The following is a 123,072-nucleotide window of genomic DNA, read 5'->3' as shown; positions in this document are numbered from 1 at the left end:
CTGACCCATGCCCCCTCCCCTCCCCACCCTCCCTTTTACCCAAAGTTGCTCCATTCTGCCCCTCCCCCATTATGGATCAGCATCCACTAATCAGAGAAAACATTCGGCCTTTTGTTTTTTGGGTTTGGCTTACTTTGCTTAGTATGATATTCTCCAACTCTATCCATTTACCTGCAAATGCCATAATTTTATTCTCTTTCAATGCTGAGTACTATTTTATTGTGTACATATACTAGTTTTTTTAAAAAAAAATTATTCTAATTTGTTATATATAACAGAAGAACACATTACAATTCACACTACACATATAGAGCATAATTTTTCATATCTCTGGTTGTATATAAAGTATATTCACACCATTGTCTTCATACATGTGCTTAGGGTAATGATGTCCATCTCATTTCACCATCTTTTTTACCTCCTTGCTCCCTCTTTTCCCATCTCTCCCCTTTGCCCCATCTAGAGTTCATCTAATCTTCCCATGTTCCCCCTCCCTACCCCACTATGAATCAGCCTCCTTATATCAGAGAAAACATTTGGCATTTGTTTTTTTGGAATTGGCTAACTTCATTTAGCATTATATTCTCCAACTCCATCCGTTTACCTGCAAATGCCATGATTTTATTCTCTTTTACTGTTGAATAATATTCCATTGTGTATATATACCACATTTTCTTTATCCATTCATCTACTGAAGGGCATCTAGGTTGGTTCCTCAGTTTAGCTATTGTGAATTGTGCTGCAATAAACATTGATGTGGCTATTTCCCTGTAGTATGCTGTTTTTCAGTCCTTTGATACCATAGTTTCTTTATCCATTCATCTACTGATGGACATCTAGGTTGTTCCACAGTTTAGCTATTGTGAATTGTGCTGCTAAGAACATTGATGTGGCTGCCTCACTCAATTGTGTTGATTTTAAGTCCTTTGGGTATAGAACGAGGAGTGGGATAGCTGAGTCAAATGGTGGTTCCATTCCGAGTTTTCTGAGGCATATCCATACTGCTTTCCAACGTGATTATACCAATTTGTAGTCCTATCAGCAATGTATGAGTATACCTTTTCCCCCACATCCTTATTATTGCTTGTATTCTTGATAACTGCCATTCTGTCTCAAAATTAATACACACACACACACACACACACACACACACACACAGAAAGGGCTGGGGATGTGTCTCAATGGCTAAGTGCCCCTGAGTTCAATCCCTGGTCCAAAAATAAATAAATAAATAAATTGTAAAGACAGTTGAGTTTGAAATTTGGGTTTCCTAACTCTACCTGCTACTTCAACTCCTTCATTCTGCTCCCCAATTTCAGGTCCTATTTGATATTACAATGGCGCAAAGTATCATGCAAGCCTTGAATGTAGACCTGGGTTCAAATGAAAACAAAAATAGTACCTACACATCACAGAATGTCTACATTAAATGGGGAGTTGCAAGTATGGGATTCTGTAAAGCACCTGGTACATGATAAGCATTCCATAAATGGCAACTGCAATTATTACATAACTATCATCCACACCTAACTAGCATTCAGTAGATATTAAAACAGTAATGTTAAGTGGTAAGAATCAAACAGAACTTTGCCACTACCTGGGACAAGGGCTTTCTAACAAAACAGAAACAAAGAACACTCAGAAGGGAGGAAAGACAGACACTGTAGAGATAACTGGGGCCGAAGAACAGGAATGCTCTCAAGAGGGTCTGATGAAGAAAAGGGAGAAAGGAGCAATGAGCTGTTATATTTCATCATCAGAGAAGATTACTCTCTCACCTTGAGCTGATGGCCCAAGACCTTTCCTTATTAATACTGAGCTACAACAGTGGCTTGATCAAATCACATGGTGTCATTTGGGGTGTATGGATACCATCTGAAGGATCTTGATAAGACTCACCAAGGAACAAGCAGAGAATGATGGAAAAGCCACTTTGTGCTATCAGGTACACAAAGTCTCTGGACTCTGACAACATCTTATGAAGACTCTTCATTATTTAACTTTTCTTGCCATATTATTATATTTTTCAACTTTGTTCCACTGGATTATGAGCCTTCCAGGGCAAGAACCTCATTTCATGTAATGTGAGGTCTCCTTTCCAGCCCTAAAAAACATCATTGTGATAGGTAGATCACAAGATGCCCCCTAAGATGTCCACGTCTTAATCCTAGAATCTGTGAATATGTTACATGACACCAAGAACTTAGGAGCTATAATTAAGACTACAGAGACCCCTCCTTAGTGCTAAGCATCAAACCAAGGGTCTCAGACATGCTAAGCAAGCATTCTACCAATCCAAGGTTATGGACCTGAAAATAGGGAGTTTGTCATGGATTTTCCAGATTTGCCTAGTCTAATTATGTGAGCTATTAAAAACAGAGACATGTCTGTGGCTGGAGGTAGGAGAGCTGAAGAGGAATGGTCGGTCAGAGAAATTTGAAATGTGAGACATACTTGACTAGCTTTAAGGAAGGGACCATGAGCCAGGGAATGAGGCAGCTCTAGAAGCTGCAACATTCTCAGGCTGCCTACCGGGACTTCAGTCCTTTGGAGCATGGAACTGAGTTCTGCCCACATCCCAAATAAGCACAGGAGCAGGTTTTCCTCCAGAGCCTCCGGATGGGAGCCCAGGGTAGCAATATCTCCACTTCAGCCTTGAGAAAGAGCCAGAACACAGAAACCAAGTGAATACCATCAGACTTCTAAGCCTGGTGCTATTCCTGCCCCTTATTTTAGGAAGCATGCTCAGGGAGGATTCAAAACCTGCTTCGGTGGCCTGGCTGGTGAGTGCTTGGGGCAGGGTTCAAACTTGTCTTCACATTCCAACTCCATTGAGCATGGTCTTCAATGCTGCAGCTAGGGTTCTATGGTTTGAAGATTATAATACCTTAGGCCAAATAAAAGCCAACTACAAAAAAGGACAAAACCAAGCCAACACCCCTCCCCCCAAAAAAACCAGAAAAACACCTCAAGCCTTTTTCACATTATGAAAATGTAAAGGCTTTTGAATATTGCTCCAAAGTAAATTTTGAACAAGTCAGGGTATAAACAAGTAAAAAACAAACAAATATTTTGATAAAGCAAAAAGAGAAATCCTCAAGTGGCTGTCAATGAGATAGCACTTCCTCCCACTCAGATGATCTTTCAGCCACTATTAATGTCCGTCCATCTCTTGAAATGAAAGGCTCTCAATGTTTGCAGTGGGGTTTAGGAACATCTCTGACTGGAGTTTCCAGTCATGACCAATTTTTATTGTCAGGAAGTTCAATGATTTTCAGTCTGAAATTTATCTATTTTTCCCTTTACTTCTAATAACTAAGCAAAAAAGTTCCTCCCCCTCTTTCGGTCTTTCCATCTCTCAAATATTTGTGAACTGGTATCACACCCTGCCTTTGGGTATCATTTTGCCAATCCTAAGCCTCTTTCAGCCTGCCTAAGTCAGTCATTCTCCCACACTACTGTGTCTTCATGCCCAAAACCCTTTTCCATTTATTTCTGTCCTAACATCTACTCTTGAACAGACAATGGTCTGCACAGTACAGAAGGTGCCATGTTCCAAAAGGCGAATTACACAATAACTTGCAGTGGAAAATTTAAGTGTTGTTGGGTAGTTGGTTAGAAAACTAGTACTAACAGCTTCTCTGCCTACAATTTAGACAAATAAAAGGCTATCATCCATTTTCCCCAATTCTACATAAAAGTTTATGGCTACAGATACAGCAACTAAAAGGTCAAGTGCTTACTACATGCTGCTGAAAACAGTATTGTGACTATTTACAAAGTATTTAAATGACTATTAGTATAATAGGCTAAATGGACATCACTTTTTGCAGTAAGTTTTGGATATATTTTTGAAAAAACATTTCTTCAAGAACTCTGGCTAAAATGTCATACCAGATTAAAGTTACAGCCAAATGGAATCAGACTCCACATTTCTTAAAGGCCAGAAATCTGGCCCAATATTCTCTGTTCTTACCAAGAACTAAAGAACTGTTTGTTTGCAGCAGTCTCCAGATAGATCTAATGTTGGCCCTTTCCAGAAGATTTTGTAACACTCTATTGAGAAAAACTCTAAAATTTGGCCAGAGTTGGCTGTTGTTTCTGATAGCATGTAAACCCTTCAGGCCCCTCATGAGCCATTTAGTACAAATTCCTAATTCATGTCAGTGTTGTCTCTAAACAACTTCAACCCCACGGAGTAATTTACTAGGAGGTACTATCTGGCCGGTTACCTTTCCTTTCTAGTCAATAACATCAAGTACCTTCTTTGTGTTCAACAAGCAATCATGGCATGGACTTCTGGAACTATAATTTTTGGCCAAATGAAAACCTTCTGAAAGTCATACCAAATAATTCTATACCCATTCAATTAGTTACAGAAGCTATTAATTTTAAGTGATTTTTGAGGTAACTGTAAGGATGCAGATAGTCAACAAAAGTAAATTATTCTCCATCCTGAAGCCAGCACATTATCTGGTCCCAAAGGATTATTTCAGAGTATACCAGTGAATTTCTTCAAGTGAGACAAATCTCTTAAATAATACTAGGCCTCATCCACTGAGTACCTACTGTGTACTTGACATTTTACAGCTACAATTGCTAATCCTTACAACCACAGGTTGGCACTATTATTGCCATCTCATACAGGGAGAAACAGGCTTCCAGTCCTTACTTATTATTAGCTCAAGGTCACAAAGCTATTTAAGTACCACAGCTAGAAACAAAACCCACATCAGATGGGCCCCAAAGTTTCCCCACCATTCCAGGCCTGCTCTTAATGTATTACTTTCTAAAACCACTAAAATTTCAGATGGTAAAGATGCTAGCTATAGGCTTTAATTTCCTGTTTCTTTTTCCTTAAAGTGACAATAATATTGAGGAAAATGGAAGGATATTTATATGTGACTGAACCTTTTAATAGGTATTTTACAATCTATAAAGGACTTTAATGGTCTTTTGTCTAACCCTAATTTGTTTAAGAAATAGCTATTGACCTTAACTTGATGGGCCACTACATTAACACTGGACACACGGAGATGAATAATGGTTTCTATATTCAAGGTGTTTATGGTCTAATGAGACACATCTACCCCCAAATGAATGGTCCCCCTTTTGCAGAGGAAGAAATTAAAGGCTGGTGAGGCCTGAATGTCTTGTCCTGACTTAGCTTCAGGAGGCAGAGACAGGACCAGTTACCAGGTTCTGCCAGCTCTACCTCTGCCTACTTTTTCACATCTATCTCCACTATTGACACCCTACTGCACTCTGCCATCTTCTTGCATGTGGACATCCACTCTGCAACCCTCAGCCCCACATGTTCTCTACACAGCAGCTACGGAGATAGCTGGAGACATCTCACTCCCCTGCTTTCAGTTCACTGCTTTGGTGGCCATCAGTTCTATTCACAAATATTCCAACTCCATCCTTTCTTTCTGGCACATGGTAGGGTTTAGAAGTTAAATGGGGCACATGACTTTCTTTGAACAATAAAATGGGAGCAAAAGTGATATGTATCACTTCTGAGTGGAAGCTTTAAGAGCACTTTTTCTCTTCTCTGCCAAAATGATGTTCTAGATAGTGGTTATTCTGTTAGCCTGGGCTCCATACTGAGAAAAAGACAGCAAGGTAGTCATGCAGTATGAAAAATAAATATGTAAAGCTGTATCTTCAACCACTCCAACTGCACTAAAATGAAACACAAAAGTCTTACCATAAAGAACAAATTCCAATATAACTATCTCCTATGTACCTTCTGATCTTATCTTGGGCCTGTCCTTCTCACTTGCGTATATGGCCACTTACAATTTTAAGAATGAGCCAAGCTCCTTTCCATCCTTTAATGCAAGATCCTTGGCATGGTTTGCTCTTTCCTAACCTTCAGAGCTCAGTTTAAAAATTACTTCCTCAGAGATGTCTCCCTTAATTACATCATTAAAGAAGACCTTCACTGTGATTCTCCATCACCACACCCTGATCACCTACTGCATGGCATTTCAGTTTGACTTTCTCCCAGTGGACTGTAAGCATTGTGAGGGAAGAACTTACCAATATCTCCAGTGCCCAAAACTCTACTTTCTAGAAAGTACCTTATCTATGATAGGCACGCAATAAAAACTTGGTAAATGAACAAATGAAAAGGACTAGACTCCAGAAATGAGATAGAACATTACAGATAGCCTATCACAGGAACAAATGGTGGTGGTAATGGTGAGGATGAAAGGGAACTCATGTTTACTGAGGACTGTCAGGGGCCAGCACTGTTTTCGTACAGATCAGGCAACTAGTAACAATTTTAACCCTGACCTCTAAACCATAACACTAGGGAAAAAATAAAACTGATAGTTTTTTTTTTCCAGTAAGTACCTGTTGTACACATAAATTTTATTTATATACAAATACATTTCTATTCCAAGAACCAGTTTTTGTTTTTAATAGGATCATCCTAAAGTCTATTTCAGGCATCTCCTGTTTTCAGGGACCAGTGAGGGCAGAATAATACAGCAAATCCAAATCAGTAGATTTATCATTTCATTGGAACTTCATTCTTAAAGTCATTTTTTTTTTTTTTTTTGTCAGAGGAAGAAGTCACTATGAATAGGAAGTCAAGTTCTGAATTTATTCTATGGGACTTGGGATCAACTTGTATTGGCTTAATTTATCCTCTGGCCTTATCACCAAAAACTATTCTGCTGGTCACAGAACATACAAAGCTGAATGCCAGCAAGAGCTCCAAACATCTAAAACAAATCAAACAATCTGGGTTTTTTATAGCTAAAGTAACAAAGAAAGTGGGCCTGCATAACTCCCAAACAGCTCTGTTATGCTCTGCATAGACTCTCGGGATTATCAGAGCAGAAGGACCCTCAGGGACCATTTACTTAAATCCCTTCCTTGAATAGTTTAGGAAATAGAGAAGCAAGTTTCCTGGCCCTGGTCTGGTGCTCTTCCCATGACCCCACACTGACTCCCTAGCGAGAGCTGGTCTCGTCATGTCAAAGCACCCAGCAGGCACTATCCAGAAGCATTCAGCTGGTAAACTCCAAGGTTTCTTTTCTTTTTTTTTTTTAATATTTATTTTTTAGTTGTAGTTGAACACAATACCTTTGTTTTATTTATTTATTTTTATGTGGTGCTGAGAATCGAACCCAGGGCCTCGCATGTGCTAGGCGAGCGCTCTACCACTGAGTCACAACCCCAGCCCAACGTTTCTCTTATACTGCATCACTTAGAAAACCCTGAGCAGAAAGAACATACACAATGAAACAAAGGAGATCAGCAAGAGTTATTTTAATTTTCTATTAAACATTCTTCCAAAAGCATTATATTTATCCCGTATCTTAGATGTAAGAAATAACATTAGAATTAGAAAAACTAGGAAGATAAATGCAGATAATTAACCAAACATGAAAAAGAAAAATTATAATAAAAAGCTGAGAGCTTTATAAACTTAAATGATTATGAGATAATAATTTGAAAACTATGCATCTAAAATTAAACTTTTTTCAATTATTTTTAGCAACAGCATTTTATGACACTAATACCCTGATTTTTCAAGAAAGAAACCCATTTACAAATATTTTTACTTTAAAAATAGGCCTGTGTTCGCTATAAATGCCCTCCCCTCCAACACAAGCTCTGATTTTATCACTTTATTTGGGAAGAAAAAAAAATCTTTTCTGATGTCATGAAATGCAAAAGTTTACAAGTTTTGTTTTGTTTTGAAATCTCAGTACAGAATTTTAATTATTAGTAAGAAACTGATTCGGGTCATTAAGTGCATAACACTAATTACTGGTCAGCTTCTGCTATTCTGTTTCTTCCCTAGTTCTCCCAAGAAAAACTTACACTGAATCTTCAGCAGAAAAATCCTTAAATATAACTTCTAAGCAAAATGAGAGCTTTTGTTTGCATAGTTTTTAGATTTTTTACTGTTCCTAATTTTATTCTGAAACTAATTTACCCCAAACCATAATTACCATATTAACTTTGTCATGCACAGTTGTATGCAATTCCTCAAAGCAGTAGGACACCATCAGGCTCTGTTTACCAAGAGCATAGGAAAAACACAATTGGTTACACACCCATTTAACAAATCTGTCTCATGCTATTTGCCAATGTGTAGTTTCAGTCTAAGTTCTGACAATGAAATATGTGGATATAGATCTATATATCTCATCTCGATTTTCCAAAGTTGCCAAAGGGAATTCTTCACAGCTTAGCTTTGCCTGGTTGAAGCTGAAGATTTTGTAACTTCATTGCCAGGCCCATGTTGCCAGTGATTTTCAATTTGCCTTGAAAGAAGGCCTGTAAGACAAAAAAATACTTACTACTTGGTGGTTTTTGTTTTGAGATTGCTAATGTTTCTAAACTATCCATCCCTGAGATCTGGTATCTACATCACATAACTTTATTCAAAATACAACATTTGGTTTTCTGGAATAGACACAGAACCAGAATACTCAGGAAGAAGAATATGTAAAGGACATGCTTTACCTATAGCACTGGAAGGAACATCTTTTAGAAACGGAATCTGTCTTTACCTGCCTTACTCAAAGGTGGTACTTTTTCCTCAATATTAGGCAAAGAAAATTCATACTAGATGGTTTTCATTTAAAAACATTACATATGGGTTGGAAATACAAACTGAAATTCTCAGTAAACTGCTGGGAGAAGAAGCACACTCAAAACACATTTGGAAAACTCTTGATATTCAATACCATGCAGATGAAATGCCACCAACTGCTTTGCTCTTTGCTATCCCTGATAAAGGATGGATTCTCCATCCTCAAGAGGACAGGCCTTCTGCTGTAGGTGCTCAAATTACTCTCTGGCTCAGTGAGAGGGATTAGACCACTCTGAAGGGCGGGGCTGTGAGCTGTTCCATTTAACAAGGCCTGGGATTAGATCACACAATGTTCGAAATGTTACCATGTAACAAAATCCTGGGGAAACTCTAGAGAAATAGCAAAATTGGGACTGAAGCATGATTTTCTTGACATGATCTCAGTTTTTAAACTCAATTCCTGAAGTAAATAAGAGCTAGATGAGAAAAGTTTCTGATAATCTTAGCTTTTACACAAGTACACTGAAAAGTAAGGATCTTTGCTGTTTTTTTCTATACCTCCCGGTAAGGGTGACTAATTCCTTTTTTTTTTTTTCTCCTCTGTCTGGACAAACTAAATATTTCCCTCTTTATATGGCACAAAGCCTCTGTCTGATGATTTAAAGGTCAGTTCTCTCAGACACAATATATTTAACATATGTCACTTAGAAATATGGACCAGTAGCAGCCCAAGAGAAACTCATCATCTTCTCCTTTTTTTAAATTAAAAAATAAAAATATTTTTTTTAAACTAATAGAGAAAACATGAATCTCTCTCTTTAGAGAACCCAAACATAAGGATCATTTTAATCTGGCCCCTAGGTGTTCTTCATGTGTGCTTTTAGACTGGAGAGCACATTGCTTTGTTTCAACTGTAGCCAAACACTGAAAGTAGAATTTCCATTGCATTTAATGATTTCCAGTCAAATCCTCTACTGAGCATAAGGGAAGACCATTATCACATTAATAGAAATGTCTGCCATTTTAATCTTTAATTCCACTGGATGCTAACAGGTGCTGAATGAAAATAAGCTAACACCTTTCCCGCCCAAAGAGGCAGAACATAGATAAACTGAGGGAATGAGGGCAGCAGATGTGTGAAGTTTGAGAACCCTGCCAAGACTGTGGACAGTATGTGCCATGGGACTGGGAATAGCAGCTGGGAAGGAGGATGACAGCCAGCTCCTATACTGGTGGCCTCTGTTTCGTCCAGGTTTCTGGAGCAGGCTCTGTGGGTAGAAATGTCAATGCCATGGTGTGGATTCAGCTAAAATGGCACACAGGCACATCTCTTTCTAAAAGGCATTTAAAAAAGAATATAAGTGGGAGTCAGAGTTGGTTGTCTGGGCTAATCTTATGAATTACCAGGGAACAACAGGAACAGGACCTGAAATGAATAAGGCTCAGGAAATTAAAAGAAAGGTTTTAGTTTTTTGTTGTTATTTGTCAATGTATCAAGTTGACAGAAAGTTCAGCTTATCCTGTCTATTGAATGCTGTGCCACCTGAGTATAAGGAGTCAATAGATCATTTGGGGAACCAGGATGATCCAAACAAGTTATAAATACATTTTAGACCAATAAAATTTAATCCGGCAACAGTTTATAAACCCTAAAAGCATCAGGCATTGTGCTAAGTTCTAGAAACACAAAGATCAATAAGATGTGGTTTGTCCTCTGAAACTCACAATCTAATGGGGACAGGCACATTAAGGCACTATGGTAAGTGCTAAGCTAGCAGCCCAGTAAGTGGTTCAAAGAGGAACTGCTATATCCCCCCAACAACCTGGAAGTAAATCCTTGGAGATAACATCTGAGCTAATTTCAAAAGACAAGGGAAGGACATCAGGGAAGGACAGTTCAGAGAAAAAAAAGAACATGGGCAAAGATGTCTGTTCCCAGTACATCCTCCCTCCATTGGAAGCGTGAGTTCCTCTCCACTGTGCACTACTAACTTCTAGTTATCCTGGGGGCCACTCCTTATTGTTTCCTCTGTGAGGCGTCCCCTGATGGTCTAGAACACGTAGCTGCTCCTTCTTCCACCCTCCCCAGTGACTTCAAACCAAGTATGGCACCTTGGATCTTTGGCCACATTTGATTTTTTAAGACCTGTCTTGTTCCAAACTGTGCTTACCCTAAGCATGGACCTATTTCCTACTCTTCCAGCACATAGGACAGGGTGTCTGGCACATAGCTCACTGCACAGGTGCCTGCCATTTTTAGGTGAACATTTGGGAGAACACTGAGTTTTGTATGTCTGACCACTTTGCACTTCAGGAAGGAAGTTGAACGGGAAGGCTAAAAGATCCACCTAGTAACAGGATATACATCAAACTCACCGACTGAGGATTCATTTTACCAGTCATTAAAGCCAGTAAGTCCGAGTCAGCCATGGTGATTGTGCAGTCAGCCTTCTTATCTAAAACAGAGACATGAAGGAGAAGGAAGAGAAAAGGGAGAGTGTTCAGTTTCCATATACATTTTAGTCAAGAGCCACTGACTGCAATAGAACCATACCCAGTCTGAAGCAGCATAGGGAAATGGGCATTCACCTACACTTCTATAATAGCCTAGTAAGATGTGCATAGACTACAACTTCCATATCTAACTGAATGAATTAATTAAGTAAATTATGGTATAGTCATACAATGGGATACAATGCAGTCATTATAAGGGATGATGTGAATCCAGACTTACTGACCTGAAGAAATTTTCATGTTATATTACACATGACTTTGCTATATAAGCCAGTTACCAAAAAAAGCTGTATGATCTCATTTCTGCTTAAAACAGTATCCAAATACATAAGAACAGGACAAACATCTGTCCCCTTAGACAGCAATATTTCCACTTAGACAGCAATAAATTACTAATAGTTATTGTGGACAGATCTAAGGTGACCCCTATGACCTCTGCGTCTTGTCATATATACATGCCACTGTGTAATCCCCTTCCCTCCAATTTGAGTAGGACCTATGACTTGCTTCTAGCCAAAAGAATGTGGCGACAGTCAGGGAATGGCAGTCCTGAAATTTTTCTTATGTTATATAAGCCTCCATCTTACTAGCAGACTCACTAGTGACTCTTCTGCTGGCTTTGGATAAACTAGCTGCCATGAGTGACCTTCTCACAGAGAGGGCTATGCTTCCTCAGGAGCTGGAGGGACTCTGACCTGGAGCCAGTAAAATACTATAGCTGTCATTCTCACATCCATAGGAAATGCATCCTGCCAGCAAATGGAGTGAGCCTGATGCCAACCCATTCACAGCTAGGCCTCCAGATAAGGGCCCAGCCCTGACCAACACCTGATTGCAGCCTGTGTGACCCTATGCAGAGGACCCAGTGACGGTGTCCTCAGCCTCCTTAACCATGGACATTTACAATAAATGTGTGTATTATTTTAAGCTTCTAATTTTGTGATAATTTATTATGCAATAAAAGAAAATGAATACAGTTACCTAGATCCAAAGTTAACAAATTTGCTCTATAAAGAATCAGACACAGGGGTGGGGGTGGGGAGGCTGGGGTTGTGGCTCAGTGGTAGAGCACTTGCCTAGCATGTGTGAGGCACTGTATTCGATCTCAGCACCACATAAAAATAAATAAATAAAATAAAGGTATTGTGTCCAACTACAACTTAAAAAAAAATAAAAGAATCAGACACCATATTTTAGGCTTTGTGGTCTCCAAGTATGGATTACAACTACTCAACTCTACCTGTGTAGTGAAAAACAGCTACAAATAATCCACAAACAAATGTGTGGCTGGGTTCTAATAAAACTATTTTCAGGGGCTGGGGTTGTGGCTCAGCGGTAGAGTGCTTGCCTAGTGCATGTGCAGCCCTGGGTTCGATCCTCAGCACCACATAAAAATAAATAAAAAATAAAGGTATTGACAACTACAACTAAAAAATAAATAATAAAAAAAATATTTTCGGGGCTGGGGTTGTGGCTCAGCAGTAGAACACTTGCCTCGCATGTGTGTGACCCTGGGTTCGATCCTCAGCACCACATAAAAATAAATAAATAAACAAAAAAACTATTTTCAAAGCAGGTGGCAACTAGAGGAGGAAATTTGCAATTCATATATATCTGACAAAGAATTTGTTGTGTCCAGAACACAGAAAGAACTCCTTCCACTCAGAAAAGCTCAGATAATCAATACACAAATGGGCCATTGATAATAAGCATAGTGTAAAAAAAGGCTCTCTAAGTGGCCGAAACCCACATTAAAATGTGCTTAACTTCAATAGTCATTGGAAAATGCATATTACAATTAAGATGAGATAGATGCCACATATCTACTAGAATGAATGGCTGAAATTTATATATATATATATATATATATATATATATATATATATATATATATATATATATAGTTGAGTAGTGATTTTATATATATATATATATATATATATATATATATAAATAAAATATTATATCAGCACTAGTAAGAATGAAGAGCAACTGAAAAGTCAACCCAATAGCAGAGTTGCAGGTACTCTGGAAAACAGACTGGAAGCTTCATATAAACTACATAGCTAGTTCACATACCATGTGAACTAGCTATCCTACACTTACACATTTTCCAAAAGGAAAAGAAAACTTAACGTCCACACAAAATCCAGTATGTGAACATTTATTGTGGTTTTATTTGTAATTGTCCAAAGCTGGAAAGAGCCCAAATGTGCTTCAACCGGTGAGGGGATAAAATACTCAGCAACAAAAAAGAAACTACTTGATAATATACAAGCAACAATGCATGAATCTCAATGAGAGAAGCAGGCTCCAAAAGCTACACTTTTATGATACAATCTGTATGACACTGTAGGAAACACAAAACTACAGGGACAGAAATCAAATCAGTGCTGGCCAGGTCCTGAGGGCAGGAGGAGGGGGATGACTACAAAGGGACATGAGGACACTTTCTGGGGGTGGTGGTGGAAATATTCTATATCTTGAATTTTGGTAATGGTTATACATCTATGCATTTGTCTAAATTCATAGAATTGTTCAACTAAATAGGGTAGATTTTATTCTATAAAAATTATACCTCAATGAACATTACTTAAGAAAAAAAACCTGTCAGTATCAAGTACTGTCAAAAACATGGAACTGAAACTCTCATATTAAGTGGAAGGAAATATAAAATAGTGCATCTACCTTAAAAACCCGTTTGACCACACTGTACCTTATAACCTAGCATTTTCACCTCTGTGTATATGTCCAATGGAAATGAGAACAGATCCATTAAAAGACAAAAGAACGTTCAGAACAGTTTTATGAATAAGCCTCCAAGATGGGAACAACGTTAAGAAACAATCAGTCAATAAACAAATTCCAGGGCATTCACACAGTAAAAACAAGCTATTGCTACATGCAACCATAATACTGAAATTTTAGGCTGCCAGGTGAAAGAAGCCAGACTTAAAAATGAGTAAATATTGTATGGTTCCATTTATATGAATTTCCAAAATAAATAAAATCAATCTGTGGTGAAGGATTCAGAACACAATGTAGATGGTGATGGGTAGGGCCTGGGGGAGGCTTATGGAATGCTGGCAACATTCTCCATCCTGACCTGGGAGGTATGTGCATCTACAAACATTCATCAGCTGTACACTTAGATTTATGCCTTTTACCACAGGCTAGACTTTAATAAAAATATTACCAAAACAAAGCAAAAAAAAAAAAACACAAAAAACAGGTGGTAGGCTATATTTGGTCTATATGCATAATTCACCAATTCCTGGGCTATGTGGTAGAATTCTGGTGTACTCTTCTCTATTTTTTCTAAATTTTTCATGCCAGGTGTATATTGCCTAAACAATACAACATTTAAAATGTTAATTTTAGTATCATCAAAGTAAAAAGACTGAACAACAAGAACTAATATCTCCTTGCTAAATCAGCCATGTTTACCTTGGGCAAATGGGATGTGTCAAATGCAAAGGGAAAAATTCACTAAGAGACCAGTTTTTTTAGCAGTTGATATTTTAGGCAATCTACCAACATAACAATAGTGCTTTAGCAGCTGGCTCCACCTCTCATTAAGGATTAGAAAATTAAAAAAAAAAAAAAAAGAGGATTGCCTCAAATTAAAGTTGACCACTTTCCAAAACCAAGGCACTTTCTAGTCTACTTTTTATTCACTGTACTTATCTGAAACCACCTTATGTATTTACATATTTTTCTGCCTGTATTTGTCCAAGAGAATAAAAACTTCAAGGGGGCAGAGCCTCATCAGTTCTGTTCACTGTTGTGTTCCCAGGCTACTGAAGAATGCTTTGCACATAAAGAGCAATCAGTAAATGGCTCAGTCAACCTGTGCCTTAATATGAGACAGAGGTAAACTGTTAAAGCATGGCATGCCCATATTATTAAATAACTAGCAAGAGAGAGAAAAAATGTTTTTATTTTATGTCTTACAACTCAGGAAGAGTCTCTAACTCAATGTCATTCTATCCTAGTTACTAATGAAATTTTCTCTTATTATGGGGAAAAAAAGGTTTAAAGCCTTCAAAGTAAAGGAATTTACAGTCTAGAAAATGAGTTCTATTGTAGATTTTATATATATATATATATATATATATATATATATATATATATATATGAGAGAGAGAGAGAGAGAGAAGTAAAAAGCTAACAAAGTGAGATAGTTGGGCCTGGTTCTAATATTCCAAGAAAGGACTCCTAGTCACTGAAAGGTGACTTGGGGGTAGGGGTGCAATCTGTGGCTGCTGTAATACTGACATCTATGGTACCCTCACAATGCTAAGCAGTTCACATACCTGGCCTCATCTGATCTTTATAACAATTCTATGAGAGTTAGAGAGGTCAAAAAACTTGCCCAAGATCACACAGCAGATTCATGTTGTCAAAGCCCATACTCCCAACTCCTGTATTCTATGGCTTTCTTCGGTTATAGGAAAGATGCAAACATTCCTGTTATAGTTTGGATCTAGAATGCCTCCAAAAGCTCATATGGTGAAAACATAATCCCCAATGCAGCAAGGCTCAAAGGTGGGGCTTTTGGGCAATGATAGGTCATGTGCACTCTGACTTCATCAGTGGATTCATCCATAGTTGGATGGACTACTAGGAGGTAGTATCTAGTTGGAGAAGTTAGGTCACTAGTAGTGTGCCTTCTTTCCCTCTCCCCCTCCCCTCCCCCCTCCCTCCCTCTCTCTCCCCCTTTCCCCCCCCTCCCTCCCCCCCCCCTTGTTCCTTGTTGCCATGAGGTGAGCAGCTTTCCTTGGCCATGCCTTCCACCATGATGTGCCACCTCATCTCAGGCCCAAAGAAATCAACCCAGCTGGCCATGGATCGAATCCTCTGAAACCATAAGCCAAAATATATCCTCTTCTCTAAGTTGTTCCTGCCAGATATTTTGGTCACAGTGACAAAAAGTTGACTAACATAATCCCTCAAATTAGTTTTGACTGGGCCTTCACCAATTCAATAGCATCTAATGAATCCCAGATGTTTTCCCAGTTCTCCAAGTCCTTTTGGGGGGATTAGCTGACAAGTCTATGCATTTAAACTAATCAGTATTTAATACATGGACTGGGGTGGAAGCATGGATTTAGCATGCACTTATAAAACTAGGTGCTTTACCTACCTTATTTAATCCTCAAAACAGCTTTACAGGTTATTTTCACCCATTTTCTAAATGAGACACTTAGACTCAGGGAAGATATGTACCTTGTAAGGGACAGAGCCAAGACCCAAACTAAACCAAGGTCTAGGTATCTCCAAAGGCTATGTTCCTTCTAATGTACCTTGGAGGTAGAAGACTCTGAAGCTTTCTCTGTCATGTTACTCTTAAAGGGATAAGGTTGAGAACCCAAGTGCTAGGAGGGAAGAATAAAGAATGAAGGAATACTAGATAAATCATGTAATGTTAGATAAATCAAAGCTGGCTTCTTGGAGATATGCTATGTGAATCATTTCAATGGAGAGATGGGAAAGGCGGAACTCATGAAAAAGATACTAAAAGGTATCTAGGAAGCAAGAAAAGATTATGGAAAGTGCACAAAATCTACAAGTCTTTAATATAATCATTACCAAGCTCTTAAAATACAAGCAAATTAAATACATTTAAATGAATTTTACTTCTTGTTAAAGAAGTAAACCTCCTAGCCCTATATACACATCACAAGAATTAGCAATTCTCCTTAAGATGCCAGTTCAAACTAGGACAAGTTACTGATGCTTTAACATAGCTAATCTCTAACAAATGGTCATTTGTTAGTGGATGTAAAAAGAGCTGGTAATTTCCAGTGGTGGCTTTTACTGGCTAAGTCCATTTTTCAACACCACTGCTGACTGCCAACAGGTGTCAGTTTCAGCAGAAATTACCCTGCCCCAGGCTAAGATCTCTTCAGCACCTGAGCACATGAGAAAAGTCACTCTGCAGGGAACAAGGCTTTTCTGAAACCATTCAACAAGCAAATTACCTTTCGTGACAAATGACCAACCAAAAACATTGAAAGAGGAGAAATTTCAAAATCACCTTAACATTTGTTGGAAAATATCAGAATATAATCTTACAAACTACTAACTTTAGTTATTTTTAAAAAATGGCATTATTATATTTCCCAAAGCTCTTTCTATTTCTAAAAGCTAGAATCCAGATTAAGCTTTGGCTTTTCTTCCTGTACCTTAGAGGGCAGCTCATAGAATGCAGACATAAAATCTTTTTCTGCCTACTTGTTTTGGGGGGAAAAACAAAAAAAGATTATGTGTAAGTCAGGAATCTTCACAAAAAGTCACACTGCCCAATACCAGATGCAGGCCCTTACCACTGTTTAGCTTTTCCTTCTTTATCCTCTCACTGATTCCTTATCAACAGTGCACATAAAATGCTCTTAACTTTTTCTCCTGCTTCCAAGCTCTACACTCTATTCCAAGAGCTCTGTCAACCTGCTCTCCCCTTGAAGTGCCCCTGAATATTTAAGCACCCTTGCAGAGAAAGAAGTATTCATCGCACCCTGCTAGGCTAACCCTCCTTTCACTGTGCCTGTGCTCCTGATGTCATCATCTCCTCCAGGACCTTCCTCAGTACTGTATCAAAAATGAAGCACTATCATCTGTGATAGACCTCTTTCTTCTGCACAGATTCCAGGACCCACCAATTTTACCTCAAATACCCCAGCATTGACCTTGAACAACACTACTCTGCTCACTGCCATATTATGCTGCTCACTCAGTGGTGACATCCATCCTAACTGCTCTCTCTGCCTCTGATCACTCCCTTTCCAGTTCATCAGGTCCAAAGCACTAGTTTCATCCTCTAAAATACAGCTCTGACTTTTACTATTTTCTACTTAAAAAACAAAGGATTCACTATGCATCACGTAACTTTCAAAGTTCCTATCATGACCCTTTAAACCCTTCAAAAAGCAGGTCCCAATCTATCATACATCTAAATTACACTAAACCCTGTCAGACAAGAGAAATTTAACAGTGTGATATAGCTACCACTGAGTGAAGGCTTGCTGAGTGCCATTCATTCAGTTGTTTGAATATCTTGATTTTTGAAGGCCTACCATGTGTCAGGTACTGTTCTGGGGCTAGAAAGGCAGCAGTGAATCTAACAGGCAAAAAGCTCTGCCTTCAGAGATTACAACTCACATGGGGAGATGAACAATAAGTAGATAAATAAAAAATTATTATATAGTATATCACAGAGTAACAAATACTATGGAGAAAAATAAGGTAGAAAACCACAACAGGGGGCTGGGGTGGCTCAGTGGTAGAGCACTCGCCTAGAATGTGTAAGGCTCTGAGTTCAATCCTCAGCACCACATAAAAATAAATAAATAAATAAATAAAGGTATTGTGTCCAACTACAACTAAAAAAAAAAATCCAAAATGATTAAAAACACACACACACACACACACACAATTGGGAATGACAATGGGGTATGATTTTTTTAAAGGGTGGTTAAGGAAGGGCCCCTGGGACAAAGATCTGAAGGAACTGCCCAGAGAGCCAGGAGGAAACAGAGAGCAGAAAATCCCCTACCCATCGAGAATACCTCATATTCATGAAATAGCAAATAGACCAGTGTTACTGATGCAAAGTGAGGGAGAATGTGCCAAGACCAAAAAAAAAAAAAAAAAAAAAAAAACTGGGGACAGATCATGAGGTGCCATTGTAGGATTTCTGCTTTTACCTGGAATGAGTTGAAGGTCATCAGATGGTTTTGAGACGAGGAGGGCAAAAACTGGATTTGAGTTTTTAAATGATCACTCTGGCTAGTTGTGCAAATGGACAGAAGCTAGCAGACTCAGCAAAAATAAGAGGACAGCTCAGACCAGGTGGTAGGAGTACAGGACAGGATTTGCTGCTGGGTTAGACTGTGTAGTATGAGAGAAAGTGGGGGTCAAGGATGACTTCAAGGCTTTTGGACTAAGGAAATAGTAGAACACATGAGTAGAGTGGGAGGAGTACACACTGCAGGAGAAGGATCAGGAGTTCAGTTTGACACTTGTTAGCTTTGACATATCTGCTAGGTATTGCTATACTTTGAATGTTTCCTCTAAAAATTGCATGGCCATTTAACAGCATTAAGAGGTAAAGCCTTTAAGAGGTGAATAGGCCAAGAGGGCTCTGCTCTCATGAATAGAGTAATGCCATTGTTGCAGGACTGGGCTCCTGAAAAAAGGGTAAGTTCTGCCCCACCCTTCTTCTTCCCTCCTCTCATTCTGTCTCATGCACACTCACTTGTCCTTTCACTATATTATAATGCAGTAAGAAAAGTTCTCACCAGATACATCTGCTCATTATTGGACTTCCAGTCTCCAGAACTGTAAGCCAAATACATTTCTTTTTTTTTTTTTTTTTTATATTTTTTTAGATGTGTAGACCTTTATTTTATTCATTTTACTTATACGTGGTGCTGAGAATTGAGCGCAGTGCCTCACACATGCTAGGCAAGTGCTCTACCACTGAGTCACAGCCTCAGCCCCAGCCAAATACATTTCTATTGTTCATAATTTACCCAGTCTGTGATATTCTGTTATAGTCACAGAAAACGCCCTAAGACAGGTGTCCTAGAAAACTTGTCATTTAAGCAGCTGGATAAACCCCTTGGAGTTCAGTGGCTGGGTACTTGATAAACACATACATCTGGGAATCATCATTGTAGATTGTTTTAAAAGCATGAAACTAGATGAGATCCCCAGGGAGTGAATGAAATACAGCTGAGCCTTGTAACACTCATGAACTTGAGAGACAAGGAGAAATCAGCAAGAGAGGCCAGGAAGGACCAGCCTGGAAGAGGAAAAGCTGGAATTATAATATCATGAGGGTGGGAAATTAACCACTGAATTCAGCAAGATAGTGGCTATTGATGACTTTGGCAAAAACAGATTTATGATACAGGACAAAAGGTGACTGGAATGAATTCAAGAAAGATTTGGATGAGAAGAAGAAGAAATAGTAGCAAAGTCAGTCTTCCAAGGCCATACATATAGCCATGCACTGGACCATGTTCTTTACAGGCTAATTAAAAGAATATTCCTAACCCTTCCATTAACACTATGAAATAGGAACCATTTATCAGGCCCATCTACAAATAAGAAAATCACGGTTAAGAGAAGTAAATAACTGGTACAAGGTCAGAATCTGAGAGAGGCAGGGCCAGGATCCCAACCTAAGATTATTATTATTATTATTTTTTTTTTTTTTAGAGAGAGGGGGGGGGGAGAGAGAGAGAAATTTTTTTAATATTTATTTATTTAGTTAGTTTTTGGTGGACACAAATCTTTATTTGTATGTGGTGCTGAGGATCGAACCCAGGACGCACGCATGCCAGGCGAGCGCACTACCGCTTGAGCCATATCCCCAGCCCCCCAACCTAAGATTATTTAATTCCAAAGCCTACGACTGGCAGCTCTGTGGTTCAGTCTCCCAATCTTGGGAAGAGGCAGCTTTGATCTACTCCTGTACCCAAGATTTAATGGTTCTTTAACAAGGTCCTGTAACTCCACTTTTGGGGAATAACCAAGTAGACTTCAGTTCTCCCAGCTGATAGTCTTTGTGAACCAGTCAATGTTCCATAAACCAAGTTACTGCTGCACTGACCTGAGTTGGGAAGCACCGATCCTTTGCCATTCTTCACATCCACCACCCAGGTGGCTTCTTTACCCCCAGGACCATCCTTCACCTTGAAGGCAAAAATACCACCAATTTTCTTCACAAATTGTTCCCCATCCTGGAAATAAAAATAACACTCAGAGTTATATTAGGTCCCTTTCTCTGGCTTTCTCCCCAAGCAAATAAATGTTTAAACAGGTACAAGATGTGAGCAGCTGGGCCACTGGGCAGTCCCCAAGCTCCTTTAGGATCTTCCACCCAGAAGTCAAAAAGGCAACCAAGCAACAATTCCCAAATCTGCCAAGTCCTCTGTTAAAAAGGGCTCTCAGGCACAACTGCAGGAAGGGAAAGAAAGAAAGAAAATGTGCCAGCATTTTCTGCTGAAACAGCCTTCATTTTTCTCAATCATTTGGGCACGATTCATTCTGGTCTCTTAAAATGCAGGCATCCTCACTGCCTTTCTGCAGATTAATGTTTTTTATGTCTAATTTTGGTTTCCTACAACCAGACTTAAAGTGAGACCAAAGACTTTTGGGGGGGAGTAATTTAATTTTTGTATTAGTCTAAAGAATTATTTAAGTAATATAATGCTTACATTCACCACTTATTTTTGGATCTTGGGGAACAAAGCTGGCCTAAATATAAAAACATATCCTCAGACCCACACCTCTTCAGATGGGTGTCCTTTCTCCTTCCCTTCTTCTCCCCTTCATTCCCACTCTGTTTCAACTTTCCATCCTGAATCATTTATTAAGTCAGACATTGTTCCAGGCACCAAGGATATAAAAGCAGGAGACAGAAAAGTGAATGCTGGCAATCCTTCATGACCACATGACAACACATGGGGATAAGGGAAGCACAAGGACTGCAAGAGCAGCTGGCAGGATGTGCAATGAAAGGATGACCACAACCTCGTACTCTAGCTCTTAAAAAACAAAAGCAGCACAATAATCTTATTGAAAATATTTTTCCTTAGAGAAGAAACACATTTCATTGTGTTAGAATTAGAAAATATTGATAAGCAAAAAGAAGAAAATACAAATCATTCAGAATTTTATCAAAGAAAATCATAGTTGGAATAAATTCCATCTCTTTTCTCTGCATATGCATTTTAAAATTGGGATCATGCTGTCTTGTAATCTTTTGTTTAATTACTCTCATTATGTGTATCACTTAATATCCTGTCATACAATTTTAATTTATTTAATTTTTTGAAAGGGGTCCCGCTATGTTGCATAAGCTGGCCCTGAACTCCTAGACTCAAGTAATCCTCCCACCTCAGCCTTTTGAGCTGCTGGGACTACAGGTATACACCACCAGGCGAGCTTCCACACAATTTTAAATGACCACATACAAAACTGTAAAAGGGCACTTCATTTAACCAGTACCTTTTTTCTTATTAGAATTTGCTAATTCTAACTCTGGCTCTTATTATAATGCTATGAATAATGTTCTTATATTTCAACAATTTTATATAACTCACTTTTATATATGGGTAAATTCCTAGAATTAAACTCTGCTAACTCTGATTCTGGCAATCACCATAAGTTCCTCCTTTTTCATATATTTCTATCTCCCTGGACAAGTTATTAAACCAAACCTCTCTATATCTCAGGGTTTTTTTTATCTGTTAAATGGAAATAAAACAATAACTACCTACATAGAATTGTATGAGAATTAAATTATATAAATACCCACAAAGCACAGAACAATTGCTCAATGGATGTTAGCATTTTCTGTTGTTATTTTATTCTATGATGTTTGCTAATCCTATGCTAATATTGTAGATATAAAATGCATTTTACTCTTAGGCATAGAAAATCATCTTCCAAATATTCTTGGCTGTTCTTAGATTTGGGGGAACATTTTTTCCTCCATATGTACTTATAATCATTTAGTTAATTCTTCCCCACAAATGCAGTTGAATTTAGATGCCATTACATAGAACATATGGATCTGTTTGGGACAGAAGTAATCTTTAGAATATTAAGCGTCTCTACCCGTGAACTTGGTGTATCTTTATGGTATATCTTTTTTTTTTTAAGTTGTAGATGGATACAATATCTTTATTTTTGTTTGTGTTTATTTATTTATTTATTTATTTATTTTTAATGTGGTGCTGAGGATCGAACCCAGGGCCTCAAGCGTGTGAGGCAAGCGCTCTACCACTGAGCTACAACCCCAGCCCCTTCATGGTATATCTTTAATGTCCCTTGGAGAAACATTTTCCCCTTGTAGGTTCCATACCCCCCCCGTCCCCACCCACCAGTGCTGGGGCTCGAACTCAGGTCCTAGCACACGCTAAGCAAGTGTTCTACAACTGAGCTACATTCCCAGCTCCCACATAGGCTTTTGAACATTTCTTGTTAAGTTTATTCTTAGGTATTTATAGTGCTCTTATTAGTAATATATTTTATGGCTGGGTTGCTAGAAATATATAGGAAATCCAATAAACATTTACATTTAGTTTGGAACTGGTTACCTTTTAAATTCTCTTATCTCTAATAGCTTTTATTTCCTATCTTTTTTTACTTAAGACTTATAGACCTGCAATAATTTATCCCCTAGATTCTTTCTTTTGTATCATAATAGTCATTCTTTTAACAAAGATTTAAGAGTTTACTATGCTCAGGAACATGATGCACCTGAAATACTCAAATAATTATTTCCCCTGAGGAACATACATTAGATCATATGAGATACAACCTTCGTTTCTATGTATGCAGTGCTATGTCCTAAATTTGTTCTTTCTTTTTGTTGTGGTTTGTTTTACAACAGCAATTGATACATAATTTACACCCCATAAGATTTATCATTTTTTATCATATTCAAAGAAGTACAACTAAGGAAGATGGAAGGAGACCTTCATCGTTATACAGAATACATGTATGATGTTGTGAGGAGAAAAAAAAGAAGTGTGTCACATTAGATTGGATAGAGAGAAGTGGTGGGAGGGGAGGGGAAGGGAAGGGGGGGTAGGAAGGGCAGCAAAATAAAATAGACATTATTATTGCTGTATGTATATAGGTGACTATGACCAATGTGATTCTGCAACCTGTACAATCATAAAAATGAGAAATTATACCCCATTTGATTCAAATGTATGAACTGTCAAGATCATTGTACTGTCATGTGTAGCTAATTAAAAAAAAAAAGAAGTACAACTAATATGACTAATTTTAGAACATTCTCATTAATCCCAAAAGAAATCTGAACCCTTTCATAGTCACTCCCTGTTCCTCCCCACCAGCCCCTGGAAATGACAAACCTACTTTCTGTCTTTATAGATTTGCTTATTCTGGATATTCCATATACAAAGAATCATACAATATGGGTTTGTCTGTTTGTTTGGGGGGTTTTTTGGTACTGGAGAGGTGCTTTACCACTGAGCTACATTCCCCAGTCCTTTTTTATTTTAATATTTTTTATGCAAGGCAAAAGCTCTACCAACTGAGTTACAACCCCAGCCCCCCAGTCCTTTTTTTTTTTTTTTTTTTTTAATTTTAAGACAGGGTCTCACTAAGTTGTTGAGTTTGGCCTCGAACTTATGTTCCTCCCGCCTCAGCCTACTGAATAGTTGGGATTACAGCTGAGTGCTACCATACCTATCTAATGTGTGGTCTTTTGTGACTGGCTTCTTTCACTTAGCATAATGTTTTTAAGGTTTGTGCATGTTGAAGTGTATATCAATCAGTATTTTGCTCCTTTCTATGGCCAGGTAATATTCCACTATATAGATGCAGCTTATTTTGTTTATTCATCCATTGATGGTTGTTTCCACTTTTTAAAAATGAATAATCCTGTAATGAACACTTATGCAAAATATTTTGTGTGTACATAAGTTCCAGTTTCTCTTAGGTATATAGTGGAATTGCTGAGTAATGAGGTAATGTCTAACTTGTTTAGGAACTACCGAACTGTTTTTCTAAAATAGGTATACTATTTCATAATCCCACCAGCAATGAATGAGGAGTTCCAATTTCTCCACATTCACAACATTGTTATCTTTTTTTAGTCATCCTACTGGGTGTGTCAATATTTTTCTTATATAGGTAAATCACCCTAAGCCTATTTGAAATCAATCATGGGTCCAAAGCAGCTGTCCTAAAAACATACAGTCTAGGCCTACTTATCTCAAAAGCCATGGAGGCATCTTTTACGTGAATATTTTAAAATTAACCACTAATATTTTCTAGTCAAACCCAAAAACCAAACCACTGTCAAGTTTTTAAGTAAAAAAGAAATTATCTTATTTTGTTTTCCCTTAATACAGTTTACTCAAACTGTTTTAAATAAATTTTAATAACTGGGAGGGGGGCTTCAAAGTTTTCAAGTATTTGTACAAATACTATTTCTTTAACCTTCATAAAGCCCTATAAGTAGCTGGGTAGGTATTAACATTAACTTTTCTAATTATGTGGAAAAGGCAACCAAGGCTCATAAAGGTCAAGAACCGGGCTGGGACTATAGCTCAGTGGTAGAGTGCTTGCCTCGCACATGTGAGGCACTGGGTTTGATCCTCAGCACCACATAAAAATAAATAAATAAAGACATCGTGTCCATCTACAAATAAAAAAATATTTTAAAAGTAAATAAATAAAGGTCAAGCACCCTTCAGACTATCTTCTATATTGCTGCCAAGCAATCCATTTAACATAACCTAACTCTAACTCTTAACATAACCTTCCAACACTTTAAGGCTTGAATTTCATACATGGTCTCCCCTAGGCAACAGGGTGAAGTCTATCTTTATCATTTAGGAATCTTCATGAGTTGAGGCATATTCGTCTGTCTGATCACCAGCCACTTTCTCTCCCTCACAGATTTTATGCTCTAACAATACTGATAATTTTGAATATAGTGCCAAGGTCTCTTATGCTTCCATGCCCTCACCTCATTCATGCCCTTTGTCCCTTGTTGCTCAACTCCTATTCTTCTTTCCTACCCTGACCTCATCATTCAAGTCTCAGCTCACATGCTAATTCTTCTGGGAAGGCTTCCTCTGAAGAATTCTGATGGACTTCTGCACATGCACCCAAATAGTTATTTTTTTCTGGAAAAAAATTTCCACGTCTCTCTTTCCACTAAACAATGTTCCCTGAAGGGCAGGAACACATGGTTAATAAGTAGTAAAATCTGAATTCAATCACAATCCCACATTCACTCCTCTTTCCATCTGACCACACTGTACCACAACTGTAGGTTATATCAATTGTCCAAACATGAGCCTATGACAGCAGAATAGTATCTGCTACCATAACATGAATTAGAAGAAAGTTCAGTCTTCCCCACATTCCCTGGAGTCTTCTCTCACTCTGGAGATGACCTAGGAGAGGGAGTTAATAATGTTGGTGTGATGTGCTAAGACACCCAAGAGCCAGACTTCCTCTGGGGCCAGTGGCCCCTGAAGGACTATTGTAGGTACATCCATACCACCCGCTTGCACAATGGCTCAGGAATACATCTATGAGCAGATGTTGACAAGTTAGAGCAGGAAAACATCAGCAAGCACTTAGAAATTTCACCTGCATGCTTGAAGAGAAATTCCTGCAATCTTACTACTACTTACCCTCTTATCTCCTTAAGACAGTTGTAGATTAATTTGTACTTGGTATTACTTCTGAGAACCAAATGACTCTTAGAAAATAACATCCCTTGGTCAATAAAGCATTTTCATTTGAAGTGGGAATGAGAGTATTCAAGGAAATGAAGCAGAAGGACAGAGAGTTAAGGGGAAAAAGAAAACACAGTTGTGAAACTGGAGATCATTAGTACTAAGAAAGTTCTAACTGCCTCCTTATGGGAAGAAAAGTACTTTTTTCTGAGTAGGCAAAAGGTCATGGAGTAGGGTCCTGTTGTAAACTCAATAGGGACAAAAAATTAAGACAAATTCAAAGAAGGGCAATGGAGTATTGCTAACAAAGACAAAAGTGGAAATAAAATCTCTTACCAAGCAGCCTTTGCTAATGCAGAAAATGCATGAATTGACAAAAGATTCCAAGACTTTCACATTTTAGTGCTGCAAATACTGAGGAAACTGACAATCGTGGGAAGGAGAAAAGAAACAAGGGGACAAGGTCTGTGGGGGTGAGTTCATGGAAGAGAAAGGAATTAAAATGGGAGCAAGAGGCATACATTTGCAAAGCTAAAAGCATACCGCAAAATAAAAACAGCACTGCTTTGTTAATCTCAATAATGGAGTATTCAATGATTGATCTATGGTCATACCTCAGACCTCATACTAGATGATCTCTAATCCTTTTATTTGATTTTTCAAACAGACTGCAGTTAAAAAAAAGAAAAAGAAGAAAAATCAAGCTGAACCCTCATTAGAGTCCATCTTCATTTTACAGTGGACAGTTAAAGAAATTCAAAACACAATTCACAATTATGAGATTTTTTTCCCTACTAGGTTGTCAAAGATTTTTATTTATTTATTTATTTATTTATTTTTTAAGCAACCAACACAGTATCAGAGAAGGTATGAAGAAAGAAGTTACCCTCCTGAACTGTTAGGAAGTCCACCAACCAGTACCCTCCTTCTGGTGGGGACTTTCACAAACTATTAAAATGAGAAATGTATTTATCTAACTATCCAACAATTCTGTCCTTTAATTATTAAACTAAGTTGATCCTGCAATAAGTACCTAAAGACAAGTGCAAAAGGAAATTCATTATAGTAGTGTTTTACTTTCAAAATTTAAACAATCTGATATTAATCATAGGAAGCTTGTTAAATAAATTATGATACATATGTGCAAGCACATACTATGTACTGAAAAGGATGGTAAAGATTTATATTGATGGCCAAGAAACAGCAAGAGAAAACAGCAGACTATAAAACAACAGGTAACCCCATGCAGATACAACCTCACAAGATGACCATGTGAACCTCCTACAGCTTCTGGATCAGTGGCACTCTCTTGGAGCTATCAGCCTGGCCCTGCTCCATCTCAGGAAGGCTGCTGATCATTATGAAGATCCTGGAAATATTAGGCCCTTCCACAAGACACAGCTGCCTCCCACCCACAGTGTAATCACCTTAGATGCTGTGCCCGGCAGTAAAGATTACGAAACACACACAGTGTTTGCTTCTCTGTGGCTCTAACTGGACTGAAATACACAGCTTAAAAGTTTTGAATCCTCTTATTTACTTCAGTCCACTTTGAGTTCCACATCAGATGTGTAATTTGAATTGTGATAGTGGCTGTAACTGTACCTTGCATGGTCTCAAGAAATCAATAATGAAATCCCAGATATTTCTAAGTTTGAAACAATGAAATAAATATCTAATTCTATCAAAGGAGAATAATCTTCCTGTTAGGTTGCTTCTGTATGATTATTATCAAGAATTATTGTACAAAAATATCTGCATATATGGTATAATTTAAAAACCCAACATATATTGTATGATCCTCATTATATAAAATTTTAAGTTTATGTAGAGAGAGATGTCTGAATGAATATTCACCATTGTTGACACTTCAGTGAACTGTGAGTAGTAGAATTTGGGGAGGTTTAAATTTTTATTTTGGGGACTGGGGATATGGCTCAAGTGGTAGCGCACTTGCCTAGCATGCGTGAGGTACTGGATTCTATTCTCAGCACCACATAAAAATAAAATAAAGATATTGCATCCACCTAAAACTAAAAAATAAATATTAAAAATAATTATTTTGTGTGTATTTCTGTACAATGTAAATTTTTGAAAAATTAGTATCATTTCTTATAAGAAAACAATTAGTTAAAAATTACTTTGAAAAGACATCTGTGTGTGGTGGCACATGCCTATAATGCCAATTACTTGGGAGTATGAGGCAGGAGGATCACAAGTTCAAGGTCTGCCTGGTTAACCTACAAGATCATGTCTCAAAATAAAAAGGGCCAGAGATGTAGCTTAGTGGTAGAGTGCTTGCCCAGCATGTGCAAGGCCCTATGTTCAACTCCCAGTACAGAAAAATAGAGAAATCAAATACAAATGATTCCTTTTAAAAAAGAATTTTGACATCATGTACATTTAAAGTCTCACTTAAATATTATTTAAAATATTATTCTTTGGAATTATTCTACATAAAATCTTTTTAATTCAGAAGGAAATTACACCAAAATATATGAGAACCCCTTATACACATGAACTTTGTCCAGAACTAAATCTCTCTCTTACAAGGGACTGAGTGACAATTTTAAACCTTATTTATTCTAGTTCTTTAACTCCATCTGGAGATCTATACATTTCTGAAATAAACATTCTTACTAGAATTACAAGGAAGCCTTAATTAAACTCTCAGAAATCTAAAACATACTGAATACTTGATAACATGACATAAATTCTCAACTTGTGCCACAACATGAAACCTGTGTGCACTTCCCAGCCTCAGAGTCCCTGGCAATGTTTTACACAGATCTCACCTCTTCAAGCTTCTTCTCGATCTCCTTAAAGACAAGATCTGCCTTAAATCCATCACTTGCAGCACTGGTGGGAGCAGCCTCAATCTGATGTGTCCTATGAGAATTGGGGGAAAGGATCAATTTCAATTCATGGGTACTAGGGTTTTCAACATTTATACAATAGTAATTGTCAAAAACTCCTAGAGATATTGCAACTCTTATCTAAAATTTTCAAAAAGCACATAAAACAATCCTTTTTCCCAATTTTTCACCAAATATTGAGTACTCATTAGGTGCTAGACATTATGCTTGAAAATACTGTAGACCAAAGAAGCTCCCCCAAGAAACTTATATTAGCAGTGGAGAGAGACAATTGGCAAGCAAATAAATAAAAAAAATATAGTTACTATGAAGAAAATAAAGCTGGTTAAGGGGATATAGAGGGAGTACATGCCAGCTGAAAAATGGACTGTAAGGGAGTATGTGGGAGGGCAGGGAGATCAACCAAGTAGCTTTTGCAACAGTCCAAGTGAAAGATAATAATTACAACAGGGAAATAAGAGAGTGGGAAGGAAGCAGGTTGGATTTGAGATTGTTTTGTTGTTGTTTTGTTTTTTTTTTTAATCTCCAATACAAGGGTTTAACAACCATCTGTCTACTGGATTATTTGATACTTAGGAAACAACTACAGAAATATGGCTTGATGTGGCACAAGGAACATAGCCTTTACAGAGCCACAGGATGAACCCAAGGGCCTCCTCCACTCACAAGTGACATGATTTAGAGCAAGCTACTTCACTGCAGTGCACAGTGGGAGGGAGAGAAGAGGTGGAATGTGCTAAAGACTGCAGAATTAAAGGGGATCACCTCTCAGAGTTCGTGGCCCATGGTGAACAACAAGAGCCATAACTACTATTGATTCAGAGCCTCAAGGTTAGGTATGGACACAAATCCCAGCAGTCTGAGAAAGAAGAGGGCAGCTTAGGCTGCCAGGTAATTCCTCTCACATACCACCACAGCAGACTGGAATGCAGGAAGGAAATGTCTGAAGGAGAGGAGCAGAGCAGCTACTCATCAACAGCCCTTCTTTCTTTCTTTCTCTCTTTCCCCTTTTCACCTCCTCCCTATACAGGCTCCCAGTTCATTTTTCCTTTCCCTTGCTCTATCACTTCATAAACATTTAGTGACCTTCTGCTACACTGCCAGGTGCACTGGAGATTTTAGGGTGAAGCTGTCACACCCAAGCCCTGTCCTCACTGAGTTTATATTCTTCTGCTGGAGAAAAAAAAAAAAAGCCACATATTCCCCCAAAAGATTGGGAATTGTAGCACGTATCTGGATACAAAGAAAAAGAGAAACTTACTTTATGTAGGACAGTCAAGAAATGACTCTCTGAACAGGTGATTTCAAGCTACTATTCTATTAGAGGAAGAAAGGGAATTAGCTATTCAAAGAAGAAACTGCCAAGATCCTGAGTGAGAAAAGAGCTTGGTATGTTAACAGAAAGTAAAATAAGACCAACCTCACTAGAACCCAATGAATAAGGGAAAATGACATGAAATGAAATTGGAGAATTAGGCAGAGACCGGATTATGTAGACAAGCCAAAGCAAGGAATCTGGAAAACCACAGAAATGGTAACAAGGAAAAGAAATAGTTTGTGACTATTCTTACAACAATGAACAGAATGATTTGGGGAGAAGGGACAAAAACCGAGGTAAGGAGACTTTTTATGAGTTCTGGAGTAGTCTTGATAGGTGGTGAGTAGAAATGGAGAGAGAGAAGTATAGTCAAAGTAGAATCCATAGCTTGTGTTGCTGGGGATGAGGGAGATGGAAAGGGACAAAGAAAGGGCAAGGAAGATTCAGGAGTTTGAGCATAACTGGGGACAACAGGGCCATTTCCTGAGATATGAAAGAATATAGAGAATAGAAGAGCTCAACTTTCGGTTACAGGTACAGTCAGTATGGGAGATCAGAAGGCAGTTGGATGAGAGTCTGGGGCTCAGATGAGAGATCTAGCTGGAGACAAAAATGAAGCAATCATCAGTGTTATGGTTTAGATGTGGTGTCCCCCCAAAAAGCTCACATGTGACACAGTGCAAGAAGATATAGAGGAGAAATGATTGGATTGTGAGAGTCTTAACCCAATCAGTGAATTAATCCCCTGCTAGGGATTAACTGAGAGGTAATTGAAATAGTAGGATGTGGCTGGAGGAGATGGGAATTAGGGGCATGGCTTTGGGGTATATATTTGTATCTGGCAAGTAGAGACCTCTCTTTCTGCTTTCAGATCACCACATGAGCAGCTTCCCTCTGCCACATTTCTTCCACCATGATGGAGCCAACCTTCTATTGACTGAGACCTCTGAAACCATGAGCCCTTAAATAAACTTTTCCTTCTCTACAGTTATGCTGGTCAGGGCCTTTTAGTCATAGCGGCAAAAAAAACCTGACAAAAAACAATCAGCATAACCCTTTAAATCCCTGGGAATAGAACATAAGGGAATTATAGAGAAAGAGAGTCCAGGACAATGCCCTTCAGAACCCCACTATTTAGAGTCTGGGACAGAAGGGGAGGAGGCAGCAGCCAGTGAAGACTCAAGCAGAAATCCAGGAAAGTATGGTACCACAGGAGCCCAGAGGAGAGGGAGTTCAGGGGGAGGAGTAAACTATGCCAAACACTGCCAAAGGTTAAGTACCCACTGGATTTGGTAACAAGGTAACACATGACCTTGACAAAGGCTGCTTCAAGTGGCAGAGGGTAGTGGTCAATTACAGTGGACTGAGGGGAAATGAAAGGAAACAGGACAGTGTGCTCTTTTGAGACATTCCTTTTAGGGGAACAGTGAAATGGAATAGTCTTTAGAGGGGAACACGGTATCAAGGAAGGTTATCTTCTTATTTTGAGGTGGGAAAAAAATAGGATCTTTTGACTAATCTCTTTAATCTCTTCAAGAAATGTATATTTTTTCCTGGATGTACTTCTAAAAAACTTCTCTATTTTTTTTCACTGTGTTAAAATATATATAACCCAAGATTTACCACCTTCTTCTTCTTCTTCTTTTTTTTTTCTCCCAATACTGGGGATGGAATTCAGAACCTTGTGCATGCTAAGGATAAAGCAACATTCCCAGCCCTTTTCAAAATTTTATTTTGAGAACCATAAGGTTCTTACTAACTTTCCCAGGCTAGCCTTAAAATTGTGATCCTCCTGCCTTAGCTTCCTGAGTAGCTGGAACTACAGGCGTGTGCCACACAGTTCAGTGGTATTAAATATGTTCATAATGTTGTGCAACTGTCACCAATATCCATCTCTATAACTGTTTTCATCTTGTAAAACTGAAACTCTGTATCCATTAAGTAATAACTCCTTAATTTCCCACTCCCTGCTATTCCGGGCAAACACCATTCAGCTTTCTATCTCTATGACTGTGACCACCCGTAAGTACCTCATATAAGTGAAATCACACAGCATTTGTCTTCATGTGACTAGAGTTTATCACTTAATGTCTAAAAGGTTTATTTATGATGTAGCATATGTTAGAATTTTCAAGGAATGTTTGGTTTGGTTTCAAGATTGACTTATCAGAAGAGCTATACCTGATGATAATAATAAACCAGAGGAAAGGAGGTGGAAGGAGAGAAATCTTAAGAAGGTGACAGGGGACGGGATCTAAGCCAAGGAGGCTGAAGGGAAGAAACAGGATCAGAGAGGTGCAATTCCAGACAGGTCTATCAGTCTAGTGATCAATGATGAGGGTGTTTGGGTTTAAAAATTGCTACATTCTCAACAAAGAATAAGATAAAGCAATCAGCAGAGTGGGAATGAAAGGGTGGCTATGGAAAATCTAACAAGTTGAAAAGTGAGCCTATTAGGGGCATCACACTGATAGGAACCAGGAATGGATCTGAAGCAGTAGAGCAGGGAGGCTTCAGGGCCATGTGGCTTTGCTTCTGGGTCTGAATGTCTCCTTCTTGGCAAACTCTGCTTCTCCCTTCAAGTCCTGGCCCAAGAAACTCCTTTTTCTATGAGACCCTACTAAAGATCTACTTCTCAAAAGCAGATGCCACATTTAAAAAAAAAAAAAAAACAACCCAACAGCAACAAACAAAACACTTAGCATCACTAGTTCCCAACACATAAAGTCTGAGCGATCTAAAGCCAGGTGACAACATTAGTTTTTCTCCAAAAGCCAATTCCATTTAATCAATAGTTGAATTTTCAACCTTTACCCACCACCATGTATTTCTCCAAACTTGCCACATCTTAACTGAATATGATAAATAAGATATTAGTAGCAGTATACAGTATTTGTTATGTGGTAATGTCCAGACATGTTCCCAAAGGTCACAGACTATCTCTTTATCTTGTTTGTTTTGAAAAGCTCATCAAGTTGATGATTCACCAACTTTTCACCCAGATTAGGAAAAAGTTAATATGTGGTATGCTATCAATATTTTCTGAAAACCCCTCCTTACAGTTTATTTGATGTGTGCCCTGTTCAAAGGAAACTGAAGCTATTAACTGAAATTCAGAAAGAGAATATACACACTCAAAAAAGATTATTCTCACTATTTCTTTCCATTGTTTTGTTTGGTTTTTGATATGGGGGTCTCACTATGTTATCCAGGATGGCCCCAAGCTCTCAGGCTCGAGTGATCCTCCCATCTCAGTCTCCTCAGTGCTGGGATTACAGATATAGGGCCACTAAACCCAGCTTCTCATGTGGTTTCTTTATACACAAAGTTCTTTTAGCAAAACTAAATTCTGACTGGTTTTATTTATATTTGGTTTACCTATAAATTTCCTGGAATAAATCTAGTATGTAAAATGTTGGAAAGGACTCTGAAGAGAAACCAGCAGACTATCCTAGTTGGTGAATATCTAGATTGCTGAAAAATTTCATTGTAAGACCTATACAGGCTTCATTTAAACAATGTCAAAGACTGGGAACACAATAGTCTACAAAACACATACCCTGCCCTAAGACAGATGATGGTTAGAACCTTGATTCCTACCACTTGAGGCTTTCTTTAGATAGACTCGTCTTCATTTTCAGGGCCCCTGTTGCAGCACTAAACACATCAATCTCACCTACAAACAGGTATATAATACTGACCATGAAGGAGTTTTATGAGGATTAAACAAAGATGTACAGCTGGGAGTATAGCTTAGTGGTAGAACACTCACCAAGCTTGTATACAGTCCCTGGGTTTGGTCCCCAAAACAGAGGGAAAAAAGTAAGACTGAATGTGAAACATCTAGCATGTATGGCCTGGCACATACCAGACCCTCAAAAAGGAATTGTTTAAGAACTCTCACTCCAGGAACAGTGTTCACACCCATAATCCCAGCTACTCAGGAGGCTGAGGTGAGAGGATTGCAAAGTTCAGGCCAAACTGGGCAACTGAGCAAGACCCTGTCTCAAAAGTAAAGCTAAAATGTAGCTCAGTGGTAGAGAACCCCAGTTCGTTCCCCAGTAAAAACAAAACTTTTATCAACTCAATAATAAAAAGACTTAAAAACAACCCAAATTAAAAAGGGCCATTTCTCCAAAGATGATATACAAATGGTTAATAAGCACATGAAAAGATACTTAACATCATTAGCTATTTAGGAAATGCAAATCAATATCACAATAAGAAACAACTTCACACAGAGTAGGACAGGTAGAGAAAGGATGTAGAAAAATGGAACTCCTCATACAAATAGGATATTATTTGGTCTTAAAAAGGAATAAAGTACTAATACATGACACACATGGATGAACCTTGAAAAACATCATATTAAACGAAAGAAGACAATAATGAAAGACCACATATTGCCTTATTTATATGAAATTTCCAGGGTAGACAAATCCACAGAAACAGAAGGTAGAGGAGTGGTTTCTAGAGACTGCAAGAAGGAAGGGACTAGGGAATGATGGGTAATGGGTATGCAGTTTCTTTGGGGGTGATGAAAATTTTCTAAAATTGATCATGGCACTGAGTGCACAATTCTGTCTATTCTCTAAATTGCTGAATGTACACTTAGAATAGATGATTTGTGTGGCATGTGAATTGTGTCTTAACAGTTGTTTAATTTTTAAAAAGTGGTTGCTGTTATTCTTAGTGCATGAGAAGAATTAAAAAATCCTATATTTTAAATTTCAATTGCAAAATCTACAGTTAACCCTAATCAGTTTGTTCTAATTAGCGATGATTTTGCAATGTGCCTAAGGACTACAAAGTAAAGTTCATTCTCAATCAGCAACTCCCCTTGACTTCAGAGAAGGCAAATGGTCCCGTCACAACTGAAATACAGCCTTTGAAGACAAAAAGAAACCCTTCAGGATAAGTAGGAGGTGCTCCTCATCCAAACCACTATTTTCGACAAGTTGGGTATATTTCCCTTTCTGCACAAAAAAATTCAAGTTCATTTTCTTCAAGTCCCTGGGTGATAGCTGTAATTTAATAAGTAAAACCACTTTTGTCCATTTAATCAGTTATATGAACTAGAGACATAAGAAGAAAAGAAAAAGCACTGGAAAATGAAAAAACAACTATAATGTGTGGCAGTTGTTTTCTGTTTCCCTAAAAGAGATACCTTCAGTATTTTCTAAATGAGGAAAGGCCCAACACAGGCGGTGTGAAAAGTCAATAATGTGCTCTTTCCACTGATCAATATTGCCTGTTTAAAAAAAAAAAAATCTGCCTCCAGTCTATTAAGAAAAAATCTAAAAAGATATCACATACAGATGGTATTTAACTAGGGAAGACGACAGGAGCAGAAAACAGACCAGTGGTTTCCAGGAGGGAGAGGGTAGTGGGGAAGGCTGGCTAGAGAGGTGCACAGGAATTTGGTGGGGGGGCAGTGATGGAACTGTTCTATATCTTGATTATGGTAGTAGTTATGACTATGCAGCATATGCATGTCAAAACTTACAGAAACCTGATGAAATGGTAAATTTTACTGTAAGTAAATTTAAAAAAAGAAACGCATAACAAAGTTGAGTTTTAGAAATAGGTTTCATTTAACCTATTAGAATGAATTAGGTTCTATTTAACCTAGTACAGAATGCAAACTTAAGTCTGTATCATAAAAGTTCCCTAGTTAGATATCATAAAAGTTCCCTACTTAGATAAAAAGAATTTTGTGTTATGTAACACAAAAACCAATCATATTTAAAACTGATCTAATTTTTAAAAATTTAATTGCAAATCAAATGCAGTTGTCATCACTCTTAAATATGGCCTCAGTTAAGAGAGGTGGCACACACCTGTAATCCCGCTACTGGGGGGCTAAGATAGGAAGATCCCATGTTTAAGTCCAGCCTGAGCAACTTAGCAAGATCATTCTCAAAAATAAAATATAAAAATGGCTGGAGATGTAGCTCAGTAGTAGAACACTTGTTTGGGCCATAAAAGGCTTTGGGCTCAGTCTTCAGTACTGGGGGTTAGGGGCGGGGGTGATGGGACTCTCCTCTTCATTTTCAGGGCCCCTGCTGCAGCACTAAACATTTCTTTTCCACACTATTGCACCATCTGCCCAAGCATTCCTCGCCTCTATTCTCTCTTCCATCCAACTCAAAGTAATGCCAGGCTCTTGTACTGAATAATCACATCATCTTTTTCTAAAACACATATTCTATGAGAGAAATTCCAAACTCCTCTGAGTGTTATAAAAGCAAGTTGTACTGCTTCTGTTTGCTACACAGTACTGACTCTGTCCCTTTACCTAGATCCACACAAAATAATCTACCCTCCACCCATGCAGCAGTACTTGCCAAACTTTCAAATCTATATACTTATGTATAGGCCTGGACTGCCCTTCCCCTACCCTTCTGTTGGGCAATCCTAGTCATCCAAGTTTAAATTTACCTTCTTCAGAGTAATCTCTTCCTCTGAGCTTTTATGGCATTTTGAAAAGAATATGTTCTGCCCTCCCCATATACTTAGAAGATGACACTTGAGGGACCTGAGCATGTAGCAGTTGCTCCATCAAAGTTAGCTAAATGAGTACACAAATCAGATTATGTGCAGTGAGTAGCTTATAATTATTTTGTTTAAAAACCAAACCATAACCATATTTTTAAACTGTATTTCTAATACCAGAATTAAGAATTTTCCAATTTTGCCTTTGAGCATAAATTACATTCTGTCACTAAAACTACCAAATAATGTCTGTAATATCTCCAGCCAATTTCTTTTCAATCATTAGTATATCATCTGGAATTTTTTTTCATGTTTCTGCTTTCCCAAAAATATCATCCCTGGGTTATGTGAACACTTATTTCTCATAAAAACTATGAGAATTCCACATTTAAAAGAAAATCTATTGTCCAGAGCCCATAACTTTCTACTCTTGAGAAAATTAGAGAACTATACAAATTATTCTGACTATGGTAGCTTTTTCTAATTTGCCTTTTACTAAGGGTTTTCAACTCCAAATATAATAGGGACTTCCAGAGTGAATACGAAACAATGAGTTAGATTTAGGAGCAAACATTAAGATTCAATACCTTTTATTTAATTCAATAAACATTTATTCACTATGAGAGATTCTAAGAGCAGGATAAGGAAGTCACACTCTTAGGCCTCAAGTATTTCATAGTTAATGAAACCAGATTGATTACAAATCAAACTGGAATAGGACCCAAGAGGCACAAAGAGCTGTGAATATTTAAAAGGTGATGATACTTGAAATGGGTCTTAAAGAATTTTTACAACAGAAATGATACTCTGGGCAGAGGAAGAATAGAGAGAAGAGATCCAACAACATGTAAAGAGTAAGAATACAGGGGATTCTGTGTGTCTCACACCCTTTATAAAGCAAAAGGTATGAATAAATTTCAGGAGAAAACAAGGGAATTAAGTGCTAAAAGCTAAGGTATGGTTAAAGAGAATAATGAGGGAAAGTAAGAATAAGGACCTTTGATTTCATTCAGATCAGCCTTGCCTGTCATCAGGAGTGAGGCTAGACTATGAGGTATTCCAGCACACAACGGTAGCAAAGATGCCTCTATATAAAAGGCTTATCATGAAAGAATAATTATGTCAATGAGAAAAATCAATTTTTTAGAATAGGGAAGATTATGTTTGCTGATAGAGGGAAATGAGCCAAGGGGAGCAGAAAGATGGAAAGATTCAAAAGAGGGTATACATAATATTTGGAACAAAGTTACAGAAAGTGGTGGGAAATAAAAGCATACAAAGAGGAAAGCTGGGCCTTTGAAAGGAAGGGGGACTTTTTACCTTTTGGAAGAAAGAGCCCTTCTTAGGTGACAAGGAAGTTGAGGGACCTAGAGGGATGGCAGAAGGTGTCTGAGCCTTGGGGAGAGCAGGTGTTTGAAGGAAAGGAAAAAGTCAGCAAGAGGCCAAAGGATGTCAGCAGCAGTGAAGGCCTGGTGACTCAGAAACACACATTTGGGAAGTTCCAATCCCACATGTACTGACTGGGTGGCTTCCTCTATCCACCTCAGAAGCCTGGGCGGCCAGGAGAGAAAGCCTGTGGGAAAGGAGACCAAAAAGTGATTCGCCTGAACTCCTACTCTGGCCGCCCGGGGCTCCTGTTCAGCACTCTTGGCTTCGCAGGATGTGGGTGGAATATTTCCCTAAAGCTGCTGAAGTTTAAAAGCCGTTGCCAAGGCAATCAAAGTAATGAGATTACTTTTCCCTGAATACTAAAACAATAAAATTAGGACTTTTACCTGGAATGGGTCCACTGTGAATAGTCAGAAGGATTAAATGACAAAATGCAGAATGCCACTTACCTGGCGGCTTCCGGAAAACCCATCTTATAGAGCGTTACCACCACTGCTCCTCCGAGGCCTAAATTATGCTGCAGAGCAACCTTTGCACCAGGAACTTGCCTCTTCCCGGCTTCCCCTCTCAGCTGCCAGCAGAGTTCGGCACACTGAGCCAGACCTAGCGAATCGAACACAGAGCACGGGAGTGCGGAGTTCAGACAGCGGCAGCCACCAGCCTCCTACAGCCAGAAACGCCGAGTGTCTAATAGTGACTTTGGATTAAAGCAGTTAGACAATCTCTTATTTGGGAAATATCCAATATATCTGAAGAAATTCCCTCCACTCTTTCAACGCACTCAACCTGTCGTTTTCTGGCACTTTATAAGCGAAAACACCAAAAAAACGATTCGCCGGCCCAGGAAAACGGGCATACAACAATTTAAGTATGTCATTTTTAATGTATCAGAAGAAAATACTTACCTAGGATTTGGGAGTTCATTAGAAAATAATGTAGGATTTGGACATTCACTTTCCCTTAAAAACATCTAGCTGATAAAGGAATTTTTCCCATTATTTTCCCCAAGTAGTTCCCAACAAATATGAATTGCTTTCCAGACCCATTCCCAGCTGTTCGCAAGAAGAGTTATGGATTCATAACATTCTGGCCCTTGGATAATAAATTCTAATGATATAAACACTGAGAAACAGAAAAATTAAGTAATCTGAATAGTCAGAGCAGGCTAATTCCAAAGCTGAGACTACAACTCATGTCTCAAAATTTAGGTTTGTCTTTCTATCAGCCCAGCTATTAAAAGAGAACTGAGTTAAAAATGGTTAATCAAGGGGCTGGAGTTCTAGCTCAGTGGTAGAGCGCTTGCCTAGCATGTGTGAGACACTGGGTTTAATCCTCAGCATCACATAAAAATAAAATGAAGGCATTGTGTCCATACACAATTAAAAAAAAAAAAAAAGAATGTTCAATCAGGAAAGACTGGTTTCACTGTCCTGGAGGCAGCGCTCTGCAGGCCTACCTAGTGTTTATTCCACCCACATCCTAAGTAACAACTGCTGACTTCTGAGCATCTGTGACAGTTTTCTATACAATCCCTAACCCTTAAAGACATTTTTAATATTGTCATAATATCTTTATTTATTTTATTTATTTTTATATGGTGCTGAGGATGGAACTCAGTGCCTCACATGTGCTAGGCAAGCGCTCTGCCGCTGAGCTACAACCCGCCCCCACCTCCCCAATAAATTTTAATTGCCACTTTTCATTTCTAAGCAGTGCCACATATTCAAAGTATACCCTAAACACTTTTTTTTAAAGAGCTAACTCCAGGGGCTGGGGATATAGCTCAGCTGGTAGAGTGCTTGCCTCACATACATAAGGCCCTGGGTTCAATCCCCAGCGCCAGAATAAAAAAAAAAAAAAAGAGCTTTAACTCCACATCTTTAATTTTTTTTTCCATGATACTGGAGATTGAACTCAGGGCCTTGCACACACTAGACAAGTGCCCTAGTGATTTTTTTAAATTGTGAGCATTTTGAAAATTAATGAAGATCAAATTGAAATTATTGTATTATACCCAAACTTTGGAGCAATCAATTGCACTAGAAATCTGCCTTATAAAAAGTCTAAACATCTAATGAATATGCATAACAAAAAGTATTCAAACTGGTTTTATATTCACTGGTTAGTGAAATATTGCTAGTTGCCTTCACAAAAATAATCTCAAATGATTTACAACCACTTGAGAAAATATTCAAGCTCACCATTGATGAAATAAAACAGAATCATACCACTTACAACTGATCAAATTGCTAAGGGTATTTAAAAATGAGAAAAATCAAAGCTAGGAAACTATGCAGAAAGACACTCAGTACTGGTGAATGTTTAAGCCAGCAAAACCTTTTGGAGGAGAAACAGGTCTAGGCCCAGTTTTATATCCAAAGCTATCAGTTCACCACATTGTTATGACAGTGAAAAACTAGATAGTCTAAAAGTGAAATAATTGGTTAATGGTTATATAAATTATGAGCTATCCATATGCCAAAAGGAAAAGTCACACACATTTAATAACTCTATGACTTATGACCTCTCTGCTCAACACATTCACAGCATTTCTGTGATCAGATATATGGGAGAGGCAGTTTCCCCATATACCAAGAACTCTTCAGTGGACACCAGTTGGGCATCCCACAATTCAATTCAATTCTGAAACTGTCTACCTGGAGATAGTGGCTACAACTCTGAGATCCCACAATTTCCTCCATGGGTTTGATTAATTTACTAGGATGGCTTATATAACACAGGAAACACATTTTGCCACTTCATTACAAAGGACAGAGATAAAGAGGTACATGGGGCAAGGGCAGGAAGGACCTGAGCACAGGAGCTTCTGTGTGCAGCCCTTCCAGAAGGAGTATATGCTCACCAACAACGAAGCTCATCAAATCAAGTTGTCCAGAAGTTTTTATAGAGTTTGATCTCTAGTTCCACCTTTTTCCTGGAGGCTGATGGGTAAGTTTGAGGGTTCCCATCCACTAATCCTCTGACTAGTCCCAGAAAAACTGCTTTTGTATAAATTCAGGTGTAATGGAAAGGGCTTGTTATGAATAATGATAGATACTCCCACCCGTTAGGATATTGCAGAAGGTTTTAGAAACTTTGTAAAAGAACAAATACTATAACAAAAGATGCTCCTCTCACCCTTATCATACAGAAAATTTTATAAGGGATTTAGAAACTGTGTGTGTCAGAAACCAGACAAAGATAAAAATATATATATATATATATTTCATATTACATAGTATATGATAAAGTACTTTGTTCCCATTTAAAATGGTGCTCATAAAGTTTTTTAACAATACAGAAAAATGCTTATGAATCTTATTGGATATATTTTCTTACCCATCAACCCAAAAAATATTTAGGAATACCTAGAATGTGCCAAACACTGCAGGAGTACCTATGATGACACAAACACGGGATCAGGAGATCCAGCAATAAACAAGATAAGCCTGGTCCTTTCCCTTGTGAAATTGATGGCCTGAGAGAGATGCTGACAGTTGAAATGTAGTCTGATAATGCCACCACAGGCATCAGCATATATGACCCCAGAGCAGAGAGGAGGAATACCTAGTATAGCTTAGAAGGTCAAGGAATGATGTCCAAATGCTAGAAATCTAAACTGAGACTCTGTGAGTAAAGAGAAGATAGAGGGAAAAGGAGAAAAGAATGCTTCTAGAAGAGTGAGAAACATGTATGAAGAAACATGGTCTGCTTAAGGAACAGAAAGTTGAGTGGGTCAGGAAAGAGTGTTCAAAGCAGCTAAAATAGGAGGAAGGGGATACAGAAAGGGAAAGCAGAGAAAGAGGGAAAGGAGAGAGAAACAGGGAGAGAGAGGGATGGAAGGAGGAATAAATGTAATGGAAGCACTTCCAGATTTTGTAATAATTTCAATCTCTACTGCAGAAGACATGATAGACTACACAAATCTCTACTAATCATTTGCCCAACTTAAATGAAAGAAGAAGGAGGGGAGGGAATAAAGATCCATGTAATTAATTTATTTTCTCATTCATTTGCTTTTGACAAATGCTGAGTGTCAGGGGTGGGGGGGGAACATACTGTTTATATGAGCTTTCTGATTATCTACTTTCAAATAAACAGGTTCCTTATATTACTAGAATCTATTCTGTGAAGAGCAGAAGTCAACAATTGGCCTCAGGAATTCACTTGCCAAGAAAGTGGGAAAACATCAACTATTTCAGCAAATTTTTAAAAATTTTTTTCCCTTGGATAATTTCTGGCATTGAATTGAAAGCCATTTTTCCCTCTGCCATGAACATAATATGCTTATAAATAAATTATGGACAAGCATAGGAATGTGCATTCTGTCAAAGTAGTATATTCAATCAGTAATAGCCTTCTTTTAGTTAGGGGAAATTTTTTTTATCCTGATTACTTCATTTACCATCATCTTTCTGGAAATTCTTCCTAACAAGTTATTGCTCAATATTTTTATATAAAAACAACCGGGCTAGTACTCAGCTATATAGATAGAGTATTTGCTTCTAAAATAAATCATTCAAACATCTAATATATAAAAATATAAAGAATTTATAGCGTGGAGCTGGGGTTGTGGCTCAGTGGTAGAGTGCTTGCCTAGCGCGTGCGAGGCCCTGGGTTTGATTCTCAGCACCACATAAAAATAAATAAATAAATAAATAAAACAAAGGTATTGTGCTCATCTACAGCTAAAAAAATTATTAAAAAAATTTATAGTGTAACTTAAAATACTATCAAATATAACTATTAAGTGCTTTGGAAAACAACAGAATAGAAATAACTCTAAGGGATAATGTTTTGAGAAACTATCTGAAATCTTTTCTTCATCCTGTTTTCTTCAACCCATGACCGTTCCTATAACGTGAACACAGCCAAAGCCAGGTGTGGTGGTACACAGCTATAATCCCAGCTTACTCTGGAAACTTGAGGCAGGAGAATCCAAGTTGGACACCAGTCTGGGAAACACTGTTTTAACAGTGGGATACAGTCTGAGAAATGTGGTGTCGATTTCATCACTGTATAAACATCATAGAGTGTGCCTATACAAATTTAAATGGTATAGCCTAATGCATACCTAGGTTGTATAGTATATATCATCACATATGCAAACTGTGTTTAACCAAAATATCATTACAGCTGAGGACTTGGAAAGTTCTTTCACTATAAGTGAAGCAGTACAATATCACTTGAAGACAAACTATGATTAGATGTATACAATAAAGCCAGGTATGGTAGCAAATACCTATAACCTCAGCTACTCCAGAGGCTGAGACAAGAGGATAGCTCAAGCCCAGGAGTTTGAAACCAGACTAGGAAACATAATGGGATGCCACCTCAAAAATGAAAAAGAAAAGAGAAAAACAAACAAAAAAAGATGTATACAACAAGTTATAAAGCAACCACTCAAACAATAAAACACTGTTGCCAGGCACAGTGGCCCATGCCTTGTAATCCCAGCAGCTCAGAGGCTAAGACAAGAAGATCACAAGTTCAAAGCCAGCCTTAGCAAAAGTGAGGCACCAAGCAACTCAGTGAGACTCTCTCTCTAAATAAAACAGAAAATAGGGCTGGGGATATGGCTCAATGGTCTAGTGCCCATGAGTTCAATCCTTGGTACCCGCCCCCAAAATAAAATAAAACAAAGTTATACCTATATCAACCACGAAAAGAGGTGAAATAGTCATTTAAAAAAAAAAAAGGAAAAGAAAATAAAAAATAGCTGGGACAATTAGAACACAAACCTAACCATATGACAGACTCAACCCTAACCATATGATTAATCACATCAAATATATAAACAGTGCTGGGGTTGTAGCTCAGTGGTAGAGTGTTCACCTAGCACGTGCGAGGCCCTGGATTAGCACCACATAAAAATAAATAAATAAATATGAAGGTATTGTGTACAACTACAACTAAAAAAATAAATATTTAAAATATATATATATATAAACAGACTACAACAACAGAATACAACAGACACTAGTATGGCAATATGTAAAACAGTGGATGTGTAACCAATGTGATTCTGCAATCTGTATACGGGGTAAAAATGGGAGTTCATAACCCATTTGAATCAAATGTACAAAATACGATATTTCAAGAGCTTTGTAATGTTTTGAACAACTAATAATAAAAATTAAAAAAAAAAAAAAGAAGTGCAACCAATTTCCAGCAGAATCAACAGGAAGGACTCTGCAGGACTCCTACATGCATAGCAGTGCCTGGCTTTAGAACCAGAGAAAAACAACAGACTTTACATTACAATTCACTCACCATAAAGAAATATTAAAATTTTAATGTTAAAAATATATATATATACACACATACAGTCTAATCACCCAAATGAAGTCAGAAATAATCAGAGTGGAGAAAAAAGCAAGAACCAACTAAATGCTGCCAATGGCCTTTAAATATAAAGACATGAATAGATTAAAAGCAAAAGGATAAAAATAGAAAATTTGCATTATTTAATTACTAATATTATTTTTATTGTCAATAATTAATAATTATTATTTAAAAATTGAAAGCTGGATTGGCTGTATCAAATCAGCCAAAATAGGTTTCAGATTTCATAACAGTAAAAAAATTAATGTTTTTAAAAAGGGACTAGAAACTGGGGCATGGTGTGCATGCCTATAATCCCAGTGGTTTGAGAGGCTGAGGCAGGATGATCTCAAGTTCATGTCAGCCTCAGCAACTCAGCAAGACCCTAAGCAACTTAGCAAAACCTTGTATCAAAATAAAAAATATAAAGGGCTGGAATGTGGCTCAGTGGTTAAGCATCCCTGGGTTCAATCCCCAATACCAAAAAAGGTACTAGAATTAGTGAATGTTACCAGACTGTAGGATACAAGATCAACATAACAAAACTTAATTCTATTTCTACATACAATTATATTTATACATATTATTGTAGCTTCTTTAGCTAAGGATAACCTAAATAAATGGAGGAACAATCTTTGTTGATAGGTCAGAAGACACTGATTTGGGGATGTCAGTTCTCCAAGTTAATCTACACTTTTAACATAATCCCAATCAAAAGCCAGAGAGTTTGGTTTTTTTTTTTTTTTTTTTTAAGAGATCAACAAGCTGATTCTAAAATATCTATGGAAATGTAAAGGATCTAGACAAACAATTCTGAAAAAGAAGACCAAAGCTGGAGGGCTAAGACTACTTATTTCAAGAATACAGGGGCTGGGATTGTGGCTCAGCAGTACAGCACTCGCCTAGCACATAAGAGGCCCTGTGTTCGATCCTCAGCACCATATAAAAATAAAATAAAGTTATTGTGTACAACTACAACTAAAAAATAAATATTAAAAAAGAATTATTACACAGCTACAAAAAATCAAAACAGTATGGTATCAATGTAAACACAGATGAATGGATTAAATAAACATAGAAGATAGGTCCAGAAAGAAGGCCCCATACAGTTATACACAAATGATTTGTAACAAAAGTACAAAGTCAATGGAGTAGACAAATTATAGCTTTTTCAACAAATGGTGATGAAACAACTGGAAATCCATATGCAAAAATAAAGTTGGATCTATAACTTGTGACACACACACACACACAAATTAACTCAAAATGGATCATAGACCAAAATGTAAACTTAAATTATAAAATAGCTAGAAGAAAAAAAAAGGAAAAGATCTTTGTGACCTTGGGTTAGACAAAGATTCTTAGATACAGCATTATGTTGAGGATCAGAACATGATATCCCAAAGTTTGACACCTTGGCATGCTGAGTATTTTTTAGCTAAAAAACACAGGAGGGCTTCAGAAACAACAACAGTCTCTCTGATCTCCTCATATCCTCCTATCTCCTACCCCCTCAACTCCTCACAAAACAAACAAGAAAACCTGGAAAGGTCACCATCTCGATCTATCTCCCCTAAAAGTGAGTTATAAGATCTCCATGTGACAGTTGTCCTGCCCTAAGCACAAAGAGAAGGAATGCTACATAGAGACCCAAAGGGTTCTCCTTCAGGTTAACCATTAATTATACACTTTTTGTCCAATCATGTTTCACAGTGATTATCCACTTCTTTCATCAGACTTAGCATAAAAACGTAGTTTTCCTCTGTGTCTTGGGTCTTCATTTCTGAAGCCTCCATGTTATATAAAACTTTGTTAAATAATATACTTTTCTCTTGTTAATCTATCTTTTGGTATAGTAGTGTCAGCAGTAACCCTTATAATGGATGAGGAAAAGGCATTACTTTTTTCCTCCATAACTAGATGTATAATATATAAAAGAACAAATAAATGAATTTGTATAAAATTCAATTTATACAAATTCCATTTATAAAATTCCAAATAGAATTTTACACCAATTTAAAACTACTGCTCTTCACAGGACAGTACAAGGAATGAGAAGAAAAAAGACATAAACTGGGAGAAAAATCATTGTAAAGCAAATGTCTGATAAAGGACTTGTATATAGAATATATTTAAAACAAAACAAAAAAAACTCTTGGATTCAACAAAAAGAAAAACCCAACATAAAAAAATGGACAAAAATCCGAATAGACTCTTCACCAAAAATGGAATACAGACAGCAAATAAGAACATGAAATGATGTTCAACATCATTATTCATTAGAAATATGTTAATTACAATCACTAGGAGATGCTAATACACACTGATTAGAATAGCTAAAATTAAAAGGACTAGTCATATCAAGAGTTGTCATAGATCTGGGGAAACTGGAACTCTCTTGCATTTCTGGTGGGAAAGTAAAATGAAACAACCTTCAAAACATTGAAAACAGTTTGATGGTTTCTTAAAAAGTAGCAGATGATTTAGTCATTCCACTCCCAGGTATTTACTCAAGAGAAAACATAAAATACGTTCATACAAAGATTTTTTGTTTGTTTGTTTGTTTTGGTACCAGGGATTGAACCTTGGGGCACTTAACCACTGAGCCACAACCCCAGCCCTTTTGTATTTTATTTAGAGATGGTCTGAATTGCTTAGGGCCTCACTAAATTGCTGAGGCTGGCTTTGATCCTCCTTCCTAAGCCTCCTGATTCACTGGGATTACAGGCATGCCCCACTGTGCCCAGCTCCTCATACAAAGATTTATACATGAATGTTCCCAGTATCTTTGCTTCTAATATCCAAAAACTGAAATCAACCCAAATGTCCATCAACAATACATTGTGTTATATCCATACAGTGGAATACTAGTTAGCAATAAAAAAAAATGAACTAGCTGGGCACAGTGGCATATGCCCATACTCCCAGCTACTCTGGAATTTGGAAGTGGGACTCTGTTTGAGGCCAGTTTGGGCAAGACTCAGTCTCAAAATTAAAATAAAATACCAAATGCTTAATACCAAAGAGGGGGAAATGAAATATTGATACATGCGGTAACACTGATAAATCTCAGGCACACACACAAAAGCACATGATATTAAAATTCCATTTATATAAAACTTTAAAAACTGCAAACTAATTTACACTGTCAGAAAGCAGATCAGTAGTTGCTTCCAAATGAGGGTTGGAGAGTAGTGGAAGGGAGGTATTACAAAGAGGTTCAAAAAGACTTTTAGGGTTGATGGATATGTTGACTACCATGACTATGGTCACCGTTTCATAGGGGTATACATATTCAAAATTATTAAGTTGTGTATTTTAACTATATACAATTGATTATATGTTGATTTTACCTAATTATTTATTACTTTAGTGGTAATTTTTGTTACCACTAAAGTAATAAATAATCTTCCCTCTCTCTCTTCCTCTTACCTAGCAGGAGCAATAAGAGCTAGAGCCTGCTCCTAGGCATTTCTAGTTAGAAATAAGTATCAAGATAAATACTTTCAGCAGGGTGTGGTGGCACACTCCTATAATATCAGCTGAGGCAGGAAGATTGCCAGTTCGAAGCCAGCCCCAAAACATAATAACACCCTAAGCAACTTAGTGAGACCCTGTCTCTAAATCAAAAAAAAAAGGGCTGGGGATGTGACTCAGTGGATAAGCGCTCCTGGGCTCAATCCTTGGTACCAAAAGAAAAAAAAAAAAGAATAAATGCTCCATTTCTTTTGGTACTAGAGGGTGTGCATTAGAGTTTAATTATAAAATTTACCTTTCCAGGGCTGGGGTTGTAGCTCAGTGGTAGAGTGCTTGCCCTGCATGCATCGTAGGCCCTGGGTTCAATCCTCAACATCATATTTAAAAAATCAATAAAAATAGATACATATATATAAAAAAATTTTACCTTTCCTCACATTCATTTCTGCAAAATGGAAATGAGGATGGGTGTCCTGGAGGATATAATGAAAGGTGACAAAGAAGTTTTGGAAAAAAGCCATTTATGTTTTCTGACCTGCTGACTTAAAGCTCTATACTGGATTTAGGTCTTGCCAATCATTGTCCAGGGATTGACTTCTTTTAGGAGTCTTTTGTAGACTGAAGAAAAACCACATCATGTTTTGCATATGTTAGGTCCCCTGGTTAAAATTCCATTTACTCTCACTTCATTTGCACTCAAATTCTTAACACTTAAAAAGTCTGCAATACCTTTAAAAGTACTGAAATGTAAAAATAAAAATCATAGGATAGAATAATAGATGTGCCACTAACAACATCAAGAACCATGTGAACTCAGAAGAAGAAATAATTACATCCCATTAAGAATCAGAGCATCTTAGAAAGAGGAAGAATCTAAGAGTTCATCAAATATAAGCCCTAACAAAATAGACAATTCCTCTTACAACAGCTCCATCAAGTTGTTGTATGCATTTTTAGTCTGTAGCCTCTGTGACAGGCAATGCAAGCTGACAGAAGGCAACTTATTCCACTTTTAAGAAGCCATATTAAAAAGTTCTTTCTTGAGTCAGGCCAAAATCTTTCTGTGAATTCTTTCCAATGATCCTAAGTCTTCCCACATTAAACAAATGTATTCCTTCTGCCCTATCCCACTTTTCAGAGGTTAATGGAGCAATAATTTCTTCCCATGTGTAAAGTCTTATCTTAGGCACTGTACAGAAACAAGTAAAATGTTTAAGAAACAAGTAAAATGGTTAAGAGCCTGCAGGCTCTTAATCAAATAGAGGAGATTTTTCTAAAAGCTTATAAATAATTAGAATACACACTACAAGCATAAAGGTCAAAAGAGAAGTACTAAGAAAATATAATGGGAATTCAGAATAGGGAAAGACTAATTTAATCTTTGGAAAAAATCAGAGAATCGGGAAAGGCTTCATGAGATAAATAACAATTGAGAGGAACATTAAAGATGGGCATTTCTGCTGAGGAAAATGCACTGAGTAGAGAGAAGTCGTTAAGACCTTGGACTCTACATGGCCTGGGGCTGGGGATGTGGCTCAAGCTAGCCTGGCATGTGCGGGGCTCTGGGTTAGATCCTCAGCACCACGTAAAAATAAAATAAAGATGTTGTGTCCACCGAAAACTAAAAAAATAAATATTAAAAAAAAAAACAACCTCTCTCTCTCTCTCTGTTAAAAAAAAAAAAAAAAAACATGGCCTGGGTTTGAATCCTAACTTTGTCTCTCTCTAGCATGGTGCCTTCAGGCAAATTACTTATACTCTCCATGCTTCTATTTTCTTTTTTCATAAAATATTAAGAATATGGGAATTAAAGGCATGAAGAGTACTTAGAACAATACCCGACACTTAGCATTGTGTGTTTACTGAGAAAATAACAGAGTTTGTAGAAATGAAAAAGAATTAAATCTGTTTGATAAAAGCAAATAGTCTGGTTTAATTAATTTAAGCATGCTTTCTCTTTTTGCATCTCTTTCCCTGAATCCCAACTAAGTTATAAATGCTAGAAAAGTGCATAGTGTGTAGTGGATATTTAATTTATCTTCACTCTTGCCATACCCGTTTCCCTTTTTCTTCTTTTCATAGCTCTGGTTTGTGTTTCTCCTAAGACACTTATATTCTGCCCTGTATTATATTTATTATCTTATTTATTTGTGTTATATGCACACTTTGCAATATCTACTTCTTGTGTACTTCCTGAGGGCAATAGTTATTTGTATATCCTAATCTTCAAACCTGGCTATGCATGAGAAGCTCTTAGGGAACTTTAAATGTAAATAAATTTTTGGGACCACCCCATATCTAAGAATCAGAATTTCTAAGGGAAAGGTAGCAATGTATTTCGTTAACAATTCTAGGAGATTCTGAATCAGTCTGTAAGTAGACCTTGTATTTAAGAGCCAATGAGTTTCTGGTACATAATAACAAGATGGACATATACAACAAGCAACTTCTGAACTTACATGGACTGAACAGTGGAAGATCAGCACCTAAAACTAGGTGAAGCCATGCTAGAAAATTCTAAATGGGAAAAAAAAAAAAAAAAAAGCCAGGCCAAATTGGTATAAAAGGACAAACTAAAAAGCCAATTCTCAGCTTCAAACCAACAATCCCTTGTCAGGAATTTAATCTCCAAGGCACTTCCACATCCTTTGACCAGATTACAAATGCTAAAAATAGAAATAGCTAAGAATAAGCTAAAGCCAATTTTACTCACTTATTTTTTTACAAGTGTTCAACAAGTACTGGGCAATAAATGGAAAAGTCAGGTAAAGACCAGAATACAATATGGTACTATTGTTTAGACTCTACTTTTTTTGTCATATGACCAAAGCAAAATAAACAAACCAAAAAAGTTCAAATGAAAAATCTAAAAGGAATTTGTTTTTAAACTGAAGTTGAACAAAAGACACAATTCAAATGTCTGAACTATCTTTTTTTCTCGTATGGGTACTGTTAACAACAGCTAGAAACTTTTTTCACTCAGACCCGAACAAGTTAAATTCAGAAAACACACCTTTAATTTAAAAGTTCTCACAATATGTGAAAGTTAAACTAACTGAGTCCCCGCCACAGTATCACTTTCCTAATATTAAACTAACACCACTGGCAGAGGAGAACCCTCACCACCCAGGCCTTACCAGGGTTTTTTGGAAGCATCTACTTGACCATTTTCTGATTCTTTCAGACTTCTTTTGCAGTTTGTTATCCAAGTAACCAAGGCAAAAATATTTAAACTACTCAGCTGTCATTCTGATATATTTTCCAGGAGTCTGAATTCTTTCTTGGAACACATTGTAGCTAGTAGCCATGTGTCAGATTTACTTGAAATATATCCAAATCCACAATATGTAGCAAGTAAACATTTACTCTCCAATAATTCTTTGTCCCTATTCAGACTACTACTTAGGGCATCAAGATTTTTAAGTTTCCCATCAAAATGCTACATCATCAATAAACACTATACCTCAAAGACAAATGGTAAGAGGAAAAATTTACCAAACAGTGTAGATGCAAATAATGGAAAGTTTTAAAAGGATATTGCAGAAGACATTCTTGTTTCCCTCCAAAGTATTTTAAAACTGAATAAATTTTATTTTTGGGGGGTGTTTTAGGTATGCTTTTTAGTACTCAGGGGAGAGAAATGAATGACTGCCAGAACTATTAACATCTGATAAGAAAACTCAATGTTGACAAAATTGGAGAAAAAGAAGCACTCTCATACTTCGCTGTTGGGAATATACATTGGTACAATCATTTTTAAAGAAAATGTGGCAATCTCTACCAATTTTAAAATACATATTACCCTTTGACACAGTGAGTCCACTGTTTGGAATTTATCCTATGGGTATAATTGTTAAAGTATAGAAAGATACAAGGATACTTATTTCAGCATTTTTTGTAATAACAAACTGGATTTAACTTATATTATGTCTATCAAAAAGTGAATGACTAGCTAAATATCTTAAAATGAGAATGCTAAGTAGACATTAAAAAGAACAGGACTGGGCTGGGGATATAGCTCAGTTGTTCGAGTGCCTGCTTCACATGCACAAGGCCCTGGGTTCAATCCTCAGCATCACAAAAACAAAGAAAAAAAGAATAGGGCTGGGGTTGTGCCTCAGCAGTAGCACTTGCCTCACACATGGGAAGCACTGGGTTCGATCCTCGGCACCACATAAAAGCAAATTAAAGACAAAATAAAGATATTAAAAAAGAATAAAGATTGGGGCTGGGGATGTGGCTCAAGCGGTAACGTGCTCGCCTGCCATGCGCGGGGCGCTGGGTTCGGTCCTCAGCACCACATAAAAATAAAATAAAGATGTTGTGTCCACTGAAAAATAAATATTAAAAAAAAAGAATAAAGATTATCTTTAAATGATAATATAGAAAGAATTTCAGATATAAATGATAAAATCAGTCTTCAATGTGATAAAATATATACTTAATCACAGAAAGATTATATAACATGTACATATGTTTTTATGTAACAATTTTTGAAAAATACAATGTTAATAGAGATTAACTCTGAGAAATAAAACAAATAGTAAATAGGAAAAGAAAGATTATTATATGTTAAAAATTTGTCACCCTGCTATAATATTAAAAGTACATAAGGGCTGGGGATATAGCTCAGTGGTAGAGCACTTGCCTAGTAGGTATGAGGCCCTGGGTTCAACCCTCAGCATCATGTATGTGTGTGCATGTGCACGTGCGCGCGCGCGCGCGCGCGCACACACACACACACACACACAGAGTAAATGATGTAGAACTATTTGTCAGTTTCTTATAAAATTAAACATACAAATGTCCTGTGATCTAACAATTCTACTCTGAGGTATTAATCCAAGATAAAGACATGTCCACAAATAGACTTATACAAAAACATTCACAGTAGCTTTATTTATAACATCCCCAAACAGAAAACATTCAAATATTTATTAACAGGAAAATGGATAAACAAACTGGCATATATCAACAGAGGAATACTATGTGGCAAGAAAAAAAACCAATGTACTGGGCCCGGGGCTGTGGCTCAGTTGATAGAGCGCTTGCCTAGCATGCGTGAGGCACTGGATTCGATCCTCAGCACCACACAAAAAAATAAACAACTAAAATAAAGATATTGTGTCCATCTCCAACTAAAAAAAATTAAAAAATAAAAAAAACCAATGTACTAATATGAGAAAAACTTGAACTTGACATTCTGCTGAGTGAAAGAAGTTAGACACAAAAGATTCTATTTCTATGAAATTCTAGGGTCAATCAAAATAATTTAGTGACAGAAGTCAAAAAGTCTTAGCCTGTGGTGGTAGAGAGTGGGGAGAAGAATTTGAGGGAAGCCAGGGGATTGCCTGGAATAGATGGATGGAGCTTTCTGGCGTAATGGAAATGTGCTTTATCTTGTTTTGGCTGGTAGTTATGTGGAGTTATACAATTGTCAAAACAAATCATCTTTTTAAAGTGTGCAATTTAATGTTTTTTAGTGTTCAGAGATAAGTGCAATTATCATCACAATCAATTTTAGGATATTTTCATCACCTCAGAAGAAACCAAAAACCCTTTACTATCACCTTCCATTGTTCCCAAGTCCTAAGCAATCACTAATCTACTCTCTATCTCTATGGATTTGCCTATTCAGGACATTTCATTAAAATGGGATCATATAATATTTGGCCTTCTATGACTACCCTCTTTTACTAGAAAAATGTTTTCAAGATTCACTTACATTGTAGCATCAATCAGTATTTCATTCTTTTTCTGGCTGAAGAATATTCTATAGTATGTATATACCACATTTTGTTTTTCCATTCATCAACTGATGACAGAAATTTGGGTTGTTTCCACCTTTTAGCTATTATAAATTTGCTAACAAACATGTCTTAATATATGAAAAAATTTTAATAAAGAATATGATATGAAAAATCATATTGCTACTAAACAGTATGATTTCTGAATGTTTCAATGGATGGCAGAACAAAAACATCTCAAAATGGCAGACAAGTTTTCTTATAATAAAAACATGTTTCAGGGGAGAAAAAAGTTTTATATCAATAATATGATGAACTGTATGCGGTATTCGTCTCCTGTTGAAACAGAGTTTTCTTGTGTGAGGAAGTACACTGTCTGAAGGAGAATTTAAGAGCCTTCTCACACACATTTGGTGACTCCACTGCCTATAACCACGCCCCAAGAATGTTTATCATTCTCCTGACTTCTCTACACCCATGAGAACAAAATCAACATTGAAGCATGACCTAATTCTCTTTTTGAGGGATAATAAAAACAGTTTAGCCTGATTACCAAAGACAGAAAATAGTTTCAAAATAATCTGTGCAGCTTTTAGCACAATATTTACAAAAAGATATAATGCCTTAAAGCTGTCATAATAGAAGGAAACTTATTCTTTACAAAATAAAGAACATTTTCCTGAAATAATTATAAATTATTTTTTTATGCTATGGTCCAGACAAGATTTTTATTACTGGCAAAAATGAACAAACAAAACAAAACAAAATAACTGTTAAGTGGATCTCCATGGCAACTTCCTTTTGTAGAGATGAGGGGAAGCGAACATTAGGAATTATTATTGTGTTCCTACTCCCTTTTGGCAGGGGCTCTGCTATATATTTTATCTGCACAGATTTCCTCATTTAATCCACAGAACAGCCTTATGTAGTAGGTACTATACTTTATTCTCATTTTACAGAAATTAGCTAGCTATGTGCTGAAGAGAGTGTGCATGTTCTGTGTGAGCAAAGAACTAAGAGTCTCCTGGTCTTTGCTGGGACTCTGTGTCTCTGTGTATGTTGGAGTACTGGGACATGCAGTTACAACTTTTACTTCTTGCTTATGCAGAGCCCAACGTGTGGATTGAAGACCTTCCCAGGTCTTTCCTGAGCATGCACACTCAAGAATTTGCTCACACAGAACACACATCTACAATCCAGGTACAGTCTTCCATATCCCTCTCCATTCACAGCCACTATTCCTAAAAACTAACTACACTATTGCTGCCACTTCCTCGCTTCTAATTCTTTTTGAATCTCATGTGCTTCCATGCAAAACATTCCCTTTAAACTGTGTCAGGATTTATAATGACTTTGTAACAGTCAAATCCAATCCAAAGGATGTTATTTACCATCTCTCTAGCCTTTCTGACTTCTCACTTCTCAAACACTCTCTTCCTTGGTTAACTGACCTTTTTCTTTATTCTTAAATGGCTCCTCTTCTCCAACTACACCTTTAATTCTTTAATGTTCACCAAAAACTAGCGGTTTATCCTTGATCTTTGTGCTAGACCCATTGGTTCTTTTCTATAATTCCTATTTATTAATATTCCCTATTTTGATGAAATATTTTCATACTTTCCTTTAGTTCTCTATATACAGTCCCCTTGGATTCTTAAAATAGTTAAAGTCTTGATTAATAAATTCAATATTTTGGCTTCCTCAGGAATAGTTTCTATTGACAGCTTTTCTGTGTATGGGCCATGCTTTCTTGTTTCTTGCATATCTCATGATTTTTGTTGAAAAATGACTTTAAGTAATATAGCTATTCCGAAAATCAGATTCTCCCCCTTTCCCGCAGTTTGTTAATTGTTTTTAGTGACTTTTAAATACTAATTCTTTAAAATCTATATTTTTTGTCAGATACAACCACTGAATTTTCTTACTGATTGAGTAGAGATTTCCTCAAATTCCTGGAACTAAGAGTCTCCTGGTCTTTGCTGGGACTCTGTGTCTCTGTGTGTGTTGGGGTACTGGGCCATGCAGTTACAGCTCCACCTTAGCCTTTTACTTCTTGCTTATGCAGAGCTCAATGTGTGAATTGAAGACCTTCCCAGGTCTTTCCTGAGCATGCACACAGTCTTCTATATTCCTAAGTCTTATGTTGGATTCTTTTCAAGGTCTCTATGGCTATTTCATTCCTCAACTTTCCTTTTAATTTTTTGGGTTAGTCTGTTGTTTGCCCCAATTGACACTTCAGAGAGCTGCACTATTAAACAGTTGTTGCTGACTGGTCTTAGCAAATGCTTCTGGAGAAAATATTCTGTATGCTGGGTGAGTGTTCATTCAGGTAAAATACAGATAAACTTTTCAAGGGGGGTTTGCCAGGAAATTGACAGGATAATGACAGTTCTCAAAGGATGGGGCTTTGAAAGAGCTTCAGCTCCATTTGGACTCCACTAGGGCTGGTGAGGCTGCTTAATTTATACCATAATTGCAAGCTGTTGGTTTTCAAGACTACCATGGAGCCGGGGAAAGGGGGGTGGTATTTTTAGTGGTATGTCCACTAAAACCTGGGAGTTTATCCTTGATCTTTGTGCTGATAAAAATGCCATGAAGCTTGCTGTTCTTACAGAGATTCAGTTCTTTGTTGTTTTAAATACATATTCCTGAGGTTATAGAATTAAATCTGGTAAATTTCCAAAGTCATCAGCAAAATTGATCAGGATAATTTATGTCAGAGTTGTTGGCACTTTTATTTTTTAATTTTTTTTGAGAGAATTTTTTTAATATTTATTTTTCAGTTTTTGGTGGACATAACATCTTTATTTTATTTCTATGTGGTGCTGAAATGTGGTGCTCGCACATGCCAGGCGAGCGCGTTACCGCTTGAGCCACATCCCCAGCCCCTGTTGGCACTTTTATAAAGGAGAGAATTTTCCAATATTGTCATTTTTGCTACTCCCAGTTAAAACACTCATTCCCCTCATTTTTAGATTTCTTTGAAAAATATCAGATTGCTTAAACCAGTAACTGTAGTAGTACACTATGGGAATTATCATATATTAAAAGTAAGTGTATGACAATAATAACATGAAGAATAGAAGGAGTAAATAGAAATAAACTGTTGAAAAAGTCTTTTTTAAAAAAATATTTATTTTTAATTGTAGTTGGACACAATACCTTTATTTTATTTAATTATTTTTATGTGGTGCTGAGGCTTGAACCCAGGGCCTTGCTCATGCTAGGCAAGCGCTCTACTGCTGAGCCACAACCCCAGACCGAAAAAGTCTTATATTAAACATGAGGTGGTTTGACACTACGTGAAGGTAGACGGAGGTAAGTTAAAAATGTATGCTGCATATCCTTGAATTATAAAAAAAAAATTAAAGAACTAATGCAATATAAAAGAGAAAATGAAATACTAAAAATCACCAATTGATCTTTAAAATGGTATTAAGAAAAAGAATCAGGGCTGGGGTTGTAGCTCAGTTAGTACAGCATTTGTCTAGCATGTGTGGGGTACTGGGTTTCATCTTCAGCACCACATAAAAAATAAATAAATAAAATAAAGTTATTGTGTCTGTCTACAACTTAAAAAAAATATTGAAAAAAAAGAGGGGCTGGGCTTGTGGCTCAGTGGTAGAACGCTCATCTCTCATGTGTGAAACACTGGGTTCAATCCTCAGTACCAAATAAAAATAAATAAATAAAAACAAAAGTATTGTGTCCATCTACAACTAAAAATATATTTTAAAAAAGAATCAAAGAAGACACAAGACAAAAATAAAACAAATAGCAAAGTGCCACATCATATTGCAACTTTCTGTGTGTTTGAAAACATATCCTTCTGTCTCTTTCATATATTTTTTTCTACTAGGTTACAAGTTTACTAAATTTGAATGATAAACAGACATAAAACAAGGTTATTTACTATAAGAAATGCACTGTACATTTTAAATTCTCTAATTTGGAATCTATAAGAATTTATAAAATTTTACTAAACTAATCAATTAATATAATGAGATGATATGAAAAAAACATAAGATTATGTTATTGCTAAAAGTTATTTTAGAAACTTCATCACACAAATTTGCCATTTTACAATTAAGAAACTAAGAGTCAAAGTGATTAATTGCCAATTGATAAAAAAAATCATATGGCCAATCAGAAGTGGAACTGTTGTAAAATACCTATTTCATACTTTCAAGTCCAGTTGTCTCAAGAGAAAATAATTTCCATGCAATGCCAACAATGCATACAGCATAAATAAATGTGCTCATTTGAATTGATTGTTGTCTAACAGGTCCAGCAAGATCTCTACTAGTTAAGTTCTATACATATCTGAAAATGATTAAACTTTTAAAAATAGATATTGTTAATTTTAGAGTTTTAATTAATTCCAATTCTTATTGATTAATCAATATTACGGAAGTGTGCAGCAGTTAAAGAAATATCAAAAATACCATAGCTAAGAAATCAAAGTTCAGCCTATCAAGCGCAGAGAATACAAACTTACATTCAACTCAAGGAAAAACACATTTATGGCAAAAATAACAAACACTTATGAAATCTATGTGCAATATTACCTGTAGCTCCCAGTGGGTGTCCTTTTGAAATCAATCCACCACTAGGATTTATGACCCACTTTCCTCCATAAGTGTTATCTCCTCTATCGACCAGTATTCCACCTTTCCCTATGAAAGGAAAAATTATAATCACAAATGTTAAAAATAACACTGGAACAAATGGCATGGATTTTTAAATATCCACATAGCCAAGAATTTCTTAGACCTAGCATGTCTTAATAACTTAACAATTTTGTAGGAACACTTCTAAAAGTTAAGTAATAAATATTGAGCAATAAAGGCTTATCTTTTCAGAACATGTCCTGCATGAAATAAAGCTCCTATTAGTTCCTAAGAGCTCTCTGGCTTCCAAAATTGTTCCAAATATAAAAAAGATTCAAAAAACCAGAAGAAAAGCACTGAAATGGATATAAATACTATATGATATTACAACTAAAATAATTATAACAACTTTGAAGTTCATGTTTTCATTTCTTTCTGTTTTCAATTGTACTGCTGTGTGCTAGATAAACATTTTTAATAAAAGGAAAAACAAGAAAAAAAGCCCTCTTATGAAACTAAGGGAAATGGCTAAAAACACGTTGAGCCACAAAAATAATGTTGAAAAAAAAATCACTTCTTATTTTTGGTGGCTTCAAAATTCCTGTCAATTTCCTGCTCACTGTTTCAAGTGGTTAAGAAGCAAATCAAAGCACATACATTGTATAAAATATTATTTCAAATGATATTTCTGACAAAGTAAGGAGAAATGGGCACTCCAAAAGATGATCATAATAGCAATGGTGGTACTGTGTGAAGTAACTCAAAATCTCCTTGGGGCATTCACTGTGTTAGGTCTTGTTCTAATTATTTTCCATATATCTTTACAATTTAATCCTCTAATCCTTCATAGAACCTATGAAGTAGATACTATCATTTTCATTTTCCAAATGAGGAAACAGTCAAGGTAAGAACAACAGACAGGAAAAAAAAAGGCATATCTCTACTGGTAAAATAAAGTATACCAATCACAGAATTCAAATGACCAATACTTCTAAACTGCTTCTAAATCTAGATTATAGATTTTAAAATCCCATTGGGTCTGGGAGTGTAGGTCAGCGTAGAGCAGTTGCCTCACATGCTTAGGCACTCTTTCTATCTCTTGATATGTTTCTGACTTAGAACCTGCTACAAGGCCCGAGTCATCATAGATATTCTACCTGTTATCGCTGTTTTCACAACTGTTAATGTTGTTACTATACCAAGTCAGGGCAGACTAAATAAAACCTAACCCCAATAAATAAAAATTTTACTACATGTTTTTTCCAAAATATATACAAACCTGTAAAATAGTAATAGATTGTTAAAAGATTTTAAAAGACTGTATTGAACTTAACAACTAAAAGATAAAGTACTAAAATTACCACTCTGACCTACCATGGAAAGAGGAAAATATGTGCACACTTTTGGAAAATAATTATTATGACTATTATGTGCCAAAAGTAACCTGGGAACTAATGGATACAATGTGACCAAAACAGACAAAACTATGTGCTCTCATGGAATTTAATTTATGATAGGAGAGGAGTGAAGAAAAGAGAGACAATGTGTAAAATAAATACATAGAGTGACTGAAGTGCCATAGAAAAAAGAGGCAGGAGGGGCTGGGGTTGTGGCTCAGCAGTAGAGCGCTCGCCTAGCATGGGCGAGGCCCTGGGTTCAATCCTCAGCACCACATAAAAATAAGTAAATAAAATAAAGGCATCCATCTACACATAAAAACAAATATTAAAAAAAAAAGAAAAAAGAGGCAGGAAAGGGAACTTAGGAAGTGCTGGGACTGGGATGAAGGGACTAAGGGAACAAATCATAGGGTATCTGGAACAAAGGCCTGAAGAAAGGAAGGAGTCCAGAGCACTTGAAGGAGATTGACATAGCAGCAGGAGAGTAGAATCAGAGAGAAGTAGAAGAGGTTGGAGAGCTGGGAGTGGGGATTCCAGAGATCACATTTGGCTCATGCATCAGGGTAAGATAAGAAACTACAGGGTTCTGAACAGGGGACCAACACTGACCTACTATACTGGGTTCAGTCTAGTGAAGAGACTAAGGAGACAATGTGGATGCATGAGACTAGCTGGGAGACTACTATAATAATCTGAGTAAGAAACAAAGCTGGTGGTGACGAAAAGTGATGAGGTTTGGTCAAACCCTGGATTTATTCTGAAGGGAAAATCCACAGCCAACATGACTTGGAGATAGATTCAGTGGAGGCTGTGAGAGAAAGAAAGGACTCAAAAATGATCCTAAGTTTCCAGTTTGGTTAATTGGAGGATAAGGAAGATTGAGGGAGGAGGAAGTTTGAAAATATCAAGAGTTCAATTCTGAACTTAGGTTTGAGATGCTTATGAGACATCAAAACAAACAAACAAACAAACAAAAACCTTGAAAAATAGGTAGCTGGATACCTAAATCTAGAGCTGCAGGAGGGAGACAGAACTAAGATATACACATACTGGATGCTTAACCCTGAGACTGGGTTCCAGTTCTGCTATGGCAGCATATGATCCCTTCAGCCCTTTTCTCCCACTGATCACAATTGTAAACACTGGCTAAAATAATAAAACAACTACCTGAGAACTCTGAAAAGTAAACAAAAGCAGGGGGATTACAGGAGGAATTATAGTGGAGAAGCCACTGCACCAGGGTGAGTTCCTAGCTATCGTTCATGAGACTCTTTCTTAACAGCCGTGCCCAGGATGAGCATGGTCCTGGAACAGCACTGTAAGCAAGGGCGACCATGACTCACCAAAGGGAATCAGTCAATGGATCTATATGGTCACTAGATTTCTCCATTTCATGTGAAATGGTGTAATTTTAGCTCAAAGGAGACTATGAAAGTTAAATACACATACTATGACCCTTATAGCAATGGTTCTAACTGGGTTAGATTCTGCCACCAGGAGACATCTGGCAATGTCTAGAAATATTTTTGGTTGTTACAACTGTGGGGGGAGTTGCTACTGGCATTTAGTGGCTAAGAGGCCAAGAATACTGCTGAATACCCTAAAATGCACAAGCCAAATCACAAGAATAATAGAGCTCAAATGTCAACAGTAATGAGGTTGAGAAACTTTGCTCTATAGCAACTACTGGTTAAAAAAAAAAATACAAAGAGATATAGCCAAAAATACCAACACAGGAGAATGGAGAACTCTGGAGGAGGAGAACAAAGGAACAGAAAAGACAAAAAGAAAACAGATAATCAAATGGTCGATCTAAATTCTACTGTATCAATAATTACATTATATGCTGAAGGTCTCAAGTTAGCACTGCACAACAGAAATATAATGCAAACAAAACCACATATGTACTTCGTTAACATTTTAAAATTTTGTTTTTCAAAAGACATTATTAATGAAACAAAAGGCAAGCCACAGACTAGGAGAAAATGTTCACAATGTACATTTATCAGACAAATGACGGATCCAGTTTTAATTTTTATCTATATCTATAGTTATGAAAACTTTTACAACACAATAAAGACAAATAACCAACAACCAAAGGGCAAAGATTTGAACAAATACTTTATAAAATAAGATACATGAATGACCAGTAAGCATATGGAAAGATGTTCAATATCATTAGTTATCAGAAATATGCAATTAAAACAAAAATAAGATACTACTATATACTCTTTAGCATGACTGAAATTTTAAAAACTGATTATGTCAAATGCTGGCAAGGAAGTAAAACAACTAAAAGTCTAATATACTGCTGGTAGGAAATGAAGACAGAACATTTAGATTCTACCAACATTTTTTTTCATTTTCCTTTGTGCAAATATTTATTCATACATAATTAGAAAAACTTGAAGCATATTATACCATTTTTAAAATTTAACAGTAATTTGGATAACATAAATTATTGACTTGGATAATATAAATTATTTGTATACTCTGTTATTTCCGTGCTGGTATTGTCTAAGACCACAATGTTCTAAAAAGTCCAGTACCAAACCTGCTTATATTCACTCTGCACAGTGCAGTGGTGGAGCCAATGTGGAAACAAAGGTGGATTATTCTGTTTAATGGTGAAAGTGAAGCTTTCTCAGTGAAAGTTACCCAATTAATCTGCCTTCTTCAAAGATACTACCTTCTGGACAGAGTCCCAGTGCTTCATAAGTAAGGAGCTCATTCACAGAAAAGCAATCATGAAGTTCAATTACATCAATATCATTTGGTCTCAGGCCAGATTTCTCATAGCATTTTCTGGCAGCTTCTTTACTCATATCATAGCCAACCTAAAACCAAAATCATGTATAAATAAATTAATGCAACAAACTGGGATTTTTAGGTTAGGAATTTTAACAAATTAATTATGTACCATGCATGGTGGCATGTACCTGTAATCCCAGCAATGTGGGAGACTGAAGCAAGGGAATTGCAAGTTCCAGGCCAGCCTTGGTAACTTAGGGAGGCCCCAAGCAAGTTAGCAAGACCATATCTCAAAATAAAAAAAATTTTTAAAAGAGCTGGAAATGTAGCTCAGTGGCAAAGCACCACTGGCTGCAATCTCCAGTTCATCTCCCAAAGAAAAAAAAGAGAGAGAGATTAATTATAAATAATCTTGACAGCTCAGAATACCACACATATTGAAATCTGAGTTTATTCTACATTACACAAAAAGTCCAAATAACCCAGCTACTTGGGAGGATGAGGCAGGAGGATCATGAGTTTGAGGCCAGCCCGGGCAACATAGAACCTGTATATAATAATAATAATAATAATAATAATAATAATGTCCAGGAAGGAGAATGTACATACTAAATTTTATACTACAAACTATAAAACTTTAAGTAAGACATGAAAAGGACTTAGAATTCTTAGATCATATTTTATGCTGTTACAAAAACTCTATCAAATCCTAATTATAGTTGTGATAATTGAAGAGATTGTCAACACATCATTAGGAGTAACAAATAGTGAAAAATATCAAAAAACTTCTGTATGAAAATACATGATTTTTTTAGAAGATAATATAGGATTCAAACCATTATTCCAAAGTCCATGCTCTTAACCTCTCTTTGGTCTTGCATAATAAAAGAATATGTAAACTCAAATTTCATCAAGAAATAAAACTGGAATAATATAAACTATACCACAATCATTAAACCTGAATATAATTTCTACCTCTACCACAACCTAACTTTGTGATCCTGGGCAAGTTATCAGGACATTTTCAAGTTCACAGCACTGCTGTAAAATCATTTTGTATACTATAATTATCAAATAATTGCTTCTGTGGGGGAAAAGGGAGTTTTCAAATATTCAACTAACTCTAGGTCTGAATTCTTATCTTCTTTATCCATATTGCACAAAATCTTAAATCATGATTTTTGAAATGCTAAGGGCTAAGAAAGTTCTCTGGAGCCAGGCATGGTGGTACACGCCTATAGTTTCAGCTACTTGGGATGCTCAGGCAAAAGTATCACTTGAGCCCAGGAGTTTAAGGCCAGCTTGGGCAACACATTTCATTTCAGGCTGCAATTGTGGCTCAGTGGTAGGACACTTGCCTAGCATGTGCAATGTACTGGGTTTGATCTTCAGCACTACATAAAATAAATAAATAAAATAAACATATTGCGTCCATCCACATCTAAAAAATATTTTAAAATATTACATTTCAAAGCCAGAGAGAAAAAAAAAAAGAAAATAGAAGATCACAAGAAAATAGAAGGGAAATGAACAGAGGAGAAGGAAGGGATAAAAGGGAGGGATGAGGGAAGGGCATGGGGAAGTACTGGGGTATGAAATCTATCAAATTTTGCTACATCCATGTATGAACATACTACAATGAATCTTGCTTATATATATAATTAGAAATAATAATAACAATAATAATAGGGGCTGGGGTTGTGGCTCAGAGGCAGAGTGCTTACCTTGCACATGTAAGGCACTGGGTTCAATCCTCATCACCACATAAAATATATAAATATGTAAAATAAAAGTATTGTGTCCATGTTCAACTAAAAAAATTTAATAATAATAATAATAATAATAATAATAATAATGATGATGATGGAAGGTAGATCAGTAGAGAAAGGAAGCAGATGGAGGAGGAGAAGGAAAGGAAAAATACTGGGGAAGGAGACTGATTAAATTATGTTATGTGCATGTACAAATATGGCATAATGAATCCAAACATTTTGTATAATTATAATGCATCAACAAAATATACTTAGAAAGAAATTTTTTAAAAAGACTACAGTTCGGAAAAAGAAAAGAAAGAATCTCTAGAAACCTCCTTGTTTTCCCCATAACACTGTAAGATCGAAGTTCAGTCAACTCAAAACAAAAATAAGCAGCACTCCTAGTTAGTTAAAAGTTATCATATTCATGGTTCCATCATAAGAAGCATCTATTCTCGTCAATTGTTTTCTCCCAACAGATCTTTTTTTCCCCGTTTTTCTTTTTGTAGTATTAGGGATTGAAACCAAGGCTCTCTACCCACTGAGCTACATTCTCAGCCCTTTTATTTTTTATTTTGAGATATTAAATTTCCAGGTTGGACCTGAACTTGCAATCGCCCTGCCTCATTCTCCTTAGTAGCTGGAATTACAGGCACATGCCACCACACTCAACTTCTTAACAGAATCTTAAGAATGGGTTATAGATCTTTCAATTGTGTTCGCAGCCGCCGCTCTCTAACGCCAGTGCAGCCTCCAGCTCGCTGAGCTCCAGCTGAAGGAGAAGGGGGTAAGGTAAGTAAGGCGGTCTCTCTATCATGGCTCATACAAAGCCGACTGCCTGCAAATCTACGGGTGGTAAAGCACCCAGGAAACAACTGGCTACAAAAGCCGCGCGCAAGAGTGCGCCCTCTACTGGAAGGTGAAGAAACCTCATCGTTACAGGCCTGGTACTGTGGCACTCCGTGAAATCAGAAGTCCACTGAAATTCTGATTTGCAAACTCCCCTTCCAGCGTCTGGTGCGAGAAATTGCTCAGGACTTCAAAACAGATCTGCGCTTCCAAAGCGCTGCTATTGGTGCTTTGCAGGAAGCGAGTGGACCTTTTTGAAGACACCAACCTGTGAGCTAACCATGCCAAACGTGTAACAATTATGCCAAAAGACATCCAACTAGCTCGCTGCATATGTGGAGAACGTGCTTAAGAATTCACTATGATGGGCTGGGGATGTGGCTCAAGCGGTAGCGCGCTCGCCTGGCATGCGCAGGGCACTGGGTTTGATCCTCACCATCACATAAAACAAAATAAAGATGTTGTGTCCACCGAAAACTAAAAAATAAATATTAAAAAAATTCTCTCTCTAAAAAAAAAAAAAAATTCACTATGATGGGAAACATTTCATTCTCAAAAAAATTTTTTTTCTCTTCTCCCTGTTATTGGTAGTTCTGAACGTTAGATTTTTTTTTTTCCCATGGAGTCAAAAAGTACCTAAGTATATGACTCCAAGTGGAAAAATAGGGGACAGAAATCAGGTATTGGCCGTTTTTCCATTTTCATTTGTGTGTGAATTTTTAATATAAATGCGGGGATGTAAAGCATTAATGCAAGTCAAAAATGTTTCAGTGAACAAGTTTCAGCAGTTCAACTTTATAACAATTATAAATAAAACTGTTAAATTTTTCTGGACAATGCCAGCATTTGGATTTTTATAAACAAGTAAATTTCTTATTCACAGTAACTAAATGGTGTTTGTAGCATTTTTATCATATAGTAGATTCCATCCAATCACTATACTTTTCTAACTGAGTTGTCCTACATGCACGTACATGTTTTTAACGTTGTCTGTCTTCTGTGCTGTTCCTGTAAGTTTCCTATTAAAATACATTAAACTATACATTAAAAAAAAGAATGGGTTATAATAGCTGGTTTCAGTGGTAAATCCCCGTCACCCCCTTGACTGAGGAGGCTGAAGCAGGAGGATAGCAAGTCCAAGGCCAGCTTCTGCAAATTAATGAGACCCTATCTCAAAACAGAAAATAAAAAGGGTTGGGGATGTAGCTCAGTGGTAGAGCACCATGGGTTCAATTCCTAGTAACACATACACACACACACACACACACACACACACACAGAATGGATTATAATATTAAAATTTCTACCTTTTTTTGGGGGGTGGGGTATGGTATTAGGGATTGAACCCAGGGCCTTGGACACACTAGGCAAACCTTTCTACTTACTGCACCACATTCCCTGTCTTTTAAATTTTATTTGAAGACAAGATCTTGCTAAGCTGCCCAGGCTGGCCTCAAACTTGCAACTGTCCTTCCTTAGCCTTCTAGATGAAATTTTCATAAGTACATAACTTCCAAAGCTAATGACAATATAATATTGCCTCAAAATTTTAAATAGAATTTCCTCAACTGGATTAATAAAACAGAATTTCAAACATACCACTTTAATAACACTTTCTTCATCAAATGTACTTGGCAAATCGGTCACCATCTCCTGTGCCAAAATTTCCACAGCTTTGGATTGCAGTCCGTACTTCTGTACAAATCCTTCACTGGCCAAAATTGCTGCTGCAGCACCATCTGAAGTGGGACTAGAAGGAAGTAAAAATAAATAATTATTTATACCAGCACTACCTCAATTGTAAGATTTGAGACTATACAAGAAGAAAGGTCAAGTATTTTTGCTGGCCAGTGCACTATCTCTTTTATGATACTGACAGTTTAAAAAATCATATATGCTGGAAGAACTGAACTTCCAACAAGACCTTAAATGTTATCATGCTGGAAGAACTGAACTTCCAACAAGACCTTAAATGTTATCAGTCACTGCTTGGTCTCTAGAATATCTCCCAAAAAGTTTTCTTTGCAAAGAATCCAGGATTTGCCCCTGCAGTTACATAAGGCACTGTCTGGTGATCTTCTGAAGAGTGAGTACAAAGGTTATTTTATCTTAGTACAATAAAGATTCTACTATAACCCTAAATAGTTCCAATGTTGCTACCTCTGAAATAGCTCAGTACAAAAATCTTTTCAGAAACTGGGAAAGGAGAAAACAAGGGGAAAGTCCATAGTTAGGACTCTTAGTTATAAGAGTCATAGTGAAGAAAATATCAGAAAGTCCATAGTTAAGACTCTTGAGATCTCCTCAAGAATATATCTTTTTTCCTTAGCGCATACTGTAAAGCTAGGTTGCAAACACAGGAAGCCCTCTGTGAGTTCAGCAGGGCTTTCTAAATGGGAAGACCCTCAGATAGCAACAGATAAAAGCTGGCCCAACTTGTTCACCCGCATCCCAGCCAGCATCTCCAAAGCAAAGCCAGGTGTATACAAGGACACAGGCAAGAGCTATTCAACATTCACTCAATCTTCTAGAAAAGAGATCACATCAGGCAGTTTGCAAGTTGCCAATATTATCATTATTAGAGCTATGATTTTTGTTTTACTTCTACTCTTACCTACTATTACTCAATAAAATTTCCTGTATTAGAAGTCTATAGCAGGAAAAACAAAATGTTCAAGGAAAAAACCTCGGGACTCCACTAGCCTCCTAAGCCACATTTTAGTGAATAAATATAATTAAAACAACCAAAGTGGGCAGAAGTTAGGAGAGAGGGAAGAAGTAAAACACAGTTTTTCAAAAAGGAGTCAGTCTGTCTCTGGACAGGAACAGGAAGTGAGTATTCTAGTGAAGGACCCAAAATGGAACCACTTGTAGGAATTCTGTAAAATCTACACCCAGATACAGAGCCTAAGATTTAACCACAGAGAGATGAGCAGGGAGAGGAACAGCTACATCTATCTATTAAATGCTAAAATGTGTTTTTCTTACCAACATTGTAAGACAGTCAAAAACTCAAAAATGCTTCGAGATGCCATCACTTCATCTAAACTGTATTCATCTTGAAATTGGGAATACCTAAATACAAAATAAGTAGTTACAAAATGTGAGGCAGCGATTACAATTTTTGTTGAAGATGTCTGGGTCCAGAGTTACAGAGAGAATAATCTGTGAATATTCTTTTCACAGCCAAAGACAAACTTTTATGAATAGTTTCAACCTTGAATAAATAAGTCATTTGAGCTCTATAAAATAAAAAATCCCAACTCCAAAATATCCAATAAAATCTCTGGACATAGAAGTTTGGTGAGGCTTCCTAGTTGAGAAACACCTGATGTGCCAAAAGATAAAGTGCCCTGTTGCCACAGGAAGAGGACATGAAAGTTCTGCATTGGAACCCTCCCAGACTCTACCCTACATGCTTCTTTATTTGGCTGTTCCTTATTTCTATCCTTCATAATAAAACTATAATGGTAACTAGAATGCTTTTCTAAATTCTATAAGTTATTCCAGAGAATTATCAAGCCTGACGAGGTCATGGGAACCCCTGGATTTGTAACCAGTCAATCAGTGGTGTAGATGGCCTGTCCACCACCTGCAGCTGGTGTCTGAGGTGAGGGTGGTCTCATGGAGGATGGAGGCCTTAATTCATGCGGTCTGCATAAACTCCAAGTGGAACATGGCAGATTTGAGTAGCAGTACACTCAGCTAGTGTTAGACCTGTTGAGGGTTAAAACAGAATTGCACAATTTTTGCTGGCAAATTATACAATATTGATTCCTTAAAAGCAAAATTAAATGATGTGCAACTCAACCCTCTTTTGTGGTGATACTATACAAGTACATTTAATGAAGGCTAATGGAGCTCTTAAGTAAATGTAAGTTCTCCAAGTTCTAAAACTAAAACCTGTAATAATTTTTTTTAATCTTTATTTTTCAGTTGGTCGCAATATCTTTATTTATTTATTTTTATGTGGTGCTGAGGATAGAACCCAGGGCCTTGTACGAGCTAGGTGAGTGCTCTACCACTGAGCCACAACCCCAGCCCCTGTAATAAATTTTTGATTCTTAAAAAACATATTTCCTATGCCAGACATCATGGCACACACCTGTCATGCAACTACTTGGGAGGCCAGGGCAGGAAAACTGCAAGTTTTAAGCCAGCCTTGGCAACTTAGCAAGTCCCTGTTTCTCAAAATAAAATATTTTTTAAAAGGTCTAGGGATATAGCTCAGTAGTAGAGCTGTAGCCTAGCATGCACAAGGCCCTAGGTTCAACCCCTGTTTCTGCAAAACACACAAACAACAACTAAAAAACACATTACCCTTCCATGACTGCTAAGAAGGAAATTTACTTTTATTCTCTTTGGCTCCTCTAACAATATAATCATATGGCTTCAGAAGCCACCCTGGAGAAAATAGTAGCAGAAAGATAAATTACAAAGGAGTTTATAAAAGCAAATGTCAACTCCTGGGGAAATTAACAAGCAATTCAAAATTTTAGAAAATAAACCAGTGGCACATGACTATAATCCCAGCTATTCAGGAGGTTGACACAGAAGAATCACAAGTTTGAGGGCTGCCTCAGCAATTTGTGAGAACCTGTCTCAAAAAGAATTTTTTTTTAAAGAGAGAGAGAGAGAGGAGATGAGAGAGAGAGAGAGAGAGAGAGAGAGAGAGAGAGAGAGAGAGAATTTTTTAATATTTATTTTTTAGTTTTCAGCGGACACAACATCTTTGTTATGTGGTGCTGAGGATCGAACCCAGGCCGCACACATGCCAGGCAAGCGTGCTACCACTTGAGCCACATCCCCAGCTCCTCAAAAATTTTTAAAAAGGGGAATTGAAGATGTAGCTCAGTGATAGAGCACCCATGAATTCAACCCTCAGTAACATACAAACAAAAAAATTTTTAGATAATAAAGCCTGCATAACTTAAGTGTATATACTAGTGTCTGCACTTTCACTTGCAGATGGAGTTAACAGTAAACCAACTTTCAAAAACCATCTTATTTGGGCCACATACTGTGCTAGGCACCAGGCACATGTTTATAATCCCTACCCTCAAGGAACTCAACATGATTCCATGGCAAAGAAATATATAATTCGAATATGTATAACAAATGTTATGCTAGAAATGTTATATGGGGTGCTGTGGGAGCACAGACACGCTTCATATATCAGAAGGTAAATAAGAAGTGGGAAAGAAAGAATTCCCGACGGAAGTAGCAGCACAGGCAAAGCCTCTCCAGGGGAAATAGTCTACTGGAGCAAGGGCATAACGTGTGGAAGAGAATGTGGAAGCAAGGCAAAGAAGATGGGACGCGAGAAATGAACAGGGATTAAACCATGCAGCCCAGTTATGATGTTTACATTTTATTTTGAAAACACAGAGTAACTACTAAAAGATAGTTAATCTGAAGTGTGACATGACCAGATCGGTATTTCTGCAAGAGGTTGAGGCATGGGAAAGTGATGGTAAAAAGGCATTACCAAGAGCAAGTAAAGACTGGGGCAAATACTTAAGGTAAGAAATGATAAGGCCCACCAGGCCCAGCAGCACATAGTTTGTAATCCCAGCAATATAGGAGACTGAGGCAGGAGGATCACAAGTTTAAGGCCAGCCTCAGCAATTTTTTAATTCAAAAAATAAAAAGAACTGGGTATATAGCTTAGTAGTAAAGCACCCCCGAGGTCAATTCCCTGTACTGAAGAAAAAAGAAAAAAGCAGGGGAGAGGCTGCAAACTGGAAATGAAAGATGGAGAGAAAGGATAAATTCAGAGATAGCAAGGGGGGCAAAATCTCTAGGACTTCAAACCACTACATATGGGACACTGAGGGGAACGGCAGACGCAAACATGACTTCTCATTTTCTATCTTGGATGACTAGGTGTATACTGATGTCATTTGCTAAGATGCAGAACAATGAAAGGGAAACAGGATTGAAGGGAAATGACAAATTCTGTATGAACATGTTGATTTGTAGGCACCTGTGGGACATCTGAGGCGACAACCAAGGGAAAGTTATAGACACAGGTGTGAAACCTCAAGTGACACAGGCTATCCCTAATCCTTATCACCAATTCTCACTATATTCTTATAATTGTTAAGAAAATGCTTGAGAACAATTTCTTAATTCAACCTTATATAGGAATATGTGCCAGAGTATCTCTAATGACTGGTCAGCAAGCCCAGAATTCTCTTTATCACTAGTCAAGTAAAACCGAGTACAAGAAGTTACCATCTAAAATTTCTGAAACAAACCCAAAAGGCTCTTCTGGGCTGCTTCAAAGACTTTTTATTTTTTTAAGTTTTAGTTGTTGATGGATCTTTATTTTATTTATTTGTATGTGGTGCTGAGAATCAAACCCAGTGCCTCATGCATGCTAGGCAAATGCTCTACCACTGATCACAACCCTTGCTTCAAAGAATTTTAAATGATAAAAATGACATCCAGTGGGTAGGGTTGTGGCTCAGCAGTAGAGTGCTCACCTCACATGTGTGAGGCCCTGGGTTCTATCCTCAGCACCACATAAAAATAAATAAATAAAATAAGGATACTGTGTCCAACTACAACTAAAAATAAGAATAATAAAATGATATTCAGTAATAACATATGTCAACCTGGTGCAGTGGGCAGGAAGATGACAAGTTTTGAAGCCAGCCTCAGCAATTTAGCAAGACTATCACAACTTAGACCCTGTGTCAAAAAGAAAAAGGGGTAGGGGACTGGGGATGTAGCTAAGCAGGAAAGATCTCCTGGGTTCAATTCCCAGCCCCCCCCCCCAAAAAAAAAGGAAGAAAAAAGGAAATCTTTAAAGAAAGAAAAATCTTTAATCTTTAAAAAAAGAAATAATGTCTGCCTATTCAACATAATTGACAATTTATAATATGTAACAGAAGATCCATGGGAACAAGAAACTCATCTGTGTTATCACCAGTAGCTAGAGCAATGTCTTATATGTAGTGGGCTACTGAACATATATTTGTTGAAAAAAAATCCTTAAGAGAATATATAAAAAGTAGATAAATGAGTGCCTGGTCAGGCAAGTAATGAAGCCAAAGAAAGACTTAGAAGCTCTAATTCTTTGGGTAAAGTGAAGAGCTACTTTTTAAGCCTCAAACTGCAGTGCTATCCAACAGAACCAATTCCTTATAGTTTCAGGAAATCACGAAGAGTTTTTACGATTTTCTAGTTCTAAATACAAAGAAAACCAATTCTAGACCATATTTATGGGCTTAAAACTGCTCATCCTAATTCTACTATTCAATAACCGCAAAGTTTCATTGCACATTTAAGTACCCTACTGGATCCTATAAACACCAAGATGAGACACATGGCTGCTTGAGGATCATCATCATCAGAGGAAGACTCACAGGTAACTAAATGTGATGTGTCAAAACAGAAGTATTCAGAACAGGCAATGAAGCTCTAAGAAGGTGTTAAGAGAAGCAATGAGGGCTGTAGTTGTGGCTCAGAGGTAGAGTACTCACTTAGCATGCGGGAGGCACTGGGTTCTATCCTCAGCACCACATTAAAAAAAATAAAAATAAAAATAAAGATATTGTGTCCACCTATATATAACTAAAAAATAAATATTTGTTTAAAAAAGAAGCAATGAAATTCAGGCTGAAATCTTTGAGATCTTACATTTGCTTTTTAAGTACAAAGTTGGATATTACACAATAGGATAAACCAGATTTCTTATAATCTCATATCTCTGAAATACTTACGGGTTATTAACTGAATGTTTATGATTTTTCCATCCAATTTTTGCAAAGTGTTCAGTTTTTGTTCCTGTGGAGAAAGAAAACATCTATTAGTGTTAATGTCTTTCTGCTGCTTATTAACAAGTGCTACAGTGGTACTTAGTGTTCTGCTGAATATTCCTATATTTCCTCCTTGCATAGATATCAGTATTTACAACTTGAACACTGATCTTCACATATACTTCTTTATAACTAAATTTGGGTATGTTTAATTAATTGAAACAACAAGAGGCATATGAGATAAAAATAATTCAAACTGCTCTATTCTCTTTAGTATAATGAAGAGTCAAATTTGAAAAACTAGAAAATTATAGTCTAAAACCACAGTGGTCTAAGTCAGGAGAGCACTGCAGCAATCCTAGAGTCTTCCAGAAACCCTGATGACCCTAGGGTTAGTGAACAACAAGTCATGCCCTCCAGGGCCTGATGAATACCTCATCATCAGGCAAAAGGTTCTTTAGAAGAATCACATCCTGACAAAAATTATGTATGCTTTTTAAATTCCTTAACAGAAAATGTGTAAATATATAACAGTGTAAAGAAAACAAGAGCAAGTACACCAATAAGGTAAAACTTGCAAAAATTTACCTCTTTTTAAAAAGAAAAAATGGAATTAAAATAGTATTTGAATTCTCCTTTGGAGTTGGAAAGGCCAACAAAAGAAAAAGTCCAGTGATTAGAATTGAAGTCATGGAATGGCATGGTAAAATAGAATGTCCCCATTTCTGTTTTATCTCTGTATTCTCCGTCAAGGAGGAAGATTTTTCAGGCCAGAAATGACATACATATAATTGAGCACAACTTATACCAATTCTAATAAAAAGAGAAGAAGATAACACCAAAACAACAAATAAGCCAATCAATGGGAACAAGGAATTGAACAGACACCTCTCAGAAGATTTGAATTATTCAACAAATATATGAAAAAGTGTTCAACATATCTAGCAATTAGAAAAATGCAAATCAAAACTACTCTTAAGATTTCATTTCCCTCCAAGTGTTGACGAGGATGTGGGGAGAAAGGCACACTCATACATTGCTGGTGGGACTGCAAATTGGTGTAACCAATATGGAAAGCAGTATGGAGATTCCTTGGAAAACCTTGACTGGAACCACCATTTGACCCAGCTATCCCACTCCTTGGTCTATATCCAAAGGACTTAAAAACAGCATCCTACAGGGACATAGTTGCATCAATGTTCATAGCAGCACAATTCACAATTGCTAAATTGTGGAACCAACCTAGATGCCCTTCAGTAGATGAATAGATAAAGAAACTGTGGTATATATACACAATGGAATACTACTCAGCATTAAAAGAGAATAAAATCACAGCATTTGCAGGTAAATGGATGAAGTTGAAGAATATTATGCTAAGTGAAGTAAGACAATCCCAAAAAACCAAATGCCAAATGTTTTCTCTGATATGAGGATGCTGATCCATAATGGAGATGGGGTGGGGGAACATGGGAAGAATGAAGGAACTTTAGATAGGGGAAAGGGAAGGGAGTGGATAGGGAGGTAGGAAAGATGGTGGAATGAGAGACATCAATACCCTAAGTACACGTATGAAGACACAAATGGTGATGCTCTACTTTGTATACAATCTGAGACATGAAAAATTGTGCTCTATATGTGTACTATGAATTGAAATGCATTCTGCTGACATGTATAACAAATTAGAATAAATAAATAAATTTTTAAAATTAAAAAAAAGAGAAGAAGGTAGATTCCACACTGGTGATCTAATAACAATAAGAGTGGTGATATAGATGTCAACATGAGTTCAATTAAGGACAGGCCAAGCTGAGGGCAGAAGGATCCAGAGTTCAAAGCCAGCCTCAGCAAAAGCGAGGCAATAAGCAACTCTGTGAGACCCTATCTCTAAATAAAATACAATATAGGGCTGGGGATGTGGCTCAGTGGTTGAATGCCCCTAAGTTCAATTCCTGATTACCGCCCCCCCAAAAAAAGAACATGTTAATATCTTTTTGTGATTTAACTGAATGCTAACTGAAAGGAAACATCTTATCTGACTATTAACAAGACAATTAACTAAGTTCTTCAAGACATCTTTTTCAACAAGAAAATACTGTAGTGTGTGTTTTGTTGTGTTTGTATTTTAATTATTTTTGGTGTTTTTTTTTTAATGAGGGTTCTTTTGTCAAACAAGAATAGATTCCTTTACTAAGATATTTAGAGTCCTCACCATGGAATGTGCACTGTGACTTCCAAAAGGAGGATTAACATAGAAAGCATTTCCCAACCTATCTGACCCATGTCATGGTGCATCTTAGGAGCTTAGTGCCCCATGGAACACTCATTGGCAAACACAGCATTAATGAATGCCTCCACTTAAAGAAAAGCCCTAACCACTAACCTTAGCTGTGTTCTGATTAATTTTTCCAACTGAAACTAAATTAGAAGATTAAAATGACACTCACCAAACCTGAAGCTTGAAGGAAATGCTGTAATAATGAATTCAACTAGATTTCAGCAGGATTTATCAGTGGAATGGACCAAAATATAAATTAAATGCCCAGTTCTGTTCTTAAGTCTCCCCCTACCAAAACAAACAAACAAACAAAAAAGCCCTGGGAAAAGAAACAACTATGAGACACACTCTGAGGTTCTGTTCAACTACAAGCTCAATGAGATTTAACAGAATGATGTGGCTCCCAGAAAGGCTTACATATGGTCACGGCATGGAAATTAGGTGATGGGTCATGAAACAAATCTAATAGAGACAAGAGAAGAGGCTAAATTAAGCAGAGTTAGGCTGGCTTCATATATTTGAAAGGCTTCTGTGAGTCTCAGAAGATAGAAAGAAGGCCATAGGTATAAACTACAGGTGAGAGATTTAGGTTTTGGGAGGAGGGGATAAGGGAGAAAGGAAGAAGGAGGAAGGAGAGAGAAAGGAGAAGGAAGAAGTGAGAAGGAGAAGAAAAGAAGAACTGTTATAACTGGAATCACCCCAAAAATGAAATTAGTAACCTCAGCTGGTTGAAAACTTCCTTGTTATAGGGAGCACAAATATTTTATTCTCTCTCTTGGAAGATTCACAAGCAATTTATGCATGGATTGGTAGGAAGAAAGGCTGCTAAAACTATATAAAAGCACTGGGCATAATATCCAACCCAAGAGATATTCAGTAAGTGCTGATATCTTTTCACTCTTTTTCTTTCTATGGGATCCAGTTAATCTATAAAACACCCCATTCCCTTGAAAAATATTCTGCTAGTTACTTATATATTTTGTAAGCCTAGGCACTAATAATAAAGGGCTTGTTAATCACTGATTCAGAACTGTCAATTAAGAGTTCTAGCTGTTCAAAGGCCTAGTATAAAAAGATTTCAGTCCCCTTGAGTCAAATTATGAAGCACAAAAGTGTGCATATTCTATCAGTTGGTAGAGTGCTTGCCTCGCATGCACAAGGCCCTGGGTTCAATCCCCAGCACTACAAAAATAAATAAATAAATAAATACCTGAAAAAAAGTGTGCATATTCTAATGACTTTAAGCTTCCACAAACTTTCTTATATATTTATTCAGAGTGTACATTCATAAACAGTAATTTCAAATGATAACCTAAATACAATACAATTCTACAATTCATTTGGAAATCTGTTGAAAAATAATATTTCAACTAAAATAACACATATTTTTATTTCAAATTTTGGTGTAGAAAAATTTCCAACTAGTCCAAGTAATGTGAAACTTGAGAAAATATAATCTTTTTTTTTCATTTTTAAATAGCCTACTTCAATTTTAGCTCTAGTGACTCCACATATAAAATATGAATGTATTATTGCTCACATACCTCATTTGAATAACATTAATATTTTCATATTGTTCAAATATATAACATCTAAGTTTTGTTCTGTAACTTCAGGTCAAAGTTGGGTTAATAATTTTGCATGCAACTACATTCAATGTGCCTCATGGATTATGGACTCCACAGCGTTTATTTCAATTTTTTTATGTTTTCATTAATGCATGATGGTTATCCTAATATTGAAGTTCATTTTGACATAAACATACACACATGGAATTTAATTTGCTCCACTTCAGTCCCCAGTACTTTGCTCCTCCTCTCCCACCTTCCTGTTTTCTCTCATTTATCTTTTTTAAAAATTTTGGTTTGTTAAATATGACAACAGAATGCATTACAATTCTTATTACACATATAGAACACAATTTTTCATATCTCTGGTTGTACACAATGTAGAGTCACATCCTTCATGTCTTCTTACATGTACTTAGGGTAATGATGACCATCCATTCCACCATCTTTCCTAACCCCTATGTCCTCTCCCTTTCCCTCCCTCCCCTTTTCCCCTTTGCCCTATCTATAGTTCATTTAATCCTCCCACCACCACCCCCACAGCATATTATGGATCAGCATCCTTAAATCAGAGAAAATATTTGGCATTTGGTTTTTTGGGGATTCGCTAATTTCACTTAGCATTATATTCTCCAGCTTCATCATTTACCTGCAAATGCCATGATTTTATTCTCTTTTAATGCTGAAAAATATTCCATTGTGTATATATACCACAGTTTCTTCATCCATTCATCTACTGAAGGGCATCTAGGTTGGTTCCACAGTTTAGCTATTGTGAATTGTGCTACTGTAAACATTGATGTAGCTGTGTCCCTGAAGTACACTGTTTTTAAGTCCTTTGGGCATAGACCAAGGAGTGGGATAGCTGGGTCAAATGGAAGTTCCATTCCCAGTTTTCCAAGGAATCTCCACACTGCTTTCCATATTGGCTGCACCAATTTGCAGTCCCAACAGCAATGTCTGAGTGTGACTTTTTCCCCATATCCTCGTCAACATTTATTGCTGTTTGTATTTTTAATAGCTGACATTATGACTGGAGTGAGATGAAATCTTAGAGTAGTTTTGATTTGCATTTTTCTAATTGCTTGAGATGTTGAACATTTTTTCATATATTTTGTTGATTAATTGTATACTGAGAAGTGTCATGTTCAGTTCCTTGACCCATTTATTGATTGGGTTTTTGTTTTTGTTTTTTTTGGTGTTAAGATTTTTGAGGGCACAGGGATTGTGGCTCAGGAGTACAGCGCCCACCTAGCATGCGCGGGGCCCTGGGTTTGATCTTCAGCACCACATAAAAATAAATGAATGGAATAAAGGTATTGTGTCCAACTACGACTAAAAAAATAAATAAATAAATAAAAAGATTTTTGAGTACTTTATATATTCTAGAGATTAGTGCTCTATCTGACATGTGTGTGGTAAGACTTTGTTCCCAATTAGTAGGCTCTCTAGTCACCTCACAGATTGTTTCTTTTTCTGAGAAGAAGCTTTTTAGTTTGAATCCATCCCATTTATAGATTCTTGATTTTTAATTCTTACACTATAGGAGTTTTATTGAGGAAGCTGGGGCCTAATCCCACATGATGGAGATTTGGGCCTACTTTTTCTTCTAATAGATACAGTGTCTCTGGTTTAATTTCTAGGTTCTTGATCCACTTTGAGTTTTGTGCATGGTGAGAGATAGGGGTTTAATTTCATTTTGTTGCATATGGTTTTCCAATTTTCCCAGCACCATTTGTTGAAGAGGCTATCTTTTCTCCAATGTACATTTTTGACACCTTTGTCAAATATAAGATAACTAAAATTATGTGGGTTAGTCTCTGTGTCCTCTATTCTGTACCATTGATCTACAAGTCTATTTTGGTGTCGATACCATGCTGTTTTTGTTACTATTGCTCTGTAGTATAGTTTAAGGTCTTGTATAGTGATGCCACCTGCTTCACTCTTCTTGCTAAGAGTTGCTTTAGCTATTCTGGGTCTCTTATTTTGCCAGATGAATTTCATGACTGCTTTTTCTATTTCTATGAAGAAAGTCTTTGGGATTCTGATTGGAATTGCATTAAATCTGTATAGTGCTTTTAGTAGTATGGTCATTTTGACAATATTAATTCTGCCTACCCAAGAACAAGGTATATCTTTCCATATTCTAAGGTTTTCTTTAATTTCTCTCTTTAGCATTCTATAGTTTTCATTTCATTAAGTTGATTCCCAAGTTTGGATTTTTTTTTTTTTGGATGCTATTGTGAATGAGGTAGTGTTCCTCATTTCCATTTCAGAGGATTTGTCACTGATATACAGAAATGCCTTTGATTTATGGGTGTTGATTTTGTATCCTGCTATTCTGCTGAATTCATTTACTAGTTCTAGAAGTTTTCTGGTGGAACTTTTTGGGTCTTCTGGGTATAGAATCATATCATTGGCAAACAGTGCTATTTTGAGTTCTTCTTTACCTATCCATATCCCTTTAATTTCTTTCATCTGTCTAATTGCTCTGGCCAGTGTTCCAAGAACTATGTTAAATAGAAGCAGTGAAACAGGGCATCCCTGTCTTGTTCCAATTTTTAGAGGGATTTCAATTTTTCTCCATTTAGAATGATGTTGGCCTGGGGCTTAGTATAGATAGCCTTTATGATGTTGAATATGTTCCTGTTATCCCTAGTTTTTCTAGTGTTTTGAACATGAAGGGGTGCTGTAGTTTGTCAAATGCTTTTCTGCATTTATTGAGATGATCATATGGTTCTTATCTTTAAGTCTATTGATATGATGAATTACATTTATTGATTTCCATATGTTTGAACCAACCTTGCATCCCTGAGATGAACCCCACTTGATCATGGCAGACTATATTTTTGATATGTTTTTGTATTTGATTTGCCAGAATTTTATTGAGAATTCTTGCATCTATGTTCATTAGAAATATTGGTCTGAAGTTTTCTTTCTTTAATGTGTCTTCCCTGGTTTTGGAATCAGGGTGATATTGGCCTCATAGAACGAGTTTAGAAGTGTTCCCCCCCCCCTTTTTTTCCTGAAATAAATTAAAGAGTATTGATATTAGTTTTTCTTTAAAGGTCTTGTAGAACTCGGCTGTATATCCATCTAGTCTTGGGGCTTTTCTTGGTTGGTAGGCTTCTGATGGTGCCTTCTATTTCATCGCTTGAAATTGTTTAAATTGTATATATCATCCTGATTCAATTTGGGCAAATCATATGATTCTAGAAATTTGTCAATGTCTTTGATGTTTCTAGTTTATTGGAGTACAAGTTTTCAAAATAATTTCTAATTATCTGTATTTCTGTAGTGTCTGTTGTGATATTTCCTTTTTCATCACTTATGTTAGTAATTTGAGTTTTCTCTCTCCTTCTCTTCATTATCATGGCTAAGGGTCTGTCAATTTTATTTATTTTTTCAAAGAAGCAACTTTTTGTTTTTGTCAATTTTTTCAACGGTTTCTTTTATTTCCATTTCATTAATTTCAGCTCTAATTTTAATTATTTCCTGTCTTCTACTGCTTTTGGTGTAGATTTGTTCTTTTTCTGGGGCTATGAGATGTAATGTTAAGTCATTTATTTGTTGACTTTTTCTTCTTTTAAGGAATGAACTCCACGCAATGAACTTTTCTCTTAGAACTGCCTTCACAGTGTTCCACAAATTTAAATATATTGTATCTGTGTTCTCATTCACCTCTAAATTTTTTTAATCTCCTCCTTGATGTCCTCTGCAACTAATTTTTAATTAATGAATTAATTTTTCATTTAGTAACATATTATTTAGTCTCCAGGTGTTAGAGTAGCTTTTATTTCTTATTTTATCATTGATTTCTAATTTCATTCCATTATGATCTGATAGAATACAGGGTAGTATCTATATTTTTTTATATTTGCTAAGAGTTGTTTTGTGGCATAGTATATGGTCTATTTTAGAGAAGGATCCATGTGCTGCTGAGAAGAAAGTGTATTCGCTCACTGAAGGGTGAAATATTCTATGTATGTCAGTTAAGTCTAAGTTATTGATTGTGTTATTAAATTCTATAGTTTCTTTGGAAGTGCTCCCTCTTTTTAAGTCTAAGTTATTGAAATATATATTCATGTATTTCAGTAGCTTCCAAACAAAAGCTGAACAAAGAAAACATATATAAACACAAATATGTGTGTGTGTATGTGTGTATATCCAAAACAATATAAACTCACAAGAAAAAATAAGATAGCACAAAACCATACAATCAGCATAACCAGAAAACAGAAGATGCCAAAACTTTAAATTATCTATAAGTTAGAAAAAAAGAAAAGGGAAAAGACCAAATCCTAGCCAACAACTGCTCATTCTTTGAGGGAACAAAAGCAGCCAGAAGAAAACCTGCAGAGGGCAAAGAGGTGAGCTGGTGGCAGCCTACTGTTGTTCTACAGTTTCCAGCAGTAAAAGTAAGAACAGGCTGAGAAACTTTTCCTACTTTAAATAGAAATAAAATTTTTAACTATAAAAGATTACTTTTCAGACTTCCATATAAGTTGACTTAAAAATCTAAATTGGGTAATTTCTGGACTGCCAAAAATGGTTACAGAATATTTAAACATAAAAGAAATAGAGGAAATTACCAAGCAACTACCCTCCAGGGGGAAAAAAAAAAAAAAACAGGCCCACATAGTTTCACAGGAAATTCTACCAAACTTACAAAGATCACATGGTCCCAATGCTCCATAAACTATTTTATAGCATTAAGAGTAAAAAAAAAGAAAAAGAAAAAAAGAAACTTCATATTTCTTTTTATGAAGCAAGTATAAAACTTGTTAAAGTCCTAACAAAAAAATTATAAGTCAACATCAGTTATAAATATTAAATTGAAATTACTACATAAAATAACAGCACAGAATCTAACTCTGCATTTCAGATTTCAGAGTATTTCAGATTTTGGATTTTTGGATTAGAGAAGGCTCAAACTGTATATATCATTGTCCTGAAGCCAGGGTCTTACTTAAAGGGAAAACAATGAAATCAGGAATAGGAAGGACAAGGATGTCTATTATCTTCATTACTATTTAACATGTACTTATAGTATTGGCTAAAGCAATTATAAAAAAGAAATCAATTAGAAACATTATACTTAGTAAAGATGCAGTAAAACTCACTCTTTTTGCAGGTGAAATAATATAGTTGCTTATCTGAAAAACACCTTTAAATAAAATCAATAACAAAACTAACCCCCAAATTAGAAAATTTAATAATATAGCAAGTCATAAAATTAATACACAGAGGGCTGGGGTTGTGGCTGAGTGGTAGAGGGCTTGCCTAGTACATGTAAGGCACTTATTTCCATCCTTAGCACCACAAATAAATTAACAAAATAAAGGTACTATATCCATCTACAACTAAAAATATTTTTTTAATTAATAGAAATCTATATACATATATATACATACACACAGCTAATAACTAATTTAGAGGACATAACAACAAAGAAACATCCATTTGCCTCAAAGACGACTAAAGCAATTAAGGAAGTTATTTAAAAATAAATAAAATGTGAAATAAATTTATTTCACATGAAATAAAACGTTTATATATAAGGAAAACTTTAATTTTCTAGGATAACAACATCATAAATACAACAGTTCTCTCTAAATTAGTTCATGTATTTCCTTTCTTGTTTTTGTTTGTTTGTTTGTTTTGTCGTGCTGGGGACCAGGGTCACATGCATGCTAGAAGAACCTCATGTGAAGCTCTACCATTGAGTTTCATTCCCAGCCCCTAATTTCTTTCTTTCTTTTTTTTTTTGTTGTTGTTGTTGTTATTGTTGTTGTTTTGTTTTAGTTTTGGGTACTGGGAATTGAACCAAAGGGACTTAATCACTGAGCCACATCCCCACCCTTTTTATTTTTTATTTTGAGACAGGGACTCCATAAGTTGCTTAGGGCCTTGCTAAATTGCTAAGGCTGGCTTTGAACTTACAACCCTTCAGCCTCAGCCTCCTGAGAAACTTGGATTACAAGCATGTGCCACTGCACTTCATTCCCTTGAATTCTTATGTCCAACCCTGTTCCTAATTGTTATTAGGAGATGGGCCTTTGAGCCCATAACAATAGACTAAATGTTTATATCTCCACAAACTTCATATGTTGAAACCTAATCCCCAAGGTGATAGTAATAGAAAGTAGGACCTTTGAGAGGTAATCAAATCATGAGGACAGAGCCCTCATGAATGGGATTAGTGGCCTCATAAAAGAGGTCCCAGAGCTCTCTTTCCTTTTTCTTGTATGAGGACATAATGAGAAGATGCCTTCCATGAATCAGAAAGTGGGCCTTCACCAGACAATGAATCTGCCAGTTCCTTGATCAAGGAACAATCAATCCTTGATTGTTCAGTCTCACTGAACAAAAATGTAAAATATTTGAATGGCTTTGGAACCAGAAAGTAGACTTTGAGGAAACTGCTAGTAAAAGCCTGAAGTGCCTAGAAGAGAATATTAGTGGTATCTTTGAAGTCCTTTGAAGATGCTGTAGGTGAGAACTTATAAGAAGATAAAGAAAATCTGACCAGGAACTAGATGAAGGGAGATTCTTCTTATAAAAACACAGGGATTTTTATAATACTATTGCCTGAAATTATGTGCAAAATTAGAAAACATACAAAATGTTGAAGTTGCTACCTGATTTCTTATTGCAACTTATAGTAAAATTCTGTATCTTTATATTGAGGAAACAATTGTTAAACAAAAAGAACCTAGAACGTGATAGTTTTGAAAATTCTCAGATTTTTTAGAGGTAAAAGATGCTAAAATTAAGAAATAGACTTTCAGCAAAGATCAAATTCATGACACTGCCAGTAAAACACTGTCTGAGATGAAGCCCAGGCTATGTCAAATCCTCAGTTAAGATCTCAGAAAGGGGGCTGGGATTGTGGCTCAGCGGTAGAGCGCTCGCCTAGCACGGGCAGGACCCAGGTTCGATCCTTGGCACTACATAAAAATAAAGGCATTTTGCTGTGTCCATCTACACCTAAAAATTAAATATTAAAAAAAAAGATCTCAGAAAGATTAAATGGAATACCTCAGTACATAGTTCAGACAGCTCTGTTTTACAAATTCTCTCAAATAAAGGGCCACTAGGAAGCTTAAGATTTTTGACCCTCAACCATTTCAGAAGAGTCTCATGGTAGAAAAGAACACATTACAATAAGATTTGTGGGGGTGGCTAAAGCAATGACTCAAGATGATCAAGAAACCTACAAAGTTCATAAGACAAAAATAATGTACACTGAGGAATTTTGGATGCTGACAACATTATTTTTTTTAACCTAGGTGGTAATGTAGGTCACAAGCTATCACCTTTATGAGAATTCACATTCTTGCTTGCTGTGTACAGTGTTTTGTTTACTTCTCTATTTTGAGTGATAATAGACAACAATACAAAGTTCAGATTAAAAGAAATGGTTGGCTTGACCCACTAAACTTGATTCGATTCCATAATTTCCTAGTGGGTTACAATCAATGTTTGAAAAATTCTAACCTACCCAGGGGCAGAGGGACCTGCCTATAATTCCCAGTGACTTGGGAAGCTGAGGCAGGAGGATTGCAACTTTGAGGCCAGCTTAGGAACTTGGTAAGACCCTGTCTCTAAATAAATAAATACGACTGGGGATATAGTTCAGTAGGACAGCACCCCTACCCCCCCCAAAAAAAAAAAGTCTACCTAAGAAAAGAGCTATGGCAATGAAAGAACTGGACGAAAGAAGATAGTTTGATGGTTCACAGGTAGAATTTCTAGGACATAGTAAGAAACTGGAGTGGAAGAAAGGGAGGAAGAATTATCAAAGTTGATTCATGTTTCTGCTTTGAGAATTTTAGTAAATGGAAGTGCCACTTACTTCCATTCTTGCTGAAAGACTTGTTTCCTTTCTGACTACTTGATGCTGCCTATTGAGCCTAGGATATTTTTCCTGCAAAGAATTGGAGTGCTGACCTGTTAAACATGGTCATCTTCTTTCTTATCTCATAATATTCAATAAGGCAGTGGTTCAGTCATACAATAGAAAAAAAATCACCCTATCTTCACTAACCCATGCTTTACCCATCTGGTAACCATTGACCATCAGTCAAAGAACATAATATTAGCTACAAAATCCAAATCAACTAAGAAATTTTAACCCCTTAAAATGCCATGGAATATGGGATGATGACAGACTCCTGATAGACTCAAATAATAAGAATACAATTTGAGGGGCTGGGGTTGTGGTTCAGCGGTAGTGCACTCGCATAGCACGTGTGAGGCCCTGAGTTCAATCCTCAGCACCACATAAAAATAAAACATAAAGATATTGTGTCCAACTGCAACTAAAAAATTTTTTAAAAGAATACAATTTGGCTATATAAATCTATTATCAAGAACAAGTTTAAAGTTTTACTATCATATTCAGAACTGGTAATCCTCAATTTATCATCCCTGATTAAAGGAGACAAAAAAATGTACTTTTTCCTATTTCAATTTCCTACTATGTAGTATTCTAGGTGTACTTCCCATATGATGTCCTATGTATACTTTCTGTACAGGGACTACTTCACCAACCTAGTTCAAAAACTAGTTTATATCTTATATATCATGATATCCTCCACAGTTCCTTAATAAATATATAACTAGTAATGAGTCTTAGGTTTTGTTGTTTTTTATGGTGCTGAGGATTGAACCTAGGGCTTTGCTGCTAAACAAGTGATCCATTGATGACCTACAGGGCCTCATTAAGTTGCCCAGGCTGGCCTCAAACTTACGATTCTCCTGCCTCCATGTCTCCTAGGTAGCTGGGATTACAGGATGCATCACTGTACCTGTCACCTTAAAGTGTTGTTTTGTTTTTTAACATACCATATTTTTCCATGTGTTCTTTTCCAGCAGAACCAAACAGCTGAGGAACAACTGGGTGGGCAGAAATTCCATACTTATTGACCAAGACTTCAAAATGTTTATCAATTGGATTGGTCCTATCTGAAAACTAAGAGGTAAAAAACAAAATTTAATAAGTAATAGCATCGTATGTGTCTCTTTCAACTCTTACACTATTTGAAAGAACTTTGCTTATTCTAAGAACATAGTAAACCAAAAATGGTCAATGTAAATAAAATCATCAGTAAATCCTTTGCAGGAAAACATGGGAAGAAGAAAAATATTCAAACAATCAAAGAGGTATTAATTATTTAAAAAATACTGATCAAGCATGCAATATATGATAATAACTATTCAAGGTTCAGGGAATAGAAGAATAAACACATCAATTAAAGATTCTTCTCATCTGACATTTACATTTGGCAGGAAGAAAGGAAGAAGGTGATGATAGAGACAAGAATAAATTGAAATGTAAATAATAATGCTATGAAGAATAATATATATGAGGAAAAAGATAAGGACTGAAGGTGAGAAGTGCTATTTTACAGACAATGGTCAGGGGAGATCTCATTGATAGTGACATTTAAGCAGGGATGTAATGGAGTGGGGAGTAAGTTATTTAGGTAATCTTGAGAAAGGAACATTCTAGGCAGATGGAATAGCAAGAACAAAGACACTAAGGTAATAGCATAATTAGGTGTTTCAGAGAAGGAGCTAATCAGGAAAAGGATAAAGTGATGCACAGAAAGTATAACCACATCTGTTTTCATGGTTCTAGAAGAGAAGATCAGAATTCCCCACTGCAAATATTCCATAGAGGGAAAGCTAACTGTTTTGTCAATTCACCTATTACTCTACCATACACCTTTGTATGCAAACCCCAATCTAGCACACAGCCTCCCACACAGTAAGTAGAGTAGACAGCCATCACAAGAAAACTACAGACCACTATCTCTGATGAATATAAAATCATTTTTTTTAGAGAAAAAAATCCTAAACAAAATACTAGTAAATTGAAAGCACCAACACATAAAAAGGATGAAACATCACACTAAGTGGAATTTATCTCAAGAATGCAACGTTCATTTAACACCTGTAAATCAATTAATGTAATACCCTATATCAATAGAACAGAGGACAAACACCACCCAATCATCTCAATAGACACAGAAAAAGCACTTAAAAATTTTTTTAAAAGACAATTTGCATTACAAAAACTAAAATAAAAACAAAAAACAGGAAAAGGTAACTTTCTTCAACCTAATAAAAGACATCTACCAACAATCCACAGGCAGGACTGGGAATGTGGTTCAGTGATAAAGACTTGCCTAGCAGGGGCTAGGGTTATGACTCAGTAGTAGAGCGCTTGCCTAGCATGTGTGAGGCAATGGGTTCAATTATCAGCACCACATATAAATAACTGAATAAATTAAAGGTCCATCAACATCGACTTGTCTAGCATGTACAAGATTCTGGGTTCAATACCCAGCATGATAAAAAATGAAAAGGAAAAAAGTTTTTAATCCAGAGGTAATATTACTATTCTAAGAACATAGTAAACTATTGGTAACCATCTGATAACCACTGACCATTTGATTTTGTAGCTAATATCTTGTTCATATTTAATGGCAAAAGACTTATAAGATCTTATAAGGTCAGAAACAAGATAAGGATTTCTGTTCTTACCACTTCTATCCAACTGGAAGTTCTATCAATGGTAATTAGGCAAGAAAAAAATCAAATAAAAGACATCCAGAATGTTGGAGCCTTACTTCATACCTCATAAAAAAATAAATAAATAAAGCTCAGAAGGAACAAAGACCTAAATGTAACAGCTAAAACTACAAAACTCTTGGAAGAAATCAGGAGCAAATTTTTATGGCTTGGATTTGTCAAAGGTTATCTTAGCTATGACACCAAAAGCACAAGCAACAAAAAGATAACTCAATCAGGAGGCTGAGGCAGGAGGATCACAAGTACAAAGTTAGCCTGGGCAACTTACGCCTTATCTCAAAATTTAAATAAACAAATAAAGGGCTGGAATATAGCTCAATGGTAGAATGACCCTGGGTTCAAACCCCAGTACCACCTAACAATAAGAATAACAATAAATACTGATAATATAAATTGAACTTCATCAAAATTAAAACTCTGGCATCAAAGGACAACATTAACAAAATGAAAATACAACTCAATTAATGGGGAAAATATCAGCAAATTAAATAAGGAGTTTGCATCTAGAATGTATAAAAAACTTTAACAACTCAATAAAAACATACCCTAATTTTAAAATGGACAAAAAACTTGAATAGACATTTCTCTAAAAAAGATAAACAATGATCACTAAGCACATGAAAAGATGCTCAACATCAGTTATGGAAATATAAATCAAAACCACAAGGAGATACTACTTCACATCTCTAAACAGCTTTAATCAAAAAGACAAATAAGTCAGGCATGGTGGCACACACCTGTAATCCAGTGACTCAGGAGGCTGAGGCAGAAGGATTACAAGTTCAAGGCCGGCCTCCTCAGCAACTTAATGAGGCCCTATACAACTTTAGTGAGATATTTTCTCAAAATAAAAAGGCTGGGGATGTGGCTCAGTGGTTAAGCACTCCTGAGTTCAATCCTAGTTCCAAAAAGAAAAAAATAAATGACAAATAATAACAAGTGTTGGCAAGATGTAGCAAAATTGGAGCCCCCATTACTATGGACTGAATCATGTCTCTCCCAATTTCATAGGGATGCCCTACCCTCACTCTGTATTGGAGATAGAGCTTTTAGGAAGTAAAGTTTAATGGGATTATAAATTTGGGGTCTTAATCCACAGGCAAAGCAGTTTTCAAGAAGAGGAAGACAAATCTTCTCTTGAAGAAGACTGAGTACCAAGTAAAAGCTGAGTGAAGGCACAGCAAGACAGCAGCTATCTGTAAGCTAACTATAAGTCATTTCTCACAAAGAAATGAATCAGCTGGCATCTTTGGTCTTGGACTTCAGAGCTGTAAGAAACAAATTTCTGGCTTTAAGCCAACCAGTCTATGGTGTTTTGTTAGGGAAATCCATGCAAATTATTAACAGTTTGGCAATTCATTGTATTTTAAACCAGAAATTTCAGTCCTAGATGTACACCCAAGAGAACTGAAAACCTATCTCCATAAACAAAATATTATTATATTATTATGAATGTACATAGCAGCATTGTTCTCAAAAGTTAAAAAGTAGAAGCAACGTTAAGTGTGTAATCAACATACAAATGAATAAACAAACTGTGGTATAGCTGACACTGGAATACTATTCAGCAATAAAAAAAGAACATAGTAATGATATATACTACAACATAAATGAACCCTGAAAACTAAGTAAAAGAAGCCAGACACAAAAGATAGTGTATGATTCCATTTATGTGTAATATCTAGAACAGGCAACTCGATGAAGACAGAGTAGATTAGTAGTTGCCTAAAGCTGGCTAGGAGTGGGCAGGAAAGGGAAAGGACTGCTAGTATATATAGGATTTCTTTTTAGGATGTCAAAAAAGTTCTAAAATTAGATTGTAATATATATTTCAACTAATAAATTTGCAAAGATTAAAAACTGTGCATCTTTGAGGAGGGTATAGGGGGAAACAATACAGGTACTTTCATACACTCCCAGTGAAAACTTAAAGTCCTATAATCTTTCTGGTAATAAGAATCAAAAGTCTTAAAAATGTGTATACCTTTAACTCAATCATTCTACTTTTAGGAATATATCCTAAAATATAATGTGCCCAAAAATATATTTATAAAGGTGCTCATGATGTTTTGTTTTGTTTTGATGTGGCATTGGGGATTGAACCCAGGGACACTAACACTGAGCTACATCCCTAGCCCTTTTTTATTTTTTTGGTACTGGGGACTGAACCCAGAGATAGTTTATAGTGAGCATCCTTTTTCTGTTTTTTTGTTTTTAATTTTGAGACAGGATTTCCCTAAGTTGCCCAGGCTGGCCTCAAACTTCCAATTCGCCTGCCTAAGCCTTCCAAGTATCTGAAATTACAGACATATGCCACTGTACCTGGATGCTCATGTATATATTTTTATGATTTAAAATTTAAAAACTAAAATAAAAAAACACTACTAAATGACAAAATCTAACCAAACAAGAGAGAATTAAAATTAAGAATTCTACAATGGGAAAATATCATTTAAAAACAGCAATGGAGCTAGGGTATATCTTACTGGTAGACTGCTTACCTAGCATGCTTAAGAGCCTGGGTTTGATCCCCAGCATCACGAGAAAAAGAAAAAAGAAAAGAAAGAGAAAGGAGGAAATTTAAAAAAAAGAAAGAAAAAGCACTAAGTGAAAATTTGGACCATTTAAATATAAAGGAAAAGACTAATCATAGGAATTATGGTTACAAAGATTGTATTACAGGGCTGGGGCTGTAGCTCAATGGCAGAGCACTTGCCCAGCATGTGTGAGGCACTGGGTTCGATACTTAGCACCACCTTAAAAAAAAAAAAACACAATAAAGGTATGCTGTCCATCTACAACTATTAAAAAAAAAATTTTAAAAAGACTGTATTAAAACTTTGTTAAATGTAAAATCAGACAACTAATAAATATTAGGAGTTTGGAGAAGAAATGGAAGGATCTTAAATGTGCTAATTTGGATATGTAATCTATATTTAAGAATTGAGACATTTTACATTCTTTTCTCACACTAAGTGAGATCTTCTGTGTACCATATACTTACAACACATCTCAACTTGGATACAAGTTTCTATCAGAAGTATTTGAACTATATTTTGATTTTATGAAACCTGCAGTTGTAAAAGGAGATTCACAGGCCCAAGTTATTCCAAACATATTTAAAAATTTGCTAATAACTTACTTGCGTATTAATTTAAATTAATTAAAATTAAAAATTTAGTCCCTCAGTAACCACATTTTAAGAGACTGATTAGTAGAGTATTCAAGATGGCAGATTAGAGGAAGGCTGCATTTCTAGTTGCTCTGTGGCTCAGGATTCAAGCAGCAGGAATACTCTTCTCAGTGAGGTGGGTGCAAAAAAGAATTCAAGAAATTGAATATCAGAGACTCTTCAGAAATTTGGGTGCACTTAACAAATAACAAGTAAGAGTAGATTGCTGCCATGCTGGTTGCATCAGCAGAAGCAGCACTGCTTTACCACAGAGGGAGGGATAGCACAGACAGAAAAACTCAATAGACAAATCTGACATGGAAAAACCTATAGAACAGAAAAGCAGTCTGAACTTAGCTGATCCAGAGGCTGCACGGTGAACGGGTGTTTTAAAGGTGCTGTGTTTTCTCAGTGGGTAAGCAGAGGGCTGAAGCAGGGAGCCATCTTGAGGAGACCATGCTGCAGCTTGCTCCTTCAGTAACCCAGGAGATCATAGCAAATATTGCCATATTATCCTGGCATGTGCCTACTATGTGGCCTAGAGTATCCCTGGCAGAACATGATTGAAATAGGCATAGAAAAGATTATATCCAGGAAGATTCAAGTCAGAGGTACAGAGGGGAGTGCACCTACTTTCCTTTTGAGTCTGGCAGCTCACATGACCAGCAACTCACATGACCAACTGAAGGGGATCAGGAAACTGAAGAGGTGAGTATAATTACACTCAGGGACTGAGCCTGGGAAGGCCATATCAGTGGGCAGCAGCAGAGTGTCTGAGCCCTGTGAAGGGTTGATTCCCCCACCCTTAGAATTCTCAGGAGGCTCCTGAGATCCAGACTCTCAGCAGAAATCAACATCTGCCTGGCTCTTGGGGTATACTGATCTAATCTCTCAAGAATAGATACAACCCAACAAAGTTCCAAAGACCTGAAGAAACCTAACTCCCAGCCACCAGAACTCTCCACTTACAACTCTGCAGCAGTTCCACATTGGAGTACATTGATCTGGTTTGTCTAGACAAAACTCCAACTGAGAGTATTTCTGTTCCATCTGAGATTAGGGAGAAAGGAAACTAGAAAACTATTTCAACTAGCTTCAATTCTAGGCCATTCCAGATGGCAGTTCAGTGAGCAACACGGAAAGAACAAGAGTCCAAAAAATCCCACCCCTTGTTCTAAGGGGTACATACCCCAAGAAACAGGATAGTCAGTGATAATTCCTCCTCAGTTTTGACCACTTGGTGGAGACAGTTTCTTCATTTTTCATTACAAATCGTTTTTCCTCTGTGTGTGTGTGTGTGTGTGTGTGTGTGTGTGTGTGTGTGTTTTCTCATTTTTTAGCTTTTTTTAATAATTGATATTTTTGTCTTTTGAGGGTTAGGGATTTTTTTCTTTTTATATTTGTTTCTCTTATTTTTCTTTCTCTCCTTCTCTCTCTAATTGCCAAATTCTCTTGTTCTCTTTCTCTCTCCACTTTGTTCCTTTTATTTTTTTTCTCCATCTGTATAATCATCACTTGCTACATCTCTTCTGATTTCTCTATGTTCACACTCTGAACATTCTAAACTTTCTTTGGTCTTCTTATCACATTTTCTTCTCTCTTGAAAAACTGTATTTTACCATCTTTTAGAACTATTTGGTTTATATAAATCCTGTCCCCACTATTCATGTTATTGCAGTTAGTTCTATGGATGGAATAACTGGTTGACACCTGTTGTTTAATGTCAAATATAATTCATGGTATTTATTGGTTTTGCTGTTGGCAACTACTGACACCACCATTCCTATTTTTGTGGTAATTAGTGCTGTAGATGTTATAGTGGGCACCAAATATTTCTTTTAACGCTCTATACTGTTTGCATCTGTTGTTGTTAATGTTTGTTTTTCCCTTTTCTGGGACACACTAGGAATCTACCAGGACACTACAAACTCAGAGGGTAGAGACTCTGCTGTGGAGCTAAACCCAGTCAAGAGATACTTCACCTTGCTCCAAACATAAACTACCACACTCAAGTTTCTTTGTTTTGTTGTTGTTGTTTGTTTATTTTGTTTTGTTTTGTATTGTGATGCTGGGATCAAACCCAGAGCCTCATATATGCCAGGCAGACACTCTACCAATGAGCCACATCCCCAGTCCCATACTCAAACTTCAAGGGTACTTTAATACAAAGTATGGAAGAGCCAAAACTAAGTCAAGCCCTTTAGTAATTAGTCAAACACTTTAGTACTTAGTTAGTAATGGCTAGGATAGGGGTTCTTAGGTCCACTCAAGTATAGCCACTCCTACAGCAAAAACAGAGAGATTAACACAAAGATTGTGGACACCACACCTTCAATGGATCTTCATCTAAATCTCCCCGCTCCCTCTTTAGAATATACATGAAGAAGAGCAATCACAGAGTGTATGCCCCACATACTATTCTGTATAAAACACAATTGTCGGATTAATAAGAAGGACCCCATTCTTTTGAGACCTACAAGGAAAGTGGAATCCTCAAGCTCTAACACAATATACACTGTATCAAACACACTAATCATCACTAAAGAGCTGTCAGGAAAATTATACTCCTAAACCCATTTGGAAATATATTAAAAAATTAACAACACCTGATATCCCATAACTTTAGTAACAGAAGGCTGGATCATAAAAAGGCTCCCACATAAGAATGGAAGAGAAAGCATCCGAACAGATGTATAAACCCAATACAGGAATACATAAAATATGAAAAACAAGGCAATACAATGCTTCTTAAAGTTCATAAGTCACCAGAAACCAACTCCAAAGATATTGAAGTGGATGAAATACCACATAAAGAATTCAAAAGAGGGCTGGGGATGTGGCTCAAGCGGTAGCGCGCTCGCCTGGCATGCGTGCGGCCGGGGTTCGATCCTCAGTACCACATACAAACAAAGATGTTGTGTCTGCCGAAAAACTAAAAAATAAATATTAAAAAATTCTCTCTCTCTCTCTCTCTAAAAAAAAAAAGAGAGAGAGAAAGTAATGGTCATTCACATTGGATTAGGGTCCTTCTTAAAAAAAAAAAAAGAATTCAAAAGAATGATTATGAAAATCATCAATGAATGAACGCAGAAAACTCCAATGAATTAAGAAAACCATACAGGATATGAATGAAAAATTCAATATGGAAATAGAGATGTTGAAGAAGAAATAAGCATAAATATTGAAAATGAAAGAAACAATAAATCAAATAGAATGTTCAATTGAAAGTTTCTCTAAATAGCCCATGCTAAAGAAAGAAGAATCTCAGAGTTGCAAGATAATAAAGTGGTCAGTCTTCAACATTCAAACACTATGGAAGAGAAAAAAAGTAACTATAACCAGAATATACAAGAACTTTGGGACATTAAGAGACAAAATTTAAGAAACATTAGAATCAGAGGGTTATGAGAGGCAAGCTAAAGTCATGAATAACCTCTTCCAGAAAATAATAACAAAAATTTCCAAACCTTGAGAATGAGGTGGACATTCAGATACAGGATACAGAAACCCAAATAGACAAGATCAAAACAAAAACCTCTCCAAGTCACATTATAATTAAAATGCCAAACTACTGAACAAGGGTATAATTTTAAAAGCCTCAAGAGAAGAACAAGGGTATAATTTTAAAAGCCTCAAGAGAAAAAAAAAATCTGTATTTCATTTATATACATACACACACACACACACACACACACACACACACACACATATATATATATATATATATATATATATATTTCTTGCATCAATATCACACAAAAAAACATATAGGACTAATATATAAACTTGTGGAGATTATACAATATATTTTTTAAAATATTTTTTATAGTAGATAGGCACAATATCTTTATTTTATTTTTATGTGGTATGGTGCTGAGGATGTGCTAGTGCCTCAAATGTGCTAGGCAAGTGCTCTACCAACTGAGCTATATAACCCCAGCTTTACAATATACTTTAGAATGATGGATGAGGGGAGAAATTTAAAGATTCTTAGATTCAAACAAGAATAGTGATACAAGATACAAGAACCTCTGGGACACTATAAAAGCAGTTCTAAGAGGAATATTTATAGAAATGAGTACTTATATAATAAAACCATAAAGATACAAAATAAACAACCTAGTGATGCATCTTGAGGCCTTTGAAAAACAAAAACAATTCCAGGTATAGTGGCACATGCCTATAACCTAAATGACTTGGAAGACTAAGGCAGGAGGATCTCGAGTTCAAGAACAGTCTCAGCAACATAGCAAGGCCCTAAAAAACTCAGTGAGACCCTGTCTAAAAATAAAAATATAAAAAAGGTTGGGGATGTAGCTCAGTGGTAAAGTGCCCAAAGTTCAAAGTTCAAAAGTTCAGTACCAAAAAAAAAAAAAAAAAAAAATCCAAAACTAACAGAAGGAAGGAAACAATTAAGAGCAGGGTTACAATCGATGGAATACGGCTGGGATTGTGACTCAGTGGCAGAGCACTTGCCTTGCACATGTGAGGTACTGGGTTTGATCCTCAGCACCACATAAAAATAAATAAACAAAATAAAGGTATTGTGTCTATGTACAACTAAAAATAAATTTTTAAAAAATCAGTGAAATACAGAATAAAAAATAAAATTGATTAATGAAACAAAAAGTTGAATCTTTATTTTTTTTTAAAGAATTTAACCTTTATTTATTTGATGTTGATTTGTTTTTATGTGGTGCTAAGGATAGAACCCAGGGCCTCATCCATCCCTAGGCAGCCACTCTACCACTTAGCCACAACCCCAGCCCAAGAGTTGAATCTTTGAAAAGGTAAGATTGATAAACACTTAGCCAAACTAACCAAAACAAAGAAAGAAAAGAAACCCAAATTAATGAAATTAGAGATGAAAAGGGAGAAATCACCACAGACATCACAGAAATCCAGCAGATCATTAGGTATATTTTGAAAACTTATAGTTGGAAAACGTATAAGGAAAGGATATACTTCTAGACACATATGGCCTCTCAAAATTGAATCAAGAGAACATAGAAAAACCTAAATAATTCAGTAACTAGCAATGAAAGAGAAGCAGTAATAAAAAGCCTTCCAACAAAGAAAAGCCCAGGACCAGATGGATTCTTAGCTGAATTCTACCAGAACTTTAAAGAACTAATGCCAATGTTCCTCAAATTATTCCATGAAATAGAAAAGGATAGAACTTTAACTTTCTAATTCATTCTATGAGAGCCAGGCATACGCCTACAATCCCAGTGGCTCATGAGGCTGAGGCAGGAGGATCTTGAGTTCAAAGCCAGCCTCAGCAACAGTAAGGTACTAAGCAACTCAGTGAGACCCTGTCTCTAAATAAAACATAAAATAGAGCTTGGGATGTGGTTCAGTGGTTGAGTGCCCCTGAGTTCAATCCCTAGTACCATTTGCATCCCGCCCCCAAAAAAACCCTAAATTTATTCTATGAAACCAGTGTCACCCTGATACTAAAACTAGATAAGGTCACATCAAGGAAAGAAAGCAACAGATCAAAATCATTGACAAACTTAGATGCAAAATTTCTTAATAAAATATTAGCAAATCATATTCAATAACATATTAAGAAGATTATACATACTGACCAAGTTTGTTTTATTCTGAGGTGTAAGGATAGTTCAACGTGTGCAAATCAATAAATGTAATTCACCATATGAATAGAATTGGAGACAAAAATCACCTAGTCATCTCAAAAAATGCAGAGAAAGCTCAAATAACCTACTACACTTTTTCTTTTTTTTCCCAGTAGTAGGGATTAAACCTAGAGACTGAGTCATATCTCCAGCACTTTTTTTTTTTCTTTCCATTTTAAGACAAAGGGGGCTGGGGTTGTGGCTCAGAGGAAAAGCACTCGCCTAGCATGCTTGAGGCACTGAGTTCGATTCCCAGCACCACATAAAAATTAAATAAAGGTATTGTGTCCATCTACAACTAAAGAATAAATGTTTTTTTAAAAAGTGAACATAAGCATCATTTTAAGACAAAATCTTACTAAGTTGCTTAGGGTCTCACTAAATTGTTGAGGCTGGCCTCAAACTTGTGAATCTCCTGCCTCAGCCTCCCACGTCACTGGGAGCACACATGTATACCACTAAACCCAGCCAGAAGTCCCATGCTTTATTAACTCTTTCCAATTTGTTGAATGGAATTCATTTGTTGAATGAATGACTTTCAAATTAAGTAGATAAACTAACCTGAAATTCAATAATTTGACCCCTTTGAACACTAGTTTCATCACTGATTTAAAAAGAGCTTGAACCAAATAACTCTTTAAGATTCTTTACTGTTCTAAAATACCAAGGTCTATGTGTACATATATGGTAAAATTACAGCTTTTAGATTGTATCATTTATTAAATAACTGTGACAAATCATGGTATATATTGCTTACTAACAGACTCTATTTATGATATATGGGCAAAGTTTCTCATAAAAACTCCAAAATAATAAGTGAAACTCACTTTTGTTTCAAGACCTCTCTTATACATCTTCTCAAAGCCAAGAGCCAAGGCACAATCTGCCATACCTTAAAGAAAAATGTAATTATTTTGAAAATGTAAATTTCCAGATACCCAACAAAATAACATTAAATACTTCAATTAAAATAAGTATAATAATTTATATAAAATGCAAAAATATATTATAATTCTACAAAATTTTTAATAAATAAAAAATTACATAGAAAAGTCTTACATGCTTGTAGATAAGAAAAAACATTCAAAAAGAAATGCTAATTCTTCTCTTGTGTCTTAATATGCCAATAAAGGTTTTGATCAGTGGGCATGGTGGTGCACATTTGTAATCCCAGCTACTCAGGAGACTAATACAGGAGGATCACAAGTTCCAAGGCAGCCTGGGCAACTTAGACTCTGCCTCAAAGTAAACATAAGAGCTGGGGATGTAGATTGGTTGTAGAGCACTTAATTAGCTATGCTAATCAATGATGTGAGTTCTATCCTAGCATCACACACACACAAAAAAAAAAAAAAAGAAAGAAAGAAAATTGATTAATGTGGAAATATGTTTCAATGAAAAACAAATATAAAAAACTAATCCTGGCTGAGCATGGTGGCACATGCCAGTAATGACAGCAACTTGGGAGGCTGAGACACAAGAGGATCTGGAGTTGAAAGCTAGCCTCAGCAGATTAGCGAGGCACTTAGCAACTCAGTAAGACTTTGTATCTAAATAAAATATAAAAAGATATAAAAAGGGCTGGGGACTTGGCTCAGTGGTTAAACCCCACTGGGTTCAATCCCTGGTACCAAAAAAAAAACTAATCCTGAATTTTAAAGAAGTGGTCAATTAAATGGAAATTTTAACTAAAAATTTAAAAGAATCAAAATCAAAATCTCAACAGAATTGTTTTTGAAGTGAGGAAACATCTAAAAACAATGTTAAAGTTCAACTAAAAAGCAAAACATGACAAAATTGCCAAATATTTTCTTTAAAAAACAGAAGATAAAGCCAGACATCATATCTATAATATAATCTCAGTTACTCAAGGAGGCTGAGTCAGGAGCCCTGAAAATATGAGGCAAGCCTCCTGAGTAATGGGAATTACTAGTGTATATAACCACACCTGGCTTTGTGTATAATTTGTGTGTGTGTGTGTGTGTGTGTGTGTGTTCTCAGTTCTTGTGGATACACATCATATTCTATATTTCCAAATATTCTAGGGTCTTTTATTAAGCTCTCTATTCTGTTCTACCAATTCAATTGTTGATTACTGTTCTACTACTCAGTGTTTTAATTCTTGGAGTTTTGTATCTTACCGTTTGATAAAACTAGTGTCCCTTGTTCCACTTTCTTGTTATTTTTCTTTCTTTTGCTTTATATTTATTTATTTATTCATTCTTTTCTTTCTCAGCAATATTGGGGCTTGAACCCAGAGCTTCATACATGCCTCTCACATGCTAAGCAAGTGCTCTGCCACTAAGCTATATCCCCAGCCCTTTTTATTTTGAGAAAGGGCCTTTTGAAGTTGTGTACAAATTTTAAAATTATTTATAGTGATGTTATGCATAACAGCAAAAAATACAGAAACAAGATAAAATATGGTATATCACACAAAGAAATATTATTTGGCCATAAAATAGGAATGAAATGGGCTGGGATTGTGGCTCAGTGGTAGAGCACTTGCCTAGCACATGTGAGGCACTGGGTTCAATCCTCAGCACCACATAAAATAAATAAATAAATGAAATAAAGGCGCTGTGTCCATTTACAACTAAAAAAAATATTTTTAAAAAAAGAAATAAAATACTAATATATGCTATAACATGAATTAAAACATTATGCTATGTGAAAGAAACCACAAAAAGCCTTGTATTATATGATTCTGTTCATATAAGTGTTCAGAATAGGTAAATCAACAGAGATTAAAGTGGATTAAGGTTTGCTAGGGGCTGACGGGAAAGGGAAATGAGGAGTAACTGCTAATAGATACAGAGTTTCTTTTTCTTTTCTTTCCCTTTTTTCCTTTTTTTTTTTCTGTTCTAGGGATTGAACCTAGGCCCTTGCACATACAAGACAAGCACTCTAACTTGTCCTCAGCCCTTTATATTTTTTGAGAAGGACCTCACTAAATTGCCAGGGCTAGTCTCCAATTTGCGATCCTCCTCTCATCTTCCCAAGTACCTGGGATTATAGGTGTGTAGCACCATGCCCATCTCAAGGTTTCTTTTTGAGTAATAAAAATGTTCTAAAATTAGATAGTGATGATGACTGCACAATTCTATGAATATAATGAAAAACACTGAATTGTATGTGTCAAAAGGGTGAATTAACCAGGAAATAGTCCCACACTTATTCAAGTACACTAGACATATAACCTCTTCTTACCTCCCTGAATCAGTTGCCGGGCCATAAACAAAGCAGTAGAACCAGTGGAACAGTTATTGTTAACATTGATTATAGGAATTCCAGTCAGTCCCAAACTGTGATAGATAGCCCTCTGCCCACAGGTAGAATCACCTATATAGAAAAACAAATTAAAATTTTAATGCCAATAATACAGGAATCATGGAACTGTAACACAATATAATATTGCATTATGTTTTTTCAGTATCATGCCTTTGCCTAGCATACAACACGGGCAGGACATATACATTATTGACATCTGTTACAGTTGAATTGTGAAGTGTTCCCCGAAAGCTCATGTGTGAGACAATGCAAGAAGTTTAGAGTTTGAAATGACTGAGTTATGAGAGTCTTAACCTAATCCATGTGTTAAGTCACTGGATGGTAACTGTAGGCAGGTAAGGAATGGCTGGAAGAGGCGGGTCCATGGGGGCAGGCACTGGGGTATATAAAATATATACCTTGTTGAATGCAGCACTCCCCACCCCACACCCGCTCTGGGTGGCCATGTCCTGACCTGCTTTCCTCTGCTATAGTATTCCACCATGATGTTCTGTCTCACCTCAAACCCCAAGGAATGGAGACATCTATGAACTGAGACTTCTGAAACCATGACTCTCAAGTAAACTTTTCCTCCTTTAATTATTCTTGTCAGGTCTTTTGATCATAGCAGTGAAATATCTGACTAAAATAACACCTTATTTAGAAACAGTTTTAGCATTAAGCATCATATACTCTTCAAAAATAAAAAAGTATCAAAACAAAGAACATATGTACACTTTCTTTATATAATACAGAGGTGGAAAAGTAGAGAATTGACACTATAGTAGTAAAGAATTCAATCTGGGTAGTGGTATGGACCACTATTTCATGAATACTTGACTATCAGAAATAATTTTGCTTTTTTAGTGCTAGGGATTGAACTCAGGGCCTCACACATACTAGACAAGCACTCTACCATTGAGTTATATCCCCAGTCTTCTTTATTATTTTGAGACAGGGTCTCACTCACTAAGTTGCCCAGGCTGGTCTCCAATTTACAATTCTCCTTCCTAAGTCTCTTGAATAGCTGGGATTACAGGCATGCACCAACATGCCTAGCTTGGTATGTAAATTTTTAAAACTATACCAACGATTGAAGGCCATTATTTTTAACATTTCATATACACACTACACAACTTAAACCAAGTGTGGCAGCATATACCTCTAGTCCCAGCTACTTGGGAGTCTGAGACAAGAGGATTATATGATCCCATGAGGTCAGGACCACATCAGTTTAGGAAACCAGGTCTCAAAATAAATAAATAAAGACTTCACAATTTCAAAAAGTTTGAAAGAGCCTATGTACAAGGGCAATCCAGAAAAATGTGATCCATATTGAATACACATGTGACTTCTCCCAAGTAACACCACCAAGGCAGAAATTCTGGAGCAGTAAGATGAGAACATTGGAAGGTAGACTCTCCAGCAAGGTTTAAGAACATCCTTTTCATACACACATTTTTTATTTTGAATCAGCAAGTTTCCCTCCTAGGATTCCCTTGATATCTTGAGATCTCAAGGAAATAAATAACAGGCACAAAAATTCATCTGCAGTGATATTTCCTATAATATTTACAGTATTTTCATAACAACTAGAAATTTGAAGTAACTTTAAATGTCAAGAACAAAGTATCATTACTACCATTAAATAAGCTGCAGTAGATCTCCAAGACTAGAACTCATGTAATCATTAAAAATGCTATGTGATTGTTATACAAAATTACATGTAAGAGGATGTGAGGGGAAAGGGAAAAAAAATCAAGGGAGAGAAATGAATTACAGTAGATGGGGTAGAGAGAGAAGATGGGAGAGGAGGGGAGGGGGGATAGTAGAGGATAGGAAAGATAGCAGAATACAACAGTCACTAGTATGGCAATATGTAAAAACGTGGATGTGTAACCGATGTGATTCTACAATCTGTATACGGGGTAAAAATGGGAGTTCATAACCCACTTGAATCAAATGTATGAAATATGATATGTCAAGAGCTTTGTAATGTTTTGAACAACCAATAAAAAAATAAGGAAAAAAAATGCTATGTGAGGGGATGGGGTTATGGCTCAATGGTAGAGTGCTTGCCTGGCATATGTGAGGCCCTGAGTTCAATCCTCAGCACCGCATATATTTATTTTTTATTCTAATTTGTTATATATGATACAAAATGCATTACAATTCATATTACACATACAGAGCACAATTTTTCGTATCTGTGGTTGTATATAAAGTATATTCACACCATCTGTGTCTTCATACATGTACTTAGGGTAATGATGCTCATCTTCCTAACATGCTCTCTCTTCCCCACTATGAATCAGCCTCCTTAGAGAAAACATTCAGCATTTAGTTTTTTGGGATTGGCTAACTTCACTTAGCATTATATTCTCCAACTCCATCCACTCACCTGCAAATGCCATGATTTTATTCTATTTTATTGCTGAGTAATATTCCATTGCTCAGCACCACATATAAATAAATAAAATAAAGGTATTGTGTCCACCTACAACTAAAAAAATATTTTTAAAAAAATGCTATGGAAATAAGGGGAAGATACTAGCCAAAGGGCTCAAACTTTCAGTTTTAAGATAAACAAATTCTGGAGTTTTAATGTACATCATAGTTGGCAATGGATAAGCTAATTAATTTGATTATGATAATCATTACACAACATATACATATATCAAATCATTTTATACACCTTAAATATATTCAGTATTTATTTAACAAATACTTTTAAAATGCTAAAAATAAAAAAATCCTAAATATCCACTGAAAGTGGATGGATTAGGAGCTGGGATTGTGGCTCAGTGGTAGAATACTTTCCTAGCATGTGTGAGGCACTGGGTTCAATTTTCAGCACCACATGTAAATAAATGAACAAAATAAAGGCCCAACAATATCTTTTTTTTTCCCAACAATATCTAACAAAATATTTTTTTAAAAAGTGGATGGGGGCTGGGGATGTGGCTCAAGCGGTACCGCACTCGCCTGGCATGCGTGCGGCCCGGGTTCGACCCTCAGCACCATATACAAAAACAAAGATGTTGTGTCCGCCGAAAACTAAAAAATAAATATTAAAAAAGTTCTCTCTCTCTCTCTCTTTTAAAAAAAAAAAAAAGTAGATGGATTAGCTAGGCATGATGGTGCACACCTGTAATCCCAGTGACTCGGGAGGCTGAGGCAGGGGGATCACAAGTTTGAAGCCAGCCTCAGCAACTTAGCAAGACCCTAAGAAATTGAGTGAAAGAAACCCTGTTTCAAAATAAAAACATAAAAGGGCTGGGGATGTAGCTCAGTGGTAAAGCACCCTTGGGTTCAATTCCCAGCACCCCCCTCCCCCGAAATTGGATGGATTAAATAAAATATGATACATTTATTTAATAAAACACTACTCTATAAAGAAAGACTAATGAAGCCCTTTATAATATGAACTTAAACCACTAAACAAACAAAAAACAGGATACAAAATAATACTTATGCTACCATGTGGGTAACAAAAGTAAGGGGAAAGGGAAATTACATATGCACACACATGTTTATATATGCATCAATTATTTCTGAAAAGATACACTAGTAATTTGGAAAACTGGTTGTATGAGGAAAGAAAACTACAGGACAGGTAGAGTAAAAGTGAGACTTCACACTATATAACCATTGTATAATCTTTCATATTTTTGAATCAAGTGAATATTTAATCCATTCCAAAAAATAATAAGTTTAACTGGAAAATGTTAATGATGGTAGGAGACTTAATGAGATGGGAAATGTTCAATGTAGTAAAATGAGAAAAGCAGATTACAAAAAAAAAAAGACTTTATTTTCTTTAAGAGAAATCCTATGTACATGCTTATGCACACACACATGCTCACTAAAGGATATAAACCAATAAATCAATGGAGATTGGCTTTGTATAACAGGATTAGAGGTGACTTGTTTCATCTTATGCTTTTAGGGGGGTTCCTTTTTTTAAACAATTAGCATGTATCATTTTTCTAATCAGAAAAATTCTGTTAGACAAAAAAAGTCAATAAATACAAATTTTAAGACAACAAAGAATAAAATTTATCTTCTGAACACTAACAGATGAAGATACCTTACATGGTAGAATTATGAATAATTCTTCTCTTTAAAGGTCAAAATGTTTTTTTTTAATTCATCTACTGTTTTGGCAATACAATAATGGCACCAAAAAAAAATTACAGTAGGTCGACACATAAGGAAACCTATAATGATGGGAATAGGATTCTGAATTCTATATTTTGAGGCTTATAATTCACAAAAGCCTCTATCATTTATGTAGCTGCTGCCAGATCTAGGTGAGTAATTTTTAAAACGTGGTTTACCACCTACCATAAACGTAGCCAACGCACGCCTGCTCCACTGCCGAGTAGGGGATCTGCGCATCAGCTAACGCCTTCTGGCCTAGAAAACAAAAGGGCTGTGTCAAAAGGTACTTGAAGTATTTGCTTTGAGTGAATAAAAATTAAGTTCAGAGTTTCCTCAGGGTTAATTTACCTCTATATAATCTATGTTCAATTCAAATAAAAATCCTTCTCAAATCATCTCAGCTCTCTCCTTTTAGAAGTAATCATGTTTCCTCGAGACTATAGCATTACTTTTCCATATCACCTTCTTTGATACTTGACACTTCGTGTCCTAACTACAAACCTAACTATAAATATAAGGTTCTTATCTTGTTCATCTCCGTGGTTCCATCATACATGTAGAAGGCAAAGGAGACACAGTCTCACTCCTGGGGTTAAGGTTGGGGGACAAATGATGTGTTCATTCCTACAAAACCAGTGGTCCTGTCTATAGAGCAAGAAAGGAGATTTAATGCTATCCATAGAGGGCTGAAATGACCCTGAGTAAAATTAAGTATATAAACTGGAAAAAAGACTGAAAGGTTGGGGCTAGAGGAATACTCAGTAGTAGAGTACTAGTCTCACATGCACGACACCCTGGGTTCAGTCTGCAGCACTGCAACAAGACAAAAAAAAAAAAATAAAGACTGGATATAATCCCAAAAAACCAAAGGCCGAATGTTTTCTCTGATAAGTGGATGCTAATCTGTAATGGGGGCAGGTAGGAAAGATGGTGGAATGGGATGAACATCATTACCCTAGGTACATGTTTGATTGCATGAATGGTGTAACCTTACTTTGAGTACAACCAGAGAAGTCAAAAATTGTGCTCCATTTGTGTACAATAAATCGAAGAGCATTCTGCTGTCGTGTATAACTGATTAGAATAAATAAATTAATTTTAAAAAAACAGAGGCTGTAGAAGTGTCAGCTAAATACTCGTCTACCATAGTGAGATGCAGATATCTAAAACCAACTATTAAAAAACTCCAGTAAGCATTTATATATGTAGATAAGCACCAGAAAAACTAAAGCTAAAGAGTTTGGGTTTTTTTTTTAAGTTTCCACTTGGAAATAGGCCTAGGAATTTTAAGCCATTCTGTACTTCATTTTAAAACCATATGATATATATTACTTTGGTTTGTTTGTTTTAATTTTTTGTAGTTGTAGATGGAAGAATGCTTTTATTTTTTTGTTTATTTTTATGCAGTGCTAAAGATCAAACCCGGCACTTCACATATGCTCCGTAAGCGCTCTGCCACTGAGCTACAGCCCCAGCCCTCATATTTACTAATTTATTTATTTTAATTAGGTGTATATAACAGCAGAATCATTTTGATTCATTGTACACAATTGCAGCACAACTTTTCATTTCTCTGGTTGTACACAATGTAGTGTCACACCACATGTGCAGTCTACATGTACCTAGGGTAATGATGTCCATCTCATTCCACCATCTTTCTTGCCCCCATACCTGACCTCGTATTTTTTTTATTAATTTAAGAAGGTATATAATTGCTTATGGGATTAGTTTGGTCAGAAAATAAGTTATCTTTTCCGGCTCAGAGTATAAGCAAAAAACAAACAAAAAAAAATCTTTTATAATAATGTTAGTGAGATCATGTTTCCTGAGGGAAAGGAAGATAGAATAATGGAAGTGACAGGACACTTCTGGTTGTGCCCCTCTCCATTCCATGCATTTAGGGAAAGAACATGGTGGCAGAACCCCCCTCCTACAGCCACTTTGGAGAAGTAGAGGGTAGAATTTCTTGATCCATTACTCCATGAAACAAATCCCGCTGCCTCAGTACATCTACAAATGAACCTATAGAGAGTAAAATGCTCTCATTTACAAGAAGGAGCTCAGGTGTTTTTCCCTCCAAATTATGTTTAAATAAATGTTCGATCAAATGTTACCAATATGGTCTGAGGGTACTTAAGGTGAAATGTATGGGTGGAATTCTTTTTTACCCCCAGTATTGGGGATCAAACCCAAGGCATTGTACATGCAGGGTAAGTGCTCTCACTGAGCTACATCCTCAGCCCAACACTAAGTTTAAAGTCTATTCTATATAAAATGTTCTTATTTATTTTTCCACTATTGCTTGCAAAGGATTTACAATAACAAGAAACCTGACTTGATTAAACTCACCCTGCAGAGAAAGGCAGAAAATAGTCACAAGAAGAAAATTTATCAACATGGAGTATAAACCTTAAATGGTGTCTACCCTAAAAACCAACAGAAGTTAGTTAATTAAATATCATGAATCTTCCTTTTGGGGGATGAGATGCTCTAATTTCTCATACAAAATCTAAATATTGAGTTGCATACTAAGTTGATGTAAATCTAAATATATATGTACACAGGGTACTCACAGAAACAAGCAAGAACATCTTATTGTGGAATAACCACAATAATTCTTTTTGGTTTTCCCAGCAACAAACTAACAGGAATCAGGGTGGGGGAGATTCCTAGGGCAAGGATCATGCCTAACACTGGCATTTAAGCTTAGACTACATGCTTCTTCCTTCCTCCCTCCCTCTCTTCCCTTCTTTTCATTTATTTACTTATTTAAACCATGCAAAGAAGCTCTCATGTATGTCCTCTTTAAAGAGAAAGAAAGGGGCTGGGGATGTGGCTCAAGCGGTAGCGCGCTCGCCTGGCATGCGTGCGGCCCGGGTTCGATCCTCAGCACCACATACAAACAAAGATGTTGTGTCCGCCGATAACTAAAAAATAAAAATATTAAAAAAAAAAAAAAGAAAAGAAAGAGGCTGGGTGCGGTGGCTTATGCCTGTAATCCCAGCAGCTCTGAAGGCTAAGGCAGGAGGATCACAAGTTCAAAGACACTCTCAGCAACTTAATGAGACCACAAACAATTCAACTGTTTCCAAATAAAATTTTAAAAGGGCAACAAAAGGACTGGGGATGTGGCTCAGGGGTTAAATGCCCCTGAGTTCAATCCTTGGTAGGGAGAGAGGGGGAGAGAGAGAGAGAGAGAGAGAGAGAGAGAGAGAGAGAGAGAGAGAAAACAATCAAAGAGGATCCCTGCTGGAGCTCACACCCATAATTCAGGCAGGTGCAACATGGTCCAAGTTTGTCTCTGAAGAACACCAAATACATTCTCCTGTGGATTCTTCTCTCTCGAGTTTCAGCTCACAAGTATTCACCCAAGTCCTTTGCTTGCTAGCACTAACACTAGAATATATAATAACAAAGTGCACTCCAGCATTTAGTCATGCAGTAGCCTAGTAATAGAAAAATAATCATCAAGGTTGGCTCAGCAAAGTGAAGAAAGAAAAACTACCATATAGGTACTTAAAACATTTTGAATGTGGTTATCCCTTTTCCAGAAAAGGAAGACATTAATTTTGTTACAAATCCAAAGAAGAACAGATATTAGAATCTAGTTATCTGTTTTTAATAACCCTACCTTTCTTTCCCAGAGATCCATTTACCATTCTAACAAACAGCTGGATAACACATAAAATCAGAAGCCACTATCTGTCCTGGCTCTATATTGGTTAAGAACAGCCAAGGTCCTTTTCCTTTCCCTTTCTCTTTTCTAGTGAACCACTAGGCAATGTGCCACATAATTTTTTCCCTTTCGCCTGGATTCCTTTTGCTTGCCAGGCTGCTCCCCTTATGCAATAAAGACAGACCACATAATAAACTATGAATATTCAAAGATCTAAATTTTCTCTATTACCTGCTTCTTTTGCCAAGTCAGGGTAATCTCTTGAATTCTCAACTCCAGGCTTCACAAACTAGAATGTAGAAGAAGATAATAAACAGAAACAAGTACAATTAGAATTTTTCACAATAAAGCATCATAGAAATTCATTGACTATTTATTCAAACAAAAATATATTATTGAGAACTTGCCATGTTCCTCAACTGTCATTATAAATAACGTACAGTTCTTGCCCTCTGGGAACTTCTAGTCTAATGTAAAACAGGCAATTACACTATAGTATCATAAGCGCAGAATGATTTGTGAGAGACATGTACCTAGCTTAAGTGAGAGCAGAAAGTAAGACCATTTTTTTCTCTATAGAATAATTAAATATAACAGATAATTAATATAACAGATTCAAGCACAATGAAGAAAATAGAAAGTGATAAGGACATAAAAGTAATTTAGGATCAAATGATAATAACTAATATTTATTTGGCATTTATGTGTAATATGCATTGTGCTAAACATTTCATATGTAATAACTTGTCCAATCCTCACAATTTTGCAAATAAGAAAACAAGGACACAGAGAAATTAAGCAATTTGTGCAAAGGCACTTAGCTAATAAGTAGTGGAACTGAACCATCAGACAGTCTAAGTCTACAGCCAACTCATGAAGGACCTTATATGCCCTATTACGAGGTCCTGAAGACAATGGATTTTTTAAGAGAATGGAAAATAATGATATGCCACCATCTACTAGAAGAAGAGTAAAACCCCAAAACAATGACAATATCAAATGTGGCAAGAATGTGAAGCAATAAGTACCCTCATTCATTGCTTGGTGGACCTGCAAAATGGTACAACACTTTAGAAGACAGCTTGGCAGTTTTCATAAAATTAAACAAACTCATATATGATCCAATAATCACATCTTGGCATTTACCCAAAGGAGTTGAAAAGTTATATCCACAGAAAAATCTACACATAGATGTTTAGCAGCTTTCTGCATAGTGTCAATTATTGTAAGCAACAAAGATGTCCTTCAGTAGATGAATGGATATAGTACATCAAAACAATGGAATATTATTTGGTGATAAAAAGAAAAGAGCTATCAAGCCTCGAAAGGACATGAAGGAATGTTTAATGTATACTAATGAAAGAAACCAATCTGAAAAGACTGCCTACTGTATTATTCCAAGTAAATGACATTCTATAAAAAGGGTAAAATTATGAAATCAATAAAAAGATCAGGGGTTGGGAAGGTAGGGAAAGATGAACAGGTGGAGCACCAGAGCTTTGTAGGGCAATAAAACTACTCTGTAGGATGCCCTAATGATGGATATATGTCATAAATTTGTTGAAACACTAAGAGTGAGCCCTAATGTAAACCATGGTCATTGGGTGATAATTACATGTCCATGTAAGTTCACAGATTGTTATAAATGTATCACTGTGGCATGGATTGTTGATAGTGGAGGAAGCTATGTGTATTGGTTAGGAGAAACAGGATATGGGAAATCTCTGTGCTCTGTGCTCAATTTTGCTGTGAACCTAAAACTGCTCTGAAAAGCAAAAACTTGGATGCATGCAAAGTGGAGAAAGGAATGAAAGGAGCAAGGCTATAGGCAGTGACACCAATTGGCATAATTCTAAATCAGTCCAAGTGAGAATTAACTATGACAGTATCAAAAAGAATGGAAAAAGGTAGATGGACATGGAAGCAAAAGAAATAAAATCTACTGAACTTAGTGACTGATTAGATAAGGTGAAATGATTTGCTGATCGGTGAGCATGTTAAAAGAAATGGATTCCAAACATTCTTTTGACTGCAAACCACAATAAGATACACTTTATAACACAATAAAGTATACCCATGAAACCACATGATGGTAGCAAAAATTTCATAAAATAATTATCCTTGTTTAGCATAAGTATTCTTAGATACAATATTTGGCATTTTATTTCAATTTTTCTTTTAATGCTAAAGGTCACCTTCTATATTGATTTCATTATACAAAACACTGTTTGAAATACCAGATACTTGATGGTTTGAAATGCTAGATACTTGACTTAAATGGTACACTAATTACACAGTGCCAAAATATAACCATTAAACTGAACAAAACATTGGACATGTGTTCCTATCCGTGAACTATTCTAATTCTTCTCCATAGTTCTTGAATTAGGGATTCCTTTTTAATTCCCTAATACAGTATTCACCAGTTACAGTGAGATCATTTATACATAGTACCTTTCATAAAAGTACTGTGCTAGACCCCAAGCAGTATCCAGTAATAATTAAATTATCATCTATATAGTAAAGATTAGTCAAGCAAACAAACACATACTTTTCCCTTTCAAAATTAAAAGCAAATTTAGAATGAAACTACCAAATGTCCTTTAATAACTGATTAGAAAAAATATGACATTTAGCAAAGATTTGCCCCTACCCTCAAATTCCTTGCAGTACTGGAGGTTGAACCCATAGGCACTCTACCACTAAGCTATATCCCTGGCCATTTTTATTTTTCGAGTCAGGATTTCACTAAATTACTGAGGTCAAGTGTTGAGACTGCCTGGAATTTATGGTCCTCTTACCTCGGGTTCCCTAGTCCCTGATTACAGGAGTGTACCTGGAAAAAAAAAAAAAAAAAAACAACTTTCTTTTGAGGCCAGGTGAGATAGCACACACCTGTAATCCCAGTGTCTCGGGAGGCTGAGGCAGGAAGACTGCAAGTTCAAAGCCAGCCTCAGCAAAAGCGAGGCACTAAGCAACTTGGTGAGACTCTGTCTCTAAATAAAATACAAAATAGGGCTGGGGATGTGGCTCAGTGGTTGAATGATCCTGTGTTCGATCCGAGGTATCCCCCGCACCCTCCACCACCATCAAAAAAAGAAAAAACAACCTCTCTTGAACATTTCTAGCTAGAATTCCGAACCCTCATCTCAAATGAGAACACTAACATAGTTTCTAATAGTTCAAGGCCATACCCCTAAAAGATCCTTGCCCATTTTAGAAAATTCAAGGCTGCTACAAAAAAAAAAAAAAAAGTATTGTGCTTCATTCAACACCTAAGGATAGACAGATTGTCTCCTGGTCTCTGAGATGAGCTAAAATCCTAACTTTAATAACTGCCAGCTAGCAGACACAGCAGGCCTAATTGAATTTATACCAATATTTATTACTTTTCATTTCCTGTACTCTACTGAGCCCCTTCTGGTCCCCCTACCTACCCTTCATTCTTCCTTTAAATCATCCAGTTACTTCTGTACAAAATGTAGTTAAATTTAGTACAGGCTGGACTCCTTTCTCTACCAACTAGTTATTGCAGATTAAAAGCTATCCTTATAGACTGGGGCTGGGGCTCAGTGGTAGCATATTTGCCTGGCATGTGTGAGGAACTGGGTTCAATTCTCCGCACCGCATATAAATAAATAAAGTTATATTAACAACTAAAAAAATATTTTTAAAAAAGGGGGCTAGGGGGGCTGTGGTTATGGCTCAGTGGTAGAGTGCTCACCTTACATGTGCAAGGCCCTGGGTTCGATCCTCAGCACCACATATAATAATAAATAATGAAGTTATTTAAAAAGCGGGGGGGGGGGGGGGGCTAGGGATGTGGCTCAATGGTTAAGCACTCCTGAGTTAAATCCAAAACTATTCCATAGTATCAAAGGTCAGAAGTCAGGTTAATGGCAACACTTTGCTGGAAGGGAGTCAGTGACTCAAAGAGGGCACAAGGCCAACTTCTGGGATTTCTGTTTATATTTGTTTCTTAATTATTTTTTAACCAAAGAAATGCAAGAAAAAAAAAAGTGCCACATGACTTATTATAAAAACAGCCATCCTCTGTTTCACTATGCCCTACAAAGTCTTACTTGCTCCTAAAACAAGCACTTTAGATTTTTTTTAGGTATTTTTTCTGATATAAACTGCCTTCTAAATATTCTTACAGTATTATTTCTTTGTCAATTTAAGAAGTTATATCATGGTCTCTGTTAATAGTTTGGACCTATAGTTTTGGATCTATAATGTCCCCCAAGGGCTCGTGTATTGAAGGTTTGTCCCCAGTGCAGTAATGTTCAGGTGGGGCTTTTAGGAAGTAATTGGATTATGAGGATTCTGATCCCACCAATGGATGTACCATCCATTGTTGGGTTCATAATTAAATGGACTATGAGGTGGCAGAAATGGTGGGAGGTGGGGCCTAGTTAGAGAAAGTAGGTCACTGGAGGAATGCCTTTGAAGGGTATGTTTTGTCCCCAGCCCATTCCTCTCTTTCTCTCTCCTAAGGAAAGGCATAGTCACCAGGTGGTAAAAGGGATGTTGGAATCTGATTGTTTCATAGAACAGTTTTTCTTTTCTTCCTGCCTTACTCAGTAGCCACTATGTCCAAGCCTTAAGCCTTCTGAAGTTCTGGAGGAAGACTCAGCCAGTATTACCCCTCTTCCAGAACTTGGTTTGTGGGCTCCTCTGCTGAGTCAATGATCACTTCTCCAACAGCTTTTAGTTTTCCAAAATTTTTCTGACATTTCTCTGTTAATTTCCTCTCCTATTCACATTGCTCTTATATGTCAATACCTTTTTATTTCCTTATTGTTGTTTTAGTGAAATTTGGAAAGCACCAATAGAGATAAATTCATGATTTTGGTCTGCCATGTTTAACCAAATGTCCCAAATCAACCTTGTTTATTATTTGTTTATCCTTTTCTCCTCCAGATTATACATTCCTTAAGAATAGGAATCTTGTTGGTGGTGTTTTTTTTTTCTTCCTTTCTTTTCATTTTTGCCATCCCTAGCAAATACCACACAGTAAATGTATTAAGTATATGCTTAAATGATGAAAGCACTCTCCATATTCCCCATCTCTTCCCTCAGGATTATTAACTATCCCCCCACCTCCCAACTTGAGAAAAAATACATCTCCTACTTTTGTGAGAAACTGCTTTTCTAAACATCATATAATCAGACATTCAACACCAATGGAAGATACCTAAAAATGGAACACACTGTTTTACTGTTCACCTCTTCCATGAAACAAAAGGATGATCTCCAAGCTTCTGCTTTATAACATAGAAGTCAACTTTTCTATTTTGATTGAACTACATGCTCTTAGCCCACTGATAAGATAATAATAAATGCTGCCTAATAATTAATGCTGCCTTCACAGAAAAAAAAAAAAATCTCTCCAGGAACTCTTTCAGTGAGTACATCCATTTAATATTGTTCAACTAACATCTATCTATTAAGGATCTTCAGGCACCTTCAGGGTGGGAGGGGAACAGCAGAGAATAAATAAAACATGGTACCCACCCTGCAGCAGCTTACAAGAGGAGAAAGAGAATTTCAGTACAACATAGTAAGTTGTAAGATAGAGGTAAGTACAAGGCACTGTGAGAAGGCCAGGAAGATCAGAGGTTTTCTGGGGAAGAGATCTGATCTGATCCTTTAAGACCTGGTGGCCCATGCCTATAATTCCAGCTACTAGGGAAGCTGAGTCAGAAGGAGCACAAATTCCAAGCCAACCTGGGCAAGACCCTGTCTCAAAATAAAATATAAAGAGCTCAGTGGTAGAGCACCCCTGGGTTCAATCCCCAATACCAAAAACGAAAAGGATCCCTTCTTCTAGGCAAATGTGGTGGTACATGCCTGTCTGTAATCCCAGTAACTAAGGAGATTGAAGCAGTAGTATCCCAAGTTCGAGGTCAACCTCAACAATTTAGCAAGACCCAGTCTCAAAATAAGAAATAAAAAGAGCTGGGGCTGGGGATATAGCTCAGTTGCTAGAATGCTTGCCTCGAATGCACAAGGCCATGGTTTCAATCCCCAGCACCACCAACTAAAAAAAAAAAAAAAAAAAAAAAAAGCTCAGTGGCAAAGCTACCATGGATTCAATCCCCAGTATGGGTCAAGGGTCGGGGCTGAAGACAAATGATACAAATAATTACAAGAGAAGCTTAAAACGAAAGAAACTAATGGCAATTTGGCATTATTCTAGCACAGAAGTGTTGAAGAGAGACACTTCTGGCCTCCTGAGGACCAGGCAAACACAAAAAGATCAGAGAACCCAGGAAACCTGCCACCGGTGCCAAGACGCTGAGGATCATTAATGTTTGCTCCCCAACCACTTCTGGAGATGGTTCTGAGATAGGGTACTACAAGTACTTTGGGGGGGGGGGGGAGAACTGGTGACATTCACGACCAAGCATGCTTCCCTTTGGAACAGCTGTTGCCCTGTGCACATACTTCGGGACTCCACTTATAATCAAAGGAAGTGCGAGCCCTGGGTTAACTTGGGGGCTCCTTCACAAACTGACAAGGAAGAAGAGAGAAGGGAGGAGGAAGAATAAATAACTGGCCTCAGGACCAATCCGAGGCACGACAGGAGACACCAATATCACTTCCCACTCGAGCGGCCTCTCTGATGTCCCACGCTCCAAGAAGCCGGAGCTAGGAAGGAGGGTCGTCCCCTGGCGGGAAGGAGGGGGAAAGAACCTAGCCCCCGTTTCCCATCACCTTGGGGTTCCAGGCCTCCCGGGAACAAAGTCCGCCCCTCTGTTTACCTTGGTCATGCCAACCCCCACTACAAACACCCGGCGCTGGGGCGGAGACTTGCACGCGCGAGAAGGCATGGCTGGGCCTGCTGCCGGCAGACACAGGCTCAGCAGAAGCGGGTTCCAACCGACTGAAGCCCCGGCAGCAGCAAGCGCTCTCAAGGCAGGCCGGTGGGGCGGGAGGCGGGGCCTGCCGGGCGGACTCGGCAGTGCGCATGCGCGGCTGCGCGTGCCCTGTGGGGTGTTAGATAGTCTGATCCTACCCGGACCAAGCTCTCAGTATCCTAAAACAAGTCACCTCCCACGCCCTGGGCCTGTTTAGTCTTCACCTTGAGAGAGAAGACCTGGAGTAGGGCCTGAGACAGGAGGGATTGGGCAAAAGGGGATTCTACATGCCTGAGATTCTTTAATGTTCTTTTAATGAGAGTCTTTTTAACTTTCTCTATTGCATTAGTGATGGTGGTAGGAGAGTCAATGCATGAGATAAACTTACAGTATACGCTCATCAAGGAAAGGAGAAGCTTGCCCATAGATGCACGATCTTCAGTCTCCAGCTGTGCATCTTTGTTTTCTAACCTGAAATTCTCAAAAGGTGTTTTGGTAGGATAAAATGAGTGATGAGGTGGAATAGAAGCAATAAGGATAAGTAGAAAGGGGGCTTGCAGGACGAAACAAGAGTGGCCATGGTATAAAGTCCACTTTCACATGGATTAAGTAAAAGTCCAGACTTAAAGGTCATGTTCACATACCTGGACACAAACAACACTATTAAATCAATTGTTAAACCTTAGCCACAGGTGTTGTTGTAGGGACAGACAAGGCAAGGCACCAAAGATAGCAGGAAACAGTTTTATTTGGCTGCAGCCAGGTTCAGAGGGCACAGCTTTTGCTGTTAATCAATCAAACCCCTGAACCCCGAGTTCAGGTAGTTTCAGAGTTTTATACCCAGCATGTAAGGGAAGGGGCTCAGAAGTTCACAGCATACAGAAGTTTACATAAAAGCAGTTTTTTCTTTCACTGTTCTGGGCAAGTTAAACCTTCAAGGACATCACCTGAGAAGGGGAGAGCTTCTTCTCCCCTTTTTTTTCCTCCCCCTGCTAGCTGTACCATGGAGCCCAATTGGTAACTTTTCTTATCTTAGAAATGTAGACATCTCTGTGAAGCCCCAGCTCAAGGCCAGAGGTTAACATGTCTGGTTCTCCAAACTACTATACTGGATACAAGTTTGTGAAAAACTGGTAAGGGGGTGTTCACACCTGGAGTGCTGATTTCTTCCCAGCCAGTGGCCAAGTAAATCAGGGCAACACAAAAATAGGAAGTTTATCTACATTGAACTCATTTGCAGAGACTCTTTTGCTGACGGTCCCAAAATCAACCATGGTGAAGAGAGGAGGCCCTAAGCAACTTAGATGCCTCAAAAAATAAAGAACACTAGGGATGTAGCTCAGTGGTAAAGTGCCCCTGGGTTCAATCCCTGGTACCAAAAACAAAGAAAGAAAGATAACCTCATGCCAGTAATGGTTAACATGTCTGGTTACCAAGCAGAATTAAAAATACCTTCTTAGATCACATCTCTGTACTATAGATTTATATGTATAAATATGCCTAGCAAAGATGTAGCAAATGCATTCCTCTTCAACGCCCTTACTCTACCCTGTCTCTCAAATTGTGTACTTCATGTCATCACAGAAAGGAATGGGTCAGAATGGGTCAAAGTGAGGCACAGATCTCCCTTTGACCCATTCTGACCTACCTTCCAGCCTGCCATGAGGAGAGCAGCTTTCCTCTACTGTTGCACTTGGGCCATGGTGTTCTGCCTTATCTGGCCTAAAGCAATGAAATCAGCCAACCATGGGCTGAACCTCTGAAACTGTGAGCCCAAAATAAATTCTTCTTCTTCCAAGTTGGTCTTTTGGGGTATTTTGATCACAGCAATATAAAGCTGACAGTGTGTGTGTGTGTGTATGTGTGTGTGTGTGTGTGTGTGTACTATTTTAATGGGTTCTTGCTATGTCACCCAGGCTGGCCTTAAACTCCTGGACTCAAAAAATTCTCTTGCATCAGACTCCTAGCAGCCAAGACTACAAGCACATGCATTACCATGTCGAGCAGAGATTGTGCATTTATAATTCTAACAGATATTTGCTAAATACTTTCCAATTAGAGACATCCCCCTCCAGCAGTGTGAGTGTATTCTGTATATATAGCTTTTATACTTAAAATAATAAGATTTTTAAAAAATTAGATATCAGTTGAGAAGATATTCTAAGGGAGCATTTCTTCTTAAAACAATCTATGTTTTAAATGGAGGGGGGAAAAATGTTGTTTCCTATGGTCATGGGAACTATCATCCCATTTTCTTTGCTCCTTTGCTAAGTAAGCTCCCTTAGAGTCCCAGAAACAGTAATATTATAGAAAGAGGGCAGAGCAACCATTTTATTCTTTAAACCAGGCCCAAGATTTCCTCTTAGAACTTCCTCCAATTAGTGTATTAGTTTGCTAGGGCTGTCATAACAAACTACCACTAGGCTGAGTGGTTTGAACAATAGAAGTTTACTTTCTCAAGATTCTAAAGGCCAAAAGTCCTGTTTCTCGGGCTGGGGATGTGGCTCAAGCGGTGGCCCGCTCGCCTGGCATGCATGCGGCCCAGGTTCAATCCTCAGCACCACATACAAACAAAGATGTTGTGTCCGCTGAAAACTAAAAAAAAAAAAATTAATATTAAAAAATTCTCTCTCTCTCTCTCTCTAAAAAAAAAAATCCTGTTTCTCATATGAGGTTTCTCTCATTGGCTTATGGATGGCCATTTTCCCCTGTGTCTTCACACAGTCTTCCCTCTATATTCATCTCTATCCAAATTCCCTCTTCTTGTAAGGACACTGGTCTTACTGGATTAGGGCCCACCCCCATGACTTCACCTCTTTGGATATCCAATCTCCAAATATCATGAGGTACTAGGGGTTAGAACTTCAACATATGAATTCGGGAGGACAGAATTCAGCCTGTAACATTTAGCATTAACCTCTTTTACTCATGAGAAGTGAAGTCTTGTACTTGTTCCCAAACCTTCTGTAAAAATCTACCACATGCATCTTGTCTGTGGTTTTTTTAGGGAGTGAAGGAATTGTAGCCATGTCCAGTAAGTTACAGAGAAGAGATATGGAAGAAAGGCCAGATGATCCTTAATATGAATTAATTCATTGAAAGCAGGGGCATAGCATCAGAAATGACCAGGCTTAATATAAACCCAAATTTTGGGGGGGGGGGGTGCTGAGGATCAAACCAGGACCTTGCACATGCTGAACATTCACACATTCACTCTATCACTGAGCATACCTCCAGCCAAAATTGCAATTAATCTTGAAAGACACAGGGGAAAGCTTAGATTTTCCCATTAGGCTCTAAAAGGGAGTTAAATCCCCGTTTTATTTAAACTTTAATGGAAGAATTGGGAGCTTAGCTCAGTAGTAAAATGCTTACCTAGCACATGAGAGGCCGTGGGTTCCATCCCCAACACACAAACACAGACGCACACACACACACAAAAAAAAACCTTAATGGATATAGTGATGACCCAAAAAAGCTGGAATATTTGAGTGACATTCCAAATTAATTACTACCAATAATAATTCAACATTTATTGCGAGCCAGGCAGGGTGCTAAGTATTTAGAAGGCAAAACAGTATCAGTGTTTTAAGAAGGTTATGGAGTCCTGGGATCAAACATAAACCAAGCTACTAGCTGGCCATCCTCAGGAAAGTTACTTAACCTTTCTGATTCATGGCTTCCTTCCATTTGTAAATGAAGATGATAACAATACCTACCCTATGGCAGTGGTGTGCCTGGCAAGCACAGTGACAATGGTGATAATGAAGATGAATCCTCCAGCCCTTGATTCCAGTCAAGGTTTATTACCACCACTTTGCAGACAAAGAAAGAAGGGTGGAGGTTAAGCAATTTGGTCAGGGACTTATTGAAAATAAGCAAGTAACTAAAGGAAAAAATAAATCTTCAGCTTCACTTGCCTTTAACTGATTTTAAAAATCACTAACTTTGGAGGTCATGCTGCTGAGCAATAGATGAGTCTTTCTCCAGCTTGGCTTAGAGGACACCTCTGACTGGAGCTGCAAATGGATGAAAAATGTTGCCTTTTTCTGTCTCCTCTGTTCTCTGGTGAAAGCTGTTTTTTGTATCCTAATGATTAACTGCAAGTTTAGCTCATCCAGAAAAAGGAACTCAAATGAAACACACAATTAAACTTACTGGGCTGGGGATGTGGCTCAAGCGGTAGCGCGCTCACCTGGCATGCGTGCGGCCTGGGTTGGATCCCCAGTACCACATACAAACAAAGATGTTGTGTCTGCCGAAAACGAAAAAATAAATGTTGAAATTTTCTCTCTCTCTCTCTCTCTCTCTCTCTCTCTCTCTCTCTCTCTTTAAAAAAAAAAAAAAAAAAAAAACTTACTGATCATTCACTTTTCTCTGGATTTACAGAACCCAGGACAGACACCTGGCAGTCCTCAGATAACATAAAAATGTGGGCCAAGGACTTGCTCATATTGTTCTTTAATTAAAAGTGGAATCATGTTTAACTTGCAGGGAAATAATGTGTTTGTTTAAAAATTTGTTTTCAAAAGCCAGCCTAGGAAGTGAAGGTCAGTTATTAATCTCAAGGATGTTCCAGCAAAAAAAAGAAAAATACCCCCTTGAATGACAAATACAGTTACGGAGCCTGGATGTGCACCTCAGCACATAGTCTTTCTGCCCCTCCCCTTCCTTTCCCTCTATAAAAGCCCTTTGTGTCCCTGAGTTCCCTAAGATGGGGCTTTGAAGACAATAGCCCCTCCGTTTGGTTATCTCAGGCCACCTGTTCAATAAAACTGATTTCCTTTCCACCAGCTCATGTCTCCCGAGCATTGACTTTTGAGCAGCAAAAGACCAGATTTGGGCCTGTTAACAAGCATTGGAGCCAAGAAGGTTTGGGCCAAAGTTGACTGATAGCAAAACTCATGATTTTAACTCCTAGTAATAATTATGCCATTCTCCTTCCTGATCCTGATTATTCCCAGGATTGGTGAACGTGAAAAGACACAAATTTCATTTTTGCCTTCAACCCCAAATTTTCCTTTGATTTTCCCTGGAGGTTCCAAAGCTTTCAGGTAAACAGGAACCCTGGAAGTTCATTTAAAATCCTAGGAATCCAGGCTGGGTGCAGTGGCACATGCCTGTAATCCCAGCAGTTGGGAAGCTAAGGCAGGAGGATCTCAAGTTCAAAGCCAGCCTCACCAATTTAGCAAGGTCCTGTCAACTCGGCGAGACGCTGTCTCTAAATAAAATATTTAAAAGGGCTAAGGGGCTGAGGTTGTGGCTCAGTGACAGAGTATTTGCCTTGCATGTGAGGCACTGGGTTCGATCCTCAACACCACAGAAAAATAAACAAAATAAAGATATGCTGTCTATCTATAACTACAAAAAATTTAAAAATTTTTAAAATTGACTAAAACCAACTACATTTATGGTCTATACCTTCCCCTAGGAGTTTCAAGTTTTCAACAGACTATAAGAGTTCCAAAATAGGTACTTCATACCAATTCTGCCAAGTGTAATTGTTGTTCGGATAAGGAGACAGACTCCTTCTGCTTCCTACTCTGCCATCTTCCAGAATTCTTTTTTCCTTGTCAATTTTTTTTTTTTTTTTTTGGTACTGGGGATTGAACCCAGGAGCAGTCAACCACTGAGCTACATCCCAGCCCTTTTTATATTTTATTTAAAGACAGGATCTCACTGAGTTGCTTAGCACTTAGCTTTGCTGAGGCTGGCTTTGAACTCTCAATCCTCCTGTTTCAGCCTCCTCAGCTGCTAGGATTTTCACTGTGCACCACCACACCAGGTATCCTTGTCAAATGCTTTTGCATCAGTCAACAATATGATCAGATGTTTTTTTCTTTAGCTTGTTGATATAGCAGACTACATTGATTTCCAAAAGTTAAACCATTGAACCAGAGGGCTGAGGGATGTAGCTCTGTGGGAAAGCATTTGCCTGGCGCACACACAAAGCCCTATGCTTTATCACCAGCACTGGAAAAAAAAAATGAGCCAGCTTTGGATATTTGAAATAAATTGCATTTATAAATTGCATTAGGACATGGTTATAATAATATAATAATAATCCAACAATCGTTGGATTTTATTTGCTAATGTTTTGTCAAGGATTTTTTTGGCCAGTGTTCATAAGAGATATTAGTCCATAATGTTCCTCTCATATAATGTCTTAATCTGATTTGGTATTAAGATAATGCTGGCCTCAGAGAATGGATTATGAAGTATTGCATTCTATTATCTGGAAATGACTATGGATAACAGGTATTATTTCTTCCTTAAATGTGTCCCCTCTGTCTTTTCTCTTTATTTCTCCATTTCCTACTTCTAGTTCTCTAACTCCTTTTTGCCCCATGCCTTCTTCTGATCTCCTTCTCCCTTCCTTCACATTCTTTAGGCCAACAGCTAGTGCAAGCATCCCTAGTCTAGCGTGGTGGGGTAGTCTCAGTCCTGAGAGTCAAGGAGGTCTCTGTACACTGACTCAATTGTCCATCCTCGTCTCATCTGAGAATGCTCTAGCCATAAAGAATACATGAAATGTGGAAACAGAAAGAAGATTTAATCATATTCTGTTTTAACCCTCATATATGATCCAGTAAACAGGCAACAGAAAGACACTATCCACCCTCACCATCCCAGATATGTGCCTGGCCATTCACAGCCAAGTTCTTCCCATACCCCCAGCCTCTCTTCCAACCCTAGCAGGTGTCCAGGCCCACCTGGCTGAACTCCTCAAAATAGGGTAATCCTTTGGGAAAGGGGACAATAGCCCAACCCTTGCCCTCAGAACAGAGCCTGGCACTCATTCATTCAGTAAATATTTATTGAGTGACTGCTATGTGCTTGGCAGTGAAGAAAACAAAGTCCATGTTCTAATGTAAATTTTATTTTAGTGAAGAAAACAAAAATAAGTTATTTTCTAATAGTGATAAATGTCTTGAAGCAAGTATTTTCTAGTGTTCAGGCTGCAGACCTCGTTCCAACTCAAAGTTCAAGCCCTATATTCCCAATCCTGAACTGCAGGCTCCTCTGTTGGGCTCTCTTATCTGCTGTTGTCTGCCTCTCACAAACCATTTCCTCTGAGGTCAGCATCATTCAAAAGCACCATGTTCCAAAAGAAACTTATTTTCTCCCCCACCTGGCTCCATATCAATGTGGAGGGGCTGACCTAATTCTTTCCCTAGGGGATGTTCTCTCTGCAGCCCTAGTGATCATATTTAACCACATGCAGCCTCCATCTCCTAGCTGAACCCCAAATGGGTGCCTGGGCAATGCAGGCCCACCAAAAACTCTTGGAATATGGATTTAGACTGATCTGTGTTGCTTGATAATGGTAAATGCTTAAATTCAAAAACCACGGAGAGAAGAAGCCAGGTGTAGTGGTGTATATACCTGTAATCACAGTGGCTCAGGAGGCTGAAGCAGGAGGATCTCAAGTTCAAGGCCAGTCTCAGCAACTTAGTGGGGTGCTAAGCAACTTATGAGATCTGTCTCTAAATAAAATATTTAAAAGGGCTGGAGGTGTGGCTCAGTGGTTAAGTGCCCCTGGGTTCAATCTCTGGCAAAAAAAAAAAAAAAAAAAGCCATGGAGAGTTAAGGAAGCTTCAGTATGAAAGGAGCCCAGGAGAAGCAGCAGGGTCAGACCATGCACCTCCAGAAAGGAGGCATCTGGCTCCTTTTATGGACTGAATATCTACCCCCGACACCCTGACAATTCATGTATTGAAGCCTAAACCCAACTGTGGTGACAGAAGATAGAGACTCAGGGAGGTAATTAGTTTGTGAGGATGGAACCCTCATGAATAGGAATATGCCCTTGTAAAAGACAGAAGAGCTTGAGTTCAACCCTCTCTGCTGTCTGCCATATGAGGCCACAGAGAGAAAATGGTGGTAAAACCTGAAGCAAGCCCTCTCAACACTGGGACTGGTAGTGCCTGGCTCTGAGACTTTCTAGCTTGCCAGACTGAGAAAGAAGTATTTGTTGTTTAAACCACCCATCCCATAGTATGCTTGGCATAGCAGCCCAAACCAGGACATTTCCAACTGCCCATTCTGCTCATTGTACCCTGGTACTAAAACTCTCTTACTTAAGCCAGTTTAGGTAGCTTTCACTTGTAATTGGTACTTGTAACCAAAATATCTCTGGTTGGTTGTTCGCCCAGGACTCAAAACAATAGTAATCCCGCTGGTTGTGGTGGGCGCACACCTATAATCCCAGCGGCTAGGGAGGCTGAGGCAGGAAGATCATGAGTTCAAAGCCAGCCTCAGCAATGGCAAGGCACTAAGCAACTCAGTGAGACCCTGTTTGTGGCTCAGTGGTTGAGGGCCCTGAGTGCCCCTGAGTTCAATCCCCCCAGTACCAAAAACAAACAAACAAAAAACCAGTAATCTTATTTTTGTTAAAGAGGCTGTATTAATTGGTGACAAAGAGACCCCCCAAATAGCAGGGACTTGAAAGAGAATTTTTAGATCACCTAACAGTACAGCATAGGACAGAACTGTTGGTGGCTTTGGGGTCTTCAACAAATAAAGGGTAGGAAATGAGGGGACAGGAAGCATATTCACTGAACACTCTTGAGTGTTCCACTACATGGGAGCCAAACACCGCCCTGCTAGAGTCTGTAAAGGGAGTTTGGGTGGACAACGGGAGACAGAAGCTAGCAACTCACTAATATTTTTGTGAGCCAATTTATTGAGCATTAAATTGGAAGGAGCATTACATTCAGTGAGAGGTGAGGCACTGGCCTCACTGTCACCCTCCATTATATTTG

The 123,072-nt window shown here is 37.1% G+C and overlaps 1 protein-coding gene across 1 annotated transcript; it reads right to left on the bottom strand.

Annotated features, from left to right (window-relative positions):
- Positions 1-7,270: 7,270 nt before the first annotated feature.
- On the bottom strand, positions 7,271-114,378 carry Scp2 (sterol carrier protein 2). The gene is made up of 16 exons (XM_027945011.2): positions 114,212-114,378; positions 107,676-107,733; positions 103,952-104,023; positions 99,545-99,676; positions 97,162-97,226; positions 85,772-85,898; positions 73,043-73,106; positions 68,301-68,387; positions 66,912-67,062; positions 62,648-62,795; positions 58,517-58,624; positions 38,850-39,003; positions 29,118-29,211; positions 20,697-20,826; positions 10,940-11,019; positions 7,271-8,304 (listed from the first exon to the last, which is right to left on the bottom strand). Exons 1-16 carry the CDS (start codon positions 114,278-114,280, stop codon positions 8,209-8,211), a joined length of 1,635 nt encoding a protein of 544 aa, XP_027800812.1. The 5' UTR covers positions 114,281-114,378; the 3' UTR covers positions 7,271-8,208.
- Between the last annotated feature and the right edge of the window lie 8,694 nt (positions 114,379-123,072).

The sequence above is a fragment of the Marmota flaviventris genome, chromosome 10 (assembly GCF_047511675.1).
Source record: "Marmota flaviventris isolate mMarFla1 chromosome 10, mMarFla1.hap1, whole genome shotgun sequence".
In the NCBI taxonomy this organism is placed as follows: domain Eukaryota; kingdom Metazoa; phylum Chordata; class Mammalia; order Rodentia; family Sciuridae; genus Marmota; species Marmota flaviventris.
The sequence above is the reverse complement of the archived record's forward strand: the minus strand, read 5'-3'. Positions and strand labels throughout refer to the sequence as shown.

Bases quoted from the DNA above. Each gene is read 5' to 3' on its own strand.
- Scp2 (XM_027945011.2), bottom strand. From the start codon at position 114,280: ATGCCTTCTCGCGCGTGCAAGTCTCCGCCCCAGCGCCGGGTGTTTGTA. The intron at 62,796-66,911 runs GTATGTTTGAAA...TTTTGGTTTTAG, and splicing joins AAGAAAGTGTTATTAAAGTG to GTTGGCTATGATATGAGTAA. The intron at 8,305-10,939 runs GTGAGTTTGATG...TTTGTCTTACAG, and splicing joins GTAAAATGAATCCTCAGTCG to GCCTTCTTTCAAGGCAAATT.